The following is a 121,070-nucleotide window of genomic DNA, read 5'->3' as shown; positions in this document are numbered from 1 at the left end:
GGCCCTAGAGAAAAACCTACTACTCTTAATTATAAGAACTTACCATCTACCCATAGATAAATGAACCCCTCAACCATCATCTAAGACGTTTCTGTTTGAGTAGATTGCAATTAGTGGAGAGACCCACAACATGCCAAGGTGTGGAGAATAAGTTTCTCTCCATGTAATTTGATGTTGGCTGACAGCTTGCTGCATATTGCTTTTATTATGTTTAGATAGGTTGCTTGTATCCCTGATCTCTCCAAGACCTTTATCATGAAAGGGTGTTGGATTTTGTTAAGACTTTTGTAGCATCCAATGAGATTATCATGAGGTTTTATTATTTACGTTTGCTTATATGGTGGATTACATTGACAAATTTTCATATATTGAACCATCCCTTCATCTCTGGGATGAAGTCTGCTAGATTGTAGTGGATTTTTTTTCTGTATTCTTGTATTCTGCTTGCCAGTATTTTATTGAGTATTTTTGCATCAATGTCTATGAGGGAAATTGGTCTGTAATTCTCTTTCTTTGTTGCATCTTTGTGTTGTTTGGGTATCAGGGAACTGTAGCTGCATAAAAAGAATTTGGCAATGTTCCTTCTATTTCTATTGTGTGGAACAATTTCAGGATTTTGGTATTATCTCTTCTTTGAAAGTCTGGTAGAAATCTGCACATAGAGAACATACACCATTAGCACAGACACTGAAATCAACAATTAATAAATGGGACCTCATGAAACTGAAAAGATTCTGTAAGGCAAAGGAAACTGTCTATAAGAAAAAAGTGGCAGCCTACAGAATTGGGAAAAGGCTTCATCAATCCCACATCTGACAGAGGGCTGATATCTAAAATATATAAAGAACATAAGAAACTAGACATCAAAATACCAAATAATCCAATTTTAAAAATGGGTACTGATCTAAACAGAGAATTCTCAACAGAAGAATCTCAAATGGCCAAGAAACACTTAAAGAATTGTTCAACATCCTTTACCATCAGGGAAAAGCAACTCAGAACGACCCTGAGATATGAACTTATACCTGTCAGAATGGCTAGGATCAAAAACACTGATGACAGCTTATATTGGAGAGGATGTGGAGTAAGGAAAACAATTCTCCTCTGCTGGTGAAAGTGTAAACTTGTACAGTCACTTTGGAAACAGATATGACAATTTCTCTGAAAATTGGGAATCAATCTGCCTCAAGATCCAGCTATAAAAATCTTGGGCGCATATCCAAAGAATGCTCAATCATACCACAAGGACACTTGCTCAAGTATGTTTATAGCAGAGTTATTCTTAATAGCCAGAACCTGGAAAAAACCTAGTTGCCCCTCAACCAAAGAAGGATAAAGGTTACATTTACACAATGGAGTATTACTCAGCTGTAAAAATCAGTAACATCATGAAATTTGCAAATGAATGGATAGAACTAGAAAAAAAATTACCCTGAGTCTGGCAACCCAGACCCAGAAATACAAATATGGTATGTACTCAGTCATAAGTGGATATTATGTGTCAAGTAAAGACTAACCAGGCTACATTCCACAACTCCAGAGAGGCTAGATAACAAGGAGAGCCCAAAGAGGGACAGGATCTCCCTGGGAAGAGGAAATAGAAGAGATCTCCTGGGTAAAGTGGGGAAGGGAGAAGGATGGGAACATGAGGGATTGGGTTGGGCAGGTTAGGGGTAGGACAAAGTGGGAGAGTGATGAAAGAGATGTCTTGATAGGAGTGGGCATTTCGGGGTGGGGATAAGCCTGGTGCCAGGAATCCCCAAGGATGACCCCAGCTAAGACTCCTAACAATAATGGAAAGGGTGTTTGAACTATCCATCTCCTGTCATCAGATTAGTGACTACCCTAATTGTCATCCGAGAGCCTTCATCCAGTAACTGGTGGAAGCAGATACAGAGACATGGGCTCCTAGGAGCTCATGGACTCTGGACCGACGGCTAGGGAGACTGCATTGGGACTGACCCAGGCTCTCTGCATGTGTGTGATAGTTGTGTAGCTTGGTCTGTTTGTGGGGCTCCCAACAGTGGGATCAGGACATATACCTGGCACTTGAACTGGCTTTTGGGAACCTATTCCCCATGCTGGGTTGCCTCACCCAGCCTTGATGCAGGAGCAGGAGCTTGGTCCTGCTTCAACTTGATATGCCATGCTTTGTTGACACTTATGGGAGGCCTGCCCCTTTCTGAAAGGAGAGGGAGGAGGAGTGGATTGGTGGAGGAGTGAAGAGTGGGGAGGGGATGGGAGGAGAGGAGGGAGAAGAAATTACAGTTGAGATGTAAAATAAATGATAAAATTATATATATATATATAATTATATATATATAATTTTATCATTTATTTATAATTATATAATTATAATTATATATATATAATTTTATATATATATATATATAATTATATATATATATATATAATTATACACACACACACACACACATATGGTTACATGAAGGATAACTGTTGCTGGAGAGCTTCTCTCCAGATCCCACCAAGCCCCGCAGTCCCACAACCAACATATAAAATAATCACTCAGATGCTTATATTACTTATAAACTGTGTGACCGTGGCAGGCTTCTTGCTAACTGTTCTTATATCTTAAATTAACCCATTTTTATAAATCTATACCTTGCCATGTGACTTGTGGCTTACCGGCGTCTTTACATACTGCTTGTCCTGGCAGTGGCTGGCAGTGTCTCCTCCTCCTTCTTCCTGTTCCCTCAATTTTCCTCTCTCCTTGTCCTGCCTATACTTCCTACCTGGTCACTGGCCAGTGTTTTATTTATATAGAGCGATATCCACAGCACTTCCCCTTTTCTTCTTTTTTTTTTAAAGGAAGATTTTTAACTTTTTTTTTTTTTTTTTGAGACAGGGTTTCTCTGTGTAGCTTTGCGCCTTTCCTGGAGCTCACTTGGTAGCCCAGGCTGGCCTCGAACTCACAGCGATCCACCTGGCTCTGCCTCCCGAGTGCTGGGATTAAAGGCGTGCGCCACCACCGCCCGGCGGAAGATTTTTAACTTTAACATAGTAAAATTACATATAACAAAACAATTATCAAGCAAGAATTACAGTTACAATATTAAAGAAAATGTCCTATCTATCTTATATTTGTGAGTTTAAGGTTTTATATTTAACTTATCTTTTATCATAACTGAGGAAATTGCAACTATCTAGTCTTCAACCACATCAAAGACCTCAGAAGGATATAATATTACCTGAGAAACGGGAGAAGGACATAAGCAACTTTCAGGAGTCTTGCAGGGTAGACAGAGACAGCTGACAGCCTGGACAGTCACCTGATGTTCCTTTGTAAAGTTGGGGCATCTGTCTTTAGCTCACAGGCCTAAAGTCTCTCTGTCATTTTTTTCAGTGTCCTGTAGAATGTCTGGCAGTTTTCTCTGCGAAGCAGGAACCTGAAGGACCATCTTGTCAAGCAAAGTTTAGTGGTCATCCTTCATGGATCTTGCATGTCCAGTCGATCAAGTAGTCCAGGCAAGAACCGTTTCTTGCCCAAAGGGTTATCTTTGCCAAGGTGAAGATAAACTCCATATGGAGTGTCTTCAATGCCCATCTTCCTCTCCGAAGTAAATCCAGTGCTACCAGGAGTAGATATGTCTCACTGTCCAGAATGTCTAAATTTTTAAAACATTTTAAATGCCATATTCTGTAGGTCTTTGAAGTGTTTGACGACTACCTATCTATCTGAAATATATCTATGTATACCTAGAAGACTTATCTAACATGGCTATAAATATGATTATCGTAGATGACTAATTATTAATCTATTTCTTAATGATCCATTACAATTTTAAATGAGTTACATAAACATAATACCTCAAACAAGAATATATATATACAGTATAACAAATTTAACTTTAAGTTTGAATCAATAAACTAAAATTTATACCAATGTAAAACATTTTAATCATAAACTAAAATCTATACCAATGTAAAACATTTTAAACAAGTTGTTGTTCTTTAAAAGTAGGTTCATTAATCTACCCTTTTTCTTATCATCTCTATATCCTATATATCTATATCAGATAACCATGGAAGAGGATGATAAGCTTCCAATCATTTACCACAAACTATTTTAAAAATTATTCAGGAATGGGAAGATGTCTCCATCAGTAAAGTGCTTGCTGTACAAGAATTTAGATCCCCAGCACCCATACAGAAAATAAAAGTGGAAAAGGAGGAAGCTATAATCTGAAAGCTGAGAAGGTGGGCACAGGGAGATGCCTGAGGATTGCTGGGAAGCTAACCTATCCCAATTGCTGAGCTCCAGATTCAGTGAGAAATCCTATTCTTAAAAAAATTAATGTGGAAAGCAATTGAGGAAGATGCCCAAGGTTGACCTCTGGCTTATACATACATGTGCATGTGCATACTAATACCCATGAAAACACACATGGGAACACATACCTACAGATAACCATGTGTATATTTTTTAATTATCTAAGTAGAACATTTAGATAAGGGGGCTAAAAGAAGGAAATAAAGTGTAATCCAAAATAAAGTAGATCCAAATTTTAGATTTTTGTGCCTCAAAATGTGATGAACTGTTAGCAATATTCAGAATTTGTATATATTAAAAAAAGCTCCTTGAAGCAGAAAAAAAGGAACCTATTTATAAAGACATGGTGTTTATTTTGTGTTTTTCTTACGAAAACCATCCATGCCTCCTAACAGATGTGAGTAGCAGAAAGTCTGTTGCAAGTGAAGGGTGTTTTGAGGCCAGCTGCAGTTGTAGAGACACTCCAAAGAATAATAACTCACCCTTTTAAGGACATATTGATACTTCAGTCATCAATTCATGCTGTGGCATTGGTAGCTTGACAGTGAGAGGACCATTTGTTACACAGGGAACTCTGAAGCATCAGCTCCAAGACTGCGTGTTGCCCAGGGTAGCTGGCCACCTAATACCAACTTCCAGCTGTTACCGTGATGTCCCTTCAAACAAGGGACTACAAACATGAGAAAATGTCAGTGAGAAAACTGATCGCAATAGAATAGAAATGTCAGGTTTGCGCATCTTGGCTCTATTTTAAAGAGGTAAGTAATCACAAAAATGAATTCATCTCAGGACTTTAATTTCTACTATAAGAGTAATAAAATTGTTTTAAAAATGCATGGCTGAAAACTACCCAAAAGTCTGACCTGAGTCTGGCTAAGCCAAAGTCTAGATGTTGGCAGGACTATGCTCTTTGGAAGGCTCTGGTAGATTGTCTCTATGTCCTCAGCAGCTGACACAGGCTGCCGACTTGCCTCAATCATGTACTGCTCCCATTACCAAAGCACAATGCTCAATTCTTCCCCACATCACATCAGTTGAATATGGACTCTTCTACCTCTCTCTTCACCTTTAGTGATTACATTGTGTTCATCCAAATATACCAAAAGACTCTCCCTATCTTAAGTCAGTTTATGGGTCTCTTTAGTTTCCTTTGTAAAAATCCATTCCTCTTTGTCTTGTATATAACATATTTACAGATCATTATTTCTTCTACCACACATAGGTAGTCATCTATGATCTAAATTCCTACACTAATTCCACCCAAGATGGAATTTCCTGACCTAAAAGTTTTTAAAATATATTGAGTATATGCTTTACTTTTTGTTTTTAGAATTTATTTTATTGTATATGTGGCTCCTCATACAGGCTCCAAATGCATGTATGGATGCAGAGGACAATTTGTGCATCAGTTTTGTCTGTCCACGGTGTAGGTCCTAGAAATCAATCTCGGGTCATCAGGCTTAGCAGCAGGTGCCTCTACCAGCTAAGCCATCTCACTGCTCTACAAGCTGCCCCATGTATTTGTTAGTCTCACCTTGATCACGAAGGCCCATTAGCACTTCTTACACTAAATGAGACAATTCTTTTTTCATAGTGACTGCATCTTGATGTTTCAATGAAGTTAAAAATAGGCCCTTCTCCATGGATGGTTAGATGTCCTCCATACATTGAATCACTAGATCTTTTTGGTTTTTAATTTTTTTAATGTATAATAGAAGTATTAAAGAGGAGGGTTATAAAAGGTGCAAGGAAATATATTCCAGTTTAAAGGTCATTGATTTAGGTCAGAACAGTGAGAGAAACAGTAATAAATGCTAAGCTGTGTCTAAAAAGTCAAAGTGACTGACTAATTACTGCTTACCCTTCTAATTCCAACCTCACATTTAGTGAAGCTCTGCAGTTTAGTACCTTAGGACCGCCAAAGCCAATTACCAAAGGCAATTTCATGCATGGACAGTGAAGAGTTTTACTCTCTCGCTTCTTCCTCCTCCCTGTTTAAGCCAGAGCAAATGTATTCCTAAGCCATCACAAATTCAAATTTATAAAGTAGAACAAAAAAATAAGCTCTGTACTTTAAAATACTTTCCTATCATTATGACTCATGTTTCACTAGACACACTTGAGTATAATGTATAGCTGCGTATTGCAGGCATCCAAAGCCAAAGATGCTGAGATTTCACAATGGAAATTCAGCATTCAGCCCATGGGAGGAATACAGTCAGATTAGGAAACAAAAGCCATGGAAATGCCAAAGAGTGTTTGCAATGAAAATAACTTTATAGGAAGGAAAATGGGGACACCCTCCTTTAACATATTTATTATTATTACCTATAACTATGTAGGATTAATAGTGCAGAAAATAATCATTTCTCTAGTCCCCAATAAAATATATGATCATCTTTAATAATACCAGAGACATAAAAAACATGGAGAGGCTCTTACTGCAAGAGTTTGATAGCTTTATAGATGTGTTAATTATCTTGATTCCTTTCCCAGATTAAGTCACCTATCTGGCCATTTTATCCACAGAAATTTGTCACTGTTGTCTAGTAAAAAGATATAGACATGTCTACCTTTTGATAACAGAAAGCAAACTGATCATTGGATCAACCTAAACATGAATGTTCTTCACAATTTCTTAAAAATAAATATCTGAGATTATAGGTTTTTTGATGAAGTATTCATATTGATTTTAGAAGTGAAAAACGACATGGTGATAAAGAATTATATGGTGGTAATTTAATATATACTAAAAGTTGAGTTCAACACTGACTCCAAGCTAGTTAGTGGGACAGAGAATGGAACAGGGCATCTTTATGACTCTAAGGAATAAGTTCTTCTCATTGACCCTAAGTATCCTGACTGCCATGACTTTGCCCACCAGGAAAACATTTGACAATAGACAAGATGCTTCATCCTTGACAAGGTCCCCTCTGATTCACACAACTAGAAATAATCACGCCCCTATATAGAACACAGAAGCAATATTTCTATGGCACTATCTCGTCTAATGAACTAGACACTTATTAGTTTAGTATTACAATTATTTTGGATATATTGTACTAACCTTTGCTATCAAGTAGTTTTGTTAATATTTGATATCAACTATTTTATGTTCCTTTGACCAATTGGTTAAAAACATTTTCTTGTCTATAGTAGGCTCCTAATTAATATTTTGGAAGGTTCATGAAGCAATGAATGAGAGTAAAGTCTTCTATCAAATAATTATATGAATAACACATTGATCTAAACATTAAGACTTAATTTGTTATATTTAATAATGGGTTAGTTTCTTAAATAATAATGGTCCCTATATTTAAACAATAGTGATACGGCCTGAAATCCTGGCAATTTTTATGTATAATGCTGTTATTCTCCTTTTGGTTTGCAGGGAGATATGTCAATTGTTATTAAGTTTTAGGCCACTGCTCTCACCCAGCTGTCATGAAAACCATACAAAAGTGATACATGCTATTTCATAAAAAAAAAAAATTCTGAAAAAATGAAATAGTACCATCACAATGGAAAGGGCTGCCACAAACTGGGAGAAAATATCTGCAAAACTCATTTTGGAAAAGGACTGTTATCCACATTATACAAAGAGCCCTTAAAACTCAATCACTATGACAAAAAAATTATAAAGTGGGCTTTAATAGATATCTCACGAAGATAGACAGATGCCAAGTATGCATGAAAAGATGTCTCATGTTATATGTCATCAGGGAGTTGCAAGTTAAAACAACCCTGTAATGTGTCATACTGAAATGGCCCAAATCAAAATGCTGACAGGGGGTCCAGTGCTGGCAAGGACACAGAGCACCTTGAACTCTTATTCACTTCTAGTGGCATTTCAGTTCACACAATCACTGTGCAAGACACCTTGGCCATTTTTTTACAAAATTGTTCACATTCTAACTTGATGATCCAGAAGTTGTACTCCTTAATATTTTTTTAAAGGATGCCAAAGCTAAAGTCTACACAAAATAGAACATGTAGATATTTTATGGTGTCATTATTCATATTTGATTCATAAACTCAAAATTGTAAAGAAAGTAGGATATAACCTAGTACCTGCTGTCAATATATTACATGACAACACAAATAAATGGTTTTGCAAGCAACAAAAAACACAAAGAAATATTACTGAGCAAAATAAACTAATTAAAAAATGCTCAAAAACATGGTCATCAGGGAAAGGAAAAGACAAAGCACCATGAAATGTTAAATCCTAACTTTGAGAATAGCTATCGTCCAAAGGTAAAACGGTAACAAATGTCACACAGGCTATGGAGAAAGGTGGGATTGTACATTGTTGTTGGGACTGAAAAATGGCACAGCTATTATGGAAAATAGCGTAGAAGTTCTTCAAATAATTAAGAGCAGAACTACCATTGTCTGTCCAGCACACTGCTGAATATATGACCAAACAGAATGAGTTCTTTGTTTTGATTCTTTATAATAGAGACTGTGACCCTATCACATATTTTTAAAAGGTGCTTGAATAATAAATTTTTATTCTTTGTTCATTTAATAATACCTTCTTGTTGCCTTCTCCAGTGGATGACAGTCGACCAGGCAAGGGTCCTTGGGTAGTTACCACTTGTCTCAAATCTATATCATTGTCCCATGGTCTTCTTTCATTTAATGTTTCCTAGGCACTAAACGCCTGTCTTGTCGTTGTCCCTTACAGATGATATTTCAAATTTCTTTCTCATTTGCTTAAATATTTTTATCACTCTTTCCTGGTATTATATAAATTGGAAATGTCAGTAGATATTGGAAATTTTGTCTTAATTTCTCTCTTCTAAAAATGTGGTTACCCAGAAGTAGTCACACCTGCATACTTTTCTTTTTAGATCAGAACTACTTTCTCTAGATATATCTGAAATGGCTGATTCTACCTTCTTTTAATTTTGATCCTTGTATTTAAAATTTATATTTTAGTTCTAAAGTAGTAGAAATAATGAACTGACAAACTTCATGTTGATCATTCTTCGCCAATCTAAGGAGAAGGGAAAAAACTATTAAAGAAAAAGCTAATTATTACAAAAGAAATTTTCAAACAGAAACTTCATACACATTTAAGAAAGAATAAATTGATCATTTCTATGTGAATTAGTTCATTTTTACAAAGCCTGCCGAAATCAATTCATTTAAAAATTAATTCTATTTCCTGGTTTCTATTGATTCTCCAATTTAAACACAAAATCTGAAGACCGAAAGCAAGGATCCATATGTAAGAGAAGACATGTTGTATTTATTTTTCTGGGACTGGGTTAATTTCACTATTATTTCCAGTTCCATGTATGTCCCTGAAATTTTACAATTTTTACAGCTTAATGTATTTTCTATATAGAAATGCACCACATTTTCGTTATTGATTTATTGACAGACAGATATGTAGGCTTTTTCCATTTTCTAGGTATTATGAATTGAGCAGAAATGCACACAGATGAGCAAGTGTCTCTGTAGTAGGGTACAGAGCTCTTTGAGTATAAGCCTGGGACAGATCGTGGTTCTACTTCTAGCTATGGAGCAACCTCCACATTGATTTTCATAGAGCTGTACCAGTTTGTACTTCTTCCAGCAGTGAACAGTGGGTCTTCTTTCCCCACACCCTAGCAGCATTTGTTCTCGTTGATTTCCTTGATCTTAGCTATTCTAACTGGAGTAAGGTAGAATCTCAAAGTAGATTGCATTTGAACTTTCTTGGTGGTTAAGTATGTTGAGCACTTTTTAAAATACATCTTTAAATATTGTATTTGTAGTCTTCATTCTATGTGTTATTTTACATGTCATAGGTAAGCCTCAACCCTAACCCACCACTATTACATCCTTGCTGTGTTAACTGAGGGAAATTTCCAGTTTTTCTAAGCTCTGCCCTCTCATCCAGAGCATATAGAACCCTGAAAGATTAGTGGAAGATTAGACTAAAGCTCTTAAATGTGGTAGATCTATAGTGATCAACAATCCAACTTCTTTCTCTCCACTGTATTAAGTGTTCCTTAAAAAGGTCATCTTTGTACCACATTTTCTTAATCCATTCTTCAGTTGATGGGCATCTAGATTGTTTCCAGGTTCTGGCTATTACAAATAGTGCTGCTATGAACATAGTTGAGCATGTATCTTTGTGGTATGATTGAGCATTCCTTGGGTATATGCCCAAGAGTGGTACAGCTGGGTCTTGAGGTAGATTGATTCCCAATTTCCTGAGAAACCGCCATACTGATTTCCACAATGGTTGTACAAGTTTGCATTCCCACCAGCAGTTACTAGGCAAGCCTCAATGAAACATTTCACTATGAGGGTAAGAATTTATACTGTATCGAGCTTATAATAGAAAAATAAATAAATAAATAAAAATGGAAAAAATTCATTTTTGTTCATCAACTGACTGAGATTCTTCCCCATACTCTTTCCTCATCCTCATCAGTGGTAAATTGCCACTTCTCCATGCCACAGCTCTTCCAAGTGTGTCCTTAATTCTAAGTCTTGCTTTCCATTATCTTCTCTGTAAATAAAAACCTCTTTAGAGTTTTACCAGTAAAGTCAGACTCCTGTGTAATTATTACATTTGTTACTCCAGATTGCAATTAAATGAGTGTCCCAGAATTTATATCATCTACTAAACGAGTGATCGTTTTCCACATTGTATATTTTTAGCATTCTTAAAGGTTTACTTTCCTATCATGTGAAATTAAAACTTTTCTTTAAAAACTTATGCATTCTCCATGATGTCTATATATCAAATTGATGTAAATAAAAAATCAGATTGTCTGAATATCTCATTTAAAGTTTTAAAACTCAAATTATCTTTGCATTTCCAAAGTAAATATTTCAGCTGTAATAATTCAAATTAAAGTGCATGGTCATCTGTCTGTGTAACCATAATCATGTGACTCTAGCCCAAACAGGAAACAAAAAACTAAGAAAAAAATCAAGCCATGTATAGAAAATATTTAATATCCAAATATCTTCCAATGAGATGAATATTTCAGTGCATCTTAAACTATAATTTGGTATAACCACCTTTGTATAACCATTCCTAAGAGCAGCCAGAGAAAGCCCTACACATGATTATGTTAAAAATAAATAGATAGATAAATAAATAAATAAATAAATAAATAAAGTAGAAGACACATCTGATAATTACTGAATTTACTCCAACTCAACTCAAATTATTTTCAGAATTTCCAAAGTAAAAGTTGATGATTATTTTACAATTACACAACTACAAATTTTCCTATCTAGACTTCACCATAAGCCTCTACTGTCATGAATTTTTGAAATAGATTAGACTTTCAAAACACTGCTCCTAACTATAATAAGCAGTAAGTGTCTCTACTTCCCCAGCTCATGCGACTCACATCTGTTTCCTCTGAGTCTCTTATTTGGTCCACCTGATACACAATAAGGCTAATTCCACAAGCCTCGAATATTCATGGTCAGAAGCTGATTCAGTTCATTTGAGCAAAGAGTGGGAGTTCTCATTTTTATAGAGAATAGGCTCCATGGCGACACATTCACTAAATGACCTAATGTAATCCATTGAAAAATAACACAGCTAAACAAATGATCTACAGGGCATTGAAAAGCAAACACCCAAATATTGACCATTTCAGCATATTTATAATCAGCATCTGTTGTTTGGTGAAATTTCAAAAACGTTATCAGACACTGGTAAGAGTTTGTGTTTCCCTCTAAGCAACTTGGATCAACGACATAAAACAAAAGACAGCCGCAGACTTCTCAACCCTTTTTCACTACACTGAGTAGGTGTTTGTAGGAAACACAGCATTCTTCATGAACCCAATGTTCCTTATCAATACCTGGGCACTATCCACTCTAACTTTTATATATAGGACCTTTATATTAACATCAAATAAAAGAAGCAGATTATGGTGATATTTTATTTGTATGTTAATAAATAAAGTTTGCATGGAGATCAGAGGAAATTGCAAACACAAAAGTCAGGCAGTGGTAGCACAAGCCCTTAATCTGATCACTTAACATGCAGGGTCTCTGTGTGTTCATGGCCACAGTAGGGAACAGGGCCAAGCGTGGTGATATATGCCTTTAATCCCAGTACCAACCATAGAGACCTGGAGGTGGGTGCAGACAGGCAGTGACAAGGAAGTGAGGTAGCTGGACTTAAAGCCAATGAGAGGGCAGAACAGCAAGGCAATAAAAGCCTAGTAGACAGGAAGTTGTGGCATTTTGGAAGCTGCATATTTGGCAAAGTAAGGTTGGTTGGTGGCTCTCACTATTTCTGTGACCTCTAAGGCTCCTATATTTGGCTCCATGTTTTTTATTTAATAAGACCGATTATAAATTCAGTTACAGCAGCAAGCCCTATTCACCGTGGTTAGCATCTTTTTAGCCCTAAAAGGTGGCTACAGTTACAAATATTAAACTGAATAGTAAAATCATCACAGAGAAAAATCTTCAGTTGACAAAAATTTGAAAATGCAATCTTGGAAAAAAGCAAAAAAGAAAAAAAAAACATAAAATAAGTGCAGTGGTTATAGCTAACCAATAAGTGACACCAGAAAGGAAAAAATTTGCTGAGTCAATTAGAATTTAAAGTAAGCCAAAGCTAGCAAGGATACTGTCAACTGAGATTAATAAAATACAACTTTAACACTATCAGATGCATGAGTTTACATAATATTTCTTGTTACTTGTTGAATTTTAAAAAATAGTGATCTGAATAAAAACATGTATTTCTTCTATTTAATTATTATTTATAACAATCTCTTCAGAAAGTACAATTACGTCCTAAATCTTTTCCACACTTGAATGGGAAAAGTCAAATATTGTATTCCTCCAAATGGATTCTAACTTTCATTTTTGCTTTAGTAGTTCAATGAGCCATATGTAATGAATAGTGACATCTTTATTAGAAGACTTCACACATACAATAGTGAGGAGCATGAGAGGAAGGGATCCGATTTATGATCACTGGTGGCCCAGGGAGAAGGAGCATTAAGAGGCATTTATTTCACCAGTTTGCATCACAAGCAGCTTCCTTGTAAGGATCTCCTTAGGTGGGGAACGTGTGATGAGCTCTGAGAGAAGAGTTCCTCCATCTTGTTTTCAAGGCACAGGTTTCAAGTCAGCCCTGACTGACACCTAGGAGGCTTTTCAGAGCAGGCCTAATGACAAATGGACATCCAGAGCAGAGAAGCCTTTCAATCCAACGGTGGCTTCTTCCAGAACAGGATGGAGTTGTCTCATTCCTGAGGAGGTGTACGAAAGACTTTTACAACACTCAACTACTGGCTTGAATTCACCAGACAGTGAAGCCTACTTTCAAAATGTTTTCCTCTTATTTGAGAAAAGCAAATAGTTGAGTTTTGTACATTTGCTGTCACTGAGAGGTAAATCTTGAACATTCTCCTTGCCTGTGATGTCATATGTTTGAAGCAATGGGTGGGATAGCTTGGACTAGTCATTGTACATTGTACTAAAGATGCATACATCACTTTCCACCCCTCAGATGTGCACAGTTGTGTTAATAAAGAATTTAAACAGAAGAAATGTGACTACTAATTCAGTAGAGGGAAATTTGAACTTATATTAACTGGGGGGAAAAAAGCCTTTAGTTTCTCCACTTTCAAAGTAACCTCTTTCAAAGAGTCTTCTAAAACCTCAACAGAAATGGCATAAGGCTCATCTGCTACAGTCAGATACATATAGGAATTCCTGAGGCAATGTATTCACTCTCAAGAGAGGAAAATTACCTTTATGGTCACCCACCTCAACTCATCTAATTCTTACATTCATTGCAAAGCTTTATCCATTGCTCCTTCTTCCAAACAAAACTTAGCATATACTCTCATTGTAGTGTGCTATAAGCACATGTGAGGTACATGGATGCACTCATTATTGGGAAGTGTCCCAGGTAAGTACTTTCCCATAGTGCCCTGATACTCTCCGTGAATGAACACTACACACAATGTATGAGAGTGTGGTACATTTTAAATTGAGAGAAAAATGTATCATAAGGCTTTTGAAATGTATTTAGTCATTAAGAATTGTGTTCAAAATAATTAGTAGTTTTTAGAACCTCTCATTAATGAAACAGAAAGAAAAAATAAATAATAGTTAACACATTTTTCAATGTCCAGAAAAAAATACTTTTTCATTTTCTTAAGTTTTTATATTCAATAATTACAGATTCTACTTCATAATCGGCTGAAACTCAGAAGGAGCCCAGTTCCTTGCTTAATATATACACAGAACAGGACCATTATTCTAATACTGGTAAGATAGGATAGAAGAATAAATATCTCCTGTAGTTTCTAGATTAAAAAGATGTGGTTAGAAATCACAGTGCTTCAGATAGATGTAATTGGATCCAGAAAAGAGCCAATTCTTTTCTATACCCAGGAACATGACAGGACGGTTTTATCTTTTAGACACATACAAACAATGTGAATCTAAAAATCACTAGAACTTTTATGTTTTATAAAATCTCCATCGTCTAATCAAAAGGTGATTCTATAAAATGCTCCTAACATCACCCTTGTCCAATCTGGACTGGTATGGATTGAATTTTCTATTTAGTTTCACATTTTTCTTCCTGAAATGTATAAGCCTGATTACAAATCATTGCTGAATGACATTCAGGAGATATTGCAAGGGCGTCTACGCTACCTCTCTTGTCAAGTGTGTTTCAGCAGAAGGATTATTGATGGAAGCCTGAGACAGAGATGAAGAGAAATTAGAGTTGTGAGGTATAGAATTGCAGAAATTGCATCTATACAAACAGCTGAAAGCAAGATGATATTCTGTTCAAATGTTTCCCATTTCAAAGAACTCTCTGGAGTCCCATTTACTCCTGACAAGAACTAACAGTGCTTACAACTTTTCTTCAACCTGGAGAATTGCTCAAATTAAGAAAACAGTTTTAGTTAAAAAAGAAAAGTGCACCGGGGCTATAAAACTATGGAACAAATGTTCAAAATGATTTTGTCAGCCCAGGATCTGTCTTTGGCACCTGATACACAAAATAAAATGGTGAAACAACTGGTTTCTGCCTAATAGTATAATACAAGCAAGTTACTTGAATTAATCATGAACAAGAACAAATGATTCCAGGAGATTCTTCATATGTGAATCTAAAAGGGTCAACAATGGGAACACACACTGCCTGAATTTCAGGAGAAAAAGTTAGAAATATTCCTCTACCTGAAACAGGTCACAGACAGCTGCTGCTTGCCAAACACATAAACTTTTTCTCCCAGATAATTAATTACAGTGTTTTCCAAGGTTTGTTTCCCAGGTCAGTAGCTATAAAGGATATTTATTAAAATATAGCAAGGGTCTGGAGAGATGGCTCAACTGCTAAGAGTATTTGTTACTTTTGCAGAGGAGGTTTGGTTTCCATCACTCTCATGACAGCTCACAGTCATCTGTAACTCCAGCCCCAGAGGATCTGAAACCTTCCTCTGGCCTCCTCAGGTGCCAGGCACACACGTGGTTGACAGACATCTACATGCAGGCAAGACACATAAAACAATAATACTGGATCAAAAAGAGAGGATATATGGTTAAAATTGGGGAATCATAAAACTATTCTTTGGGTTATTTTGTAATGTGAGGCTCTCCCAAGATTTGAATATGTTAACATGTATTATGAAGGTCATTAGTGAGGATGTAATGGTTAGCATTTTCAAAACCATTTGACAATGTAACACCTCTTTCTTTCCCTGTGTAAAGACTTTGACTATTGTTGCAATGAGTATGTAACAATCGGGATAGAGACTCTGAGCATAGGAAGTCACTGGCTGCTTTTCCAAAGACCAACATGACCTGCTGTTTGACTTTATCGGAAATATAAAATGGGATAAAAACATTTTGTCTCAGTGGCTGCAATTTCATCCCCACCTTTCTACACAAGCACTCTCTAACCTGTCCGTCATATTACCAGGCTGACCGAGATCAGGCAATCACAGCATGTTCATGCAATCACAGACACCAGTGCTGACCATTCATACCAACATGAAACAGACCATAGACATGAAAAGTAACTTCTACTTCCATCATTATAATGGCTTCTCTTATTTGTGTTTGCAACATACTATTACCGTGCTGAAATAGTATTACTTACATCCCATGAACCGCTCTGCCTTCTCTCAGGAATAGTCTTTCATATAATGACCAAATTCTTCCCAAGTTTTATTTTATTAGGGAAAAAAGTCTTTTGAAGATTTTCTTTCTAAAAGAAGTCTAGTTGTGCTTTGTTTTTCACTGTTTCTCAAACAAGATTGAGAGATGAAAAACGCCTCCAAATCAGAAACGAGAATTTGGCCACATAGAATGCACACTACATAATGTGCTGGAAAACAGAGCCATCGCTGGGGTAACGGACACTCATTACATTGTACTCACTTTTGATTCTTATGGTGACTTCCCTTTAATGAGCACCTACCTTGTACATGAGACACCATTCAAGAGTTTAGCTACATTAGCTAAATCTATCTTCACATCCTCTACCATGGGTCTTGGTAGTCTTATAAGTGAAGAAACAGAAAGCAAGTTTTTCATCCAAAATCACCATTATTGAGGTATAAACTGAGCTCACATCTGCCCTGCTCTGGTTTCCAACTCCCCAGCCTTTTCTAGATGGTAACCATATGTTTAAGAAGCCATAGACAGCAATTGTGTCTTGCTGTAACTTTTTTAAAGATAGAATCTCATATAGCCCAGGCTGACCTTGAACTTACAATGTAGCCCAGAATAAACTTGAATGTCTAATTACCACACCTTGTTTTATACTGTACTGGTGACCAAGCTCAGGGCTTCCTGCATGTTAAGTGAGCAGCCTACCAACTGAGCTACATCTCCAGACCCAGAACTTCGTAGTGAAGAAGTAATCTCATGTTAGCAAAGCATATAAAAGACTCTTTCCAATTTTAGCCATCGGGGCCTTTTCTCAGAACCTCTCCCAAAAAAGCAAAGAATTTTAGATTGTATGAAATTAGGCCTGAATTGATTAATAAAATGACAAGGAAAAAAGCATTGGTGAATAAAGAGAAAAGAAAAAATAAAAAGATCAGAAAATCCCAATACGCATTGGGTTGTGATAGAATGGCATACACATTCATTAAATCTTAGAGACTTCCACTCTCACCTCATTTAGAGCCCGCTGAGCTACACTGCCTCTGGTAATATTATTTATGGCACTACTTTATACATGTATGAAAGCACTGAAGACGTCATATGAAGATTCTTCTCTACAAACCCCAGTTCATAAATCAGTTCCGAAGCAAAATGCAGGAAAAATACTGTGCATAAGAAATGCCCCCTTAGCAGCAAGTGTGCTGACTACTCAGGTCATGTTGCTTCTGTGTAATAGTTAAGCTGAACTTGAGAGATCAGGACCGTTAGAAATGCAGCTGAGGCTCCTATAACAAGCATTTGTTAAAGGGCTTTATCTCTGAAAGAAGTAGTCATTGAATATCTTCATGGTGTGATGCCTTAATTTGCTTCTCTGTTTCTCTTGGTCTAGCATGTCTTTGCATGTTGGGACAAGACAATGTATGGACCTAAGAGTAATCAGAATCTAGCAAACCATCATCTGAGACTCTGTGTGAAAGAGACTGATTCGCTCCTGCTAGTCAGAATAAAACAAAAAGAGATCAGAAACTGGCATTAAAGACCTACTATATTCCAGGAATTATGTAAATATTTTGACTACAGGATTGTGTTAACACTCAAGCTCCGCAAATCAGGTATTTTGCAAATGAGAATTACAACTGAAATGATCCCCTGCTCACGTGAATTTGTATGAAACTCAACCAGGGTCCACACAGATTTGCTGGCTCCAAAGCCTGTGCTCATTCCAGTACACACTCCATGATCCTGGTGTTAGTTCCAAGTCCTGGTCATTCTGTATGAGCAAAGAATATTCTACAAACTAGCAGAAGCTCTAGATCTCTCTTTTAACTCTGAAACTCACACATGAGAAGACTCTGTCCATACAGTACTTAGAACAACCCAAATCAAGTGTCTGTGTGTCTGAATGAGGAGTTAAACACAGGTGTCTTAGTTTATGCTCTCTTTCTTTCTGCCATTTCTCATTGTTTTCCTTGTTAGATTTGGAACTGATACTTTAGACATGTTGCTTCATTCCAGGAATCCAAAAGATGCCCTGTATATGGTAGGACCCAAAAATGCCACATTTCAGATGTATATTCCTAGTTTATGCACAATCTTAAAATATAACTCTTTGAAATACTTATTCTCAGTAAAAAAAAATAGTTATTTGAAAGAATATTAGTAGTAAAACAACCAAGACTAGTAATATGGGTGTATAAAAGCCTATGGCAGTTGCATCAATGTGGCCAGCATTCTTTCTCTGTCCAAACTCAACTCCAGCCCCTAACTCAGCCCACTTTTGCTCATCACTAAAAATCTTAGCTGCATAACTTTTATCCAGGTAGCCTATTGTTATAATCACTTAACCATAGACTACACCCTCATGCATACATAACAATAATTAATAACTCATATGCTAGTTAGTTTAACATTGTGCACATAATTCTCTTGTCCCGATTATTAAATTACCTTTGAGTTTATTTTGTGTTTATCTTGATTATTATATTATATAAATCAAGTTCTTATCTGTAAATTCAGACCCTAGCACAATGTTTGACATATAGGTGCTATTATGGTTGATTTAAATGTCAGTTTGTCCCAGATCAGAATCATCTCAGTAAGGGGCCTCACCTGCAGACATATCCTGATTTTCTTGATTGATGTGAAAGCCCCACCCTGATTGTGTGTGGCTCCTTTCCGTAGTGTTCGGATTGTTTAGAAGGAGGTGTATCAGAAGGAAGATCATTTAGCTTTATCTTTCTTAGCCTTCCCTGTCTCTGACTTAATATGTTCTGTTGTTGCTGCTGCTGCTGCTGATTCCTTTGTTGATATCACCAAAGTTCCAAAGATTTCATCATGGGCTAAGGACCAACAACTCACCAGGAAGCTTCCAGGCTTCACATTGGGACTACTGACACACTCAGCCTTGTGTACTGAGAAACTAAAGCTTGTCTCCCTTACCTACCCAGTGAGAGACAGTCATTGTGGGAACAATGTAGCTGATGAGGCCCCCTGCCTCAAGGAATGAGTAACCATCTGGTTCTTGGTTCACAGGAGCGATCCTGCTGTTGTTACTAGTTTAAAGTTAGCTTAATGTGTCCGTGTGTGTGTGTGTGTGTGTGTGTGTGTGTGTGTATCCCGTTAGTTCTGTTCCTCTTGAGAACCCTGACTAATACAGGTGCTCAGTATTTTGGGCTGAAATGAAATGAATTGAATTCGCCTAATTTGAACCCAACTTAATTTATTTCATTTTAATTGGCAGTTGTTACCATCTGATCAATGCAGTTCCATCACCAATATTCCAGTCACTTCAAGTCTTACTAAATTAATTCAGCACTTTAAATTTGTAGAATGACTTTCCAAAAAGGAAAAGAGAAAAGAAGAAGAAGAACTTGATGTTGGTTTCTGTTTACAATGTTCAGAATGTATGGCCAGCAGGAGAGGAGGAAACCAGCACAGAAGGTCTTGAAAGAGCTGCAAGTTGGCTTACTCAGAACAGGGCATTCTCTTCCATGTTGGCCTTAAACTGTGGCTGAGTTAAGGCACTAGAAACACAATGAAGCATAGAAGCAAAACTGAGGTATGTCATACATCTAAATAGAGCACAGGAAAGGAAATCTAAGCTCCAAAGGCAAGCATGTTGTCTCTTAGATATAAGGTCAAACAGTCTTATCAGATATGTTCAAAGTAATTGTTCTAAAATCTTTTAGTATATTTTATTCTATTTTTTAAAAATACTTTTAAAATACATGCTTTTGATTAAAACATGTGCTTTTCAATTAAACCACAAGCAAGTTAAGCTTCTGATAGTTACTGTGGTCAAGCTACATGGCAAAGGGAAATTGCTTTTGTATAGATAAAAAGCAAACATCTTGTGAAAGAGGCATCAGAGCTGGACAACCACCAACACTCCCAGACATTCATACACACAAACACACACACACACACACACACACACACACACACAAAGAGAGAGAGAGACAGACAGAGACAGAGACAGAGAGACACACACACACAGATCAACTATACTGAAGTAGAGTCCAGGCAGTTAGGCAACAGTAAGCCCAAGGTTTGAAATTCCTAGGGTATGAAAAGGTGGGTGATGATTTCCTCCCTGTAGCTATGGGAGAAAAAGTGCACTTCTATGATCAGTCAGGCTGAAAGATAAATCCATGAATCCATGTTCCCTCTTTGCCATGGTTACTACCAGGGCAATGGGGATTGATAGCCGTATAGTAGACAAGCACCTTGTGAATGAGAAAGGCTGTCCAGAGAACTATCTCCTGTGCAAATAAATCTCTTACACCATGGATCATATATCTTTCAAATATTTTATAACAGATTGATGAGTGGGTATGAAATATGTCATATATACTTCAATTTCATTTCAAACCTGAGATTTGGTTAAATCAAGAAGAAATCAGTAAACTCTGATATAGATCTAGAACTAAGTTGTAAGTCATAAAAGTTTTGAATTTCTGAGATATACATGAAAATGTAAGAATTTCTGAGATGTATAAATAGTGTCTTTACATCCTTGATCAAAAACATGCTCTTGAGATAAAATCTTTAAATGTATTCTGAAGAGTTTTACTAAAAAGCTAGCCCTTGTATTTGATAATATCTTTTTCAATGTACCTTCTGTGTCTTTGACAGTGGGAACCCTGTGATTAGAACCTTGAAGATGAACATTTCCTCATGTTAGTACCAGTTCTCTTCGGAGTCTAATTCAAAGAGAAAGATATCTCTTAAAACTCACTCTGTGGGCTCAACATGAAAGAGATGTACATGTCATTCCTACTTTGCATTTTATTTAGAAAATAAAAAAAGGCAGCCAGAAAATTGTTCTAACACTCCATATTATTATCAGGGGGAAAAAAGTCCACTGCAACATTTGCTAAGAAATAAAGATGTAAAAATCCACTAAATAGTTAAACATCCTTTTTGAGACATGCAAGATTATATATGCTATATGACTATTTCTTATGAAAATATACAATGCCAAGGATCAAAGTAAACAAGTTTTTAAACTAAACATTGTTTAGTTAGTATTCAAGATGCTGGCAAAGGCAGACAAAGTTGAACTGAATACAGACTTGGGAAATTGCTGCATAGAGGTGGCAGATGAAGGCACAAATAGGGATGGGAACCCCAAGAGTGACATCTGACAGAATGGACTTTGATTTCTTAGACCACAGGAAGGTGATAAGTGAAGCATACAGATTCATAATGAAATTCTGCAACTGCTATTTTTAACAAGGGCAGGGGGTAGAGAAAGAGCCTCATTGGGCAGGTGATTTTTCTCTCTATTTCTGTGAAGGCAGAATGTGAGGCTGTTTCCCATTCTAATGATGCTTATTGCATAGCTTTTCAGTTGCATCAGATTCCAAAGTTGTAGAAAGGGTATACCAAACCCAAGAAAATGCTGGGATTATTGCCTGGCAGAAGAGGGGAAGAGCAAAGGTAAGCCACTAGCTGGAACAGCCATGTCCAAAGCAAACCACACTCCATGATAATTCTGCTCTCTCCAATTCCTAGCCTTTATATTACTAATGTTTAAAATAGTCTTTTCTGTTCAAACTAACCAAATGATTTTAAAGGAACACCTAGAAATTTAAACATTTTTCATTTTGGCTTTCTCTTAGCCATCCTACCTTGAACATGATCAAGAAAAAAAAATGAGACATGCAAAGCTTTTATTTTGGGATAAAGTAAAAATAACTCTGTCTCTCTTGATGAGTTATAAATATGCATAAACATACACAACACTTCCTTTTTCTTGAGCTCTTTTACCTTGACTAATGAGACTGGTCCAGAAACCATTATAGCTGTGGTTATAAATCTCAGCATCTACAAATTCAATCATTCACTTATTCGCTCATTAAACAAATACTGTTCAGTGACATTACTGCTAAGTGAGGTCTGAGGTACATAAAAAAAGCATGGCAGCTCACTCTTGTGATATTTACAGTTTGAGTACACACTTTCCCTATGGGCAGTGGATTCTGATGAGAAGAGAGAAGAAACAACCCAGAAGGAAGGAAGCCGGGAGGGGATGAAACAAAGCATGTTGCTTTTGTGTTTGGGAGGAAAGCAACACACTTACTTAAGTTGATGCAGTTGTTCCAGTTCATTGTTTCTGGTCCAGCAGGGAGATATGGTGGTGGTATGTCTCCAACTCTCTAATCAGTGATCTCAACAAATATGGGGCAGGTTACACCACAATGGAGTTTGTAAATCAAACGCAGCCCTAGAAATGTCCATCAGTTCCTTAATGCAGCAGTTTTATTGCATGTCTCTTCGTCCTGGAGACTGCTTCCATCTTGGAGCTCAGACCTGGAATTTGGACTCATGAGACAATCACTGCCCTTTATGCAGAGACTAGCTGTAAGAGTTCTGCAGGCCCAGCATGAACGACAGCCTCCCTGAATGACCTCATATTTGCCTCCAGTTTTTTTTTTTTTTTTGGATTGACAGACACAAAAGAATTATAGACTGTTGGCATTGGATGGTATGTTGGAGGTTATTTAATACCTTTTACTCACAGCTATGTAAATAAATCTCATGGGTTTTAATTAACACTCAAAAACTCTTCAAGAAGTTCTGATAATGAGATGGTAGAAAGCATCCCTTGCCTGTTTGCAGATGTGCATGCCCACATTGCTGAGGGGACATGAGAAGACCATGCCTGCTCACAAAGAAGTAGCTGTGCTAATTACTTAAGTACCTTTTCTATATTTTCCCAGTAATAAACGTATCCTTAACTGCTCAGCACATTTCTCCTTCATCACTAAGTTTGCCTTTAAGCTTCTAGACTTGGAAAATATTGAAAACCTTGTGAAATGTTTGCATATCTTGATGCCCTGCCATAAATTAATTAGGATAACTCATTTTCTCCCATATTTCCATAATCCAGAAATGACATTCTAATGCAATTTTTAAAAGTGAGGAGGAAAAAAAATCACTTGACTTTTTCTTTCACAAATGCCTGCTTTTGATCCTCTGAAAAATACAAGGCAAACTTTCAACACAGACAAGTGGGTCTTGTATCCTGACTACATTTAAAATAACTCAATCATATTCGTTAATGGCAAAGATAGCTAGAAGCCCCCACACATTGTCTCAAACAACATGAGGTCATCCATGTATGAGAGGATCAGATATTCATCATCATTAATCTTAATTTCAAAAATTACATTTGAAGATTTAATTTTCTCTTCCTATGTCTGGACAAGCAATAAGAAATAATCTTTGAGCTCTTAATTGTGTTTACTTCTATGACTTCATAAAAGAGACAACTCTAGACACTATTTGCAGAAAGAAAAAAGTATCATTAATAATGCTCATTATCACTGTATTCTTGTCTGTAGCCTGAACAGCTGGGTTTCTGTGAGAGAAGAAAAGCAAATGTTAAATACAATTCTTAGCCTTGGTGAACTCCAAAATTCACCCAAAAGTCCATGTTCACATGCTACCACAGCAAAGGAAAACACTACAGTGCTCTCCCTCAAGTGGATTAGCCTCTGCTGAAAAATGAAGATTTTATTTAGAATTATACTCATTTAATCAAGCTATCTTATTTTTATTTTTTTAACTTTAAACAAAACTTTATTACACATAGGTTGTCACATAACTGGATACCTCTCTGCTTTGTACACAATTATTCTTTCTTTCCACAGAAAGTTTGCTTCTGAACATCTTATCTGGGCATGCAAGCACTATGATCCTGACTATAACAGAACAGTAGAAATACCTCCATGACTTAAGCTAAAGCAGGACACTGGTATACAGCTCTTTCACCCAGTATCAGGAATGTACAAATGTCTTTATTCAAAACTAAAAAATAAATTATTTGTAGTCATGGACAATGGTAACAATAAACCATTATATATTGTCAATGGAAACCAGCAATGATGGTTATAACTGATCAGCCAGCCAACTTTTTCTTCAGTCATTTTCTTTAGGTGACTTCTCTGAACTTATCAGCGAAGGACTTGCCTTGAGCATCCCATCAGAGTTCATTGAAATTACTATTCTAGGAGTTAGAACATGCTATCTTCTGTATTTCCTCCCATTACTTCCCTTTTGGGGGGGGTTCTTCTCTTCTGTAGGAATTTCTGTCACTAAATATGTTGTAGTTAATAAGAAGGCTACCCCAGCAACATCCAGTAAAGCAGTTCTTAAAACCCTCATTGGATCAATGATTCTTTTTTCCACCATGTTCACAAAGTCTCTGAGCATAGAATCATAACCAGTTTCCAAGGAACTGCGGAATTTACACAGCTATGGAGGATCCTTCAACACCTGCATTCTTAGCAATAGTCACTGCAGGAATTTTGAATGCTCTTTTAATATTTTCTACACCTACTTTCTGATCTTCATCAGCTGGTTTTAATGAAGCCAAGGCTGGAATGGACTGACGCAGAGAATAGCCCCCTCCAAGAACAACGCCTTTTTCAACAGTTGCTCTTGCAACATTGAGAGCATCCATAACTCTGGCTTTCTCATTCACTTTAACATCACTTGCCCCTCCATCCTTCAGCACAGCTACATCTGAAAGTTTAGCCAGTCACTCATTCAGCCCTCCCTTTTCATATCACTAGTTGTGGTGTCTAACTGAATACATTTTTCTTTTTTATTTATTTTATTTTATTTTATTTTATTTTATTAGGGTTTTGTGTGTGTGTGTGTGTGTGTGTGTGTGTGTGTGTTCAATATATCCAGACCACAGTTTCCCTCCCTCCACTCCTCATAATCCCCCCTCCTATCTCCCTGGATTCATTTCTCTTCAGTTTCCCTTTAAAAAAAAAAAAAAAGCAGGTCCCCCAGAGATATCAGCAGACCATGGCATAACAAGACAGTAAGTCTAGGCACAAACCCTCACATCAAGATTGTGGAGTTGGAAGTTTTTCTGTGTCCTGGCTGGCCCATGGTCGGAACAAATCTCTCCCACTTGCATTACCCAAGTAAGCACACAGAGGCTTATATTAATTTTAACTGCTTGGCCATTAGCTCAGGCTTATTACTGACTAGTTCTTACACTTAATTTAACCCATAATTCTTATTTATATTTAGCCATATGGCTAGTTATCTTTTCTCAGTTCTGCCTTGTCATCTTGCTTTCTCTGTGTTTGGCTGATGACTCCTGACTCAGCCTTCCTCTTCCCAGAATTCTTCTTGTCTGCTTATCCCGCCTACACTTCCTACCTGGCTACTGGCCAACCAGCATTTTATTTATCAACCAATCAGAGCAACACACATTCATAACACACAGAACAACTCCCATAGCAAGGCTGGGTGAGGCAAACCAGTAGGAGGAAAGAGGTTCCAAGAGAAAGTGAAAAGTCAGAGACATCCTCACTCCCTCTGTTATGAGTCCCACAAAAACACCAAGCTGCACAATCATAACATATATGCAGAGGACCTAGCACAGACCCACTCAGGCTCTGTGATGACCATTTTCATCTCTGTGAGCCCCTATGAGCCCTGCTTAGTTGATTCTGTGAACTGTGCTCTCCTGGTGTTCTCAACCCCTTTGGCTCCTACAATTGAATATATTTTTCAATTTGAGCTTTGTCACATTTTCCTAACAAAAGCATGTCATTTTAGTAAAAGTGGTCTCTGCAACTCTTCCTGAGTCATGAGCTTGGACATCTTCAAAATGAAGATTCAACTCCTCTTTTCCAAATACTGTACCTGTAGTGATAGCCCTATTTTTAGGCTGATTCTTCCTATTGTCCCCAAACCCTGGAGCTTTGACTGAAGACCAGCATTTAATTTGTTCAAAACCAGTGTGCTTAGAGTTCCTCCATCAATGTCTTGGACAATTATGAATAAGGGCTTCTGATGAGCATTAGCAATTTCAAGAGCAGGTTCAATGAACTGGTCACTAGATCTTATTTTTTTTTTCATTCAACAGAACATAGGTATCTTTAAATTCACATTTTTGTTCTTTTGTAGTGTTAATACAATATGAGGAAATATATCCTCTTCCAAACTTTATGCTTTGAATAATTTCTAATTCATCAATAATTTCTATCTAATTCAGCATTTTTCCACCCTTCCCTGTGATGATGCCCTTTCTTTTAACCTTTTTCATTGTATCACAAGATGTTTTCATTGTCTATCTCTGTTTGCAGAAATCATAGCCACCTGAGCAATTTCTTACAGGGACTGTGACAGGTGTAGACTGTTTCTGTTTTATTTTGTTTTGTTTTAAGTTCACTAATTACAGTGTCAACAGCCAACATTACTGATTTTCTCAAAGCCCTCCTTGGAGATAAAACACGCTAGAAGAGTAGCAGTGACAGTCTTTGTGTTATTGGCAACATCTTGAACAAATTTAGCTCTGATGTTTTTATGTTTATCCTTTAAATCAATTGACTTTGCAACAGTGACCCCATCTTTTGTTACTTTGGAACTTCCTCTCTTCCATAATTACCATTCTTCCCTTTGGCCCCATTGTAACAGCTAGAGCATTTGCTAAGAAGTCTACATCTTGAAGCCTTAAGGCTCAGAAACCTCCACCAAATTTTCTAACTTCAGTATTGGGGCCTGCTCACTGTGTCCTCACAGAGCCTCTTCTCTGTACAAACTTGTGGGAAATTGTTCCATTCAGCCAATGACTTTGGGTCACATGCCCTATGGCATGGCTTTGTCTAGTACTTGACTCTTGGGTGGTCGGGACCCATTCCAGAGGCTGAGAGTGGCTTGCAGTTGGCCTCCATCTGCCTTGAGCAGAGTGGCAGCTGGACCAGCAGGATCAGCAGCCGTATCTTCCTTATTCTGTATCAGTGAGTGTATTATCCTCATTTTATACCTTAATAAATTCTTGAGATCCTTCAACAGACTCTGGTGGGCTCACATAACACAAACTCACCCTGGATTCTCTTCCTCCTCTTATACAGACAGCAGCCAGACTGGCCTGGGAACATGTCAATGGCCCGGATTTAATTTTATCGTCTATTTAAGGGTTCTATTTCCAATTTCACAGTCCAAGATTCAGGTGTCTAGGATGATTTTAACACATTAATTTTGAGAAAATAATTCAGACCCTAACACTAGGCAAATATGTAACCATAATAAAGCATAATACTATAACCCAAGAGATAATGTGAGAAGGCTCTCTTTGTAGCCGGAATTAGAATAATTGAGAAGAAAGGGAAATATCATTCACTGGTAACATTATTTGACAGCATCTGTTCCACATACTTTCCATGTGGTATCTGAGCACCATTACCATCAGACACGAACCTCCCCTTGCCATTTTAGAAAGGACAGTGAGGTGACAGGAGTGAAAGACTAGTTTCATGGAGTAAACTAGAAATGGCAGAGCTGTTTAAGGAACAGAGATGTGTCTGTGCTTACCTGTCTTGCTCAAGTGTCTCCCTGTGAAATGTTTTTTTTTTTTTATGTGTAGTACATTTGTCTGGGTGAATGTCTTATAGCCATGTATGTGCTGTGTCTATAAATACCTGAACATGCCATCAGATACCCTGGAAGTGAAATTGTAGATGGTTCTAAGCTGCCATGCAGGTGCTAGGACCCAAACTAGGTTCTTCTGTGGGAGCAGCAGGTGCCTTTAATGAAAAAGCCATCTCTCCAGGCCCTCCCCCTGCAAGATGTTGATAATGACTTGGTTCTACTAATCACAAGTTGTTTCGTCTTGAAGACCTCATTTCAGCAATGTGGGATTCAACTTACTTCTCAGTAAGAATTCTTCTAACCTTTGGATTTTAAGGGTTTTTTTTCTAATTGCATAATTTTCTATCATATAAATGGGATGTACTTCACAAACATGCTTGAGAAATTAAAATTAAGTTCAATTTACTATTCTAGTAAATATACCATAAATCCATCAGTAAGCTTCCTTTCTGGACCAACTCTAGTAATTGTGGGACAATAGAATTTATTTTTTGTTTCACTTAGTTCTGGAGAAAAGCAAACGAATCACCACTAGAGATCTGTGGCACGTTAGCAAAATTAAAGTGAGATAGAAAAAAAATTATTACATCCTATCAGGATCATTTTAGTATTTGAAAAGCTTGTACACCTTATAGACACAAAGCATGTCTGAAAATGAAATCACACACACACACACACACACACACACACACACACACTGATGTATATTAGGGTTTTTTTTTTTGGGGGGGGGCCTAAATGGAACCTAAGGGCCAAAGCCAAGAAGAAAGAGAGATATAGCTCTGGAAGAATATCTGAAAATAAAGACAAGGGGACATTAGAGGAGGAAGACAAGAGAAAGCCCCAGACAGAAGATACTTTTTGAATTGCATCCAAATGGACTCATAATGGACCTAACAGTGACCTGAGGTGAAAAGCAAAGAACTGTATTGCACCATTCTCTGGACACAGCATTTGATTATCTAAGACTTTCCAGTAATGGACTATGTGCCCTTCCAAAACTTAAGTGGTTATACAATGTATTTCAGAATATGGAGTAGAACACATAAATTTATGACATGCCCCATTTCTATTACTTAGTAATTTATAAGTACTTTAATGTAATTGTACAGCTTTCATAACCTACCACCATCAATGGCTTCCAGAGATCATTTCAAGTCACCAGTGCCTATAAATGCTGAGCCAACTCAACAGTTTCCATAATCTTAATTTTAATATCAACATAATATTCAGGTAATTATGTATAACAAACATATTAGAACTTTGGAATTGTTTTCATTTTGAGTGCCATGGTAGCTATGTGCTCAGTAAAGCAGGTTATCATTTTAAGCTTTCAATATGTTCCTGGTGAAAAATGTTAGTTTCTACGTAGAGAATCATGATAGCAAAACAGCAAAATAAATGACTGCACAGTATACAAAGCAAGCAACAAGAAGCCACACAAAGTACTGCAGAGTTCTTTTTTGAGAGTTATGTCTAAGCCTTAAAGCACAGGTAGTTAGTGCAACTGGGACACATTCTTTCCCCTCAAATCCAGCTACTCTATAAACTTATGGAGGTTCATGGAACTTTCTAAAAAAAGAAAATGTCTCCATGAAATCTTTGATGCTAACTGAAATCCAGCTGAAACAAAATCAAGGGGAAAACCATGTAGTCCCCAAGAGGGAAAAAAAACATTTCAATATACATGATAATAAGGTTCAAATTCAAATTCTGGAATATTATACAGAGAAATGGTTAGGAAACATTTGATGGTGGTAACTCTTGATGCAGGCACCTTGGTATACCATGAGGAAAAGAGCTAGTGGTATACTCTGAGCCAATCTCTATTACAATTTTTGAAAATAAATTCTTCACGTTTACTTTGGTGTAAAGCTGTCACGTGGAAGGAAAATGTCTCTTCTCTCTCTACATACAAAAAAAATTGTGAAATCAGCAATAGCCATGTTTCCTGTTTGCCATGGTGATTTTAAAGATGATCAAAGACCCTGATATTGAACTCCACATTTTTTTAAAGTAACTCTAATATCAGTGATAGCAGTAATATTCAGAGAAATCTGGTCCTTTGATGTGATAGAGTAATAGACTTTACAGATCTATTTCAATGAAGCTATATTAGCAAATCATTTGAAGTCAATAAATATATCTGGAGATCTTAAATTGAACATGGGAGAGAAACTTTGGAATGGCAAGACTCAGGATGGCAGCTCAAATTCACTGGACATGACAGTCTAAGGAAAGTTTGGCCTAATTGTACTCATACTATTCAAACAATGTATAGCCCCATCACTCTTAAAAATTTATGATGGAATGAGTATATTCCAAAAGAATCCGGTCTCTTTTAATTCTTCCTTCCTAATAAACCTCAGAAGCAGATAAAGGGAAATCACTATCATTTATAGAAGCCAATAAAAAAATGTGGAATCAAATAAGTGATGAAGGTGATACACACCACGTTTCAAGAGAAGGGAGCCTCTTGAGTTAAAGAATGAGACATGGTAAGTAAGATTCATAGAAAACATGGAACTTCAGTAGACATGAGAAGGCAAGATTTGGAGTACAGGGGAAGAAATGTACCGGTGTCCAGCCAGTCATACAAGTAATTAGCATTATAATGTGCCAGCAATTGTGCAAGGTATTAGGGGACAGGGAGTCAGACTGATTTCAACTAATTAAAAAGTTGGCAACAAAGAGAACTTCAGTTAGTAAGCATGTTCATTGGTCGTGCCTCTTACAGGACAAAAAGCTAATCTTAGTCATATATGGAATTTAGAGGGACTTCACATCAAGTATTCTTCACTATTTACACATTCATTCCTTCATCTAACCATTCAGTGCTGAATACATCTATAAGCCACACACTCTGTCGAGTGCAAGTATGTACAGAGTTATGACAAAGTTACTTTCCTTTTCTTTTTAGTATCCAGGTCACTGGAAAGGTGTCATATTATTTCATGTGATTGTCTAAAGCATGACAGAAGCCACAAATACACATCCATTCAGGCAAAATATCTCTAAACACAAGATAAATAATTTTAAGAGAATATCTCAAAAGATTTTCTGTTTTCTTCTGGTAAACTAACTGCTTCCATCAGAAACTAAAAACAATCACCTTTCTGTCTCTGCTTTGGGGAAGTTTTCTTCACCCTCACATGGAGACAGAGTCAGAACTGAGGGTGCTTTCTTCTGGCCCTGAGCCCTAGAGAAAAGTTAGCAGGTTTTAGAAAGTTAAGACATCACTTGAAGCCAAAAGACCTTGTGATCCTGCTAAGAGCAGGATTGATCAGTTTCTACACTCAGCACACCATGGGCAGGCTAACTCACATCCACTATTCCACCATACCTAGTTAACATCAAGAGAGCATTGCACAGCCATTACCCGATCTCCTTCCTGGCAGCCATGAGACCAACAGCAGTCCATTTACCCATTAGCTTCCTTTTGTTCTTGAATCCTCAATTTAAAAGGCAAGAAGACATTCCTAAAATTCTGTTGTCTGAGTAGAATTTAGCCAGTATTTAAATAGCAATGCCAAAGTCAGGTACAAAGTTTTATGTCGATTACTTACAATGTCCCTGACACAGCCATGCTCAAGACTACATGCAGAATTGATTTAGATAGCTAAAAATAACTGTGTCAGTGACTAAATTTTCTCATCATGCATAACTTTCAATGACAGCAAAAGAGAAACTCAACTTAAAGTGATTGATTCTTAAAGGTCATCTGAACCCATTTAGATCCTAATACAAGTTGCTTCATGTTGAAAATCTGTTTCGAATACCTTTTAAACAATCTAGGGGCATCAACAATGGAAAAGTTCCAGACTTTGGTGACGTATCTTTTCTTTTTTTTTTTTTTTTTTTTTTTTTTTTTTTTGCTCTTATAAGGCTCCCACCTAAAATAAATGTTTCTAGTCATTTCATTTTCTTAAAATAACTGACTCATTTACTACTACGCATATTGTATAAAGAATGCAAATATTACATAGGCAAAAAAAATGACTGAAAAAAAAACCATAACTAAGATCAAAACAGTAGAAACTCCTGATACAACAGTCAGTGTTTTTCAAAAGTGCATCCAGACCCTCCCCACTGCCCATACATCATCCTCACAGATCATTTACACCTTCCATATTCACTAGAGCACAGTTTTTTGAGAGGACAATTACCACATTCTCAGGAACAATGTCTGCTATCCCCAGGAAGCACCCCTACTGCTTTAATGGAATGAGTTAAGACTAAGCTGGGTTTACAATTACTAACTGCATTGTTCTCTATAACTGCTCAGAGCTTTATTTGATGTTAATTTATCTGTTTCTGCTAAATGGCAAGTAGATGGACTGCAGACAAAACAGTGAAATGGCCCTGCACATGTTTAGAGGTTCCTGCCATTCTGCTTACAGAGCATCACTGCTCTGATGTTATAAGTATTAGAAGTCAAGGCTTATTTGTGACTGTAACAGTTTCGGGGCTTCCACAGCTTACAACTAGAAGTGACTTATGGAGATAAACATTTAGGCATTGGCAAGAAAAACACAATACATTGACAAGAAAAACACAATTCGTAGCCATAAAAGGAAAAAAATGTACTCTTGATGGTTAATCAGCTCATATATGTATGCTGTTTCTGTGGTTTTAAGGTCTATAATATTTTGAGTACATAATTACACACAGAGAAATGTAAGTTTTAAAAGTCAACTATGTAATTTTAAATTTGAGAGTCAATATGATTAAAGTTGGGTAAAAAATGTTAGAAAGATCATTACCAGATTTAATTTCAGCCCTTTTTTACTCCATTTCACCCTAGGGAACATAGATGGACCCAAAACAAATCGATTCACCTAGTCTTCTAATACTTTAGAATAAGTATTCTCAGAAGCTTACAACCCCAAAATTGGCAAGCCTTGTTACATCCAAGCCCAGATAACTGCCTCCCTTTACAATGTATCTATTGTAAATGCAAGCACAGAGGAGTTATCTTCCCTCTTCACACAAGCCAGTCTGTAGTGAGAGGTGAGGGTGGCAAAGCAGGAGGGATGATCAATAGTCTGTTAAACTGGACCACAAGAAATCTGATCCCCAGTGGCTCAGGAAGCCAACGAGGGCAAAAAGCTAATGGGGGCAAGATAGCAAATCTACACTATAATTTAATTTGCAAGTTGAAAAACTGTGACTATTTTGCCAAGAAGTCTTTTATCACATTTCCTTCCATAGCAGAAATCCATGACTATCAGTCTTTCATCCAATTTGAATTAAACACACAGACAGGAAAGAGGAATCAAATCCCCAAAGGCTTCTCATTTGACAAATATTTTAGTGGCTTTCATAAAACAAATTTTTGTTCCAGTTAGATCCTTGCATTGCATGTTAAGAACCAAAGCCATGCTGAATTTGATCATATCAAGCTACCTCTAAAACCTAGATCACCATAACCAAAACTAAGATTCACTTAAATATGTGTACAGGCTGCTATAATCACCATTCTCTGTGCGAGCTACAGAGACTCAAGTTAAATAATGTCTATGCCCCCAATAAATAATGAATAGTTATCAGATAGAAAGCTAAAAACTGTTTAAGTATATAATGTGTATTAAAAACTAGAAATATTTATAAATACCACAAAGCAATTTAAATAAATATTAGTATCAGATGACACTGACGGTGATGTTAATGATGATGTTATGATGTCATCATTCTCCAGAAATCTTAAGGGACCCACGAGTAAACAGGTAGGAGACTAGAAAAATGCTATAAAAGGAAAAATTTCCTACAAATGGTAGACCTCTGAGTTAAATTTTCCAAGACTAATAAGAACATAATTCAACATGATGCAAAGTATATGAAGAGGAGTTTCGCACTGAGCAGTCCAGAGCCCTTTAAAAGCACTGGCCATGTAGTATCTGCATCTTCTTAGGGAGAGTACCAGACACAGTGAGGAGCCTTGTACCTGGGCTGCAATTCACTTGTATCCTCAGATTTTTACTCTTATATCATCTTGTCAGAATTTCTTGGATGATCAGTTTATTAACACCAAATCACATAATGCAATGTTAATTTAGATAGCTAGAAAGACAGTGGCCAAGTCAGGCCAAGCATTATAGACCATCAGAGGATTTCCATTTTTCCCTGAACATCAGAGGATGACTTTGAAAAAATGCAGCTGACCTGCATTTTAAGAGATCATTCTGCTACTAGACACTGAACAATTTAAAGCTGCAATGATTAAAATATGCTGTTGTTGCAGGAATTCATGGGAAACAGAACAAGAATGTAGAACAAGTATGGTAAGAAAGAACGGGAAATATGTTCAACCTACAGTGCATAAAAGTCCTCATGTATCCATACTATACATCATAAATAATCAAAATGAAATTTTAATGACAATGAAAAGACATGATTTTCTATTTTAAATTAAGTAGTCTAGTCACTGGAATAAGTAAACTCTTCTCTATTTATAAGGCCATTCTAAATTCTACTCAGAATCATTTAAAACTTTAAACAGTGTCATAGAGTACGCAAAACAGATTAGCTGATATTTATAGAATTCACTCTTCAGACCAGAATAGTAAGAATATATTCAAGAGGGCAGGAGTCTGAACAGTAGCCGGAACTATCACCCTAATCCTTTGACACTAAATTACAGGAATCTCCATCTAGGAGATGTAAGGGTGGCTTTCTCTGTGTATAGATTCTTGACAATCCAGATTATACTAGACAATGGACAGTTTGTGAACAGTTCTAGGTGGCTAGCATGAGCTGTTGTGCCCATACATTCCTGTTGTACAATCTCTGTCATGCAAGTAAGAATCATGTCAATCAGTGACTTAAAAAAAAAACAAAAAACACCAGCACAGGAGGTTGAGCAAAGTCGTGGTCAAAGTCTAGGGACACAACATAGGCTGCAGCTCTGTGCTACCTGATGTTTACTGCTTGGGATTCCTAAACTACACTTGTGAAAATTCTCTAATAGGGTACTGGCTCAATTTTCTGGTCTGATCTTTACAGGACCCCCAAGCTCACAGCTGGGAAATAGTTAAGTCTTACTCTGTGCACTGATCACATAGTAGCTACAAAAGACAACCTTTAATATCCCAGTGCCTAAAGAACCTCATCTCTGCACAATGTGGATGTTGATCTTTATGTAGTTCTCTACTCAGAGATGATTTCAAAACTGAAACTTCCCAGATTCTATGCCACCATTCTCAGCACATGGCCTGTAGAGTTATTTTGGAGGGTCTCTATTGGAAGATTCCACTCCTCATGGATTCCTGGTGGACCCAAAGTCAACACTGTATATCACATTAAATTTCCTGTGTTTTAAATTCAATTATGAATTTTTTTAAAAAATTATAATCTTTATACTTAAAAAATATAATCTGATATTAAAAAGGCTTCTTAGGCAAGATATATTATGCAGATATGATCAAAAAGAAGAATAACAGATTTGAGTACTTCAAAAGTTAAATGAATTGTGATATAGAATAAGCCCTTTCTCCATTAATTATTTTTTTAATGTGTAACAAACAAAAACATAATAAACTGAATAATAGGATGCTGGAAATCATTTGGGGGAAGAAAGGAACCATTATCACAACCAAAAAAAAGTCATGGGACTAAAAGTATAGGAAGATGTTTGAGATCACTAGGTCAGGTAAGTAAATGTAAGAGAAAATAAATTAAAGATAGTTTGCTATTATTTTTTCATCAAAATGTAAATATCATACCAGTGATTAATGATGAAAAATACCAATAAATTCTTGGTGAGCATATAAGTTACTTCAGTTAAAGAAGAGAAATACAGGATTATCTGTCAATATATAACAGATGCACTTCTAGGAATATAATATGCACTTCAGAAATAAAACATGGACGAGTATAATTTAGATAAATTCTAATAAAAAGAAAGGGAAATACCAGAGAAATACCAGAGAAGAATATGGACATAAAAGTTAGTTGAGGCAATATTTGTAATATAGGAAAATATGGTGACAAAATACCACATATAAGAACATCTCTTCAACTCAAATATGCTTCTCACTATTCTAGAGGCTCAGTGAGTACAAGATTAAGACACCAACAGATTGATTATCTGGTAAGGGTCCCTGGTTTATTGATCTATCTCTCTCTCTCTCTCTCTCTCTCTCTCTCTCTCTCTCTCTCTCTCTCTCTCTCTCTTTCTCCTTTTTATAACAGAATCAAAGGAACTCCCTTGAGCCTCTTTCATAGGGAGCCAGTTAGGAGGAGTACACCTTCATGACATGATCACCTCCCAAAGGACTCACTTCCCAATGTCCTCACTTCAAAGGTCAAGACTTCAACATTCAAATTTTGGATAGAAAGAAACACAGATCATGGAAATGATAATACATGCAGAGCTAAGCATGAATAAAAGGTAAAGATATGGCAAACAATATGTAGTATTTGTTTCTTTTTAGATAACACATTTATATATTATTTCATGCTTTAGGGTATGTGTGTGTGTGGTGTGTGTGTGTGTGTGTGTGTGTGTGTGTGTGTGTGTGTGTGTGTGTGTTTCTTCTGGAGAAATAATAATAATGTGGATCAATGTCTAGGATTTTTGCTTGTTTGCTTGCTTGCCTCTTTGGTTTTTTTGTTGTTGTTGTTTTTGTTTTTGTTTTTGTTTTTGTTTTAAATACCAGCTCTAACTATGTAGCCAAGACTGATCTGGGCTACAATGGACTGTTAAACTTTGAATACCAGACTGGATTCAAACTTTCAGAGAAGTTCCTGACTCTTTCTCCCAAGTTCTAGGCTTATACACATGCACCGCCATATCTATAGAGACTAAATAACCCCTGCTCACTCTGTAAAGTAAGTAAACTTCTTGGCGATTTTCAGGATCAAATTCAATCATCACAGTATTTCTTTTTGTCCTTTTTCATGTATTTTTGAGACAAAGCATATAGAACAGCATGGATTGAAACTTGGGGCAATTCTCCTGCCTTGGTCTCTTGTACACTATAGTCTAGAGTTAACAGACCCACCTTCATCACAGTATTTCTTTTTAATTTACTATTTTATTAATTATTTGAGAATCCCCTACAGGTGCACAATATATTTTACTCTCATTTATTCCCAACTTCTCTTAGACCTACCCCCAACTTCATGTCCTCTTTCATTTTTTTTAAGAACACCCTGAGTTCACTTTGTACTATTCACACTTGTTGATGTGGGGCTATCAACTAAGCATAGTAAACCTATCAGGGGCCAAATCCTTAAGGAGAACTGATCCTCCCTCTCCCAGAAGCCAGCAAAAATCATCCAGAGGTAGTCTCCCTGTTCCATTTTGAAATGTTGACTGATTGATCTTGTGCAGACAACCACAGCTGCTGTGAACTCATGAATGTGGCCATCCTAGCTTATCCACAAGTCACCATTTTAGTCCAGTTCTTCCCAGACTCTGTATTTTACAGTCTTTCCACTTCCTCTTCCATAATAGTCCCTGAGCTCTAAGGGATATGATATGGCTGTCCCACTTAAACTGAGCTCTCCACAGACACTGTTCTCTGTGGTTGGACCAATTTTGAGTTTCTAAATTAACCACAACCCACTACATAAAGAAATGTCTTTGACAAGCTCTGATATTTGCATTAATCTATGGGTATAGAAGTGTAGATTTAGAAAGTAGTTTGATAATATAATCGTTTAGCAGAATAATAGTAGGTTTATCCCCAGGACCTATGAGCTCCCCAACTTTGAAGTTTGGTCCAGATTTACAGCACCAGGCACCAGCCTTAATGCAATCATAAAGTTGTTGATTACCTCAGTAATATCTGTCCCACTGTTATACCCATGGTCACATCTTGCCATTCTGGTCATTATTTGTCATTACTGTAGCTCACGAGATTTATGGCTGGGTAAGCTTATCACCAGGGAAGAAACTCCCTGGTCAATGGAAACGTAATTTCTCCTTGATGGAGGTATCCCACACCTGGAACGGGAGTGTTGTTTGTTTGTTTGATTGTTTCTTTTGTTGGCCACCTATGGCTTCTGAGAGGATCATTATCTCACATCATAGTATTTCTTGGTGGTTGATTTACAGTTGCTCAAAAATCTAATACTTAATACTCACCCCGCTTGACTAGGAGATGCTTGACATATGGATGTCTAGAAATCTCCCACACATTCTACAGACATCCAATGTCATAACCTTATCCTGTTTCCTCAGGACTATGAAATCATAGCACCTCAGATTTCATTAGAATAGTGAACATATATTTATCATTTCATTAAAGAGAATGCATGAAGGAAGATTTCCTGAAGAAGTGCAATGGAGAACAGTGAAGGAGGAAACATCTCTTGGTTTGCCTTCTTTTTACCTAATAAACATCACGGGGAAGCAAGCTATTTCCATAATTCATGGGCATCCTGTGATGTGCAAGGTTATTTTTGAATTTGTTTCTCCTGCAAGAAAAGGTTTCCTTCCTAAAATTAGATAGTGAGTCTACTTCCAAAGCCAGTAATCAAACATAAGTTAAAGCTCCTTAAATAAGGGAGAGAACATTTCAGAGCTCTAAAATCATTAGAAATAGGTCACTGAGCGCTTCAATAAAACTTCAGAAAAGGTTCCAATAAAGAAGGTATTCTCATTAGGAAGCTGGAAAGTAACCCTGCTATCAAACAGGAGGAAAATCACACACGCAAAAGCAGCGAAATATAGTCTATAAAGTCATTTAATGAAGCAGAAATTTGTATCTATGCCATATTTAATGTATTGCTAGAAATACCTCAGCAAATTCACTAATTATGAACCCAACATTATCCACAGTTATTATGGCTATTACTCAGCAATAGAAGATTTAAAGTTGGTTGTCTCTTTTACCATAGTTAGAAAAGAAATATTGGTACATATATGGCCTGCTTAAATAGGTTAAAAAATGGGAGGAAATTTACTAACTACCCCTTTAATTATGCAAACAGAGTTTCCATAATTCTGAAACTGAATTCTACGACACCCACAGATTTCCCTATAATCTCGCTGTAAACAGTAATTACAGTGTTCAGAGTAGAAAATGCTGTATTTTATGTTAAAAAACAGTCTCTTTTATTACCTCCTGTTTTAAGTCATTTCATAACTGTCTAAAACTTTTCTGGCAGGAAAATTTTTACATTCTTTGGAAGTCTTATCTTTATTTGTATGAAAAATATAAGAAAATTTGTTCAGCTGTTTTCAAATTAAAGGACAGTGAGGGAGGAAATTTGCTGTTGAATTTTAAAACACTATATTTAGCAGGTCCTTGGTGGATTGCATAATCACTTCAAGACTGTGGATTAACAATCAAAGAGAACACAGACACTGACCTACATTAGAGAAATTCTACATACACAACCAAAAGTTCACCCTCTTCAGAGGACAGAGAGCTGCTAAGTAACCTGTAACACATGTCCCAGCATTAATATACTCAGGACCAGGAAAAAAGCAACCTGAAGAGACTGAATTTAGGGGTAAGAAAAAGCAGCAGTCATACATACCCCAGTATTAGATTTCAGACCCCCCCAATCAGGGTTACAATGAAAAGCTCACTTATCTGCTTATTAAGAAGGTTTATATCCACAACTACTTTGGACCCTACATCATAGGGCTTATCCTCAGGATCCTGAGCAAAGCAGCCAGTGCTATTGAGCTAAAACAGAAGTAGAATGATTTCACAACTTTCCTGAGCTTCACACATGAGTATTTCATAACCACTTCACCCTGGTGTTCATGCAAAACTTCACTTACCAAGTGCCATCACTGTTTACTTCTCCCGTGGTTCTCATCTGCATGCACCAACCCTCCGTCCACTCAAATGATTTCTCAAGGCAGAAATCTAAGGCCACCCTTGATAATTCTCTTCTTTCATTTTATAATCCCTTCTCCAAGCGTCTCAGATTTCATTCACTCATTTTTGTTAATCTCCATTGCACCAATATTGTTAGGAGCACCAAAACTTTTTCTCTGGATCTGCAGGTGAATTTAAATAAAATTCATGAGCCTCGAGGTCTCTTCTGAAGCCTTGTGTATCGTTTTGCATCACAGTATTGTAGTCTTTTGTGTAGAGTGCTAATTTAGTTAAACAGACTCCAATAATCTCCCAGCTTCAAACTTCATTCTATTCCAATCTCTACATTGTAGGTGAAGTGTCATTTCTGAAATGCAAATGAATCCATGACTTTCTGTTGTTTAAAATTTCTAGAAATGTTATGTTTCTCTCAGGAGTTGTCTCAATTTTTTGTGTATTTACATTGAACTGAACACATCTTAGAGTTTACGTAAATCTTACTTACCTATTGCTTCCATTGGATTCTTTAGATTTACCAAAATATGTTCCCCTAATTTTCCACATTCTCTCTTTTCAAGAGACAAGGACAGTCATGATTTCTGTTAAAGCAATGGCACCTCTCACTATTGTGTCATTTAGTAAACACTTCATAAATATTTATTGGAGTAACAAAGTTCACATCCAAGAACAGTAATCAGAAGCCATGAGAGATCCATCTAATAAGAAATGCTACTGATTGAGTCCTGGAGTTAAACCAACCCCCCATGCTCATAAGTTATGCTGGAAAGTATTTTCATGAACAACTCATCAGGGAAAATATTCTCTCTCTCTCTCTCTCAAAACACAAATCTTCTCAATATCTTCACCTTACAGCATTTATTAAGACAAATATTTCACAACTAACAATGTCTATCTAATAAACAAGGACACAAAAATAGTATCTAATGTAAGACCTTAACATAAATGGTATTTTCTCTTTCTGCAAGTTACTACTTTCTAATAAATGCCTTTTTGGTCATTCCCTATTTCACCAACATGGGATTTGGCAAACTTCAAAGTTCATCCCATCAGTGTTATTCTACTATCATGATCAATTTTTAGCCTACTTTTCCCAGGTTCCTAGATGAACTATTATTTCTGACTATCTACATAAAGATGATTCTAGACAAGATTTGAATCCATGACTCAGTAAAGCTGATGGCCATTCGTAGTGTGGGTGGGCATCGTATGATCTTCTAAGGGCCTCAATAGAATTAAAATGTAGAGTAATGATCGATCTTTGGTGGTGCTAGCTGAGTCTGTCTGTCCTCTCCCTGGCATTTTTCTGTCCACAGGTACTCTGGTCCTTAGTGCTGTTCTGCCAGCTTTCCTGAATTTCAGGCTTGAAGGGAGCAAATCGTGAAGCTTCTGAGCTCCAATAACCAGATGACCTAATTTCTTAAATAGATTATATGTATACTTTACTGGTTCTGTTTCTCTGCAAAACTCGGTGATTCTATTTCATTTCTACATATTCTTTCCAGGTAACTAGAACAACATGATCTTCACAATTGATTACAAAATATCACCTACTTTTTTCTATACATTTATTTCAAGTCATTAAATGTTTCTTTATGCACTAGACTGTTTGTATATTATAGGATATTGTACTATTTGTTGTTCTATAAGCCCTTTACTACCTGAGGACACATTTTAATGATGTTTAATGCCACTTAACATAATTTTATATATATGAAAATATATCTTTTTATATTGTTCCTTCATTTTTCTTGTTTAATGTTCCACATGTACATCAGTGACAGATAGATAGATGATAGATCGTAGGTAGGTAGGTAGGTGGATAGATAGATAGATAGATAGATAGATAGATAGATATGATAGATAGATAGATGAGAGAGATGAACAAATGGGTAATAAATATGTTGAATAGTATTTAAATAGGAACATATAAAATTCAATATTATATTGAGGTATGTTTTTATAAAATTTATATACGAGTACATAAATTAGTTTGAATAACATCACACAGCTTTAATCATTGAAGTATTCTATTTTTTTATTAAGAGATTTCCTATTCATTTTACATACCAACCACAGAATCCCCTGTCTTCCCTCCTCCCACCTCCCAGCCTTCCCCCGCAACTCACCCCCATTCCCACCTCCTTCAAGGCAAGGTCTCCCATGGGGAGTCAGCAGAGCCTAATACATTCAGTTGATTCAGGTCCAAGCCCCACTTCCTGCACCAAGGCTATGCAAAATGTCTCACCATAGTCACTAGATTCCAAAAAGCCATCTCATACACTAGGGACAGGTCGCAATCCCACTGCCTGGGGGCCCCCTAAACAGTTCAAGCTAAACAACTGTCTTATTTATCCAGAGGGCCTAGTCCAGTACCATGAAGGCTCCTTAGCTGTTGGTCCACAGTTCATGCATTTCCACTAGTTTGGCTGGCCATCTCTGTACATTTTCCCATTGTAGTCTCAATATCCCTTGCTCATAGAATCCCTCCTCTCTCTCATCGATTGGACTCCTGGTGCCGGGCCGTGGATCTCTGCATCTGCTTCCATCAGTCATTGGATGAGGGTTCTATGATGACAGTTAGGGTATTCAGCCAACTGATCACCAGAGTAGGCCAGCTCAGGCACCCTCTGGACTATTGCCAGTAGTCCATGGTGGAGTCATCCTTGTGGATTGCTGGGTGTCACTCTGCTTCTTCCTATTCCCATGGTGTCTTCATTTATCATGGTATCTCTTTCCTTGTTCTCCCACTCTGTTTCTGTTCCAGCTCGAACCTCCTGCTCCCCTAAGCTCTCATCCCCCATCCCTTGCCCTCCATTACCCCCACCCACTCCCCAGTTTGCTCATGTAGAGTTTATCCATTTCTCAACTGCTGGGTGATCCATGCATACTTCCTAGGGTCCTCCTTACTAGCTGCCTCCCTGGAGCTGTGGGTTGCAGTCTAGTTATCCCTTGCTTTATATCTAGTATCCACTACACTGTTGGTGGGAATGTAAACTTATACAGTCACTTTGGAAATCAGTATGGCAGTTTCACAGAAAATTGGGAATCAATCTTCCTCAAGACCCAGCTATACCACTCTTGGGCATATACCCAAGGAATGCTCAATCATACCACAAGGACACATGCTCAACTATGTTCATAGTAGCATTATTGTAATAGCCAGAACCTGGAAACACCCTAGATGTCCTTCAACTGAAGAATGGATAAAGAACTACTCAGAGAAAAACAATGACATCATGAGGTTTGCAGGCAAATGGATGGAACTAGAAAATATCATCCTGAGTGAGGTAACCCAGATTCAGAAGGACAAACATGATATGTACTCACTCATAAGTGGATGCTAGAAGTATTCCAATTTTAACAGCTCAGTAGATATATCTTTCATTCCACAACATTTGGAAAATTCTGGATAATCATATGTTGATTTTGAACAGAAATTTATGAATGAGTGACATCTATGGTAACTCATGTGACTCTTGGTGATCATTCTTGGTAATCAATGACATTTTGCTATTCAATTGCCATTTATTTACTTAAATCTGCAGATATCATAAATTGTGTACCTGGGAAAGTGGGCTGTTTGATTATTTCCTAACCAAAAAAAAAAAAAAAAAACAACTAAAGCATTGCACATTAAAATAACAGATACATTCAATTTTGTATATCTACATTTAAAAATCTATATATGATACATAATGGTGTCAAAGATTTTAATACAGTTATTGACTATAGGAAACTATATTTGCACAGAATCCAGAAAGGAAAAAAACCTGTCATTTAACCTTTTAAAGATTTTTATTTCCTTTATTTATTTATTTAGTAGGAAGTAGGGGGAGTGTAAATGTACAAGCTTGTCATGGTATGCATATGTAGGTTAGAGGATACCTGTTACAGGAGTCAGTTCTTTCCTTCTATCATAAGGGTCCTGGGAACTGAACTCAAGTCATTATGCTTGGAGGCAAGTGCCTGTAGACAGTGATTCATTTCATCAGCCCTTTTATTCTTCTTCTAAAAGAATGAGAAGCCCTTTACTCTTAGTTGCAATAAAGGTCATCTATTTCCTCACTGGCAGAGTAGAAAGCTACTTAAAGTCAAAGATAAATGCCATCTGAAAGCTATGAAATTATGAAGGAAAGGAATAAATCAACACAGTGAAAACAAGCAGAGAAGAGGATAATAAATATTTGTTCCACCTATATGCATTGTGATACAATGAAAGGCTGGGAAGTACAACAGGCTGCTGGCTATACCTTGAACTCTAAGAACTTCTCTTCACCTTAATATGAATTTCCAACCAGAATATGACCTTCAAAGTCAGAATCTGGGAAAGTTTCAAAATGATCTGGATAAAATGTCCAGGTCCTAACGAGTGTTGTGAGAATATTAAAGGTGAAAAGTCTTCAGACCACAGCTCAAACTTTAAGGTTCACCCATTCTGTTAACTATAAGTCACAATGATCTGTGTCCTATTTCTCTCTTTACCACTGTCCTTTAACACTGGCCAATCTTGCCTACACTGATTTTAAACAGCAAGAAAAATAGCATCTTTTTTGAAAATGAAAGTACTGATTTGTGCATGTATGTGTGTTATTAATCCCAATATAGAAATACATGTGACCAGTGTGAGTTCATACTTTGAAAAATATGAAAATAATTGGCTTGGAATTAACAAAGTTACTGACATTTTAAAAGGCCATATGCAAGAGAAAAGGCACACAATTTTTGACTAAGTTGTAGGGTGAGCCCTTAACAATTACATCTTCGCATATACCCACATCACCATAGAAGCCAGAAGTTTTTCAAAACTAGTTAAGAAACACTAGTTGACCTTTCCATGTCATTCTGAGAAGTGCATCTTTATTAGTGCACCCTTTGAAAGTTGAAAAATGCAGAGATGTGAAAACAATGCTCTCCTAAAGAGAAAAAGGGGTACAAACCATGGATAGCTCTTCCCTTTCAGTAGTCAATTCTAGACAGTAGAAAAACATATTTGGAATTTTGACGTAAGATAATATGAAATGTTTTAAAAATGAATGTATGCCACACTTCAGAGATAAATAAAAAGATTAATATTGAGAGATGGAAATATAGCTCATTGGCAGAATGCTTAACTAACATGCTTCATGTCTTGGGTTCAATTTCCAATTCCCATCCCTGCAAAACATAATATAGCATTGAAATCACCACAACAGGGGGTCATATCAAGGCAGAAATGACAATCAGCTTTGAGATGTATGTACAAGTCTTGCTGCAAATCATCCTTTGGGCATTTTCTAACACAAACTTTTCAATGATGAACTAAACTTTACATTTATAATAGTGGTTTGTTTGAAAAAGTGGCAATATGATAAAAATCTAAAAGATTACTGTTCTGTAATAGGTCATCTGCCAATAAGATATGTGATTATGTTTTAACAAGCCTGTTTGAGGTCTTCACAAAGTAAATGATGCCAATAAGCACAGTAGACATTCTTTCCCATCTAATCAAAAATAAGCCTATGTTTATGCATGCTTGTCAAACTTGAATAAAATCTGGCAGGCTTCCTGTCAGGGAAGCCCCTTTCTATCAAAGTATTCACTACCAAATGGAAGAGCTGTCACTGACGAGGAAGTGCAAGTGTGGGCATTGAGGTTGATGCTGGGCCAGAACTCTCTAGCCATGGCATAGCATAGAATGGTAGGGAGGGCTGAAAGGCAGAATTGTCTATGTGCTTTCCAATCAATCAGTACCTTTAACTGCCAGTGCTCTTCAAGTATGCTGTGTGATGCTGTTCTTCCAATCTCCTTAAGAAAACTGCTAAAGGGAAACTTAAGAAATGAATCTTATCTCTTGCCAAAAAAAATAGATGTATTTTTGAAGTATAGAATTGTGTGGAAAAACAGTGGCAGAAAACCCAAGCATATGAAGAATAGTGTCTTTTTTATGCCACCACCGTTTGCTTTTCATAGATCAAGAAAGTATAGACTGTGTCATAGATAGAATATCAGCTCACACCACACACAAAAATCCATTCCATAAAGACTATAATTTTATTTTATTTTATTTTATTTATTTTATTTTACAATACCATTCAGTTCTACATATCAGCCACGGGTTCCCCTATTCTCCCCCATCCCACCCCCTCCCCTTACCCACAGCCTACCCCCCATTCCCACCTCCTCCAGGGCAAATCCTCCCCCAAGGACTGCGATCAACCTGGTAGACTCAGTCCAGGCAGGTCCAGTCCCTTCATCCCAGACTGAACCAAGTGTCCCTGCATAAGCTCCAGGTTTCAAACAGCTAACTCATGCAATGAGCACAGGATTTGGTCCCACTGCCTAGTTGCCTCCCAAACTGATCAAGCCAATCAACTGTCTCACCTATTCAGAGGGTCTGATCCAGCTGGGGGCCCCTCAGCCTTTGGTTCATAGTTCATGTGTTTCCATTTATTTGGCTATTTTTTTCAATAATTGAGTAAAACCGAAATTTATTATAAGCCACAGTCGTCCTAGGGACCTCCATGCTATGTATATAGCCTCTATGGTTCTATGGGTTGTGGTCTGATTGTTCTTTATTTTATATCTAGAATCCACTTATGAGTGAGTACATACCATGACTGTCTTTCTGGGTTTGGGTTACCTCACTCAGGATGATTTTTTCTAGTTCCATCCATTTGCCTGCAAATTTCATGCTTTCGTTGTTTTTCTCTGCTGAGTAGTACTCCATTGTGTATATGTACCACATTTTTTCCATCCATTCTTCCATTGATGGGCATCTAGGTTGTTTCCAGGTTCTGGCTATTACAAATAGTGCTGCTATGAACATAGCTGAGCATGTATCTTTATGGTATGAATCAGCATTCCTTGGGTATATGCCCAAGAGTGGGATGGCTGGGTCTTGAGGTAGTTCGATTCCTAATTTTCTGAGAAACCGCCATACTGATTTCCACAGTGGTTGTACAAGTTTACATTCCCACCAACAGTGGAGGAGTGTTCCCTTTGCTCCACATCCTCTCCAACATTGGCTGTCATTGGTGTTTTTGATCGTAGCCATTCTGACAGGTGTAAGGTGGTATCTCAGAGTCGTTTTGATTTGCATTTCTCTGATGATTAAGGATGTTGAGCATTTCTTTAAATGTCTTTCAGCCATTTGTAGTTCTTATTTTGTGAATTCTCTGTTTAGCTCTTTAGCCCATTTTTTAATTGGACTGTTCAGTATTTTGATATCTAGTTTCTTGAGTTCTTTATATACTGTGGAGATCAATCCTCTGTCAGATGTGGGGTTGGTGAAGATCTTTTCCCATTCTGTTGACTGTCTTTTTGTCTTATTGACTGTGTCTTTTGCCCTGCAAAAGCTTCTCAATTTCGAGAGGTCCCATTTATTAATTGTTGTGCTCAGGGTCTGTGCTGTTGGTGTTTTATTTAGGAAATGGTCTCCGGTGCCAATGCGTTCAAGAGTATTTTCTACTTTCTTTTCTATTAAGTTTAGTGTAACTGGATTTATGTTCAGGTCTTTGATCCACTTGGACTTGAGTTTTGTGCATGGTGACAGATATGGATCTATTTGTAATCTTTTACATATTGTCATCCAGTTATGCCAGCACCATTTGTTGAAGATACCTTCTTTTTTCCACTGTATAGTTTTGGCTCCTTTGTCAAAAACCAGGTGTTCATATGTGCATGGATTAATGTCAGGGTCTTCAATTCGATTCCATTGGTCCGTATGTCGGTTTTTATACCAGTACCAAGCTGTTTTTATTACTATAGCTCTATAGTAGATTTTGAGGTCAGGGATGGTGATGCCTCCAAAGGTTGCTTTATCGTATAGGATTCTTTTAGCTATCCTGGGTCTTTTGTTTTTCCATATGAAGTTGAGTATTTTTCTTTCCAAGTCTGTGAAGAATTGTGTTGGGATTTTGATGGGGATTGCATTGAATCTGTAGATTGCTTTTGGTAAGATTGCCATTTTTACTATCTTAATCCTACCTATCCATGAGCATGGGAGATCGTTCCATTTTCTGATATCTTCTTCAATTTCTTTCTTTAGAGATTTAAAGTTCTTATCAAAAAGGTCCTTCACTTGTTTAGCTAGTGTTATCTCAAAATATTTTATATTATTTGTGGCTATTGTAAAGGGTGATGTTTCTCTGACTTCTTTCTCAGCCCTTTTATCATTTGTGTATAGGAGGGCTACTGATTTTTTTGAATTGATCTTGTATCCTGCCACTTTACTGAAGGAGTTTATCAGCTGTAGGAGTTCCTTGGTAGAGTTTTTGGGGTCACTTATGTATACTATCATATCATCTGCAAATAGTGAAAGTTTCACTTCTTCCTTGCCAATTTGTATCCCTTTGATCTCCTTTTGTTGTCTTATTGCTCTAGCTAGAACTTCTAGTACTATATTGAATAAATATGGGGAGAGTGGACAGCCTTGTCTTGTTCCTGAATTTAGTGGTATCGCTTTAAGTTTCTCTCCATTTAATTTGATGTTTGCTGTTGGCTTGCTATAAATTGCTTTTATTATGTTTAGAAATGTTCCTTGTATTCCTGATCTTTCTAAGACCTTTATCATGAAGGGGTGTTGGATTTTGTCAAAGGCTTTTTCAGCATCTAAGGAGATGATCATGTGGTTTTTTTCTTTCAGTTTGTTTATATGGTGTATTACATTGACTGATTTTCATATGTTGAACCATCCTTGCATCCCTGGGATGAATCCTACTTGGTCGTGGTGGATGATTGTTTTGATGTATTCTTGGATTTGGTTTGCCAATATTTTGTTGAGTATTTTTGCATCAAGGTTCATGAGGGAGATTGATCTATAGTTCTCTTTCTTTGTTGCATCTTTGTGTGGTTTGGGTATCAGGGTAATTGTAGCCTCATAAAAAGAGTTTGGTAGTGTTCCTTCTGTTTCTATTGTGTGGAACACTTTGAAGAGTATTGGTATTAGTTCTTCTTTAAAAGTCTGGTAGAATTCTGCACTGAAACCATCTGGTCCTGCGCTTTTTTTGGTTGGGAGACTTTTGATGACTGTTTCTATTTCTTTAGGGGTTATTGGTCTATTTAAATGGTTTATCTGGTCTTGATTTAATTTTGGTATATGGTATTTATCCAGAAAATTGTCCATTTCTTCCTGGTTTTCCATTTTTGTGGAGTACAGGTTTTTGAAGTATGATCTGATGATTCTCTGGATTTCCTCGTTGTCTGTTGTTATGTCTCCCTTTTCATTTCTGATTTTGTGAATTTGGGTGCTCTCTCTTTGCCTTTTGGTTAATTTGGCTAGGGGTTTGTCTATCTTGTTGATTTTTTTCAAAGAACCAACTCTTTGTTTGATTGATTTTTTTGTATTGTTCTCTTGTTTTCTATTTTGTTGATTTCAGCCCTCAATTTGATTATTTCCTGGCGTCTATTTCTCCTGGGTGAGTTTGTTTCTTTTTGTTCTAGAGCTTTCAGTTGTGCTGTTAATTCATTGGTATGGGATTGCTCCATCTTCTTTATGTGTGCATTTAGAGCTATGAATTTTCCTCTTAACACTGCTTTCATAGTGTCCCATAAGTTTGGGTATGTTGTACTTTCATTTTCATTGAATTCTAGGAACTCTTTAATTTCTTTCTTTATTTCTTCCTTGGCCCATTGATGTTTCAGGTGGGCATTATTCAGTTTCCATGAGTTTGTGGGTTTTCTATAATTTTTGTTGTTGTTGAGGTCTAACTTTAAGGCATGGTGGTCTGATAAGATACAGGAGGTTATTCCAATTTTTTTGTATCTGTTGAGATTTGTTTTGTGTCCTAGCATGTGGTCAATTTTTGAGAAGGTTCCATGGCGTGCAGAGAAGAAGGTATATTCTTTTGTGTTAGGATGGAATATTCTGTAGATATCTATTAGGTCCATTTGAGTTATAACATCTGTTAGGTCCTTTATTTCTTTGTTAAGTTTCAGTCTAGTAGATCTGTCTTTTGGTGAGAGTGGTGTGTTAAAATCTCCCACTACTAATGTGTGGGGTTTGATATGCGTTTTAAACTTTAGTAGTGTTTCTTTTATGAATGTGGGTGCTTTTGTATTTGGAGCATAAATGTTTAGAATCGAGACTTCATCTTGGTGGATTTTTCCTGTGATAAGTATGTAATGTCCATCCAGATCTCTTTTGATTGATTTTAGTTTGAAGTCTATTTTATTAGATATTAGGATAGCTACACCAGCTTGTTTCATAAGTCCATTTGCTTGGAAAGCCTTTTCCCAGCCCTTTACTCAGAGATAGTATCTGTCTTTGAAGTTAAGGTGTGTTTCTTGTATGCAGCAGATGGATGGGTCCTGTTTTCTTATCCATTCTGCTAGCCTGTGTCTTTTTATAGGTGAGTTGAGACCATTGATATTGATGGATATTAATGACCAGTGATTGTTAATTCCTGTTATTTTTTGTGGTTGTGTTGTATTGTCCTTCTGTGGTGTATGTTGGTGTGGGATTATCTATTGCTTGATTTTTCATAGATGTGTTTAGCTTCTTTGGGTTGGATTTTCCCTTCTAGTGCTTTCTGTAGGGCTGGGTTTGTGGACAGGTATTGATTAAATCTGGTTTTATCCTGGAATATTTTGTTTACTCCGCCTATGGTGATTGAGAGTTTTGCTGGGTATAATTGTCTGGGTTGGCATCTGTGGTCTCTTAGTGTCTGCATGAGATTTAAGACTATAATTTTAAATTTACGAATAAAAACAATAAAATTTCTTATACAAAAATGTGTTCTCCTTTGAGTTGATTTCAAAGTTTAAAGCTCTATTTGCAGGAGAGGAAAAGAACCATCACTGGTCGGAGAAAGGGCTATGAAGGATGCAAATAAGAACAAAGTGTATGTATGTATGCATGACATAAAGAACCCAATATTTGTATGCTAACTACAAACAAATTAATTTTTTTAAATCTCCCAAGGTCAAAAAACATAAGCCAAAGAAAAATTATGAATTAGACTACACTAAATTTCAAAACTTATTTTCATAAAAAAATATACTAGTAGAAAAAGTCACAGGCTAAGAGAAAATACTTGAAATATATAATAAAAAGAAGGGTTATAAATACAAATCACAACTAGATAAATACTAAAATATACACATACATTAACCAAAAGAGATCCTCAACAGCATTCACAGAGAGATTATTTGTATTTGCTAGAAACGAAACACACACACACACACACACACACACACACACACACACATACCCATAAAAGCATTAAATAAATCAATTTGGTTTGTTTTTGGAGAGGAACCAACAATAAACATCAAAATGAACAGATCGTACCAATCTATCATAATGCCAGCAAATATCACAAACACAGCATGTGGAAGACAGGCACAGTGAATGCATTCCATGTAACTTCCTTTATTACAACTTCAATTAGTAGGCAAAATACCTACAATACTAGAAACCAGCACATGCCCTGCAATGAGGAGATGGTGGGGTTCAGAGGTGAGGAGGCACAGTCATGTGCTGAGGTCTTACTGCTTGGGTAGAAGTGGTTTCACAATAACTTCATTTTGAGATTTAAGTAATTGCATTTATATGCATGTAATATACTTTGATTATATATTATTTATTCTTTTTCCATGGAGCAAAATCATGCCATTTCTTCCAATAAATGAAAAATAAAGCAAAATAGTAACATTAAAAATATACCATTAATATAAGTCTGATTAAATCCTGTCTTTTATCAAAATAAACTAAAACGAGTAACATAGTGATTTTTTTGTTGTTGTTAAATCTATAAGTATGTCCTTTCAGAATTAAGACCAAACACATACAGATAAGTGAAGTGAGAGACTAAACGATCTACCCTGAATGGAAAGGTCAGTTGTGGGGCTGACTTGTAGGGCCCAGGTCCTACTCTAGGAAGCCTACTGCTATTTCTGCTGTTATATAAGTGTTTTGAAGTTAAAAATAATGATGATGATGATGATTTTGGCTCTCCAGTGATGACGACCTCCCTACAAGAACATGCCTCTCACAAAGGATCTCCTTCATCCCTCTCCAGAAGAGAAGATGAAACATACAAAGCGCCCAATGCAAAGCCCCAATTCCTACTTCATGGGTCTGAAATACCCAGTATGCTATAAGAGCTATGTCTTCAGCCATGTGCAAACAGGGGTTTTGTGAGTTGACCCTCCCAGGAGCACTCATTTCCAGAGGTCTTAAGGCCGAGATCACTAAACCCTGGCCTCTGCCATGCTAGCATAGTGAACACATTGGTTACTTAGACAGAACTGAGTCTTGATCAGCATTTAACTGCTGTGGATCTTCATTTTACATCTGTAACACAGAAATTGAACTTTATCTGCCTCCCAAAGCTGATATGAACAGTAATCTAGCTCTTGACATTGAACTGAATGACAAGTAATACTCTTGATATGGTTTGTAGTTTCTATTTTGTTTTGTTTAGTGAACATGAGATGACTCAATCTCACCACAGTGTATGCACAGGTGAAGGCAAAGTAAAAAGAGATGGAAGTCAGTGAAGACAGAGGTTTAGGGTCTACCTGAGAGATGAGGAATCTCTAAAGCAGTAGGAGCCAAACAGACAAAATTCATGAAGAAGAGAAGAAAACAGAAACAAAAATGACTCCGGTATCGGACAACAAAGCAGAGTGCAACAGACACCATGGCAGAGGTTAATAGTCCCAGAGTCACTCACGCCCAAGCCCTTATCAGAAAAGGCAAGGTGCTGAGGGACAGGCAGGAAACCAGGACCACCATGAGGTTGGGAGGTCCCATGTAGCTTCTAAGAAAGCTCTCAGGTCTCAGTCCCAAGCCTGATTAAGCTTAGCACATCACTAACCCTCTGAACCTCAGAACGCCTTAACATCTGAAATGCCAATTAGAACAGAAAGACAAAGGCTCTCTCCTATTGTGAAGCAAGTGAGCAGATCAGAGTCAGATTAAGCTGATGGGTAAAGGTCCAAGATTGTGTAAAAAGGCACTTAATTTTTACCTAATGAGTGTGATCTGTAATCTTCTTAAGTTTGTCACTTGAAGACTGTTTAGTGAACATATTATTTCTAAATCTAAAAAATGGTAGATAAGATGTTCCCATATGCCCACATGGAGGAGAAGGCTGGCTCAAACTCACTCAGTCACAAACCAAGAAAGGCTATTAATAGCTCAAATGGAAACTACAGCAGTCTATAAAGTCTACTCAAAGGCAAGCCAATTGCTAAGCAACAGCAATCATTCTGTAAGAACCTTACTTGGACTAAGGACTTGGCCTCAAGTACTACAGAATAGTCATAATAGGAATAATGAAAAAAAATCTAAAGGCTATTGCCATTGGATATTGTAGTGTTTGACTTGAAGAGCTCAAGTTTTGAATGTTGAATATTTTTCCCTTAGACTAATGTTTAAATATATATATATACTATTTTGTTATTAGTTTCTCTTTCCCCAAGTACATTGATGTCTAGAAAAGGGTGATGCATCTAGTTATTTGAATGAGTGGAGCTCAAAGGTTCTGTGTTGTTATTTTCAAAACAAACACAACAAATTCTTTTCTAGATGTTTTCTGAGAATCTTTTTACCACTGCAGACACTACGACTGCTGATAATTTGAGGGTTACATGAAAAAATATTATCTGCTACAACTGGAAAAAAAAATAACAACTAGATTGTGAATAAGGGCTGTGCTCATTCTGCTGTGTTTCAAATAATGTAGCAGGGCCTGTAACAAGCAGACAGTGGGCAGGCTTGCTTCTGCTGGATTTAGATTAACCTTTACAGGCAAGGCAGAATTAGATTAGGAAAATAAATTGGAAATGGCATCTCCTTAGACTGACTTTGTACTCTGCATTTTCTTAAGCTTTTATGTGACTGTTAAATATTAGTTCAGGGCTCCGTTTACATTTATAGAACTTTTTTTTTTTCTGAAAATAGATAAGCACCAGGTCTTCAGAGAAACCTCCTGCTTACTGGAGACAAAAAAAAAAGGAAGGAAGAAAGAAAAGAAAAAAACAACAACTCCTTTCTGAATGGCTAATGTTTCGAATATGAGCTCAGATACCAGATGGCAAAAGAGGGGGAAAGAATTCAAGTTGTTTCATTGTTCAATGATAAGGATTTTTCCATCTGCTGGTTCAATATTAACTTGGTTTACGTTCACTTAGAGCCAATACAATTAAAACTCTATTTGAAGTGAAATGTTTCAGAAGGGAAAAATGTGAACCTGAGAAATCCTGCCCTGGGTCATTCCCTTCCCTTCAATAGGCAGGCTCTTATGTGTACACAATGTGCACACACAACAAAACTGAGGTATCAAATACCCTTCGAAAAATTCTAGCCACATGCATTCATAAAATTCTAACAAAGATGATTTTATGTGATTGAAAAGTAAGTGGACATCTGCTGGAACTTAGAGCTGGGGTGAGATAAAACGGACCCAATGTCACGAGATGCCGAAACAAAGAAAGGAATGGAAGACTACTGGAGAGGCAGCAGCACTTGCAGCAGATGGCAGGAAAATAAGTTTGAAGGCTGAACCACCGAGTGCAAAGGGCAAGTGATGGGGAGAAAACAGCAGTTACATGCGAGAAGTTTCGCAGCAGAGAACTGATAGAGCAAATGAGTCCAAAGGGGAAAACCATTCCCAGGAACAACTTGAATTCACACAAACAAGACCAAGGAAGGTGCCAAAAAGTGAACTCTCTTGGATCCCTGTGGATGGAGGCTCCTCCAAAAAGTAAAAATATGTGATCTAGAAGTTTCACTGCAGGGTGTAAGTCCAATCAATTTAGAATAAGTATGTCAACAAGATGTCTGCACCTCCATGATCATTACAACGCTGTTTACTGTAACTTTTCCTTTTCTTCCTTCTTTCTGAAAATTCCATAACAATAGCGGTTCACTCAATGGTGTATGATAAGTCCTGGGGTCCTTCTGTTTCTTGCTGTTCCTCTGATGAGAGGGTAATTTAAATAGTCTATCCTTGACCTCACCTTGTCTGTCTTCTTTTAATTGGATTTCCTAATGAAGCATTCTGTAGAAAGTATTAATTTAGTCATCTGTTCTTCCACTCTAGTGTTTCTGTTTGGCTCTTTTACATGCTATCTATTTCTGTAGTAAACTCCCTGCTTTATCATGTGTTTTAACCTTATTTAGTTTAATTGTTTATATGTATTTTCTCACTGGGCTTTTTTAAAAAGGATGGTTTTGATTTTTTTAATTTTTAAAGTTCAATGCTCTGTGTTTCTTCATGGCTAGGTACTGATACTTTATTTTGTTCCCTTATCATTTGTCCCTAGTTACTTATGATCACTTTTTATTAATTAAATTTGTTCAATTATATATATATTATATATAATATATTATATATTTTACATATATATAATATATTATATATATTTTACATATATATATATACACACACACACACACACACACACACACACACACACACACACACACATTCTGCATGCTAACAGTGCTCACCCCACACCCTCTTCTCTCCCTGCTACCTTGGACTTTGGTCCCACCCCACCCTGTACTACAATTATGTTTGTCATTTTTATATCAATTCTGACCCATTGAGTTGAACCAGAGTCATCTATATGAACACAGGTTTGGAGTTATTGGTTAGTACATGCTGATATCACCATCTACATCCTGAAGTCAATGTCTCTTTCTCTCCCTGAGTCTACCAATAGACAAAAGTTCATCAGTAAATTTTAGGGCCCCTAAAGTTTCTCTTTCTTCCATGACTCATTGCAGATAGGGCCAGTCTTATGCTGACCCACTGCAGGTATCTGAAAATGTGTTGTGGGTTAATGATTGCAACCACAAATGATTCTTGTATGGAGTCTACAAGACATGATTTCACAACCCTTCGCCCTATCACTTTCTGTTTCTTTCTTTTCTTTTTTCTTTTTTTTTTTGTTTTTGTTTTTTGTTTTTTTGTTTTTTGAGACAGGGTTTCTCTGTGTAGCTTTGCGCCTTTCCTGAAACTCACTTGGTGGCCCAGGCTGGCCTTGAACTCACAGAGATCCGCCTGCCTCTGCCTCCCGAGTGCTGGGATTAAAGGCGTACGCCACCACCGCCCAGCTCACTTTCTGTTTCTTATACAGTCTCCTCTTCTACAATGTTACCTAATCCTTAGATAGGATAGTACAAATGTCTTGTTGAGGGATAATCCCTCAAGAGACACTTTTCAACATTTTGGACAGCTATTAGTCACTAAATTAGACTGCCTTCTAAATCTCCATGTTTTAAAACTATAGACAAAAGCTACTCTCTATTTTATTCATTATCCTTATGGCCATGTGTTGACTCTTCCAGTTTTTATATATTGATTTTAATGGAGTTGCTCATTCCTCATTTGGCCCATACATAGATTGTGGTCAGACAAGCTGCCAGAGTCTCCAGACAGATCTCCTACTGGAGTTTTCTGGCAGGCTGGGCTGGTGAATGGATCAGTGAGTCAGCAGTCCTGGTACATTGGACCACAATGTCCATCCTGCTGTCTAAGCCCATGGGTACTACTCTAGTGCATTGGAGTCTACAGACAAGGTCTATAGCCTGGAACTGTGTGGGTCAACCTGGCACAGTGGTAAATCAAATGCCATGATCTTTGGGACAGGCACAGCAGCAGGATGTACTAGGATGCATATTTTCTTATTCTGTGCTTTACCCATGTATAATTCTCACCTGGTTTCCTCAACTCCTATAAAGGAGGTTTTATGCATTGATATTGTCCCGATTGATGTGTTGATGAAGGGAAATGAACTAGATACTCCTAACCTACCATTCTCAATGGTTCTTTTTAAATGATATTGTGGAAATAAGTATTGTTTTATTGTAAACACCTTAGCAAATATCAATTGAACTATCTTAAAGGATGACAGGATGATAGATGGGAAGACTCCATCCTCCAAGTAGGCAGCATAGCTGTCTCTACTTTCTTCTTGGCCCTTACACCAAAGAGAGAAAGGCCACTGCTGAGCTTGACAATGTGCTCTCTGGAAATCCAGCAAGAATATCATGGAGCTTCTATTTCTCATTGTTTTTCCTCCCATTCCTTTTTAAACATCTCAATTTTCTTCACACGGTTCTGGCCCATCTATACAAAAGTATGAACAAAAATAAATAAACAGATTTGTCATGAGAAACTAAGGGTATAATCAAAATAGTGAGACCATGATATTAAATACTTAGAATACTTAATTTTTTTCTACCAACTCACAATAACAGAATTTTTGGTTTAATCTTTGCCTTATATTCTTCATTATAAATGCCGAATATTTTCTTAAATATTAAAACTACAGTTTTATATAATCTGACTTTAAGTAAATACATACTTGTTGAATGACTAATGAGATAATAAATGGAAAACTTTTGGGCTAAATGGGCTCTAAGTAAATCGTCATTTTCCACGTGCAGCAGAGATAGAGATACAAAGAAAATCCTACAAGTTAAAAATCTCTTTAACATTGTTTATTCCAGAATTTTCCATTTCCATAATTTACCCTCAACAACACTTATTCCTCATCCTTAACATCCATAAAAAGGAAACAGCATCCTCATAATGCAGTTGGTGAAATCCTATTTTAACAGAACTTACTCTGAAAACTGGAAGAATGAGTGTGTATGAGATCATTAGTACTGCTTGTACAAAGGGCAGCGCACCTTTGTACATGTAGATCTGCATTTGCAATGTCCTTAGTGATGACTTGGGCTGTGGAGACAGCAATGATTCTTATCATATTCTACTAATATTTCAGTCTGAATTTCATAGGCAATTATTCTACTGAATATATTTCTATATCAAATATTTAGATAATTTATATATACAAATTCTACCTGATTTGAAAGGCTGTCATTTTTATTTTAAAAAGGAACAAAAAAATGAAAGCAACTAGTTAATGAAACTCTTTCTATGTATCAAATTTATTCTAAAAAGCTGAATATTTAAATCTCTCAACAATGGTATTGTCTGGGTGTCACTGTTCCCTTTTATTGAAGAGCCTAGTCAGAGAGGCACAGATTAGTAACTGACAAGCCCAAAATGCCTGTTCAGGTTACCAACCAAATTAGGACACTCTGAGAATATTCTACAATTACCCTAGGACAATTTTCACAGCTTAACTTACTCGCTTCCTTACTAGTAGACAGAGAAATGGTTTCAAACCAGATTCCCCCAACCAATCCTCCTCCTTTTATATCCTGCTGATTGTGATAAGAATAGAACTTGCAGACTGGTAGAGAAATAGTCTGTGAACATTAAGAAAGAATGTAATAGAACTGCTTTTAAAATGTTTCAAACTTCATTCATAGAAAAGAGAAAAAGGTGATCAAATGCTAAAGAAATTATATCATTCACCAAAGAGCTGCTTTTAAAAATTCCCAACATGATGCCAGACATATCCTACTTATAGTATGATATGAACTGCCTGGGGATGATCCTTTATACCAGGTCTAACATTACTAAGAATCTTTTTTAAAGTAATATGTTGCTTTTTTAAAATTTTACCACATATAAGCAAGATACCAAGAAAAAAAAAACTACAAAATATCCAGAAAACAGCAACTGAAATGATCTTAAATAATTGTAATGTAGAAGTAACGGAGGTGCTGTGGGATGGTCTGTATGTCAAATTGCCCTGATTGGTCAATAAATAAAACACTGATTGGCCAGTGGCCAGGCAGGAAGTATAAGCGGGATTAACAGAGAGGAGAAAGGAGGGAACAGGAAGACAGGGGAGACACTGCCAGCCACCGCCATGACAAGCAGCATGTGAAGATGCTCGTAAGCCATGAGCCACGTGGCAAGGTATAAATTTATAGAAATGGATTAATTTAAGATATAAGAACAGTTAGCAAGAAGCCTGCCATGGCCATACAGTTTGTAAGCAATATAAGTCTCTGTGTTTACTTGGTTGGGTCTGAGCAGCTGTGGGACTGGCAGGTGACAGAGATTTGTTCTGACTGTGGGCCAGGCAGGAAAACTCTAGCTACATGGAGGAAAAGAATAAATAAAATAGAATTATTTAGTATACAGGTGAAAGTCAAATAAGATAACTTTGAAACTGTCTCTGAGTGAATCAGAAGCTGAAAAAGTCTTCATATCTAAGAGGATAAAATTGGAAGGGCAGGAATGAACAGCAAATTGTGATGTTTAGCAGGTGTATAAAAGTCACAATGGTAAAGACTATTAAACACCATCACTGATGGCACGGGAATATACCCAAGACACCCAGAAAAGTCATCTAAAATGTATTATTTGACCACTGCTTTCCTGGAAGGTGCAGAGATAGAAACATGGACAAGTGCTGTCATGGGTTTTGCGCTCCTGCTGTGTGTCACATGTAAGCCAGCCGTCATTCAGCATTACCCATTGTCTGTAGTGTAAAGTACAGGTTCTTATGATGTTATGAAAATGTCTGGTGGGATCTCTATGTCCCCTGTCAGTATGGTAACGTGCTGTTCCCTCAGCACATCCAGCACTTCTACAATGTGGAGAAGAAGCCCAATGAGCACTCCCAACCCACAGTGCCCTCCCATGAATCTTTGCTTTCCCATGCTGTTTCCTCCTGCTGGGTAAGCTACCTTTCTTTCAACCACTCAGCCTCATCCTGCATCTTCCCATTCCCTCCTGAAAACCATTCTCATCTTTAAAGGAACAACACAAATGCCTTTTTGCTGCTGTTTTAACAGTAAATCTCTCCTGTCTGTCTCTAGTCCCCAGTGACAATTTTAGCTGCTTCTTTTTATGCTCAAAGTACATTTTCCCACCTTTATTGTGTCACATATCACATTATTTTTTAACTTACTTTTCCAGTGCCCTGAGTATACTGTGAGTTCTCAGGAGGCACAAAGATAGGATAACAAAAGGTGACAAGGAACAGTGTCCAGTTTGGTTTACACTTTTTGCTGTTCAGTTACTTAACCCATAGGAGCTCCCAAAAAAATTTTATTGAGTCAATGAAGCAATTAATTACCTGCAGAGTGAAAAGAAATATTCAACATTCAAATCGTTGCTGTGGAAACCATATCTAGGGACTTCTATTGGTCTTCACATTCAATTGATTTAGACTTGTTTTCCAAGTTTCTTTCGAAAGCATTTTTACCTTCAAACGATGGAATCGATAATGTATGTTTAAATGCTCTGCAACCAACATGTGTGTCTCATCTATTCTATCAAAACCACCAAAATACCCAGGACTCTAGGGATAAAACTAGTGATGCTCATATCTATATATATTTTTTTAAAAAGGCTTTCTAGAAAGTATAAATGTTCTCATCAAATCAGATGCAGAAGAGGCTTCTGGGAGGCACAGAGGCATCCTGATCCCTCTCCAGCTCTATTTGTATATGAAGATAGAGAGCAGAGTTCTCCACAAGGAAAAACGCTGCAGAAAAATATTCCATTATTAACATAAACATAAAGCAATATCACACTCCTTAAACACTACTAGTCTCCAGCTGCTGTTTGGGAGATGTTTGCCTTTGATGTAAAGTTAATTTGTTTCTCTACATTTGCAACTTGTGTTAAAGCATTTGTATTTTGAAGAAAATGGATAAATGAGCTAAATATGAGGCTGCATATTTAAAGTGCTGTGTTTACCTTCATGAGACAATATAGTTTCAAAACATTTCCTTAATGTAAACATTTATATTTCTAATTAGATTCTTCCTAGATTGAATTATTCTAAATTGGACACTTCAAAAAGCAAGGTAAAATTACACATTTATGCATTTTAATGAATCTGAGTCCTTTTGATTTAATGTAAATTGACTTTTGGAAAACCCAATAAGAGCTAGGAAAAAATAATAATATGAGGCTTTTAGGTAACCAAATTTTGTTCTACACAACCAGTGGTTTAGTATAAGCATCTTCTAGAAGGCTTTGTAGGTCAGAAACTCAGTCTTCAGCATGACAAAGTGGGAATGTGGGAGGGGAGTACTGTCCTATGTGCTGGTTTGTACTGGGAGAACCTTAAACAATGGAAGGTGGTACTGTGCTGTATGCTGATCTGTACTTGAAGGAGCTTCCACAGTGGAGGGTGGTGCTGGGACTGTGCTGTGTGCTGCTGGTTTGTACTTGGTGGAGCTTGCACATTGGCTTCCCCAGACTTTCTGAGAAGATTGCCTATGTTTCTACCATCTATAAGATGGATATAAAATGAAAGGCTTCCTAGTATCCGGGAAGACTTTATTCATTAGCTGACTAGGCTGTACACAAAAAAAGAACATGAGGGAGACAGAAATTTCATGAAGAGAAACACTATTTGGCTGCTTAGTGTACATTCATTAAGCTCTACAGACCCATCCTTGGCTAGGACACTTGTATTAGTGCATTAACATGAATGAGATTCAGACCCAAGTAAGCACAAATCTTGGAAATGCATTGAGGAGTGTGTTTGTATGAAAGAGTCCCACACTGTGTACCTGAAATAGATCTTTTTTTCTAATTGCTAAAATTCTCATATGGCAGAGTAGTTTATAGCTTGTCTGGAATTATTTCTTCTCTAGGTAAAGTCTAGACCATTTAAGATTCAACTCAAGTCACTTTTAGTTAGAAATGGCTATAAGGCAGACATAGTTCAACCTGCTTGAATTACCCCCTCTCCTTTGAGTGCTGCCTGGTTAACCCTATTTTATATGCCATTTTATTAGATAGTCCTCTGAATCCTGTAGCTTGTGCTTGGTGTTTGGGGCTATTATCTCTGGATATGTGTCCTTCCTCAGCTAGATGGTAAATGCCATGGCAAGGCATATCTAGCCTGCCCACCCCCTATCCATACCACACACCTCTGTTCTAAGGATATAGCAGTGCAAATCCTTTTAACTATTGCTGAAATATTCCATTATATTTGGAGGCTTTATGACAACCATATTCAGTAGGAATCACTCCCTTAAAGTCACGTTGATTGGAAATATCAGACCCTAGCTAATTTCCAAGTCATGTTGAGAAAAATAATTAGGAATAGCTCTTTCTAGGAGAGAAAAAAAGACTAGAGAAAACACAATGGGAGAATCTCAGAATTAGTAAGTGTACAAAACCCCAAGGAAGGAGGTTGTATATTTTCTGACAAATGAATGAAATTTACACAAACATTAGCTAATATCATGTGACGACATATTTAGGAACCAAGTTCTAGTTACAGCATCTGGTTGTCCCTTATCTTCGTCTTCACCAAATGACACCTTAAGTGGACATGTATAATTCCTAAAAGGTAGCAGTCTCTCCGGGATGTGATTTGGGTGCCTAGCCCACTGTGACTGTCAGAATTTGAGATCAACTGTGGCTTGAGTTAGAGTTACATTATTATTTATAATGTACTTTTCCCTTTAATTATTTTATGTTATTTATTTATTTTTGGTTTTTTGAGATAGGGTTTTCCTGTGTAACTTTGTGCCTTTCCTGGAACTCACTCTGTATTCCAGGTTGGCCTCTAACTCATAGAGATCCACCTGACTCTGCTTCCCAAGTGCTGGGATTAAAGGCGTGTGCCATCACTGCCCGGCTACTTTTCCCTTTAATAGTGACTCTGTAAAATTCAAAACAAGGACCAATTAGTGTTTCCACAGCCCCAAAAGGGCATCATCATAAGAGATCTAGATCAAAGATGGCAAGATAAAGATGACTATACCTACAAGATGCCAGATTGAAAATTCAGAAAATAATTATTAAGCGCTGGACAAAAAAATAACTGGTTTCTTTTGCCCAGACCAGATGAAAAGTCCATGAGCTGGGGATGCAGGGATGTGACAGTTGAAGAAATGGGGATGAGAAGGCTGAGAAAACTGTGCTTTAAAATAGCATAAAGCAGGGGCTACCTCATGAGACTTGGCCCTGAATCTTCACCCTTAGGTGAACTATAAGATATGAGACAATTCTAGGACCCAGAAGAATTATAGAACCCCAGAAGAAACAATATCCCAGCCTGCCTTACAATCCTTTTGCTGGAGAGTTGGAAAGTACTGCAACTGTCCTGACTATCCTAGACCCCAAGTAGAACCATTTTTTGGAAAGCTCTATTTGGTGAACAATTTGATGAGACGCTGGAAGAAGCCGAACATTTTACTGTTAGATTTTGAAGTCTATCATTGCCCTGGCTCTAACCATAAGTGAATCTGTAGGCTTAGAGGATACCCCAGAAGCAGGATAATGCTGGATGTTAGACTCATTTCCTAATGCAGCTATGATAGGCACCACAATACCTTGGCTCAGTACAAGAGTGTTTATTCTTTCATACTTAAGGATGCTCAAAGCCCACAGTCCACATTTCAATAGAGCTATACTCTTTCAATGACATTAGAGGAAACTCTGTTCCAAGCCTTTCTCTCAGCTTCTGGCATCATCAGTGATCCTTAGCAGTACTTGATTTGCAACTGCATCACTCTACCCCCAACCTCTAAAGGCACACAGACTCCTGCCATACTTCACACTGTCTTCTCCTAATATGACACTACTCATATTGGATTAGGAGACAGAGCCTCCTTGACTAGTTATATGACCCTATCTCCAAATAAGGTTACATCCTGGAGTATTGTGGGCACTTTCAATGTATGTCTTCAGTGTAAAATTACCGGTTTCAAACATTATCTAAAGAAATATAGCTTAATCCATAATAGATGCCCCATAAAGGCACCATGAGGCTATTATTTTATTAATTATTATGATTTTTATTAATGCACAGTGGTGGTATTGTGTTCCCCAAAATATTGTGCACCCTAATAATCTTATCTGGGGTCAGAGACAGAACAGCCACTAGATACAAAGGCTAGAAAATGGTGGCACTCACACCTTTAATCCTAGTACTCCAGAGGCAGAAATCCCTCTGGATCTCTGTGAGTTCAAGGCCACATTGGAAACGGCCAGGCATGGTGACATACACCCTTAATTCCAGAAAGCGAGCCTTTAATCCCAGGGAGTGATGGTAGAAAGTAGAAAGGTATATAAGGCATGAGAACCAGAAACTAGCAGCATGTGGCTGCTTAAGCATTTGGCTGGTTAAACATTTAGGTTTTGAGCAGCACAGTTCAGCTGAGAGCCATTCAGATATGAGGACACAGAAGCTTCCAGTCTGAGGAAACAAGATCAGCTGAGAAGTTGGCCAGGTGAGGAAGCTGTGGCTTTTTCTGTCTCTCTGATCTTCCAGCATTTCACCCCCAATAACTGGCCTCAGGTTTGATTTTATTAATAAGAACTTTTTAAGTTTCCTGCTACAAAGCTATTTCGCTAAGCCCAGGAACCAGGTAAGACTATGTTGTCTAGTGAGCATCTATTGGAAAGAAAAATGATTCAGCTAGATTACTTCTCATGATGAAAAGCCCCTAAAATTTAAATAGAAAAAGAAGGGGATAATGTGTAGAGGAAAGTCCTAAGTGAAATTGATGGAAAACAAATACCTGAGTTTATCTTGAACTGTCTAAAATTATTTTTTCAACTGAAAATCTGGGGTCCTTAAAAGGAAACTAAAGGAAGATTTTAGAACAACAAATTGTACTATTTAGTATAGTACTAACTTTATAACATAATTTAAAAAACAGAGTCAGGATAAGATCTCAATCTTATTTAGTTGGGAAATGTATTAATATTATTAAGTTATTAATAATAGCTAATTTAATGAAAATTACATACACTTTCAAAAATTCAAAAGGTTGGCTTTGACACAAGTCTGATCTTTTTATTAAAACACCTTTTGAGTCTCAACACCTTCTGTGATTAAGAGAATGTCCATCTACTCTCAGATTTCCTTGTTCACTTTCTACCTCATTAGTTTTCTATATCCTCTGCAATTCACTTTCAGTAACCTTCACCTTCAAGGATAGACTTTGAAACAGCGCTCACTGTTGTTGTTGTTATAAAGCACTGTCATTCCAGTCAGACTTCTAACACAAATACTTATCTTCCAATATATCCTGAAAAACAAGGTCTGCCCCAAACTACCAAGAACAAAGAACTGGGATAGCTTAGTGTTTAGCATTCATTCACCCTGGTTTCCCCATCTATTTGAATTTTATCCCAAGGGCCTCAGTTTGAATGTCATCTCTGGCACTTGCTGTCTGTGTGACCTTGTTATATTTATTAACCTTTTAAAATTATAGTTCTCTTGCATTTTCTTGTTTTAGCAAAATACACAGTAGATAGTAACCATTACACTAGGAAATACAAACAAAGTGAGAACTATCCATTCCACTCGTTATTATGTCTTGGTTGAATGGTCCAGTATGCTGGTACTATTACACTTCAACTTTACCCACGTAGAGGATAACGGGAAAAGCAACAAATTAAATTGGTACATAACTCAAAAAACAACTACTTATAATTTTCTCAGGATGTAAAAATAGTATTCATCAACTATATATGAAAATGCTCCAAAATATTTTTAACAATGAACACAATTCTTCTATAAACAAGTTTTCAAGTTTTTTTTAAGATTTTTTTTGGTTTTGGTTTTGGTTTTGGTTTTTCGAGACAGGGTTTCTTTGTAGACCAGGCTGGCCTTGAACTCACAGAGATCCGCCTGTCTCTGCCTCCCGAGTGCTGGAATTAAAGGCGTGTGCCACCACCGCCCGGCAGGATTTTTTTATGGGTTAAATTTAACCAACATGAAGCAAATCCTGTTCTTGCCCTGCCTATCAGCAAAGGGCTGTGCATCTAGACTCAGTACAGTGGGAATGAAGAGCACACAGCGTCACAGGTGATAAATATTGTTCAGTTTTATCTCCCTAACAGGAAAATAAATATTTAATTTCTGTCCATTTGTAAGAGCCTTCAGGTAGATGCTAAGCAGGAGTCTAGAATAGAGGAAGGAAGTTACCTTAGGGGATGGAGGCAATGCACAACAGTATTCCTCTGTGGAGATGTGGGAGGTGCTAAGGGAGGGGGCTAGAACAAAATAGCCTGGGCTTGATTATAATCTGAGAAGCAGAAGACAGAAGCTATTAAAATGTGTAGATGTGTACTCAATGTTCTTTTATTTCCTTGACTGTAAGATGTATGGTCATCACATTTTAATACCTCTGAAGTTGGAATGAATCTTAGATTCATTGTTGGTTTGTTGCAATTGCTGCTGGCAAAGTGGTTATTTTGAAGTGATTATCACTGCCTTGATAAATAGTCAGATTGTCATAACTTCTGCTGAATTTTGAATAATTTTTTATACAACTATTGAGTTTAATTGCCATTTATAATATCTTTTAAATGATTGCTTTGTGATTCAGCATTGAGGCAGAAGTCATTATACATACGGAAATATTCAGAAATGGACTACCGAGGAACAAATTTGATTTCAGTGAAGCAAATGTTCATCATTTCAAGTATGACGACAGCACCACATTTTTTTTTTTACAAAACATCAATTTGTTTTACAGAATCTAAGGAAAGTATCCAGAAACAGAAGCCATGTTAGAATTCTTTATTTGATACTGAAAGTGTAAAATTTAATGTGAGCTCCACACTTCTGTTCCAAGCAACTCTTCTAACTGTATAGAAGTTCATTGAGTTGTGTAAACCTTTGATTAATTTTGGTTAATAAAATAGCTACCTTTGTGTATTTATTTATTTGATTTTTATAATAAATTTATATTTGAAAAAAAATCTCTATTTTGAGAACAACAACAAAAGAGTACACAAGAAGACTTGCCTATCACATTCAACCAGGAACTGAAAACAAGAAACTACTGAACTCCCAGAAATGCTGAGGGACTATATGAATATTTATGTGGCTGATCCATGTGTAATACAGATCTATCATTAAGGCATTATATCATAATTTAATAGCCTTATTTTTCCCACTATAACATAGTTCAGTGGCCTACTGTCTGACCAGTGGTGTCATAAATGTGATGGACTATGAGTAAACAATATTATAATATTGAAATTTAAAAGAAGAGGTGAGAGAAATCAAATAAGGATATTATGGGGTGGTAGAAATAAGGAACAAGTTATCATAAATAATCAAGGAAAGAGATATGGACCTGGAGTAACTGGACTTTCTTGGATGTTATAATAAAGAAAATATTTGTGAATTTAGGTTAAGATAATTTTCTCTTTATATATTATATAATCCTAGACAAAGTATTGAATCTTAGATAGAGTTTTCTACTCTGTAAAATAGATTTGATAATGTTTATATCAAAGATGTGTAATATTTAAAAGACCAGCACAAACAGTCCATCAAGCCCTTGGTTTGATCAATGTTCATTAAAATTCCAGGGCTTCTGCTTTCTGCAAAGAAAGAACTCTGCTTAAATGGAGTCTGTGTTCATAAGGCTTGAGTCATTAGTGTACAAGGAGCATGAAGTATTAACCCCCCAACCTTGAAACATGAAACACCAGGATTTAACATTTGTAAATTGAACAGGGATTTCATTTGAATAGTATTTTTATTTGGTGTGGTACCTCCTCTTTCTGATGTGCTTAATTTCAAATATTTTCCTGAATATAATTCTTCTCTTGGAAGGCCACTAACTGAGAAATATAGACACTTTTACCTGCTGCTTTCTCTAAAGGAACTCTGGAGCAGCCTGGGGAAGAGATGTCCTCTGTCAGAAGTGATAAATAGGGGTGGGATTGATATTTTAATTCTCATCACAAATTAGAAATTAGGGAAGTGTTTGGGAAAATAGATCCAGGAACATTGCAGGGCATCTTCATTTTGCCTAGACATTTTAGTCTTTGCTTAATGTCAACCATCAGCAGAAGTGCTAACCATACAAAAGCCATCATGTGAGAACATGTAAAATAGCATAACAATGCAATAAACTGGGTACCTTAAAGAACATGAAGTCATAAAGTCTCAATAATGTTATGACTGCCCATATGAATTACCAAAGTCTTTCTAGGTTCACATAGTGGGAAGAGACCTATGTAGCCTATATATAGACAGACATTAGGACTCTCTGATGGCCATGAGAAGACACTACCACCATTGCCTGCCCCTTGTCTTCTTCTTCAGGCTCTTCCATCAAGATTCTTACAACCAGGAAATGGATATTCAAGGATGCACTTCACCTTTGTCTTATTACTTGTCTTGTGGCTGTAACAACATGACTGACAAAATCAACTTCAGGAAGGAAGTGCTTTTTTTTGGCTCACAGTTTTAGGATGTTGACAATTACAAGAAAGACATGGCAGCAAGAGAATAAGACAGCATCCACAGTTAGAAGAAGAAAGAGATGAGTGCTGGTAGTCAGCTCCCTTTTTCCTTTTTATACAGTCTAGGACCCTAGCCCATGGAAAGGAGCTGTCTACACCACCCCAAGGAATGTGGTCGAGAAAATCCCATACAGACATGTCAAAGGCTTGTCTCCTTGGTGATCCTAGATGTCATTGAGATAACAAGCAATATCAAGCATCACACCTGCCTTTACTCACTAAAATAAGAATAAAAGAGAGAGTCCATACCTCTGTTCAACTTAGAATCACTAAAACTTTGAGGAAACTTTATATTTGGAAAACTAAATGGAAATAAACACAAAATCATAGAAATATAAGGTGTAATATCTTCGTATTTAGTTTTACAGACATGTATTGACTTACCTATTATGTGCTACACTTTCTGTAAGAGCTAAGAGCCTCCTGGGGGAAACAGACAGATGAGCACATTTTTAAGACCTAATACAGGTAGTGCTAAAAGAGTTATACTCTTCTAAAAATATGTTTTCATGGCTCTCTGGCCTCACCTCACATCATTTTTTAACTTGAAACCTACATTTTCATCCACAGATCTACAGTGCGTCTAGGATTCCATTGAGTCCTGAATTTCTACACACCTCCACATTCTAGATATCACTTCATGTCAAACCAGCAACCCCACCCCTAGACACTTATTTCTATGTAGTCAAAATTAAAGCTCTGTTTCTAGTCCAGTTCTTTTTCTATATCGCAGATGAATGACATAACAGATATCACAGAGAGGAAATAAAGTACAGACCTAGCTTTAAATTTGGGTTCATTACTCAACAGTTTGGCCCCAGCCTCACTTTCTTCCTTTAATCATTCAACCTATAACTAATAACAGGTCAAACTTTCTAAGCCAGTGGTTCTCAACCTTCCTCATGCTGTAACCCTTTAATACAGTGGTGACCCCCAACCATAAAACTATTTCATTGTTACTTTATAACTGTAATTTTGTTATGAATCATGATATAAATATCTGATGTGTAGGATATCTGATATGTGATCCCCAAGGGGGTCAAGACCCACAGGTTGAGAATAATAGCTTACTGTCCTAAGCTATTCAATTTATTCTATCATTCTTCAATTTAAAAGTTCTCAAGAAATGTATATAGACTAAAAAATAAAGGATACCTTAACAACAAAGACCTCAAGATTGTATCCCAAATTACCTGTCATCTTGTCAACATCTCTGACCATGTTATCCTGCTACAGCCAAGCATGTTGTTCCTTAATATGACCTCACAAATCTAAAGTTTATTTATAATAGTGCATCCTTCCTTATAAAGATTTTTTTTAAATTTCATAGTATGCTATACTTGATTCCAACAGATCATCTCAGCAATTTTTTAAATATTCAGGAATTTTGCAAGCTACAGGATCAATCACTGGTATCTTGACATTTCCAGGATAGAAATATTTACAACAGGGAAAATGAAAAAAAGCTAAAAATCAGGAATAGACAATAGAAGGGGTGAGAGTAGATTAAAAAAAGAAAATAAGCTGGAGTGGGAGCAGGGTACCATCACATATTAACATGCCCTCCTCTCTGGATCACATACTCTGATCTGCCTTCTATCTTTTAATCTCAAGCTAAGTTTCAGCTTCATAAAATTGGCAAGCAAATTTGTAATCTCCTAATGTCTGTTAATCTGTGCAGACTTCATGTTTGTCCTTAATGACCCACTAATTCTGTAGAAGAATCCTCAACATGCAGATGAGAACCATAGATCCATAGATCGTGGCTAAGCTTTTATTTTATTATTGTTATTTATTACCATAGATTAAATGAGTTGGGACATAGCATAGCATTTGGTTGCATGTGATCTGCACTGTGAATTCCCAAAAAGTGAGAACAGGACTGACTTTAGGGACTATCTCAAAGATGGTCTGAATAATCCACCAGGTCCTAAAACAGATTACCCAAGCAGAAAGAAGGCTGCTCAGTATAGGTATTATACATCCACATCAGACCTGCATTCTTTCAGAAATAGATTTAAGATTGGTGGTATATAAAAAAATATGAATATAAAACAACCTAATAAAATACAAATGGAAAACCCAAGCAGAGGGGGAAATAGATTTATGCTAACTAAAATATTTGCTGCTATATTTAACTACTATGTTTTGCCCTGAGCTTCCTGGCAACCAGAGCAAAACAAATGGAAATATAATGAGTTACATTATTGAAAATGTGAATTTCTCATTATGGAATGAAGACAACATTTATGAAAAGAGATAGAATTTTTTCCTCAGTTAAACTCTAAAAGGTGTATGTTTTCAAAGCCTTGTACATAAGATAATGAGAGGTATAATGGATAATATACTCAATAATGTTCTTTCAAAACAGACCTAATATAGGTTGCTCCTTATTGAGAACCCTCAGTTGAAGCTGAGAGGCCAATCTTACAGCACAACTCGCTCCAATTATCCCTGTCAGAAGAAAAGTGCACAGGCAAATGCATACTTAAAGTGGATAGGTATGTATGACACTCGGGAATACCAAAGCAGCTCATACATAGTACAGTAGCTAAGGCAAAATCCTTAAATGTCATACCTATATACCACTCCACTCACTAATTTCAAAAATGAAGACTGACTAGCCAATCTTGATGGCATTCTGTAACAAAATGGAGTCTTGTCTGTGAGAGTCTTCTTTCAGAAAGATGCATCAAGTAGCTAGATGCTTTATAAGTGACTTCTGTCCAGGGACTCAAACATTTCATGGCAAAGTGACCTTAGAGACAGAACGTTAAGGCAGGTAAGTAATAGCCAAAAGGAGAGGCTAGGGGTATAGCTCTGTGCTTAGCATGTTGCAGGCATTGGCTTCAATCCCCAGAATCAACAACAACAACAAAAAAAAAAAATAGAAGGACAAGGCCTAAAACAAAGAAGAACCAGCAATACTGAAAGGATGAAGATAAGCAGAAGTTAGGATTTAAAAAAAGAAAAATAAGCCTCTGTTAGAGGGGTTTCAGGATGACTAGAATGTGCATGCCAATGGCATGTGTTTGGGTGGATGAGGCAAATACATTTGAAAAATTTGAGTGGACTAAACAATGTCTATGTGTTTGAATAATAAAATGTAGAATGCTTTCTATCTTTCTTATTAAAGATGTTAAGCCATTAAATCAGTATTACCTCTAAAATTAAAAAAATCCACCTCCATCTCCATTAAAACAGAGATAGAAACAGAACATATACAAGATGTTTTTGCATGAGTGTTCCTTATCTTTGGGCAAATGTTGTCTCTTCTTAAGAGTGAGCACTCCACATCATGAACAAGCAGAATTTTCCTTGTCTTTTTTAATTGAAAAAGAGATGTCTAGAATTACCTACACCTAATGTCAGTCATTTATGACTGTATGAATACACCATGGGTGCTTTAAAAGAACCACATGTGCTTCAAACAGAGTGTATAACCACAGCACCTGAAAGGATGATTTAACTGTAGACATATTTCCAGATAACTGCAAAGCTTGGCTTATTAATACTGAAAAAGAAAATTAGGGAATATCTGCCACATTGTCCAACAAGAAACAGATGCTGGACCAATTTCTTTGTCACCTGTACTTAGGAAAATATTTCTAGAACAATTCTTTCCAGGAATTATGCCAAAATAAAAAGTCATTTTATGCCCCCTTTAATCATAAAATTCTACAAACTGTTTATAAAAAAGTTAATAATAAAATACTAGATATAAATTACTGAAAAATTATTTAACTCAAAATGCAGCAGAAAGCTAGAGACATCCAGAGTTAGAATGGACAGAGTGAGTTACATATACTTTGTCCATTCTACCTTTGGTCATAGCTGGTATCTGTCTAAGAAGATGTAGATACCATAGGAATCTGCAACTGTAAAATGATAAAACCTAGGACATGATTCTCATATTGAGTATATGCTTAGACTTTATTTTGCAAGATATTGTCCAGCATCAGTGCTTTGTGTTCCTCAGTACAAATCTTTTTATGTGAAGCCTTCCCAAGACATTTGAGCTGCTGTTGCTAAGTTTTCTTCCTTGGATTCTTACCTGGGATTACTTATTCTATATTATAAAATTATCTATCTTTTTTCTTCATATTAGTCTTTATGCTAAGGCTTTGCACACATATGAACATCTGTCTTGCTTACTTCTACATTCAGCCACTCACTATCTCTATGTAAGATTAAAAGAAACAATTGCCTAACATCAGCTGCAACCTAAATCCTAGAGTCATCATCATTCATATATGTCTAATTTATCTTTCTGATGACAGAGTACTGTAAATACCCTGTCATTAAGTATTCCTTACTAAGAAGCAATAAAATTTCTGATCAATGCATTAGCAATACAGCAAAGATTCCTTCTAGTCATCCAATTCTATATATTGAGTTGTTTACTCCATAAGCACACATTCACACTCTCTGTTTCCCCTGGAAATAAATGCAAAATATAGACTTCAGTTAAGATTATGAGCAATGAACTTCATTCATGAGAACCTATAAAAGAATCAGAATAAAATGAAAAATAGATTTTCAACAATGTGCATAATAAAATTGCTACTATAGATGAAAAGCTGACAATTCATAGAAGAAAAATCCATTGAGGAAACTGGAATTTTGAAAAAAATTAATATTAGACATGATAATTTTAATGAATCAAATAAAAAATCCTTAAAAACATTACCAATAGACTCAACCAAGAAGAAATAATGTGAGGGATAAAGGACAAAGTTAGTTAAATACTACCTTTAAACATCAATAGTGAAAGAATGAAAGAAAGAAAGAAGGGAGGGAGGGAGGGAGGGAGGGAGGGAGGGAGGGAGGGAGGGAGGGAGGGAGGGAGGGAGGGAGGAAGCATGACCACAGTGACCTAAACTGTGGTATCTGAACAAATTAAAAAACCTAAGACGCCATGGGACACGAGAGATCTGAGATAATCATGAAAGGCATGGAAAGTATATTACACCAGAAATTTCTACAAACATAGACAAAGAAATAGATGCCAAAACAAAAGAGGCATCTAGAACCCCAGATAGTCAAAACCAGAGAAGAACCTATTTATGACATTACAGAGTCAAGATGTCAAAAATACAAAGCACAGAAACAATATTAAAAGCAGTAATGGGAAAATGCCAACTCATCTACAATTGTGGTGATATATTGTGTATCCTAATAAATTTGCCTGAGGATCAGAGGACAGAGCCAGCCACTAGATTAGACACAGTCAGGCAATAGTGGCACACACCCTTAATCCTGTGTCACTCAGGAGGCAAAGATCTGTCTGGATCTCTGAGTTCTTGAATTCACACTGGAAACAGAGCCAGACAGTGCTGCCACACACCTTTAAACCCAGTACTGGGAAGCACACATGGCTTTAATCCCAGGAAGTGATTTCTGGACACACAAAGGTATATAAGGCTTGAGGAAACAGGAACTCACTCTCCTTAGACTGAGGATTTCATAGAGGTAAGAACTAGTGGCTAGCTGTTCTGTTTCTCTGATCTTTCAGCTTTCACCCTCATATCTAGCTCTGGGTTTTTTTTTTTTAATTATAAGACCTTTGAAGATTTGTGTTACAGTTAAGTACATCAGCAGAACAGCCAATCAACATTCTATTACCCAGGAAAGCACAGAATAATAAGCACTAATCCATGAAATAACTGCCAACCAAGAATACCATACGAAGCTACTTTTTAAAAGTCATAGCAAACTTAGGACTTTTCACGAGAATCACATACTAATGCAGTTCATGACCAGGAAGCCAGTACTCCAGAAGATATTTAAAGGATTATTATACACAGAAGATAAGGGAAGATATTCTCCATAATTAGAGTAGGGAATAACAAATTTCATAGTAAAAATTGCTAGACAAAAATAGATTGAAGAAAGAGTCCACTGTGCTGACAGAAAATCAGAAAATCTGTGACATTAAGAAGGGAGGAAATAAATAACAACAATCTAACTAAGCAGAAAAAGCAGGCAACAAAAAATTAAAGGAATTAATAAACATCTCTCAAAAATAAACTTAAAGGTAAATGGCCTCTAGTCACAAATAGATGGACTGACTTTACCTGAAAACTAGACCCAGTTATCTGTGCCTCTAAGAAACACACTTGATAACAAAGACATAAAGAAAATGTTGGAAGGACAAAAATCAATCTATGAAGCAAAGAGTAACTGAAAACAAGCTGATGTCACTATGCTGGTATTTGATAAACAAAAATTAGAGATCAGGAGGAAAGGGAATGAAAAATGATGTAGTTATATGATAATGTCAAGAAAAATTTTAAAGAAAAAAACATGCCTTATAGATTATATCTCACCATAGTCAAATGACAACAAATGCTAGGGAGGGTCTGAAGAAAAAAAAAGAACTCTTAAACACCATTGTAGTATGTAAATTGATGTACAAACTATGAAAACTTGTATGTAACTTCTTCAAGACACTAAAAATAGAACTATACTATGATCTGTCTATATTATCCTTGCATATATTCACAAAGGACTCTAAGTCAGCACACCACAGAAATACTTGCACACCACGTGTATACCTTCATTATTCACAACAGGTAGGAAATGAGAACAGCCTAGATGTCCATCACTAGATGAGCAATTTTTTAAAATGTGGTTCATACATACAAAGAAATTCTATTTAGCTGTAAAGAAGCATGAAATCAGTTATTTGCAGAAAAATAAATGGAATTAGATACCATTCTGTTGAGGAAAATAAACTCAGAAGAACAAATACAGTACATTTTCTCTTTTAAACAGGACTTACATTTAAAATTGTGTGTGTGTGTGTGTTTGTGTGTGTGTGAGAGAGAGAGGGGGGGAGGGAGGGAGGGAGGGAGGGAGGGAGGGAGGGAGGGAGGGAGGGAGGGAGGGAGGGAGGGAGGGAGGGAGATCAGGAAACTAGGAAAGGAATAATGAATAATGAGAGGGAAGAAGCACTCTTAAGAGAGAAAGGGGAGCGAGGTGATTTAATATGTATGATGAGAGCAGAAGGAGGACCACTTTAGGAGGCACATAGAATGAGACAAAGAACACAAGGAAGGTTTTGACAGACATGAGTGAATTACAACTAAGGAAAATGATATATACACATAAAATGCAAAAAAACACATATTACTTTGTATGCTAACTTTAAAAATCAATTAAAATGAAAAACAAAATCCATTGTCTTGTATGCTGACTTAAAATAGTGAAGTAAAAATATTTTTAAACATTGACTGCAGATGTAGTTCAACAATAGTCTGCTTGCCTCGTGTGCATGAGACTCTAGGTCCATTCCCTGGTAAGTAAATAAACAAAGTGAAGTGAAATGTAACAAGTGTAAGGTTGTTATCATAGTAACGTATTGACTCTTACACTAGAGTATATTAGTACATTCTAGAGGTACTCCTAAATCTAATTTTGGAAAACGTGTTTTATATATCTTGCACATTTGTAGTCCTTTTTTTTTTTTTAGTGATTTACAAACACACATACTTTAAATGTGTTTCTTATTAAAAGAGAAAATATACTGTATTTGTTTTCCTGAGTTTTTGAATGTCAAAAGTAGACAATGTCGTTGGGGGATTGCACAATGATTAAGTTTTTGTGTGAGGACCAGAGTCCAGATCTGCAGCACCCATATAAACACTGGGTCCCCACCTGTAATTCTACCTCAGAAGTGGAAATAGAACCACCAGAGCAGGCTGTTAGCAAAACCAGCCATACTACAGAGTTCTGAGTTTGTGAGAACCTGCTCACTGAGTAAGGCAGAAGAGTGACTTGGGATGATTTCCAACATCCATCTCAGGTCTTTCCTTGAACACTTGCACACAGAGAAGGGAGGTAAGAGAAGAAGAAGAAAACAACTGTGGTACTCATCTAGTCAGAGGCAGTGAACACCAGAGACTTTCCTGCGCAATGGGCTATGTTGTAAAATTTAAGACATGGAGTAAACATGGAGTGTGGCTGGATTGCAAGGCAATGAGATGAACGAGACATACTTAATCACAATTCCAAATTCTAAATTCCTTCTTTTTTTCTTACTCTACAGGGAATTGTTGGAAAAGAGTAAAAAAATCTTGAGAAAAAGAGAAAAATCTTGAAAATGAGAAAAGGAGTGAGAACTACAGGTATTTGTGGGTATAAGGGTATTTAGAACGTGGATGAAAATTGTGCCAGTTTAGTAAAGTGCCAATTGTATGTTCTTTTCCAAGATCCATGACTTCACTAGCCCTTGGTAGTTGTCTATGTTTCCAATAGCAGGCATAGTTTTCCCCATGTGAGAGGCCATTAAATCCAATTAGAGATCTGTTTATTACCACAAGATATTGCGTGCCACTACTGCCCTGCTGGTTGGTGTTGTGGTCCATAGGCAACATAGCTGGGCATGACTATTAGTTGTTTCCCTCCCTTGGAAGGTTGAACGATGCCTTCCTGTACCATTGGACCTAACTTCAGGGAAGATGTTTTCACGTCCGATGCATTTCGGGTCCTGAGTCCTGTGTCTGAAGTGCATTGTATCTTCAGCAATAGGAATTTACCTTCTACCTCTGGAGCCAAGATTGGTCAATAACAGTAGCTTATAATATTTGAGGGTTCTCTTGGACAACCCTAACCAACAATGCAAAAGGGGACTTTTAATGCCTAGTGTTGGGGGTTGTTAATGTATAGATCTTGGGGGAGTACTGTAAGTTCAGCTGAGAAAATTTCTTTGACAATTTGTGTGTGTGTGTGTGTGTGTGTGTGTGTGTGTGTGTGTAGGTTTCTGTGTATACATATACACAGGTTTACATGTATTATATGTAAATTTGGTAGTTAAATAAATATGTCTTATGATCTTTCAGATATCCTTTCTGTTTTTTCAGCCTCCTTCTGTATTTATCACCCTCCCCTCCAAGTTTCCCATCCCCTTGCTTCAAATCATTTGGACCCTGTTATTCCTCTCTCTGTTGATCCCCTTGCTCCTCACCCTGGTTATCTTTTACCTTCCTGGCTTCCTCAGTTACTCTAGGTTATACCCTCGCCTCTGAGGACTTAGAACAAGGAAACTCAGATAAGAAAGAACATGTGAAGTTTGTCTTCTTGGACCTGGGTTACCTCACTCAATTTGATCTTTCCTAGTTATATCGGAGTACCTAATAGTTATTTCATTTTTCTTGGCTTCAGTGTATATACACCACATTTTCGTTATCCATTCATCAGCTCAAGGAAATTCAGGTTGTTTCATTCCCTAACTGCTATCAGCAGAGTGGCAATAAATGTGCCTGAGCAAGTATCTGTGGAGTAGGATGTCCCCACCTTTGTGAAAACTGACAAGTAGCAATATAGCTGGGTCCTATGGTAGATTTATTTTTAGCTCTTTGAGGGTTCTCCACACTGATTTCCATGGTAGCTGGACCAGTTTGCAACCCTACCAACAGCGAATGAGGGTTCCCTTTGCCCCATATCCTCGACAGTGTGTGTTATCAATTGTTACATTTCCTTAAACCTACAAATAAGTGTAATTTCCACCCCTCATCAAAGAAGCTTCACCTCCCAACAGATGGAGGCCATTACAGAAAACAACAACAAATCAAAATTCAAAGAGCAAGTGATTGTGTGGTACCAAGTCCCAAGTATATATCTACACCACAGTTCCCACAGTTCCCTGCAGAAGAGATGGGCAGAAAGAGCCAGGGGAACAAGAGCAGAGAGTTTGCTCTGAGATTGTCTCATAGAAATGTCATAGAGGCTCTACTCATGAAGCCTCATCCACATGGTTGCCTAAACAAGATCTGAACAACAGTGACACCAATGGACATGCTAACATAGAAGGAGAAAAGTTTGTGGGGTCCCAATACCAGACAAAGAACTCCAGGCCACTGGGGGTGCTAAGAGCAGCACCAATGCTGTTCCTCAGGGAAGAGCTCCCCAAATGGTTACTAATCGGTCAGCCCTGAGATGGCATGCTTATATTTACAAACTTTGTAAAGACTGACTGGGCTGCATTTATGCATATATGTGTGTGTGTGTGTGTTATGTGTGTATAAATTGTGTGTGTGTGTGTGTGTGTGTGTGTGTGTGTGTGTGTGTATTGAAGAAAAAAGAGGCCATGAATTTGAAAGAGAAAGAAAAAGAGTACATGGGAGAGTTGGAAAGGAGAAAGGGAAAAGAGAAAATAATGTAATTATAAGTTCAAACAATAAAAATTTATATAAAGAATTTTAAGGGGGGGTTGATATATGAAGTCACGTATATATCTGAATTATGGGGAGACTTTTATGACTGTTAATTTATATTATCATTATTATGAAATGTAAAATCTCCAGAAATAAAGACAATCAAATGAAAGAAGAAGACCTCTCTTCCAACAGCAAGAACTATAATTATATTATTCATAAACATCTTTTGATCCTGGAGAGATGGCTCGGCACTAAAGAGAAATCGCTGCTCTTGCAGAGGACAGAGGTTTGTTTCCCAGCACCTTTGCCAAGCTACTTACAAATACGGTGACTCTGTTTCCAGGGGGCTTCTATCAGCACTGCACTCACATAGTTAATATGCATATACTCAATATGTATAATGAAAAATATAAAATAAATCTACTTTTAAAAAGAAAATGGCTTATAACAATTCACATGCTTCATCTCAAATTGAGTTAGGATTATCATATCAAAATTGGTGTTGGTAGAGGTGAGGGAGGCAGGCAGAAAAGGGAATTCTTCAGATGCATACCTGTCACTAGCACTAGACTATGCTAATCTCCTAAATGTACACTTTTTCACTGGCCACATGCCACCTAGTGTTATACTCTCTGAAATAAATGTACATCTATTATGTAATTTTTAAAACTCTTCTTTGGAACCTATTCTATTCCAGATTCTGGTATTAAAACACAGTGTAACGACCCTTTACTTCAAGGGACTTACCTTCTGAAAGGCAGGAGTTATAGAGACAATTGTCAAGAGGTGCCTATAATAAATCAGAAGGGAAGGCTAAAGCTAAAACAAGCTGTTGTGTCATGAACACTCAGAGGGGGAATCTTAAATCAGACCAGTGAAGGGAGGAGTGATATAAATCCTGATTCTGAAAGAATGACTCAGGGGTTTAAAAGGAAAAGGTAGAAAATGTAAGAAAGAATGATGAGCGTGTTGTCAGAAAGATCCTGCTGAGCATGGAGCCTTAGAAAACAGTACAGTTTGGAGGAATATGATAGATTTAAAAAAAAAAAAAAACAAATGACATTAGCAAAGCATGGTGACACAGGCCTGCAATCCTAGCTACTCAGAGACTGAGGCAAGAAGGTCATAAATTCAAAGCTAACCTGGACGAATTAGTGAGGCATGTCTTGTAAAAGAATGCTGCATCTGGAATGGCTTGAATGCTAGACCCCTGACTAGGGGCATCAAAGGAATGAAAAAATGACAGAAACACAGATCATATACACGTATGCTGAAAAGTTGGGATCAGGTGGGCCATGTGCACTCTAATGTAGTGGCACCAACCATGCAACAATCTGGAACTTCAGCACATTGATCATGTATATCACAGGAGGAAGAGTTTGCTAGTATTGGTAGGAGTTCTCTGTAGGGAAGCAGTCTCAGGATGTAAACATCTTGGAGGAAGAAGCTATGGTTGCTAGTTTTTGCACACACTGATTAATCATTTGAAAGCTCTCATACTTACACACACTATCAACATTCACACAGACCAGAGGAAGGCTCTAATAACCTCTGAGCCTGACTGAGGGGAAACGTTTTACCCTTTCCATATGTCTGAATTACTTGGTCCTTGACATGATCGAGGCCATGCCAACAATACACAGGGACTCAGAACTTCATCTTCTCTTTACACATTCACTCAAGGCTTCCTCTGCTCCCCACAGGAAAAAAAATGAACACAAAAAGGGCAAATGATATATCCCAGTGGTGGTACTAGTATGCACAAGGCCCTAGGATCAATCACACTGAAGAATAAACTAAAAAGATAACTTCCAGTCATCTAGTCATCTAGAAAATACACAAAGTAAGGGGACCTATAATAACAGAGTTGCATTTGGAGAGGAACTAAGTATTGTGCAATATTAGTTTAACTATATAAAAGATGTGTTACATTCATTTACAGAATGTGTTTAACTATGTAAAGATGTGTTGCATTTGTTTACCTTGCCTGCCTAAGGCACCTGATTAGTCTAATAAAAAGCAATGGAAGAGGTATAGGTGGAACTTCCAGGAGGGGAGAGTAAGTAGGAAGAAGAATTCAGGCTCTAAAGAAGAAAGAAAAAGAGACACCAGGGGTCAGCCAGACAGATACAAAGGAAGGGGGCAAGTAGGACATTCAGAATGGAAGAAAGGTAAAAAGCCCCAGGGCAAAACTTAGATGAATAAAAACAGGTTAAGTTAAGTTATAACAACTAGTAGAACAAGCCTAAGGCTGAGCATTCATAATTAATAATAAGTCTCCATGTCTTTATTTGGGAGCTAGTTGACGGCCAAAAAAAAAAAAAAAACAAATTGCAACTACAACTAAGAGATCTGCTTGATGTTGAGGAGGCAGTGTTGCTTTGGAGGGGTAAGATGGGAGCCGAGGATAAGAGTGACTTCTAACTTGCTAAATCCATATGCATGCCAAGCTGGACAATGTCTTAATTTCCAGAGCACAGCCTGTCTTTCCTTCAAAACTACCTGACCCTGTGTACCATTTATACTCCCTATAATCTAAGCCCATCTTTGTGGTGAGTCCCTCTTAACAGAACTGAGCAAATGCAGAGCTATATTCCAGATTATGTTGTGATAGAATCCCTGCTTTAGACTTCTGGGAAAAGCAACATCTAAGTATGCCCACAAGGATGATACAATCTACGCCTGCACTCCCCCACTTTGTATTATAAGCACTCAGTTCTTCATTGCTAACATGACAACTGACCCTTTGACAATCACCAGTAAACTTTTTCCACTGCACATTCTATATTGAAATAATATAGATTTCTAGCCTGGAAGACAGTAGGAACTTTCCTATGAACCACAGGAATGACCAACATGGTAAGATATCTGCACTGTGGAGTATAAGAAAGCAATCTGAGCGAGCCAGAAAGCAGCGTTCTTCCATGACTCTGCTTCAGTGGCTGCCTCCAGGTTCCTGCCCTGACTTCCCTTGATGATAGACTGCAAATGTAAGATGACATAAACCCTTCCCTCCCCAAGTTGCTTTTGGTTATGGTCTTTGTTATAGCAACAGAAAGCTAACTAATACAATCACTGTGGAATGGCCCAATGTCCAAGGCTCGTTAAAGTATTTTGTGAGTGTTTTGCCTGCATGTATGTCTGTGCACCATGTGCCTGCCTAGTGTCCAAAGAACAGAAGAAGAGGGGTCTGGTCCTTCTGGAATGGAGTTTAGACAATTGTGAGCCACCATGTGGGTGCTAGGAATCAAACCTGGGTCCTCTGTAAGAACAAGTACACTTAGCAGCTAAGCCTTATCCCCAGCCTTGTTTTCTTTAGTTTATTTTTATTTTTATTTCTTTAATTTCATTTTTTTGAGACAGTGTTTCTCTGTATAGCTTTGGCTGTCCTGGAAATCACTCTGTATACCAGGCTCACAGAGAGCTGCCTGCCTCTGCCTCCCGAGTGCTGGGACTTAAGGTGTGTGCCAGCACTGCCCAGCTTTATTTTAAGACCTACTCAACAGGAAGGAAATCATGCTGGGTACTGGAAATCTAGCTGACTACCCATAGCTAATAAGATCATGGATGTTAGAGGAGAGCCTACCACTGCCACTTTATTAAACCAATATAATTCTTAAGTGTATTCTAAACAGTCAAACTTACACCCACAGATAAGTGTAGCTCTCTCCTCTCATCAAAACAGCTTATCTTCACAGTAAAGACCATCACAGAAAAAGCACACCTGGTAAAAATGCAGAGATTAACTGACATGAAGTTCCCAATTTCAACTTATACATCTGCCACACAACTCTTATACTTACGGATCAGGGCATCACAGAAGAGAGGACAGGAAGATTGTAATAACCAAAGGAACAGGAAGTCTGCTGTGAGCGGTTGTCACTTAGAAATGACAGGAAAGATACAAACATGATTCTTCAACAGTATCACTGCCTGGGAGAGGGAGAATTAGTTTTTCCCAGAGATGAGCCCCCTAATTGGTTATCCAATACCAGATGGTCAGCCCTGAAATCATATACATACAAACAACATGAAAGAGACTCAAAGTTGTGTGTATGTGTGTGAGAGAGAGAGAGAAACAGAGACAGAGACAGAGACAGAGACAGAGAGACACAGACAGAGATAGAGACAGAGAAGAAGAATCATAGAAAAGGAGGTTATGACTTTGAGAGAGAAGGGGCCATTGAAGACTTGGGAGGAAAGGGAAGGAGGAAATGATATAATTATATTTTAACTGATTTTTTTAAAAAGATTCACTGTCATCAGATGCTATATTCCATATATGGTCCAACCTATTCCATATGAGCAGTGCAAAAAATAACTGACAGAAAACTCATGGCTGAAGCTACAACACAACAAACATTACTGCAAACATCCTTTGTCCAGAGTACTTGGCATTTATCACACTTTCTCATGGAAGCACAAGTTTAGTGGAACAAAGGTCAGGGGTGAAAGGGATTAACTTTGCCTATATATCTATATATACAAACTGTCCATCACACCAAAAATGCAGGTGCACACACAGGGGTGGGGGAGTAACAGTAGCAGAATTCTTTTAAAATACATTTGTTGATCTTAAAAACAAATCTGGTCATTCTTGTTGGTAGAATCTAGTACTGTCAAGATTAAAAAGAATGGACTTCACTTTTTAGTTCAACTGGTCATTTATCCCTAAAGTCTTTGCAAACAAGAAAATAGTGTGTGCCAAGTGTATGTCTCCTACACACACATTCGTGGACCTCTCACACTCTTAAATAAATTATTTACTAAATAATGCCAGAATGTCATTTTACTTCTTCAAATAACAGGATAACATATTTATAAAAGCCACTTGGGTGATTTCAGTGTGCCACATGGCAATGAATATGACATTTATGAACAGATAAAACATTTTCATCTTAGTTTTTTTATTTTATGTGATATAGAACATTGAATCTACATCAAATTTGGTGAGTGTATTTATTATATATTACATACATTTTATGTATTATAGACAGCATACATTTAAATATTATATAGCCCACATTGCTTTTTCTAAAATGTAGGTACTGTGGTATATTATATGGGAAATACACGCACACTTTGAAGTTTATATTGCTTAAGAATGAAATCTCAGGTTTTTATTTATATTCTTTTGTTTTGTACACTCATCAGATGAGTGTGATTTGTGTACCCAAGTAGAATACATGAGAAACTCATATGCATCATCCCTGTTTCTCGCCTCTTCCTTTGAAGCACACTCTGTTAGTCCCAAGGCAGTATTTAATCACCAGCTGTGAGTGACATCATCCCCTCACCTGTCATCCTACACATCCACTTCAGAGAACACACTGGAAATGTACAATATTTCCCATAGGGTCAGGTAAAGGGAAAAGCTTCTTCCTCCACTGATAGATTTGAATGATGCAAACGGGTCAAGTTAAAGAAAAATCTGTTCTGTGAAATTCAAAGGCAAAAGAAGAGTTCAAATTGAACCTTTGACAGACATTGCTTTTAAAGAGACCCATCACTAAAAAGCGCTACTCTCCAGGTGATTCCACATATATTTTTAATGCAATTCGTGTCAGTATTGACACTGTGTTTTGACAGGAAGAGGAATTAAAATGATTCTGAGCACCTGAGGTGACTGTATTGACACATCAGATTATGGTTAATGTTTCACTGGCAAAGCAAAGAGAAGCAAAGGACTACCGTGCTGGTATTAAAGCCTCTTCCCAGCCAGGACATTGTACCTTGCAAGGAAGGAACAGTTCAAATGGAATCCGAAGGCTTTTAATGTAAAAAAAAAAAAAAAAGACTCTGTACCTCTTAAAAGCTATGCTCATTCTTCTCAGGAGAAATATACAAAAATCGGCTCTTTACGGAGGACTCAGAACGTCCTCTCACGGAATTCCCTGGTTCCAGAAGCCCACGCTGCAGGGGTGTGAGCAGAGCAGGCTCCAGGACTGGAGGCTCCATGGTACACCTAGAGGATGCCAGAGGGTCTGGGTCTGTCCTCTCCACGGGGAACATCAAAGCCAGGCCTCTGAAGTGTCCATGTCTTCCTGAACTGTGAAAAGTCATGCAGTACTAAATCTAGCCATTCCAAAGGGGCCGATAAAGAAGAACATTGGTGCAGTTTGTTTTAAAAAATTATTCTTATGGATAAATTTGGGAGGATAAAATACAAAGAACACTAAAGGCCATATATTCATGGGGTCAATGGTGATGCCATTCCTAACAGTTACTCTTTTCTTCCAAGCTAAAAACATATCCAGCTAGGCTCTACCAGGAGTGCTGGCCGTTATATTTTATGGGTTTTGCACCTTATGTACTTATTTATTTTAATTAACTAACAATATGTATACATTTGTTGCTTCTGACATAATGTGTTGAACAATGTATACATGGTGGAATGTTGGATATTTTGCTTAAGTTAAAAACCAAGAATAGCCCTTTTAGTAGTGTTTATTCAAGGATTTAAGAAATATCTGTCCCTCTGCTAGGAAACATTGGTATTCTGCATGTGTGGGAAAACTTAGGGTTCCTAGACTTAAGAGGAATTTGTTACAAGGAATAGACTCAGAGAACGGACGCATAACTAAACATTCACTTTACCTTTTGTTTCTCAGTGTTCATGTGAGTTTGCTTGCTTTCTATCTAATTCAGTGCAACTGGGGGACAGAAAGTACCGGTTTTTCCCACAGACTAAGACTATGAGATTTCCAAAACATTTCTTTGTTGGTGTGTTTGTATAAAAATCTAAGTGGAAGAAAGCAGATAATTTGCCTTAAAAGACATATTGTACAGCTATCTGTAAAAAAAACAGGCAAGCTTGCCTAGTGCTGGGAATCACAAAGCATTTTCTTCTGAAAGCTTTACAAATGCTTTGCACCAGACAGATGAGAGATTTAAAGTAGACAGAAATAAATGACGGAGCTCAGAGGGACTTACCTATATGGCACAGCTACTTGCCTCACAGGCTAAAAACTCCAGCTTTTTACAGCGCCTGTCAGGTCTTCCTCTCCTGCTGCCAGCCAACACATGATGGTAAATAAGGCAGTGGGAAGAAAAAGAGTAAGTGGGATTCAAGTCAGCAGGATGCAGGGCTGAGCCAAGCTTGACCACAGACTGGCTGTGAAGTCCAGCTTCTCCCACAAGAAGATCAGAGCAGTGAACTCATGCCTGAGTGTGGCTAGAAAGAAGGAACGACAGCATCTGTGCTCAGGCTCTGAACACAGGGACAGTTTGCTTCTCCTTCCTGGGGCACATGCCTGGCTTTCATAGGCACACCCTGAAAGAATCCTGCACATAAAAGAACTTAGTTTTTGCCCTTCCAAGTAAGAAACCACCTGGCAATGGTAACTTTCCATTGCTGTTCTTAAGCCAAAGGTGTTTGAAATGCACTGTTCTACATGAGCCTCAAATCTCCAGCAATATGTGCTAGCCTCTAGTGAACTCCCCTACCACTGGATGCATTTTCTTGCCAACTGAGGAAAGGTCCTAAGAGATGTCTCTTGCCATGGCATGGGTATCTCACACTGTTAGATCTCCATCTACAGAGGACAACTGAGGTTTTTTTTTTTTTTAAGCTTTTTATAACTCTTACATTCCTAACTACTTCAGCATGACTGAAACATGATGGTCCTTTTATTAACTGGAGACAGTTTCTTCAGTGTCTACCCTAACACAGGGAGGAATGCAACTTTAGCTCTGTCCAAGGTATCTACACAGCTGAACACAGGGGACTGCAGCCTACTACTCAGCACAGCTGGGCCAATTCCTTTCTCTCTACTCCTTCCCCAACCAGCAAAACAATGAAGCCCTGTGGTCTATGACTATCCCAAACTGTGCTTCTCTGAACATTACCAACAGTCAAATAACGATTCAGTAAAAAGAATCACACTGTATTTCTTAAATCTCTGATTACATGCATTACAACATAATCACCTAAGTATATAGCCATGTAATATATATAATGCATCTAAATAATTAATACACTTTCTATGTATTTAATAAAATAAGTCTACATGATCTGATAGACTTCGTATCTCTTTTAGAAGAAGAAAGAGAAGACAGAAGAGTAGGAAGAAGTTAGGAAAAGGAAGACAGAAAGTAAAATAAGCTTATCAGATCAAAGACTGGAAGAACTAAATAAAACCTCTCCAGATTTTTGTGGGTGTTGCTTCCTCCACATCCTCACAGGAGCCTCTAATTGCTGTTGCTTCTTGTGATCAGTGAGCTGCAAATCAAATCTGAATTATGTCAAATCATTTTGAGCTCTTAGGTCTATACATTGCCCAAATTCTCCTAAACATAAAGATCTCCTCTGCAATTTGTTTGGTTATTCATTTCCCCAATCTGGTGTAGTTTTTATTATTGCATCAATAGATTCGATCAACAAATACATAGTGTTCAACCACCAATGTACCCCAGGGACCTACTGAACAAGAGACACAGAGTATAAAAAGTATTATTTTTCTCAAGGCTCAGAAATCTATGCAGAAGAGAGGGTATAAGGATTGTAAATGCCAGAGGTGGAGGACAACTGTAAGGAATCAACATTTTTCAGAGATAAGAGAAAAGGTGCACATATAAACTCACAGAGACTGTGATGGCATCCACAAGACCTACCCAAGCTCAAGCCAGACAGAATTCCAGTCTGGAGAAGGGGAAGTAAACTCAAAATCCTAACCATAGACAAGAAGCTATTCACAATTGATAGCAGCTGGGAGAGGGAAAAAAAATCACTTTTCCTCAATGAAGTGACACTTAGTATATTGACCACACTCCAGGGCAGGCTCCACGCTCAGGAGTAGTTGGCCAACACAAACAAAACTCTCTCTCTCTCTCTCTCTCTCTCTCTCTCTCTCTCTCTCTCTCTCTCTCTGTGTGTGTGTGTGTGTGTGTGTGTGTGTGTGTGTGTGTGTGTGTGTGTGATATCTTTTCTTGTTTGTTTTTGTTTGAGTGTTTTTTAAGAAAGAACATGAAGTTGAGTGGGTAGGGAAGTGGAGAAGAACATGGGAAGTATTGGAGGAGGAGGAGAAGAATATGATCCAACTATATTGTATGAAATTGTCAAAGAATAAATACAAACATTAAAAATTGTTTTAAAAATGTTACTATTCTTAAATCTAGACAGCTTAGATATGTGAAGAAAAAAATCAATAACCAAACATGAGATTGACAAATATAATATTAACATTAAATTCATGAAAGTAGATGTGGAAAGTGATCACAACCCAACCTAAGACACCATAAAGGTCTTCCTAAATGAACAACTAAGTTCACTGTGGATGGGCATCTGATGCTCAACCAGATTTCAAACAAGAAAGTATTTCCCCCAACAATGAAATAGTATATGCTATGACAAGGATTATAAAACAATATTATGCTTATGCAGTATATGGAGCCCAGAATATAGCATTAAGAGAAGAGAACAGAGCAGCCAGATAACTGAATCCCAAAGAACTTATTGTGTAGACAGCAAAGACTGTCAGCCAGTTTTACCCAGACGTGTTTACTGTAAACACATCTACACTTAGAGAGAGAGCTCTGGCTGCAAAGTAAAGTGAGGGTAGGTGACATGAGGAGCCCACCCAGCTAGAAATACAGAAGTGGCTAGACCTAAAAACTTGCCTGTAAAAAAGTGGCGGGAAATGGAAAGAGACTTGAAAAGCTAGTCAGAGCTCTTAGCTGTGGCATTTTAGCAAAGGTATCAGAAACGATGCTTAGGTTTCTATTGTTGGTCAGTAGATGCTTACAGGAACACACTAAGAACTGGGTGAATATGGCCAAGATACATCAGATACAAGCATGAAAATATCCCAAAGAAACTGTGATTTTAATACCATCCAGACAATAAGAAAAGAAAACGGTCAACTGTGGTTAGTATCAACGTTGGAAGCATCGCTGTGCATCACAGAGAAGATGCTTTACACGAGTTTAAAAAACAGACAAGCAAACCTGGTCTGGTAGCAAAGCCAGCTCCATGCTACCAAGCTGGCAGGGTAGCTAAGGAGGAAGGAGCATTACTTCACTGTTTCCCCAGTGCCCACACATAATTACAAAGTAGCTGTGTGTCCTTCTCACTACTTCTTATCTTTTCCAGATAACTATCAAAAATAATCATTTATATTCACAATACAGAAACAGCAAGGCAGGACACGCGGAGTCCCTGGCACATCAGTTTAGGGCTTCATATAATGCCTTTCTCTGGAACAAAATATGCGCAGTCCTTTCCACTCCTTCAGGTTCAAGCTGACAGTGTGGAGAATCTACTCCAAACTGCAAATTATTTTGAATTGGACACACATGCCACGCATTTGTGGCAGCCTAGCATTTGGCACTTATCACGTGCCCCGTCAACAAATTCGGGAGAAAATGACTTTTCTCCCTTCAGGCAGTACACTACTGAAAAACCACGATGACAGTCCTTCTCTGGTATTATGTTTTGTGGGAGGAGAGAAGTTCATTTCAAATTAATTTATGATCTGTGGGGGAAAAAAAAAAAAGCTGAAAGCATGCCTCACTGCACCTGGAAGCATGGCACGCTCTGCTCCCTTGCAAAATCCATTTGAGGGCCTCTCAGGCCCTATCAGGGTGCTGCCTCCTCCCGGGCCAGGCATCCAGGGCTAGCTCCTGCCATTCAGAACCATGGAATCAATTTAGAGAGTCAAAGACGCCTGTCACCTAGGGAGGCTTGTAGAGGTAACGCTAAAGGCCTTTGCAGTGAGTACAATCTTGAGGAATCTCAGTCTGCCACAGGTATCCCTGGGACGACTGCGCATGTGTTTTTTGAGAAATGAACCAAGTCTCTTTCTTTTAGAAGAGCCTCCTTTCTCCTTACTGGAGTCTGGGCAGGGCAGTAGCAAGCTTTTTACCCAGTTTTGCAATGAAGAAACATTTGTCAATATCCAATTGGTCCCATTTGATCCAGAGCTTACACATACCAAGAGACTTTGTTACAATCGCCAGGCATGTCAAGCCCTGATGAAAGTTGTTTTTCCTTCAGGGCTCATGGATCCATATCTATTTTGCTCTTCCCCAGCTGTCTCATAACTCAACTCCGAAGCTTGATTTCGGAGCTTGTTTCTGGCTGACACCCGTTTTTAACTGGCAATATTACTATCATTCACAGTTGCACGGCAATTTTTTTCCAGCTTTATAAACTTTTACTAAGACTCAAAGCAATTTACACGCACTATGTCTCAACCAAAATTATATTAATTAGTACAGGAAAAGGAAAAAACTGGAAGATTTTTGACAGACAGTAATATCCATCCTTTAGGATTTTTTTTGTCAGTATTGTATTGACAGATTGTCTCGGATCTGTTACAGAGAAAAGAAATATTTGACCATATCTCCTCTGTAAGTAGGGGAGTGGTGTTCTTGTGGAATTTAGAGGCTCTTTCCATACACGTCTGTAAATAATTGGTGTTGAAGCTATGGGAGTCAAGTCAGATGGGAAAGGAAGAGAAGTCTGAGTACTGGTGTGATCCAGAGAGGTGCTGAAGGAGACTAACACTTGCGAGTTATCAGTTCAGACAGTAGTGCCATAGTCTTTAACAGCTACATGATCTAAGCATAAAAAGAATTATGCGTGAAAATTATCACACCAGGATCACTACCCATCTGCCTCAGAGTTTGATGTGAGGTTATGCACTAAGACAGACAAGCCATAGTAAACCTGAAGTAGCATCCATGCAAGAGGCAGGTATGGAGATTCAGCAGGAGCATTCCGAACCCTAAAGATAAGGCAGATTGTACAAAAATCTTTAAAATAGCCACAGGCTACTACTACAGCAAAGAAAATGTGGTACAGAAGAAATCATCTGCCCCATCCATAAACTTTGTATTTCTATAAGTGTCCCAACAAAATACACAGGACAACCCTCAGCTCAAGGGAAGAATTCAGGGCCGACTTATCCAATCGAATAGCACCTGTTAACTGAACCTCATTACTGGGTGGAGGGAGTGCGGGGTAGAGGGGCCCAGGAGACTGGGTGATTTTAAATGAATACTGCCCTCTAATTGTAGATCCGTTCTATGAACTTGGTGTGAGATATGTATACAGTTGATTCCACATTCTCATTTTTAGAGACACATTGTGAAGTCTTGTTTGAGGTTGTTATCTATAATGACTTTTGGTTTAACTAACACACATAGGAATGTCCAAGCTTATGAGACTATCAAACAAAAGCTGACATGTCCTATGAAGTCAGTTGCTTCTTAATCATATATGCTAGCCAGTCTTTAAAAGTATTCTACCAAGGGTAAGAAGTGAGTTTTTAAATAATATACATTCTACATCTTCCAAGTGAAAGATTTTAACTAGGAGCACTGACAGAATACTTCTTACAATGTTGGCCTTAAATTCTTCTCTCTGATTGCAAATAGTTCCAGTTATTGCAACTGCACTGGTTCAAATTGATGATGATGCTTTTGCAATAATGCCTGGCTTTTAAGCACTTTCTGTGGTTTTGGACTTTTGTCTATCACTTTTATTTTCAATTGTGAGGAACAAGAGAGCATCAGAGAATTCTTCAGGGCATTTTAAAGATCTATTAGAGACTTACAAAGTTGACTCTACTATTCTTCCGACAATTGTCAAAGCAAGATTTGTTTTAGGCTTTCCTGATTTTTTTTTTTCTGGCTTGCATCACTGATGCAGAAAAACACGATTTAGTATATCACATAGGATTTTATGGTCAAATGAATATCAAGGAAGACAGATAGATAGTCTAGGAAGTGTAAACAGAAATACTTCTCTTTATCAGTGAATTTTCCAGAGAAAAGTGATGCTGGAAGATCAAGCATTGTTAGTATTCCAACTGGTTTCTTACTAATGAAATTTGAAAACATTTCTACAAAACTAGTTTACAGGCACTTAAAATATATTTTTAATTTTGTTTTTAACCATCCAAACAAATTCACATAAAGAAACATTGTGCAGGCATTTAGTGATAAGCACATTCTAGAAGTATCCTTACTCTTTCCTTTTTCATAAGGATATTTCATTGAAGCATAATGATTGTGCATGCTTATAAGATACAGTGTAACTTCCAGTATGGGTATATACTATGTAATGATAAAATCAAGATAAGTAGCATGCCCATGGTCTTAGTAATTTACTGAGTCTGTGTTATACATGTAAACTCGTCTTTCCTAGCTCTTTCAAATATTGATCACTATTGTTATAGTCAATCCACTGTGCAAGAGAGTTCTAGAATGTCCTGTCTATCTAATTGTACCATGTTGCCTTTGAAACAACTTCTCCCCACCTGTTCTTTCCCTATTCTCCACAGCCCATGGCAATCACTGTTCTACTCAACAACTATGAGATTCCTGTCTTTAAATTTCACATAATGAGATCATGGGGGCTGAAGAGATAGCTCAATGGTTAAGAGCACCTGTTACTCTTGCATAAGATGCATTCATTAATAATGTCTTCCAGTCTCCTCCACATTATCCCAAATAATGGGATTTTATCTTCTTTATTATTGAATAATAATCTATTGTGTAATCTATACCATCTTTCTTCATCCAGTCATCCATTAGTGAGTATGTAGATTAAGTTTGTGTCATCGCTATCATAAATAAGGCTGCAATAAAAATGAAATGAAATTTTATCTTCTACATATTGATCTTACATCCTTTTAATAAGTAACCCAAAGTGGGATTGATGGGTCATATCCCAATTGTATTTTCAACTTTTGGTAAATGTCCATATTGTTTTCCACAATGCCTAATTGCATTCACACCAAAAGTGTATAAGAGTTCTTCTTTCCCTATATCTTCTCCAGAATTTCTTACTTTTGTCTTTTTTATAATAACCATTCTATCTGAGATGGATGATAACATAATGTGCTTTTAATTTGTGTTTCCATTACGGTCAGTGAGGCTGAAAAGTTTCTCATGTACACACTCACTATTTACGCCTTGTTACTTCAAAATGCATCTTCCTGTCTTTCATCCACTTCATAATGGTACTGCTCGTTTGTGAGGGGGCTTTGCTTAACTGGTTTGTCTTTTCTGTCCAGTGGTTTTAGTTCCTTATGGAATCTGCTGTCACTTGACTCTGTTGCTTATTCCATTTACTGTGAAGGTTTTTACTTTCATATAATACTGTGTTTCTATCTTTACTTTGTTACTTGAACTTCTAGGTTCCTATTCAAAAGATTATTGCCCAGACTGCCATGTAGTATTTCTTGGATGTTTTCTGGTATTCTCCTTTAACTAAGTGAAGATCTGATGTCCACTGTTCGTATTTCATCCACTTAAAATCAAGCAAGAAGTCCATAAAAGCAGCAAGAACTTTGTGGAATATCTGTTTGATCCTACAGATTTGGAAATCAGTGACTAGGTTCTCAAATCCCCTCAGAGGTAATAGTGAAGAAACTAATGTCATCAGTTAAAACTGTCTTTTTTTAAAGAAAGCAAAGCCTTTTTCAAATGACTATTAAGTCCAAATGTTTGACATGACTATATATTCTGACACAACTTCAATTTTCTTTTCACTTTTCACTTCAATTCCTCTCTGTCTTCTACATTCCCCACATGAGTCTATCCATCTTTACTATCACTTTCCCTTCACTGAGTCTCTGGTCTTCTTCTCTTCTCATTTATTGACGTTCTAGACTCTCATCTGTTTGTCACTTGCTCATCTTCACACATACCTGCTGTGAATATTCTCTTCTGAAAGGCAAGGCGCAATCTTCTTTAACCTAATTAGGGAGATTCACCATCTCAAAAAAAAAAAAAAACAAAAAAAAACGGTAGCAAAGTCCATTCAAGTTATGTAATTAAATCATTTTCAATACTACTAGGATAAAAAAATAAGACCAATTAAAATTCCAACCCTTCTTGCAGGGGGGGGTTGGGGGGGTGGAAATTCAAAGAGCATTTTATAAAAGATAGAGGTGTTACCTCATTGAAAAGCAGTTATCAGCACTGTAACTATACATCTTGACCATCCTGAAAACATCCTAATTCAGCTTCATGCGCAGTGATTTCCCTATAGTCAGCACTTATGTTGACTGGTGTTAAAGAGCTAACCTCAGCAAAGCTGTCAACCACCATAAAGATTTCATGATTAAGTAGATGCCTACAGAGCTTCATTTATTTGCATACAGGTAACAAAAGCAATCATCTTACCACTGGAAAGTGGTTATTGATTTCCTATGATCAAGCACCGTCTATGATGACCATTAAATGGTCTCTAAATTTCCCAGGTACACTCTGACATAAGTACTACTAATGCCCATTCTGCAGATGCAGAAATAGAATAAACACATATAGGGAGTAAAGAAGTGATCATCTAAGTGTAGGTTTGTCTGATGTCAAAGTCCTTGCTTTTTCACTACCTCACACTGCAGATGTAGTCTTAGGAACTATAGGGATGGTTTGGATGATGCTACAAAAGGAGTTAAAAGTAGGATACCTTATTATGGTCTAGAAATGATGTGTATTCCAGAAAGATTCATGTACTAAAAGCTTGGCTGCTAGCTGTTGGTTTTCAGAAAGTGATTGGATTATGAGAACACTAACATCACCAATAGACTCATCCATTTATGACTAGAGAGATGAATAAGCTATTTTGAGGTGGGATGTAGTTAGGGGAAATAGGCTTCTACTTCCTGGCATCCATGAGGTGAGTAGCTTTATTCCCAGCATGCCCTTCTGCCATCACGATGGAGTTTTTCAGCAAGGACTCACAGCAGCAGAGCCAGCCAATCATATCCTGAAACTGTAAACCAAAACAAGTCTTTCTTTTCCAGTTATTTCTCCTAGCTGTTTTGCAGAATAACAGCATGTTAACTAACAAAACCTTCAATTGTTTCTTTCAGTTTCCGTTTCAATCCCTTAGGTGTTATTGTTATTTATCTTTGCCTATATAAGTGTTTATCTAATAGATTTGTCCACAGTGTGCCTGCTGCTCTCTTTCACTTGACTATAGGAAAACAGTTTCCATGGAACCGAGTGTGCAAGTGCATGGGCATGAGTTACAACTTCCTCCTTATTTATTGTTTAAAACTATGCCCTTGCACTGGCCAACAATATGCTTCGTTAATAATAACTACCTTACCTTTCCCTGAGCCAGACAGCAGTAGAGGTGACACTTGGTTTCTGCAGCGGAGACAGCAGATGGCTCTTCATGGCTCCCCACTGGCCAGGCCACAGAGTGACTTTGATGGCAGCCAGTTGCCTGCCCTCTCAGGATGAGACACACAAATACAGCTGCTCATTGGGGAGAAAGCTGGATAAGAGAGGCAGAAAAATGACTGCCTAAGGGGGGGGGGGTGCGCAGGAGGGACGAATGAGGCCAAAACTGCAGGCTCACTTACAATTGGTTCATTTTACCAAATAATTACTGCATGGGACTAAAGACCATTGATATACAATCTTCGTTATGGCATGGGACAAAGCATAACATTCAGTCTGATGCCTGGGCGTCTTGCCCATGATAAAATGTATTGCATAATGAGACTGATTTCCTGTATAAAAGGAAGGTGAATAATCTTTATTTATGGTGTAAATCATCACTATTAGTTCACAAGATGCTTTCTTTATTCAGAAATTACAGAAAGAAGGCAATGTCAACTGGAACAGAGAGAGTTGTACTTGAGCGATCTAGATGATGATCTTTTGATGAAATCTCAGAGTTTAGAAAATATTGTAATAATGTTTGGCTATAATGGTCCAAAATCAAGACTTATAAGACAAAGAACCATCCTTTTCTTTTTCTTAATCAATAAGATATTTGAGTCCATTTAGTTAAATAACTCACATAATGGTTCACTGATAGAAAACACAGCAGTTTCAAAACAAAGTCTTCAAATCAAATGAATTAGATGCCACCCCTACTGCCCAGCTTCTTACCATATAGTCTACTTTTGGAAAAGCATCCGTGGAGAGCCAGCTCTCATATTTCTATAGCCAGGGTTACCACTCAGCTGAAACCCACTTAATAGTCAAACAAGTTGTCTCACATTTTAGTTTTGCACTAATCCCACTGTAAATAAAACCTTGCCCCATTATGCTAGAAAATAACTCATTGTTTGTTATCTAGATCAGGAGTATATTAGTTGATAGCCTACAACTTATTTTTCCTAGCAAGGCTCTAAGACTTTCTATGATAAACTGCCCCTTCTGTCAAATCATCTCTGCCCTTCACACTCTCTGCTCCAACCATAGTAGCCTCTTGGCCTTTTTCCAGTATTCTGAGGACCATGCTTCCTACTTAAAGCAATTTTCCTCCAGGCCATCCCATGCTTATTCCTTTATTTCCCTCTCCAGTGCTGTTTCAACAGAGGGATCTTTTGACCATCTTGTTTAAAATGACACCTTCCTTTCCAACAGCTATTTTCCCTGCTTTATTTTTCTTCAAAGGACTGGAATACTATTGTAAATAATACATATTCCTCGACTTAATTTACAATACCATTATGGAAAGAATTGCAACCCTCCCAAAATCCTTATGGTTGAACCACTCAACTTCAAGATCTCAGAATGTGACAAGGGTAAAACCATTAAAGGGGGTGTAAAGTTGAGACATAATCAAATAAGTGGGGTCCTTAGGGAAGGTCTTTGGGGTCCTTTTCCCCTAAGGGAAAGTTGAACCTACAAGGAAATTCCAGGGGCAGTTCACAAAGAGAAGGAATCCCATGAAGACACAGTGAGTAAATATCCATCTGCAAGTCAAGAATAAAGGACATGGGTAAAACAAACATGTCAAGACACTGATTTTGAAGTTCTAGTATCCATAACTGGGAGGGAATAACTGTTATGTAAGCTTCCTGATCTGTAGTATTCACTTGTGTCAGCCAAATCTAATCACTATAATAGCCTTTGCCATCCACCAGAAATATATCTCCAGAAGAAGAAATTTGGTCCAGGACACTGCTATAAGTGAGTGCTAAATAGCAGACTTGTTGACAGTTTTTAAATTGTTGAATAAGTAATGACTAATTTCATAATTGCTTAAAGATCTCCAAATACTTTCAGTTTCCAAAATATTGTTTCCACGCTTGGGAACCCTTTTGTTAAGCAAAGATTTTCACAGTAATGGAAATTGACCAGCTCTGTGTTTTCATCCAGGTTTGTAACGGAGCCACTAATGGATTGTGTCAGGACCAAGAACCTGAGGATCATAACATGTGCTAGAAGCAAGGCTGTCACACGGTGTTTGTTATTAGGAAAATTACAGAAAAACAACCTACAGCAAAAATCAATCAGGAATTAAAAGGATACCAGGCAACCTGCCTCCCACGCATGTCTTTGATAGTCAAGATCAGTTTACAGCTAATTGCTTCCAGCACTTAGATAGCTACATAGCTATGGCTTCATCCTGACAAACAACTCATTCAAAGCACTGCATGTTCCTCAGTTGTGTCAATATTGCTGATGCTTTTGTCCTCACATCAACAGGACAAAACCGAGGAGCAATAAATTGCCAATCAACACATCAATTGATCATCCCAAAGTTCTCTCGACTCTCTCACCTGGGTGGCCAGTATTTTCTCAGAGTTAAAAGACATGGAGTTCCTCCAGGTGCTTCTGTGTTGCTGACCTGAGTCATCAGGATTAGACTACCTCTGGCAGGTGGGGAGGAAGACCTGCTTGAGACTTACAAACTCTTAAGAGGATGCAAGAGTTAGCTATATAACTAGTCTCCAAGATATGTCTGCTTGCTGCTTAAAGTCACTCAGACCTATAGAAATAGGATATATAAAATCATCATTTTCATGTACAGTTGTATGAGGTTAGGTAGAAAGTGACATTATGGTATGGACTTCTGAAAAGTCTCCATTTTCTACTTCTCTCCTTTATACATCTTAACTCTATGCTACAGAACAGGGAAAAGTTGATGCACCACATACCAGCTATTCTATAAAGCTATTTACTAATGTTTGAAAATGAAATATCCTCCAAAGTCCTATGTGGTGGTATTGTGTTTCCCAAAATATTGTGTATGCTAATAAACTTATCTGGGGTCAGAGACAGAACAGCCACAATATTAAACATAAAGGACAGGCAGTGGTAGCACATGCCTTTAATCCTAGCATTCCAGAGGCAGAAATCCATGTGTTCAAGGATACAGACAGACATGGTGACTCATCACACCTTTAATCCCAGAAAGCAAGCCTTTAATCCCAGGGAGAGGTGATAGAAAGCAGAAAGGTATATAAGGCGTGAGGACCAGAAACTAGAAGCATTTGGCTGGCTAAGCATTTGACTGGTTAAGCTTTCAGGCTTCTAGCAGCAGTTCAGCTGAGAGCCATTGGGATGAGGACACAGAAGCTTCCAGTCTGAGGAAACAAGACCAGCTGAGAAGTTGGCCAGGTGAGATTAGCTGTGGCTTGTTCTGTCTCTCCGATATTCCAGTGTTCACCCCAATAACTGGCCTCAGGTTTGATTTTATTAATAAGACTCTTTGAGATCCTGCTACAGTCCTACATCAGAAATCCAAAACTGATGGTGATACTTTGGGAAGTTGAGGCAATACAATACTAAGAGGTAAAACTTGGCTGGAGAATATGAGTCACTGGACTCAAATTCTTAGTATATTGGCCCTGCCTCCTCCCTGCTTCTGTATCTGCCTTCTGGCCTTAAAGTTCTGCTGCCATATTCTCCCACCACTTTGGTGTTCTGCCCAAGTAGCCATGGAATGAACGCTCTGAAATCAGGAGTCAAATAGTTCTTTCCATTCTTATCTTCTTCCCTCAGATGTTTTGAACACAACAAGAGAGATAGTTAATAAACACTTAGGACAGGTGAGTATTTAATTGTCCACAGAATAATCTGGAGTTTTCCTATCAACATCAGGAGATGGAACTGAGATTTAGAAAGATCCCAAACTTGACCAAAGCCATTTAATTGGAGACATAGATCGCATTCCAGCATGCCAGTTTATAGCAACAGAAGCTGCCACCTTTGGAAGGCCATACCATCTCCCCATTCTTTAATATTTGGTCAGGCCAAATTTAGAAACTGGTTCTAAGAGAGGCCATGTAATCTAAACTCTCTCACATACAGTCATTGGAGGATGAGAATGATACTGGTGGCATTGCCAGAAACTGATAGATAAGATACTACCCTAGATTTAAGAACTGTGATGACAGGAAGAAAAGCCAGGTAAAAATGAAGCTCCTACACAAAAATTCAAGAAAAAAATATAAAAGGATATTTTAAATAGGAAAGGAGATCATAATCAGAGAAGCTACAAAACTATTATTTGGCTCCCATTTACATATTCCAGAGAACTTTCACCAAATCATACCACATGCTTTTCTATTTGTCTCCCAAGCAATGTGCTTTTCTCTGATATAAATTTTAATATTTTTGTTTTTGTTGTTGTTATAGGCAAAAAGCATCTTACAAAGCACCAAATACAAAGACATACAATCTTGGACCAACTATCTATCCATCTTGAAACTGTTTTCTCATGATTGACTTAAAAGTTTAGGTTACAAAACAAACACCAAAAAGGACAATTTGATTCTCTCCCCAAACTGATAGTGACAATCCAGAATCTCTACAAGCCCTGCCCTGTAGAATGTCAAATCGGCTGTCAAACATTATAAGACATGTTTACAAAAATACCAGTATCTTCTAATCCTGGTACCATCTATGAAAGTCTCATCAAGGGGGGTCCAAAGTTTGGAGCGCTAAAGGGACTTGATCAAGATCTCTTGGTAGTCAGTAGTAGATATAATTTGGCCAGTCATCTCTTCCTGATTTCTCTGCCCAAGGGTAGCAAATGAAAAAAGCGAGAGAGAGACTGTCTCCTATACCATTTGAGGTTGTCACGCAGTATATGTTCACCCAGAAAAATCCACAAAAGTTTTTCAGTTACATAAGCTAATAAATTCTATTTTCAGGTAAAGCCAATTTGAATTTTTTTTCGGTCAGTGTAATAAAAATACATCCAAAATGTGACCCAAAAAATGCTCAATATATACTGAATTCTTTGCAATACATTCTAATATCATTCCACTAAAGTCAACATTCTGGGTTTTGACCAACACTACCAATCATATTCGTTTTCTAAACCATAAATTAAAAAAATTCAATATTAACAATATGTTGTAATCTAAAACATACTGTAATGAGAATTTCTGTGGCTTTGTGATGACAAAGTGTGCTGTTCATAATCAGCCACATTAGTGTTTCAGGTTCCATGTGCATTTCCAGCACTTTGCCGTGTTCCCCTACTGCTTTGTTCTTTTTTTACCCCTAAAAAATCTACTGGGCTTAGCGAATGCCTGCTTGACTGGAATGGCAAAGTGTGACTCCCAACATCAGGTCAGAGAAAGCAGCATCCCTCCCTTCTCCTGTGATGCTTTCTGACTGTTGCTCCTACTCCCTTTCTCTCTTCTCTCTCTCTCTCTCTCTCTCTCTCTCTCTCTCTCTCTCTCTCTCTCTCTCTCTCTCTCTTTCTTCTTACCTTTAGAATGCAACCATCATTTTGTAAAGGAAGATTGGGCTATGTGAAGAGGCTACATAGGTATTATAACCAATACACCCTACTAGGTATCCTGATATCAAAAAACAACTTGCTATTATTTCATTAGTTCTCTCACCCCTCCCAACTGAGACCTGAGGCCCCAGACATAAAGCAGAGACAAGTCATCCCACTTCAGCCAGTCTGAATCCCTAACTCATAGGAATCATTGGACATAACAAATGATTATCAGAGTCCTAAGCCACTAGTTTGTACAGTAATATATTTTACACACTAGTTGATAATTAATGCACACATCCCTGTCATAACTATCTTAATATGCATGATTTTTAGGAGACATGAGTGTAGAGTTAACTATTCATCATCTGGGGCACTTAAATGGCCTCTTTCTTCACCAGACAGCTCTCACTATTTTATCCCATGGGCCTCACAATACGAAAAAAATTGTTTTGCTTTCCAAGCTAATATCTAATATATATATATATATATATATATATATATATATATATATATATATATAGTATGTTTTCCTTTATTCCATTCTATTCTATAACTTTGATCAGACTTACCATGCTGAAATTCTATTTAATAGAACTCTGACCAAACCTCATAATACCACACCAAAAATATTTGTGATATATGTACACACACACACACACACACACACACACACACACAAAACCTCAAAGTACAAACAACTGCCACAGATTTTTTTAAATTCCTAGATTTAATAGCAAAAATTAAAGTATTGCTTCCACCAATAAAGTTGGTGTACATTGCTTTGCTGATTAATGTAATAGCAGCATTGAGAGATTTAATAACAAAATGCATATTTGTTATTTGAGGCCTATAAACAGTAATCTTAGAGAAGGTAATTACCTTGCTCATCTGGAGCAGCTTGACCTTTGTGGACTACAGGGAAGTTGGCAACAGGAACACCCCCATGACTACCTGCAGGAAACATCACAGATGTGCTTTATAGGCATCTAATGTGACCAGCAATAAAAGCATATCATCAAGCCAATTTTGACTGGTACACTGTGTTTTTATTTTTGTCTACGAACCCCAAATCTACTACCTAGCTTTCTTGGTCAAGCGGCTATTTCAGTTCAAGTAAACAATCAATAAACTTACCTTTTTAATATCAAATGATTTTATTAGCCTGGATTGAGCTGTTATTTAAGTAAATAATCCATTCAGACCCATCAAAAGAGCATGAGTCTTTTAATTTTATTCTCCCATTGCCTTTCCCACAAACTATTTTCCCTGAAAGTTTTTCTTTTTCCATGCAACAAATATTCATGTAGCAATGGGACAAATGATGGGGATACAAAACCAGCCAGTGTCTCACCTCAGGGAGCTTACAGCTTAGCAGGTGACATAGATGAGGGAGAACCACCCAAAAGCAGAGAAGGAACCCACTTGAGGTGACTGGACAGAATGCAGTTCTAATTCCTCCTGTCCTCCGCCTCTCCATCCCCAAATACTGCTTTGCCAGTCTTCCTACGAGGGAGAGCCAGTAGTTTCTGAATCTTTTGACTCTGAGTTTGTTCATGCGCCTTCTTTTAGTTAATGCAGCATTTGCTACCATGATCTAAACAGAGCACTTACACCTGGGGCTCACATTATCAAGTTCTGGTTACAAACCTAAGAATGTGAATGAGCCTGGGACAGTCATCTAGAAAGGCCACAGGGAGGGTGAAGTGATTGACAACCTGTCAAGCACCACCCATGTGAGTGCTGACACCTTAAATGATCTAGGCTCATTCATGCCTCAGATGACTCAAGACATCCCGCAAAGTAAGGCAGATGACAACATTTTCACTCAACTCAGTCCAGCCCACACTACTAACCTTTATGATTAGTACCAAACAAATGTTAGTGTTTTAATATAGAAAGGCTTGGTGTGAATTGCTGAAGTATAAAAGAAGAGATTAAAAAGGACTTAAAAAAAAAAAAAAGGTGATTTTTGAAAACCTTTTTGCTGGGCATGGTATACTGACATTGGTCTTTAAGCACTTGGAAGGCTTAAGCCAAAGGATCACAAACTCACAGCCAGCCTGGGCTATATAAGAAGACCCCATGAGTCAGGGAGCACTGAACAAAAAGAAAATAAATGACAAGACAAAGACAAGAATTTGACTAATACACCACTTATTATTAAAAGAACATTGAATCAGACTTCATGAGCCCCTCTTCCATCCCTGTTGGCAACTGGGAGAGGGGAACTGATTCCTCTTCAAAGATTTGGGCCCTAGGCTACCCATGATCCATAAGATGGTCCCACACCAATGCACATATCAATAGCACTAAATAGACTAAGTATTAAATAACAGAAAGAGAGGGAGATATAAAGGTGGCAGCAAAAAGTGGGACAGATTCAAGAATTAGAAGAGAGACAATGGAAAGTAGATTGAATCTAAACATTATAAGCATTTATAAAACAAATAAAATATTTAATAAATCAAAAGCAGTGAATGATATATTTAAATAAATTCTAATACAGTTGGAATCAAGTACTACATATGAAATAAAAAATAAATTCTGTCAGATTTAAAAAAAACTTAAATTATTAAGATGAACAGATAATACAATGACCAGATTTTAATCGGTGTCATGATTCTTCACAGATAAAGCAGGAGACCATGACAGCCAGTCTTTAAAGGTGACTGACTTTTCATGACTCTATTTCCAGAGTCATGAGGCCAATAGAATTTAGTAGAAATGATAAGAACCTTGAACTTGGTCAAGGCATTGCAGCTTCTACTACAATTTCTCAGCTCAAGCCAGCCATAATGCCAAAAGGTCACCATAGTAGCCCTACAGAGAGACTCAAGATTAAAACTGAGGCCTCCCACCCACACAGCACCAAACAGCGTCATGCAAGGGACTAACTTCAGAAAGAAAACTTACAGCCAGTCTACCCTGAAATTACCAGCCCCAAACAACTCCTGAGGGCATCTTAATAAAGACCCTGGGCCAGACCTGCTCAGCTAGACACAGCCAAGTTCTTTTACTGTTGTTGTTGCTCTGTTTTCTTTTGTTTTGAGACAATGTCTCATTGTGTAGGTACCGCTAGCCTGCAACTCACTGTGTAGATCAGGCTGCCCTCCAACTTACTGATATCCATCTGTCTGTGTCCTGGATTCCCCACAATCAAATTCTTGACCCACAAAATCTATGAGAGATGGGACTAAGACTTGTTATCATAAACTACTGATTTGTGAGTGATTTATTACTAAACCAAGTAACTAATATAAGAACCTGAGCATTTTTTATTTATAAGTCCTGAGGGTTATATGTTATATGACCCAGAACCAGCTGCCCAGAGATAACATCCACAGTGGCCTGGGATCTCCCACATCAAGAAAAGGTCCCACAGGCTAGCCCACATGCCAATCTGATGGAGGTAAGTCTTCAAATGAGTTTTCTTCTTCCCAGGTCACTCTAGTTTGCATCAAGTTGATGAAAACTAATGAACACATATTACTTTCTAGGAATTCCTCCAGGAAAGCTGGCATTCTTGCTAATTCAACAAACAGAATCTGGTTGAGTGAATTATTTTTAAAGATGATTTTAATTCTCAAATGCAATGTCTTTTTGGTTATAAATAATTCAGTGACTGCCAACAGGCTGGGAAAGACAGCAGGAAGTTAGAGAAGTGCAGGGGCTTAAGGTTTGAGTAGTACTGTCACGTGGATTTGTCACCTCTGTCTCTCCTGCCGCTTCCGCACTCCACATCTTCGAAGGAATGAGCATTGGGAAAGTCCCTAAGGAAATTAAATTCTTATAACAATGATAATCATACTTTGGTATGATACTGTCTTTCCCCATACTATAGAAAATCAGGAAGGTGAATTTCTGACTAATGCAAGGGGCTTCCCTCTTAAGGGCAGAGTATGAGATGGAGTAGACTTTCAAAGTCTACCTGAGCCCCAAATCATCCTTTGGGCTTCCTGGTATGTGATTTCTAACACTCAAATTCCTGCATAGGCTTGGGAGAACCATCTAGTTAAATCCTATTTCAGCATTAGCTCTCTGTCTTTAGCTCTCTTGTTAGGCTAGACCACAGGGTCTGCATCAGTTAATCAGCCTACACTCCAGTTGTGTCAGCCAAACTGGAATAGTAATGGAGAAGAAACTTCTGATCAAGAATCATCATCAGAAAATGATAGCTACAAAATGTATTTTTTATTTCAAACTAACATATAAATATCTGTTCATTGTCTAATCTTTTCGGTTTTTTAAAGTAGAGTGAAAATTTAAGTGTACTTGTGGAACAATTGTGGAACAAGTCTTTTCTTTCACCTTTCCTCAAATCTTTGCCTCACAATTAATTTGGTTGTTACTTTTTTCTTAATTTTCCTGTATTAAATCTTTCCATACAGTCAGTCTTCATAGAAATAGCTATTTTAATTTCTACATTTATATTTCATTGCCTTTCATAATCATAAAAATAATTATCTGAATTCAGTAATATGCTCAGCTGGCATACACAGATTTGGAAACTACTCAATGAAGCTTATTGGAACAGAATGTGCACCCTTGTAGGAAATGGCCCAATGGCCATACTAGGAAGCACTTGTTTGCCCTGAGCACTGAAAATGTAATCAATACCAGCCTGTATGTTCTCTATAAGTAACAGATACTTTGTAGATTCACAGAGCCTCAAGCTTGGATTCGTAACTCATGCCTGTAAAGTCAACACTTGGGAGACTGAGGAAGGAAGACTCTTATGTAGGGAGCTGCAAGTCAGCCTGGGACACAAAGTAAAAGCTGAAAAGAGAAGAGAGAGAGAGAGAGAGAGAGAGAGAGAGAGAGAGAGAGAGAGAGAGAGAGAGAGAGAGAGAGAGAGAGAGAGAGAGGAAGGAGAGAGGAGGAAGGAGAGAGGGAGGGAAAGAAGGAAAAGAAAAAGGAAAGAAGGAAAGGAAGGAAGGAAGAAAGGAGGGAGGGAGGGAAGGAAGGAAGGAAGGAAGGAAGGAAGGAAGGAAGGAAAAGAAAAAGAAGGAAAGAAAAGAAAGAGAAAGGAAAAAAGAGAAAGAAAGGAAAAAAGGAAGGAAGGAGATGTCTGTACCATAATGCCATTTCTAGCATGACCTTTGAAAGTCTAAAACGCTTGAGGTTAATTGCCCTCTGCCTCCATCTAGCAATGCATCTTTGAGAAGGAGCAACAGCTTTGCATTCTAACTTTATTGCTAATACAATGGGGATAATAAATAATAATAAATAATGATTGAAAACTTGTGCTTGGGTTGCTGCCTGTGTCTGCCATTGAGCAGATGTATGACTGTGAGTGAGTTGTTTAATTACTAAAGCCCAGTTTTCTCTTTTATAAAATGGCACTAATAATTGTACCTACTTTCTGTGGTTATTTTCCAAGTTTAATGAGATAACATATGTGAAATAATTAAACCCAGAAATTGGCAATTTGCAGACACTAAATAAATAGTAGTCGCGATCACTTCTACTGGAGTTGGGTAAATTAAATCAGGCATGGACGTAAAGTAGCTCATGACGTTTCCAGCTAGAGCAGCACTCCGTAACTGGTGGCTATTGTTACCATTATTAAGTGCTAATTTGGTAAGACATGAGAAGTAGCTATTATTACCATTCTTTTCATGGATGATGCATCACAGAAGTCTGCTAACTTATCAAGGATGCAAATGTAGCCCCAGAAATAACCTCTACATTTAGAATCTGAAACTGTTTTGTATTATACCCTAGCTACAGAATTCACAGCCAAAAAGAAAAAATAATAATAAAAGAAAAATAATCTTCAGCTTAACAATTGTGGGACATTTCATCCTGGAAGTTATAATTTAGCCCTGAAGAAATGTTTGAGTCATGGATATATTTTAATGTCCCTCCCTCAAAAGAGCCTCACTTTTTTGTTTTTCTAAATGTAAGCCCAATGTAGTACATATTACAGGCATGTCATGCTACCACCATCTGAAAGAGAGGTGATAGCATCTCTTTGCAAGCCAGTATGCACCGTACTTGCCTACGCTTCTCGTTGAACTACACAGTCCGGTAAAATGACTAATGAACATTTGGCTGAATTACTTTTGGAAACAGCATCATGAAAACCATTCTCCATCCTCTCACTTAACTCACAACTGCTTATGCACCTGGACTTAAGCAGCACTGCCCAGAGCAAGAAAAACAAAGACAATCCCGACTAAGCATTTCCTCCGGGGTCATCAAAGCCTTTTTAGGGGTCCAAGATATTTTAGACAATGATAGCTCTTGGGCTTCAACTTTCAACAATAGCCCTTTAAAAAAGGAAAAGGAGTCTAAATTGTCTGTGTAATTTCCTAGCCAGAGCTTAGAATGCACACTCACATACAAACTATTCACCTCACTGCTGTTTGCTGAGTCTAAGATTGATCCATCTGTCCAGCTTGTCTTCTTATCGTTTCTCATAAATTGCTTATGTTAAGATCAGCCAATAGACACATGTACCAAAATCCATTAGGCCCTGAAAGGAAAATATGTAATTAAGGACCACCTCCCCTTTCCACTGTGGAAACTCTCTGCGGCATTTGGCAAAATTGTTGCTTTTAAGTTTGCTTTGTGAAGAAGGATTTGGTGACTCCTAACCCTCAAGGGTTGTTCTCTGACCCATCGCTTTTCTTCACCATCTGGCATGTTTACTTGAAGCAAACGCCATGGGTCAGAGGGCAGAGCAGACATGTGGAGGGACAGCTTTGTCATAAAAGCAATAAAGAAGGAGTGGGTGCTTCAGAATATCGTACTGTGCATTTTGTTCAGCCACTGAGCACAATGAAGGAAGGTTAGTCATATGGCTAAACACAAAATCAGTCAGCTACCACGAAGCCCAGCAGACGAGTAAAATGCAAGATGCCCAAGTTCAAAATCTTGATGTTATTTCCTTTTCAATTTCTAAGAGAACCTTTTAATGCTTTGCTGAGCACATTGCAACAATATGTTACACCAGACACAAGAGGGAAAGTGGCTGATAGGCTAAATTAACCGGATTGATTATTCAGGAAGTGTTGATCGTCCAATAATCCCCAAGCAACAAAATTAAAGATAGATGGAAGAGAATAAGGAACTAAATATCAGAAAATCAATGCTTTCATATCCCAGGCCTGTGCTGTAATGAGATAATGGTGATGAATTTTATTTCCTAATAATTGAAGTTTCTTTTAAAAAGAACAACTCAGAAGTGAACAATGATTTCAGCTATGGACTTCAGATGGAGGACATGTGTATAAAGTCCCCAACTCGTTTCTTTATCCTAAGAATAGGGTCATGGTAGGTAGAGCTGTGAAATGTTCAGTACCTAAATCCCTTTCCAAAACCCTTAGATTTATTTATAAAGAACTACTGTAACTAATACCTTTCTTGTTACTGTGATGAAATTCCATGGCAGAAGCAACATAACAGAGGAAAGATTTGTTTGGACTCATAATTTAGAAGGATATGATCCATCACGACAAGGAATGCATGAATGTAAGCAAGCATTGACAGCTGTCAAGGCATGCACACAGGAGGCTGCTTGCTCATGTGTTAGCACATCAGGAAATAAAACTGGGCAAGTGCTAGCTGGTGGCAAACCTTAACATAGACCCCCTCCAGCCCACTTCCTCCTGCTATGCTCCACCTCCCAAAAGTTCTACAATCTCCCTAAATGGTACTACTAACTGTGAACCAAGTGTTCAAACACATGAGCCTGTTGGGGACATTTCACATTTAAATGATGACTGCGTCTGGCTTCCTTTATAGAGCTTGCTTGAATTCTAGAGATCTTTGAAATATTTATTTCTTCTGATCTTGGGTTCATTCAGAGTGTTTCCTTGTTGCAGCAAGACTCGTCTCATCGCACACGGAAAAGGAGATGCGAGACTTCCAACTCTGCTAATGTCTCCATCTTACTCTCACTTCAAATGTCTGTCCCTTACCTTTGAACATCTCAGAAGCACAAAATGTCCTGGAATAGAAACTCAGAAAAAGATTTGCGTTTTCTATCCACCCGTAATGTAAAGAAAGAAATCGCCATGCGTCCTGAGACGAGTCTGATTAAAGGGAAGTTAGTCAGCAAAAGAAAATGGAAAGGGAATTTTTCTCCTCAGGAAAAAAAAAAAGTAATAAAACAAAGGGGAAAAGATTAAAGGAGACCTCCCTCCTGCAGCCTGACTGTCAGGGGAGAGTTCTTCAGACTGTGAATAGGCTTTGATCCTGGAAGCTCTGCGTTTTCAGTCTTCGCCAAGTTGGTAAAAGGGATATCCCTTGTGGAAGTTTTTCTCATATGGAGCTTTTCAGAAAAAGAAGCCCTAGCTATCAAGATTTCTCTATCCCTTGCAACACTTCTCCTGAAAAATTCATAGCGCAGAGCATAGCCATTCTCTTTACAATTCCAGACTCTCTGTAAAGGGCAGCTATTTGCCCAAGTTTGTCCTTGCCAGTTTAGAATTGATCATACTATAGATAATTTATAGGCAGGCATGGAGATCATACTAATGTGTCCACTTACAAGCAAAGATGGGATTCCCAGGCTTCTTTTGAAGAAAAAAAGCCTTCTAGTGAAGTTTCCCCATTCATATTTAATAAACCAGTTCATGAAGAAAAAAAAAAACGAGCAAGAAGCGGGGGCTTTGGAAACAGATAGAACATGGGTCTGACTGGAGGGGTGACCCTGGGCAGAGCCCTCAATTGCTTTGACTCCCAGTTTCCCTTTCTTACAAAAGTGAAGATAATTCTACTCACCTTTCGGGATTGCCGGGAAAATGAACTGAGATAATGTGAGTCAAAGCACTCATCTCAGGGCACCTAGGAAACGCTGCTTTCATTACACTTTAGTTTTCTAAAAGAACCTATTTCAAATGACCAAACTCAAGTTTGTCCATTGAGAAAATAGGTTTTTCCTCAATAAGGAAAATCGCAACTTACCCCACAGATTATACCTAAGCCTGATGCTCTGGCAAGCCACTTCTCTGTGTTCTCAGAGAACATGTGTTGCCAGAATTTCCCCTAATTCACATGTAAGCTTTTCTGTGTATCACTCTTCCTAGGGTAGCAATACTACTATTTTCTTGGTGAAAGCAGAGACTGGAGCAGAGGAGCGCTGTGGGACCTAGAACCCTAAGAAAGGCTTGGAGGGGAAAATGACCTCAAATGTCTTAGTAAAGGAAATGGGGTTTCCTGTAGAAAAATAAAACCGCACAGTGGGAATCAAAGGTACAAATTTAATCACAGCGTTATAAAACAGTATTTAGAAGCTGGTATTTTGAAAAGCAGAACTTTTAGTTGGCGAAGAATGACAGATGGATAGAAGAATATCATGCCTCTTTTTAAAAGCCATAGCATCTTCACATGAATGTCCTAACCATTATTCCTACAACCTGTGTCAGAGCTCTGAGGGGGTCAAGACATCTTCCTGCTGTCATTCAGTGAGTGTGGCATGGAAAGAACATGACCCATGGACCTTATGGAATGTCAGTTTGTCTTACCAGCTTAGTGACTCTGGACCAGCTCTGCTCCAATTTGGATGTGGTGTGTTTCCCAAAGCTCATGAGATGTAAAAGAATTGTGATTCTCGAAGATGATGGAAGCACTCAACAGCTGGGGCCTAGAAAGGAGTTTTAGGTCGTCTGTAGTCTATCCTCAAGTGGAACTTCGAGATATGATTCTCCTCATTCTCTCACTTCCCAGCCATGAAGTAAGAAGCTTACTCCACCTCCCACTGCAGTATGCTACCTGCCATGACCTCCAAAGCAATAATGTCAACCAGGGATGGACTGAAACTGTGAGAAGAAATGATGCTTTCTGCTTTTTATGTTGATTATCATGGACATTTTGTTACAGTAATGGAAAGTTACCAACCTGTTTACCATCCTCAATTTTCTTTTCAGAAAATGGGGAAATTGCCCCTACCTTGTAAAGTTCGGTGACAGTGGGATAAATAAAAGAGAGATGGAGAGAGAGACAGAGAGAGGCCGAGACTTGGATCTAAGAGAGGCGAAACAAGGAACAATTGGAATGGCAAACACACAATGTACCAAATCACCCAGTGTACAAAATCACCATCTAACCCCAGCCTCAGGCCCCTGCCAGACTTCTACACATTGTTTTTTTTTTTTTTCTTCTTCCTTTCTCAAAGCTATTTCTCAGTGTTTCTGGTCAGACTAATTTAAATGTAACAACTAGACTATAAAAAGGCAGACCTGTAGAGGAATTCCTAAACAGTCTTATAAAATAAAAAACACAGAGCCAGAATTTGGGGTTAAAGCCTGAGAGATCAGAGGAATAAGAAAAGCCACAGCTAACCTCACCTCACCAACTCCACAGCTTCCAAGGAGACCTACTTCCTGTATACCCATTCCTATATGCCTTGCTGTTCTGCCATCTGATTAGTGCTCTCTGTCCAGCTACATCATGTCCTCTTCCTGCCCAGCTCTGTCACTTCCTGTCTGTCTGTACAGGCCTCCAGATTAACTAGTGTTGGAATTTAAGATGTGTGCCACCATGCCTGACTGTTCCCAGTGTGGCCTTGAATTCACAGAGATCCAGATAGATCTTGGCTTCCCAAATGATAGGATTAAAGGCATGTGCTACCATTACCTGACTTCTATGTTTAATATAGTTACTGGCATTTTCCTCTGATCTCCAGACAAGCTTTATTTTTTAGAGCACAAATAAAATATCACCACACAGAATTGCCTTACAAACTGCCTTACAGTGGTAGCACATGCCTTTAATGCCAGATCTAGGGAGGCAGAAATGATCAGATTTCTGAGTTTGTGGACAGCTTGGTCTACAAAGCAAGTTCCAGGACATCCAGGGCTACACAGAAAAAACTCTGTCCTTGAGGGGGGAGGGCAGAATTGTGTCCCAATTTATAATTGAAGCTACTGAGGCAGAGAACCATAATAAAAGTTTCTAAAAGTTTCACAGATTCAAAGACTGGAAAAGCTACCTGGGTCTATAGCCTAAACATCATAGAAGGTGAATGAATGTAATGAGCATATGTCCTTTATTACAAGTGTGTGTTGGAGGTACATACCACAGCCAGACAAATGGATTCTCAATAAAGAGGTAAGAAGAGAAAGTGACTCGGGTTAACGCTGAATTATGTGTTTCATTAAATTAAATTTACCCTCTTTCCAAAATATTTACTGTTTGTACACACACACACACACACACACACACACACACACACACACACACACACACACAATGGCACTACTGAAGACTAGCTATGAACTCAGTTCCTCTCCTCACAAGCAGATCTCCAGCAAAAAGAAGAGGGCTGAGGAACTAAACTCCATTTAACTTCCTTACACACAAAGAATGTAGGTCTCCTTAACATAGGAAAAGCAAATAAAAGGGCAGAGGTGAATGCAGGTGATCATTGCTCTCTGTGAAAGGATGTAAGAAGCCTGGGCACAGGGCTTACTCCTGACCAAGCAGAATAGCTCAATGCATACTGTGGAGTCAGACGCACTCATTTTTTATTTATCTGAGCTCCACCACAATGTGGGTGTCCTTAGCTATGTTCCTTAATATCAAGTTCTCTGGGGCTGGAGAGATGGCTCAGAGGCTAAGAGCACTGGCTGCTCTTCCAGAGGTCCTGAGTTCAATTCCCAGCAACCACATGGTGGCTCACAACCATCCATAAGGAGATCTGGTGCCCTCTTCTGACCTGCAGATGTATATGTAGACAGAACACTGTATATATAATAAATAAATAAATCTTTAAAAAAAAAAGTTCTCTGATTTCCTCACCTATAAATAATAGTATCAGACACATGAAGTTGTTATGAATTTATATAAATTTATACATAACTAAGTATAGATAGATGATAGATACATAGATGATACATAGATAGATAGATCATAGATACATAGATAAATATGTAGATAGATACATAGCTATATAGATACATACATAGATGATAGATACATACATACATAAATAGATAGATACATAGATAATACATAGATCATAGACACATATATAGGTAGATGATAGATAGATTGATAGATAGATAGATAGATAGGATAATTTGCCATGGAATCTGGTATTTCACTTTGGTTCAATAAATATCAAAGGTTACTAGTACTGGTTCAGCATTTCCTCTCTAAAGAAAAATGTCCAAAGTGCCCGTTAAGTTGGATAAACCCATGGTTTAGACAGTACTATTGTTCAGTTTAAGCTTCATGAGAAGAGGAAAGCAATTAATATTTAATGTTATTACCAGCTGTGTTAGTTGCCATCTTTGGTCCTATGACTGAGTACCTGACAAGATCAACTAGAGAGAAGGATTGAGCACACAGTTGGGAGAGCCTCCTCTGTGGACGGCAGTAGGTGAGTGCGGGAGCTCGCTTATATCAACTAGGATACAGAGTAAGAACTGAAGTCAGAAACAGGCCTAGGCCATACCCACTTAGACCCACATGTCTCCAACCTCCCTCCTCTAGGTACGGTCCCACTTTCTAAGGATTCCACAACATCCTAAAACAGTATCAACAGCTGGGCCACCAGCAATTCTGAATAACACGGGGAAATGTAGGACATTTCACATTCAAACTAAAAAACCAGTGATTTCTCAATGGAGTGGTGCAAGATACATACTAAACTTAAAAGTGATATCTCTCATTTTTAATATGACAAATTGTATTATTTTTATATTAATTCATGATTTTATATATTTTCCAATTTCCTACAATATATAAATATTATTATTATTATTAAAGAAAAATGAAAGGAAATAAATGTGAGATAGCCTGGCATCAATAAATATGTATTGATCATTTCCTGTCTAGCAGGTACTAGGTAGGATAAATGATATTCAATTCAATAGGACTCTGTTCCTGGCACCAATCATAAGTGGTTATGGGAAAGGCATCTAGCAATAACATCAAAAAGATGAGGCTATTGACATTTCTTCATAATTATGTAGGTTTCCTATTTTCTCTCATTTCTGAAGTGTTGTGAGTATAAACATCTCTCACTTTTTTTATGAATGGATATTTATTTCAAATAAGGATTCATATATAAGCATTCACAGAGATTAATTATCTACAGTAATTGAGGGCTTATAACCTTTTTGGATGACACTAATTCTTACAAGAGACCTAACAGTAAATAACAATGTCCCATTTTGTAAAGGAAGATGCTGAGGCCCAGAGAGTCCAGAACCTTTTAAACATCCAGCCCCCCACCCCCAGGGGTCTGTCAAAGCGCATTTCCATTTCAACAAATGATCAAGCAAGTATCTGTTTCCCTAAGCAGGGTACACCTATAAAACCACACGGGCTGTTTGGTAGACCACAAGGTTTTTAACAGCATCCCATATTTCTGTTTTGAGTCTCTTGCCGCTTGGGTAAACATTGTACTTCTCATTGGATATACTGTAAGTCATTAAAGTCAGTAAATAGCAGAAATGAATAAAACAGCAACTTAGATATTTTTAACACCTCGGAGTTAAAACCACTTTGCAGTGGGGAAGAAGAACAGATGCCCGCTTCTAAATGTGAGAGCCACCAACTGGGAATTTGCTAGTTGTTACTGCTACCATCTGCTTTCCACTGTTCTTTTTACCTGCCTTTCTCAGACTTAGTATTTGAATTCCGGGCCATGGTTTCTTCCTATGGGCAGGGAGGAGTGGGAGGGACTCCAATTTGAAATTTTCCCAGGTCTCCCTCCTGCCTTAAATCAAAGGTAACATCTCGGGGGCCGGGGGGTGGGGGTGGGGGTGGTGGTGGTGGAATCATGCGGGCCATTATTCAACCACTGCCTTTTATTTTTCCATCCACTCTGTGTACTCTCATCTCTATATGTGCATTTCTTCTACTTAATCAACTTCCTGCTTCTCCTAAGGGCTTCACAGAAATGCCTCTCTGATGCCAATTAGGGCTCTGCCGTGTGGATTAGTTTCTTCCCCGACTGAATAAATAATTTTAGGTAAGCCATCTATACATTCAGAACTTACTTTATCAGCATTCAACTTGTATTCAGCACTAGTGTTGTGGGTTTTTTCCCTCCAGAATCAGTGCTGGGGGAAGAATGTTACTTGTACCAAAGGGAAGCGTATGAAAGAGACAGGTAAATAGGCCTGTGAAGGCCAAGGAGTGCCGGTTCTAATTCAGCCTGTGCCTTCAAGTAGAATTGTTCTGACTATGCAAGCAAGAGAGAAGCTGCCCTTTTCTTTCAGGAACATCTGTAGGGGAGGTTTCTCCACGTTTGATTGTAATTCGGTGTGGCATATGTGCATGTGCACATAACTTCCGGCTAAAGGCCAACAATGAACTACACTGGTCATCCACCCTGCCAGTGAACCTGCTTCAGAAATCAGCATATTAAAAGCAGCCTTCCCGCTTTTACAGAAGAAAAGGCTCAAAGAAGTTCTGGGCTTCAGTCAGAGAAACACAGCCAGTTAGTGAACCAACTCTAAATGCCAACTCCTCTGCCTGAGAGCCAAAGTGAAAAAGGAAGAGCTATGAAGACAGAGCTATGAAACTTTGGTTTCATTTGAGACCCGATAGCTGGAATGATCTGAGAGATAGAGAAAGGAGGAGAAGCTGTCAATATGGCCAACTAAATTGCCATGTCATAAGTCAAACCTAAACCGGCAAACACTGAACAAAACAAGTAACCTATGTTATGTTATGTTATATGGCAAGGAGCCTTTACCTCAGAAGGCTTTATAAAAAGAAAAATCCAGATAGCAACATGATTTGGGCTAATTTTGAAGTTTACCAAGTGCTTCAAAACAGCTGTAGAAAACTGAAGGTTATCTGCAAAGGTAAATTTGGTCAGAGATCTTACAGACTGAAAAAGTATGAGGAATGTGGGATCTGACTCCCCAGTTCCAAACCTAGAGCAGTGAAGCACATGTGTGCATCTACAGCATCTTAACTCAAGGTCCAGACAGCCACTCACAGGTTTAGATGAGAGACTAGGCCATTCTAGATACCAAAAGTCATCCCTTCACATTTGTTCCACTATGTCTTATTAAGCATGATGGTATCTGAGCTACCCTAAGACTAGGATATCAAATCAGACTATGACAAGTCAGATCGCCCCTGAAACTAAACTACTAATAATTTTAAAGATACAAGTAGTCACAATAGGACAGCAGACAAAGGATGGGCCCTTCAGGCCACTTCTCCTTCACTGTGCATGGGCCCCTGTCCAGAGCAACAGCCAAGAAAAGATGTGAGTTCTGACACACATGTATTTTATACAGGAGATAAATACGCCTGTATATAGGTAACAGGAGAACAAAAGACAACCACTGAGCCAATCACTTATGTCCATGAATAAAGTTTCAGTAGGACACTGCCAATCAAGTCTTTTGCCACATTGATGTCTTTGGCTTTGTTCCCCTTACAGTGCAGAGCTGGAGACTACAACAAAGACCATGACCCACACACTGAAAATCTATGCCACACTCTGAGTAAATGGTCAACTCCTTCCCTACGATATTACATATCCAAGGTGACATTCTCCAGGGAGTCAAGCCTCATTTTCTAGGTTCTGTTTACTATAGATAATCCTTGGCTAAGGACATACTACTTAGGGCTAAGTACAGATCACAATTTTCCTCCTAGCAAATGTCATTATGCTACAGATTAGACTAAAGCATCCCCCTTCTTTCCCATGGGACCATCTCTATCCTGGTAAAGGAAGTAAATGGATCTCATGCCAGATGCTACTGCCCCCTCCCAGTGGCAAAATGTCAATCAGCTGTGGCCTCAAGGAAGAAATGAACATAAAGAGACACATTACACACGACAGTGATGTAGAGTGAATGTCATAACACAGACATGTCCTAGACACACAAAAACAGAGAAAAGATCAATAAATCCAGCTTGAGAAGGAAAAGATAATAATAAAGGAGGAGTTAAGGAAGTCAAAGTTAAAATTTGAAAATAGGAGCAAAGAAGGAATTACAGAGCAAACGTCATGATGTTATGTGTGTGTGTGTGTAAATAGAAAGATAGATAGATAGATAATTGATAGATGCACACACATACATATTGTGGCATAAAATTCTACATACTCAAGGAATTCATTGAATGAGAAGGAAAAAGAGCTTCTATAAATCTAACTTTAGAACTTAAAGTACCTGAACTCTCAAGGACACTAAGAGTAACCAAGAGAGCAAAGAAAAGGAAACCCATCAGAAGTTCAAAGTATAAATACAGAAAAAAATTCCTGAGGGTAAACTTAGTTCTAGAAGAGCTCTTTCTTTCTGTCTTTTCTTTTCTTTCCTTTCATAAAGAACTTTTGTCCTGCACTTATTCTCGATTACTGCCTGACTCCAGTGGACACTGATAGATCTTAGAGGCTAAATGTCACAAACAAATTTGCCTCATGATGGGAGAAATGACAGGAAAAGGATTTAATTAAAAGAGAAAATAATGTCCCTCAGTAACCAAAGCCCTCCTCTGCAGTTAAATCAAGATCTTTCTATCCTAAAATTTCAAACTTATCTCATTTGACTCACTCTATTTTTTAAGGAATCATAAGTTGACATAAATGAATAAGAAAATCTCTGTATAAAAGGAATCTTTAGTGTTTTAGTAAAATGTTTCTATTACAAGTTGGATATCATAGAGCATAGTTGTCATCAGATATTTCTTTGGGCTACCAGCTCACAAATAATGACACAGAGACTTATTAATTAATTATGAAAGCTCTGCTTTAGCTTAGGCCTGTCCCGCTAGCTCTTGTAATTTAAATTAACTCATTTATATTAATCTATGTTCTGCCATATGACATTACCTTTCTTCCATCTTGCACCTCCTGTTTCCTCTTCATGTCCCACTGGTGAGTCCCACCTTTCTTCTTCCCAGAGTCCTGCCTTTCTTCTTCTCTCTCTGCCTGGAGGTCCCATCTATACCTTCTGCCTAGCCATTGGTCATTTAGCTTTTTATTACACCAATGACAGGTATACATTTTCACACAGTGTACAAATATCCCACAACATCTCTCCCTTTTTGTCTAAATAAAAGGGGAAAGTTGTAACTCTAACACAGTAAAACTATATCCTTTGGTTTTATTTTGACTCATTAAAACCTTTCTTAAGCCGGGCGTGGTGGCGCACGCCTTTAATCCCAGCACTCGGGAGGCAGAGGCAGGCGGATCTCTGTGAGTTCGAGGCCAGCCTGGGCTACCAAGTGAGCTCCAGGAAAGGCGCAAAGCTACACAGAGAAACCCTGTCTCGAAAAAAACCAAAAAAAAAAAAAAAAAAAAAAAAAAAAAAAAAAAAAAAAAAAAAAAAAAAAAAAAACCTTTCTTAAGGTATAAATATTAGCTCTAAGTTTATAAGATAATTGTATATATATTCATGTTTAAACTTTCTGTCATGATATTAATGGTCATATATAGTACTAACTCTAGAAATAGCATTTCATCTATCTCCCCATACATTATTTCAGGCCTGACTCTGAAGCAAGTAACTAGGAATTAAGCTTGTATACTCCAGGTTTATTTAATAGATTGTGATCCTATAACTTCTCCAAGATCTGCTGCATATGACATTTAAAATATTTAAGTTTTCTGGAGTGAACTGTGACCATTCATAACAGTGACCTTCAAAGTCTCCAAAATGATGATGGGGGCCCCACAATGATGAATCCACCTGGATTGTGATAATACTACTAACCTGACAAATACCATGCAAAGATCATCTTTGGACTACAAACTGCTCAGGACAACTTCAAAGCACTTAACTAAGATGGTCCAGCTTTGCAGACTACTCCAACTGGGACTTCAGATAAGCCCTGCACTTTCTCATCACACTGAAACTGACACAGCTAGCCCACCTAGGACTTGATCATTATCTCAATTTTCTCAGAGGCCTCTAAAGATGTCATCACCCCCAGACAATAATTTTTAGAATATGATGCCCACATTCCCAAGAGTTGGGATGAGTGGTTTTTTTGTTTTTTTTTTTTTTTTTTTTTTTTTTTTTTTTTTTTTTTTTTTGGTCATTCAGTAAATTATGGATGTTTATCATTGTTTCATTGTTTAGGGGAATTGGTTGCAAATTGTTATTGGTCATGGGTAAGGGAGGAAACTAAGGAAGGGAAGTTAGATTCAAGAATCTCTTTCTGAAAAGAAAAATGGGGATATAGAAAGGATAGGATAAAAGGGTAGATTATTCAATCTACTTTAAACTAAAAAGCAACTATTAATCTCAAATATTTTACATTGGTATGGATTCTTGTATATTGATACAAATTTAAGGTTATTTTTGTTAGAACATACTCTATAAATGTTTCCATTCTTGTTTAAGATACTTTTGTATATTGATACAATTTAAGGTTATCTTTGTTATATTGTGTATATGTTTCTACTCTTATTAAGGTATTGCACCTATGCAGCTCATTTAAAAATGTAACGTTAAGTTCTACTCCTTGAAGGCTACTATTACAAACTGTTTAGGATAATTAAGAAATACAGGTTAGGGGCTGGAGAGATGGCTACTGAGCTGCTCTTCTAGATGTCCTGAGTTCAATTCCCAGCAACCACATGGTAGCGCACAACCATCTGTAATGACATCTGGTGCCCTCTTCTGACCTTCAGGCATACATGCAGACAGAACATTGGATACATAACAAATAAATAAATCTAAAAAAAAAAGAAAGAAAGAAAGAAAGAAAGAAAGAAAGAAAGAAAGAAAGAAAGAAAGAAAGAAAGAAAGAAAGAAATACAGGTTAGGTTAGTAGTCACCTATAGCAATCAAACTTGTAGTCATGTTATGTATGTTTCCAAGGTTAAACAGATATATTTTAGTTAGATGATCTTCAAACACTTCAAGACCTACAGAAAATGGTATTTAAAATGTTTTAAGAACACAAGTTTTTGCATGACAGTGAGACATGTCTGTTCCTGGTAGCACCAATTTAGTTCAAAAAAAGATAATGGGAATTGAGGAACCTTCATATGGAGTTTGCTTTCAGTGTGGCAAAGCTAGCCATTTGGTCAAGAAACTGCCCTTGCCTCAACTGCTGACAGCACGCTGTCCAAATTGGGAAAGCAGGACACAAAAGAATGTGACTGTCAAACTTTGCCAAGACAAGGTAGGATAGTTCATCAAAATTCCTGATTCACATAAACATCTGTCAGATATTCTATGTCTGTAGGGCAAAAGTAGATGCCTCATCATTGCAGAGGAAACTTGGGTGATTATCCAGGCAACCAGATGTGTCTGTCATTTCTATAGTTTTGGAAGTTATTTGCTCTGCATTTCCTGTTTACACAGGTAATATTATACTCTTTTCGGGTCTTTGAAGGGGTTGAAGACTAAATAGTTATACCATTTTCTTTGTTACCAAATTCCAAAAGAAACTTACAAAAGAGATGTAACATAGAGGTTGAGAGACATAAAAGCTTAAGTTGTTTATCTAATAAGATGTTTTAAGGTCTAAAATGATTTTTTTAGGATGGTAATATAAGTTATGATAAAAGGTGGTTTAGGTATAAAACTTTGAACTCACTAAGGTAGGATATAGATAATAGATATAGGAGATAGATAATACAGTACTTTCTCAAAATTTGCCAAATACAAATTGACTGAACACTGTGAATGTAATTCTTACCTGAAAATTGTTGTTACTATATATAGTTTTACTATGTTAGAGTTAAAACCTTTCCTTTTTATTTAGACATAAAGAAATGTGGGATATTTGTACACTGTGTGAAGATGTAGTGCTGTGATCGGTGTAATAGAAAGCTGAATGGCCAATAGCTAGGCAGGAGAGGACAGGCAGGATTTCTGGGGAGAAAGAGGAGGAGGAATCTAGGCACAGATTAGACCAGCAAGATGCAAGGAAGACACTGAAGTGTAGAGAGTCTTTCTCTGTCCCACCTAAATATCCACACTGAGACTTATTATTAAATATGAAAGCTCAGCTGATAGCTTTGGCTTGTTTTTAACTAGCTTTTATAACTTAAATTAACCTATATATTTTAATCCATGCTCTTTCATGTGGATTGGAAACTTTACTATGTAATGCCCAGCTGCTTGTTCTGCATCCAGTTGGTGACTCCTGGTATCTCCACCCTTCTTCTTCCTAGTGTCCTCTCTGCCTGCAAATCCTGCCTAGCTATTAGACATTCAGGTCTTCATTAAATAATATAACAATAACATCATCAATAACAGTGCAGTGTACAAAAAGATTGTTCCACAACACTGAAGAGTTCAGACATATGGTACAGAATAGAGGTAATCAAGTCACATGGAAGAACATAGATTAATAAAACGCAGGTTAATTTAAGTTTTAAGAGCTAGTGGGACAAGCCTAAACTAATGGTCAAGCTTCCATAAGTAATAATAAGTTCCCAAGTCATCATTTGATGGCTGGCAATCCCAATGAGAAAGTACTATTACACAGTTGTATTTATTTATTTGTAAAATAAAGCCCAAATAAATTTCAAGGATTTTTAAAGGCCAAATTAAGTCAGCATTTATGTTCAGTTATGCTTTGCATCATAATGTTCAGAGAATTTTTTTATCCAAAATTATTTTGAATTCTAGGTAACAAAGAATATATATCTCGGTCAACAAAGTAAATAGACTGCATTGTAATTGAATTTGAAATTGTAATTGTAATTGAAATCAGTCAGTATGGGGGGAAAATAATAAAGATCAGAGAGTTGATGAGTTTCTTTCTAAAAATCAATGCATCTCTTTCAAAAAAAAAAATGTTTCAGGCCTCTGCCCTCCTTTCTGTCCATGTTGGCTTCATGTTTGAGAGAGGAAAAGGAGGAAGTGGGGGAGGGGACAATAAGAATCAGAAGAATGAGATGATGACAAGGAGGTCAAGAGGGAAGAAAAAGATAATGGTATTACTAGGACATCATCACTCCTATTCCCTACTTCCATGATGACTTGTGTTGGAACAGAGCTTCTAACACAAAGAGTGTGTTGGCAAATTTCTTCTCAGTCCATATTGCAATGAAAACCAGTTAGGTAACGGCAAGCTAACCAGGAATCTTCCTTGTGATTCTATAGCAACCACCTCAATAGGCAACAAACATATCCCATTTAGAGGGGGCAATAGTTAACTAGTAAAAGAAAATTCTGGCATGCTATTCCCTGCCAAGTGTATATCCAGTGAAGCTTTGTGGGCTAAGCTAAAAGACCTCCCTTCTCCACTAAATGCCATGTAGGATGCCAAGAAGCAAAATGACAACATCAAAATCAATCACATTTCTCTGGTGTTTTATATGGTGGCTAGAAAATGACAGATAGGGTCTTGAAAGACTCTCCTAGAACTTACAAGAAGAAAGTATCTGATCTTTCCTACCTAAATAACTGCTGGGTAGGGAACCTCAGAACTTTTGCAAATGTATTTTTTTTCCTCTTTCCTAAGGTGAACTAAAGCAAATTCTTATTTGCTGTTTAAAAAAAAATAGTTTAGCAATAAGAATGAAGTCATGAAATTCAGGACCTCCTGATGTATCATTTAGGACCCAAGAAATGCTATCTTTGGCATAAATATTACAGGTCTGTCATTTCTTACCTTGGCAGCAAGATTTTCTGTAGGTGGCAAGAAGTTGTTCTTGTTCACTGACTTGGAAGGTCTTTGTTTTAATCTCCAAGGTAGAAGATTCTTATATAACCTCAAAAGGCCCAAATGCATTGACAGAGATCTTTAAATCGAACACAGAAAATCAATATTTAATGGCATGGTTTAGTTGTGGGAAAGTATCACATCAGTAACAGGACATCTCTGCTGTGTGTCAAA

At 37.5% G+C, this 121,070-nt stretch overlaps 1 pseudogene; it reads right to left on the bottom strand.

Annotated features, from left to right (window-relative positions):
* Nucleotides 1-24,451: 24,451 nt before the first annotated feature.
* LOC102916159 (60 kDa heat shock protein, mitochondrial-like) lies at nucleotides 24,452-83,854 on the bottom strand (annotated as a pseudogene).
* Between the last annotated feature and the right edge of the window lie 37,216 nt (nucleotides 83,855-121,070).

The sequence above is a fragment of the Peromyscus maniculatus genome, chromosome 2 (genome assembly GCF_049852395.1).
Source record: "Peromyscus maniculatus bairdii isolate BWxNUB_F1_BW_parent chromosome 2, HU_Pman_BW_mat_3.1, whole genome shotgun sequence".
In the NCBI taxonomy this organism is placed as follows: Eukaryota; Metazoa; Chordata; class Mammalia; order Rodentia; family Cricetidae; genus Peromyscus; species Peromyscus maniculatus.
Note: the sequence above shows the minus strand (reverse complement) of the source record. Positions and strands in the feature narration are given on the sequence as shown.